At 43.3% G+C, this 144,179-nt stretch overlaps 1 protein-coding gene across 1 annotated transcript; it reads left to right on the forward strand.

Moving 5' to 3' along the window:
- Nucleotides 1–13,248: 13,248 nt before the first annotated feature.
- Nucleotides 13,249–112,768, forward strand: LOC146798913 (myb-related transcription factor, partner of profilin-like). The gene is made up of 2 exons (XM_085627797.1): nucleotides 13,249–13,786; nucleotides 111,158–112,768. The coding sequence occupies exons 1-2, from the start codon at nucleotides 13,249–13,251 to the stop codon at nucleotides 111,223–111,225; spliced, it is 606 nt and encodes a 201-aa protein (XP_085483923.1). The 3' UTR covers nucleotides 111,226–112,768.
- The last annotated feature ends 31,411 nt before the right edge of the window (nucleotides 112,769–144,179 follow it).

The raw sequence follows: 144,179 nt of genomic DNA on the forward strand, positions 1-144,179 counted from the left end.
CAGCTTCTAATCTTTGTTCATTTTCCACCAAGGCCATAGCCCTGGGCAGACATACACAGCAGGTGGCTGTGTGGTCAGTACCATGATGGCACCCCCAATCTTGTACTGACTCTTGTTTATAGATGTGTGATTGTTTTGGCATAGCCACCAACTGTTTGTGTTGTTACTCCAGAGAGGTGTTATACATATTTTCTAAATGAGGCACCACACAAGCAGCAAAGGTGGCATTGAACTCGGAGGGCAACCCATTCAGACCAGGAGTCTTGTTACGGGGGATATCTGCTATTGCACTACTGATCTCTGCCCGCTTCAGGGGGTCTGTGAGGTTTGCACTGTGTGACTTTGGTACCTGTGGCGTGTGTAGTCTATCCAGGAAGGTTGCAAGGGCAGTGGTAGAAGGAGCCAGGCAGGCTCCATAAAGGTTGGCATAATAGTCTCTAAAGGCGCTATTTATATCTAGTTGTGTCGCATGCTGGGTCTCAGTGGGTGCACATACGGACAGTGTAGGATTTGGGGACAGTTGTGGATGGATCATATGCACTAATAGTGCTCCTGCTCTGTCCCCTTTGGTGTGCAACCTCTTAGTGTGTGTGGTGTGGTCAATGATTCTCAAGCGTTTTAACAGTTCTGCATGACTGATACAACAGTCACTTAATTCTGACTTGTAGGTATTGTGTACGGCCTCATGCTCAAGCAGTCCAAACTGTGTGGAAAAGGACAGCTCCAGTATGACGACCTTGAACACCTCCCATTCAGTCAGGAGTGCTGAAGTAGTGTTAGTGTTCTCAGCAAAATTATTAGTGATGATTGCTTCCTGAAACACTAGGGGTGGGCGGACTTTGCGTAGTCGCGCTACGCAAAGCTCCACGAAACGGTAAAAAATCTCCACGAACATGCAGAAATTCCGGTAACACGCGGAATTGCATGTTCGCGATGCTTTTTTCCTGTTCGCGATTGCTGTTTGCATGCTTGGGGGAAAATATCTCACAAACCCACATTTTAAGAACGCGAACAAGCAAAAAATTCCGCGAACTCGCGGAACACAGAATTTTGGGTAATTTCGCGTTCTCCGCGGAACGCGAAATTACCCAAATTCAGCGAGCAGAACGGAATTTATTGCCCAGGTCTATTAAAGACCACATCCTCTAGACTAATGGGCTGTAACCACCAGTTAGGGAGAGGGGTAGAAATGCGGCCCCAGGACATTATTATCTCCAAAGGGTTGTGGTCAGATAAGGTATTGCCTAGATGTGTGGAATTGGTGACACTCGGGCAGAAAAGTCAGTCAAGGCAGGAGCGTAATTTGTGTGGAGGAGAATGAAGGGAATATTCATTCATGCCTGTGTTCAACACTCTCCATGTATCTGCTAGCGACCAGCCTGACGCCCAGTCTCAGAGTGCTCTTCTTGCTGAACTGAGGGGGCACTGGATAAGATGGGGTGGGAGCAGTCCAGCTGCGTATCCATGACTGCATTACAGTCACCCCCAATGACCTATGGCAGGTGGGACCAGTTGACCAAGACAGAGGAGAGCTGTGAGAGGAAGACATCTTGATCTGAGTTTCAGGCATAAATACTACCAAGTACCAGAGGTCAACCATCAAGGGTCCCGTGTACAAATACATAACAACCATTAATATCTATTCTGGTATCTGCTGCAGCTAACGACGTTCCACTCTATATGCAGACCACTGCACCCCTCGCAAAGGTTGAAAATGTAGTGATGAACAACTGCCCCCTCCACTTCATTCATGACTTATGGGACTCAGTGGGGGAGAGGTGATTCTCTTGTAGATAAACTATGTGGGCCTTACATCAGTTAATTTGGGAATGTATACAATGCCGCTTGTGAGCAGACCCCATTCCCCTATACGTTCCTGGTCAATATGGTGTTCATTATCTGTGACATTCAGAGACTGGTTGAAACATTGATACATTTAGGGAAAGCCCCCTATCTCCCCTTCAACCCCAGACATGATGCAATCCCACAGCTCATGACAATTGTAAAACACCCACAAACATCTCCCAACATTAGTCAATTGAGCAATGTTCATTCGAGCAGTAAAATCGACATTTGTCAGGGAACCATAAACTGGGGCTACTGCCTGGGGGGGGGAGTGGCCAGAGAAACCAACAGAGCGAGAGAGATCACAGCAACCATTAACTCAAGCAAGCTTAGTCTACACAGAGGTGTCATTGAAAGGAAATCAAAAACGAAAGAAGATTCACATCAGTGTATAAAACAAACATCAGATACAATACATGAGTCCGGTGGAAGACGGAAAAGGTCTGGTCCGGCATCTGTGTTCTCCCAAAAGCTCAGGTCACGAGTCTTGCACCTCAGTGGTGTCCACTGGAGTGCCATATTACATTGTCTAATGTATGTAGTGTCAGCGTGGGGAAGATAGCCATACTCGTGTTGGAGTCTGAATCTGAGATAGCGGTGCCAGATAAGCTAGTTGAGGAATGCGGAGACAGCTCCGATCCAGCTGAAGGAACAGTCTTGATCATTGCATGGTGCTCTTGCAATGTCTGTTGGGGAGAGGGAGCAGCCCTAGAGGGTGGCTGGCAAAGAGCAGCTATCTGGCAACATCAGTGGTTTTGCCCCAGGAGACCCTGTGACAAGTCTTGGGATGGAGGGTGATGTGCATTTGGGTATTGAGTTTCGAGCTAGTCCCAAACTGATTCCGGGATGTCGATGAGAAGGTGCGCTGATCATGGTCCACTCTCAGGCAGGCCGGAAACATAAGGTATAGGAGAGGCCCTCCACCCTGACTTGCTTCTTTGCAGCAAGAACTAAGGATTGCTTTATGTTGCACAGCTATTGTATAGTCAGGGAAGAGGGACACCACAAAATTGTCTACTTGTATGAGAGCAATTTATCTATCTTTTTGGAGCACTGCATTTCAATCCCAGAAATTCAGGATACAGACCAATATGAGCATGAAAGACGCCCCTGGGAGTGGCCGACGGGTGGGCATCATAATCACCCTCTCCACCGTAAAGACGTCTGACAGTCCCTGTGGGGCCACCACAGTTTTTAACCAGTTTTCAATAAACAGCGTTGGATTAGGTCCTTCCACACCCTCCAGGATTCAGATGAGGTGCACATTCTTGCACCTTGCTCTACCTTCTGCATCTTCAGCCCAGTCATGCAATAGGTGTATTTGGGAACGTAAGTCCTCTAGGTCAGTAGCATTAACCTTTTGTTGAGTTACCAGGTTCAGGAGGTCAGTCTCAGTGGACCGACCATGTCAGCCTGCGATGATCATCGCGGAGCAGGCCTAGCTCCGAAGACAGGGAGCCAATGAGATATTCTTCGGCTGTTCTAGAATCTTGAATTTCCTGCAGAATTAGTTCTAGTTTATCTGGTGCTGTGCAGGGCATGAAGAGTGGGATATAGTCAACTCTTGTGAAAGCAGGTGAGCCCTCAGTGTGGGCGGTCCCCAGCCTTGAATTGCTATGGCCAGGTATGGAGGTGGACTTTGCTCCTCTGGTCCATCCCATGGTGAGGTCAGGGGACCCACAGATGCGATCGGGGTGGGCCAAGCCATCCCCTAACACCCCACTTGTCAGACTGCTACCCGCAGGCCCCACCAGAACTGGCCAATTGGGGACCTCTACTCCAAGGGGCTGCAGGGAGCACAACAAGGCCCAGACAAACTCCTCCTCTTGTCTCTCCGGTGGGATAGCAGGAGTGGACAAGGATACCCTGTGGAGGAACAATCAGAAGGTCACCTGCCCACAGTACAGAGCCCAAGGGTACCTCACATCACTACAGACCCAAGGGACTGGTAGGAAGGATGGTGTCAGTGGTCAGAGCCAGGAGCAGGGCGCCAGGTGCTGGAGTTTTATGCTGTGCTCACATGGTCAGCCTCAGCACGTTCCTCAAGTATCATCTCACTCCGCTACAGCCACCTGGTTGTGCCCCCTTTCACCCCCCAGAGAAGCAGTACCTCCGGGGGAAGGAAAAGAGCAACTAGTTTCCTACAGGGGTATCTGAGGCTATCCTCTCACACTCCTCAACAGGCACCCCCAGAGGTATCAGTGGCTTTGTGGTGGCATATAGCACAAGTGCCTGGACTGGAGTGCAGGCATGGCCAGTACAGGTAGGAGCAGTGGGGTGGTGGGGAAGTCGACAGATGACAGGTTAGGAAAATAAAATAAATAAATAAAATAAAACCACAGACTTTGCCTTGCTGCATCGCCGTCTCGGCAATGCATGGAGCACAAGGTAAATGTTTTTCTTTATTTATTTATTTCATTTTCCCTATCCTGTTGTCTGTCGACTTGCCCCCTGCCCCACACAAGCCCCGACCTGCCTCAGCCTACCCCACCCCTGACCTGCCTTACCACCCCACCACTCTTACCTGTACCGGCTGCCCCTGCTGGAGTGACACCAAGCAGGAGCAGGCAGCAAAGAGACGGCTCCCGTGCTACCACGCAGATGCGGACGGCCCAGCCTGGACCAGTCAGGTGATTGTGTCTTATGGCAGTATGAAGCCCCCAGTGCCGAGGCTGTTGTCTCCAGCAGCACCCTCCTGGGCTGGGAGTCGTGTCACGCAGCAGGTTAGATAGAATGTCGTTCTTGGCATCATTCACCTCCCACAGCCGATGTCCAAGTGGGGGTTGCCATGCCCTCCACAGGCAAGCTCCCACTGCAGCTTGGGACCACAAATCTGTCTCTGGGCCAGTTCAGGCTCCAGGGGCCAGGAGGGGGCTGACCATCAAAGGGAGCCTCCTGATAGTCCAGAACCCAGCCCGTCCTTTGGGTAGCATCGCATCTAGGATGGGCACTGCACACTCGGGTGATTTCACAACCCCCTCAACAGTCAGGTGTGCCACTGCCAGGGAAAGTAGGGTAGGATCTGGGGGGAGGGCTCAACAGCCTACTGCAATAGTCCCAGGTTCAGGCAAAGAAGAAGAGGCCGTCATGACAGTCATCTGGTCCTGTCGTCAGTCGCATGGGGTTTAGACCCGCAACCATGCAGAAAATCTCGCGAACATGCCGGAAAAAAACTTCCGCATCTTCGCGATATTTCCGCTTGTTTGCGATAATTTTCAACATTTTTGCGATAATTTGCGAAAGTTAATTTCGCAAATTCCGCCCACCCCTAGTGCTTATCTATACCTCTTGGCAATAGGGGTAGAGTCTGTGGTAGCACTGAACAAAACTAGTCTTTATTACTGACCACATCTGTAGGGAGGTACTTGTGCGGGTTTTGCCACCTTTTGTAATAATTGTGGATGTTACATGCCCGCAAATTATTTTGCATAAGTGTGCAATGATGTGCCACAGACCAAACTGTCAGGTGTAGGTGAATTCCATATATTTACAATGTGAGCAATAGGGATTCATAATGCTTTGAGCAGGGCGTCTTATCTGCTATGCGGACGAGCGTCACCCCACTGCTTTCTCGCAGTGCAAGAGGAGCCAAAACATAAAATGGTAATAACTTTTAAGTTATTACTGTTTTATGTTTGCTTTGTGGGTGGGCAGGTCGGTGGGACTGCTCTGCTCTCCGAGCAGGGCAGGGGAGGAGTGGTTGCCCACTCCTAAGTGCGCAAAGACTGCTTGGTCGGCCCTCTTGGGCCGCCCAAACCAGTCATGCGCACTCTGCCCTTCTCCATGCAGGCTGCATTGCAGTATGCATGGAGAACATGCCCTCTCACTAGCCCCTGGCTGGGCGCCGTCCCGGATAATTACAATGCTGCATTACAGCATTGTGATTGGCTTAGGGGAGGGAGCCTGACAGGAGAGCAGGAGAGCGGGAGGAGAGAAGATGCGGGACCCGGCGGAAAGGTAGGTTTTAATTTTGTTTTTTTAAATTATGACCCCCTTCCCCACGCGAGCCCCCCTTTCCCCCCCCCCACCACCCGCAAGCCATGCCGGCTGCTACTCGCTTTTGAGTAACCTGTCAAATTCTACAGCTCTGGTTTAGAGTTTAGAGTTTGGCAGAGGGTACTCCATTGCAACAGTGGTGGAATACCTTGTCCGCCAAAATATAGGTCTGCGTACCTGATTTACAGATGGGCGGACATTCAATATGTCAGTGACAGAGTAAGGAACATCGGAGGTTTGGCCATTTGACTGCCCGTCCAATTTAGAGTGAAAATTCTGGTGGTAAGAGACTAAAACCATTTAAATCACCCCCACACTATGGAAGAAAACTCTGATGGAGTGGGGGTCATTAGCTTTTATTTTGTTTTGTTTTTTTTAATCCCATTTTGGGTTTTAATTTATGAAGAAACAAAAACTAGTTAAAAGTTTGATGGAAACCATTATATTTGATCTCTGGCAAACCTTTAAATCATTACCAGGAACCGCCATGATGGTGGTTCCTGTCAATGTCTAGAGTTGTCCACTGGACTGGTGGACAACTCTAAATTTGGAGGATGGGTACTGCATCAGGGCGGCAGAGTATTTTATCCTATCATCCTGATGGAATAAATACCATCCTCTGGACTCAGGCCCTAAGTCAAATCCCAGCTCATAATTCAATCAATGTGTTCACCACATGATATTTTGACGATTTGGACATGTCAGGGATCTAATAAGGTAAAGCCATACAGGTAACACTGCAAAACTTAATGCAAAACTTAATGGGTAAAACATTTGAAAGAACGTTAAGTCTGGACATATCATCACATTTATGGTATCATGTTAAAAGAACTAAAAGGTAGTGGGTGAAATGTTTGAAAGTCTCAGTCATTGTCAATTGTGCAGGCCAACATTCCAGGCAATGGTTTGTTTGCAGGCGGTGCCATTCCACAGGCAAATCAGTCAAATTTTTCACAAATCGCAAATATCCATCCAATCAATTAGGCCATGCCCCCACCAGATAGGAACTTGGCCTGGGCAGAGAACTCTGCTCCGTTTGGGGAGTTTGCGGAGTTTTCTGCAGTCTGTGCTCTGCGAGGCATGCAGAGTTCCAAAAATCTCCACTCTCTGAAGCGGAGCAGAGTTTTTTCCTCTCTTGCAAGCATTAAGTTGGAGAGCGTGAGCGAGGAACATCCAGTGATAGACCACCTCCCAGCAAGATTTCTCAACACGGGCTGTTGCGGATGGAAACGTTTTGTTCGTGTTGAGGAAGCTGCTGCTTGAGTAGAACATCTATTCGAGCAACAGAAAGAAGCAGCGTCCTCTGGCACTGCACATCGTGCCTTTTGCGCTGATTTTCCAGTGCAGTAGAAACACCTGATGCAAAAAATCCATGCGAATGGCGCAACCTAACGCACTCCGCCACTTGCGGAAATCCTCTTAGTGCGGCAGAGTTTTTTGGTCACTTCGCGGACTTCCAATGTAGCGGAGCTCAGTGATCTCCGCCCAGGCCTAATAGGAACACAAGCAATCCCACATCAATTTCTAACAGCAATGCAAAAAAGAAGGTGTAGGATGTGTGCTCCACAGGTAAGGCCAGAGCAGTTAAGATTCTCGCTGTCATATACCCTGTTGTAGGTACAATTTATTCCATGTGTACAAGGTCCACAACCAAATAAACATACTCCTGTTTCCATCAAGCATGTGTTGTTGGTGCAATGTGTGGAGGTAAGGAGTGCAATAAGGGGATTGCTCAATAGTTATTCATGTACCAAAGAACATGGCTGTTCATGTGATATAGAAGATGCCCATCTGGTACTGCACTCTACACATTAATTTCTCATAAGAAGCTATTCAAAAGGGTTCGGTGAGTCACACTCTATAGGATGGCACTGCTGACTAATTACAGAGGGGAAGTATACACACCTTTGCTATGGACATATAAGGATTTCCGCATTCTCAGTGAGAAGTAACCACAGGAATATCAGAGGTGTCATGGAATAGCGCTAATCTGGCCGAAAGTCTGAACCCATGATCATGAGTGTCACTTATGGTAAATTCCTATTCCACTTCTCTTTGACAATATTTTTCAGTGGACCATTGTTTTTCATGATATATTTTAGGCAGCTCCCATACAAACATAGTCCACTGTGCATGGCTTTGGAGTGCGTGCACTACACAAGTGCTTAGCAAGGCAGAGCTCCACTTTGACAGGAGTCTACAATACTTGGGGTCAATTTACGAGAATGTCATGCAGTGTAGCGAGTCGCATTGCTACGCTGCACTGCGTGATAGGGAAAGGGCAGGAATGCACCGTATTTAAAGCAATATTGCGCATTTGTGACTTTTCCCCTGTGCTGGCAGCCTGGAACCAATGTAGGCACTCTTGCATAACGGTGCAAGGCTGCCTGAATTGCATGCAGGATTTTTTTTGTGCAGGAAGGGATACTTTCCTGCATAAAAATATCCTGAGATGCATATTCCTCTGTCTATGTATGCTGCAGAATGCAGCACACATAGAAAGAGGAAGTAACAATGGGAAATAAAGATACTTATCCTCGTTACGCCTCACTTAAGAATGTGTATATATTTGGTGCATTCCCAGGTCTACCAGTTCTGGTAAACCCAGGGATGAATCAAAAACCAATTGAGTTGCTTGGGAATGCCCACAGAGTGCACATGGAATGCCAACACAGTGATTTGTGCTGTGTTGCCATATCCAGATTTATGGAGCCACTCAAGACCACTCAAAGTGGCCTTGCGTGGTTTCATAAATCAAATGTAAGGTTTGTGTCGTTGTTGCACCATGTTGCGTGATGCAAGAAACACATAAACCAGCTCATAAATAGACCACTTTATATATGTATCACTAAGCATGACCTTCAATGCACAATTTGACCAACTGTGTGAGTAGACAGAGGTTTTAAACTCTTTACTTCTCAGGCAGAACATACAGCCACATGGACTAGGATGTCCCACCTTACAAAATCGCTCATTCATTAAATCCATGTAGCTAGACTAATTACACTGGCTCCTTTCTGTGGTTTCTGGTCTGCACAGAAAGCAGACTCTAGGGGGCAGATTTACAGTTCCTGGCGTATCCCTGCAAATCAGCAGGGATGTGCCAGAAAACTTGCGACACGCATCACAATCCTTGCGCCACCACGGAGGTGCAAGGAAATGCAGATGCATGTCGCATCTGCCTCCGTAACGTTGGCGCAGTGCTGGAGTCGTGTCGCGGGCGCGACGCAACTCCAGCACTGTGCCAAACAGGCTTATCTTGCATCACACCTTACGCCTGCTTCAAGCAGGCGCAAGATTTCGACGCAGCGGGGTCGGAAAAGTGACTGAGTGAAATCTTGTAGATTTCACTCAGGCACTTTTCCGAGGCATTCCTCCACCGGAACGCCCCCCCCCCCGGCGCCAGAACGCCCACATGAAACCTGACGCAGGTTTCATGTGGCGCAGGGCTTTACAACGTGACGCATCTCCCTTGATGCGTCACGTTGTAAATCGCACACACATGCCCTTAGAGCATGTGTGTGTGCAACATATGTGCACAAATCAATTTCAGGGGTGCAATAGGGTGTCATTTTGACACCCTTGCACCCTTGAAATTGCATGGGCAATTTGCGAGTACCTACTGGTACTAGCAAATTGCTCATGCAATCTCCAATTCATTCCTATGGGCCTGGAGGCCCATAGGAATGAATGGGACGGCATTCCTTAATTGCGACTCTCAATTTGCGAGTCGCAATTAAGGAATTTTTATATTATATTTTTATAGCGATTCCTACATGCATAGGCTTTTGCAATTCCTTAATTGCGATTCCTTAAAAATCGCAATTAAGGAATCGCAAAAGTCTTTGTTGATGCATGTGCCAGTAAGTGGTTTACGCAAATTCCAAATCGAGTCCACTCAGCAGTACTTTCCCAGTCACAGGGTTGTTTAACTTTCCTTTATTTCACTTTCTAAATCAGCAAGGCGTGATCACTGCCTAAGTCCACCTCAGAAAGCATACTAAGTTGCATCTACTTGACATGCTAGGAAGATGGATACAAAATGGATCCGTATAATATTCTTAAACAAATGCCAGACAAATTAGCTAGCAAAAATACTCTCCACCCCTTCTACATGGACTGGTGATACACCAAAAGGTGCAGCTCGTTTTGAGATGGCTTCTGGCAAGGATTTGAATTAGGGCTCAAAGGTCAGTCTCTGTACGGTAGGTAAGAAGGCTGTAGGTAAATTAGTCAGGCATTTGTTTTATCCCGGAATTAATTTGTCTCATCCACAATCTCATGGCGACTGGAGCTCCTTTCTGTATAAGGGTCAACGCATTGCAATTAATTCTAAGGTTACACTTAGTCGCATTTTGGTGAGGACATTTTATCATGTGATAGGTGCTTGTTGGGCCCGGAGTCTTATTTGATGAGAAACTTTTGGAGATGGTAGCTAATATCAAAATGTGTTAAGAATATGGGTATTCACAATTCTAGTAATCAAGTTCACTGGATTGAATACATATGTGCTGCGTTTCAAAGAGTAAGAAATGTGCAGTGGAGATTTCAATTCACAAATTCTGATCATATACTTAACCTGACCAGAGAGGGAAGGTGGAATAGTACAGTTTAAAATTCGCCTACAGGTTCATAATTTAATAGAGAGATCTGCATAGCCACCGATTGGCCATAATCCAGGGTGCTGCGTACCCAAGAGTAAAAACTTTACTGGAGATTTTAATTCACCGCTCCTTATTTGGTACCTGATCAGGACAGATGGTGAATTACACTGCATACAATTGAAATGCTGGGTCGTGCTTTAATCATGGGATCTGTATACCCACCCAATAGCGACAATGGTGGCTTCTCTCATAATGGAATAGACTAAATGCACTACTATTCACAAGGGTGAACTAAATGTAAGCCAAGGCCCAGTTTTAGACAGGTCAGGACGAAGGGAATTGATGTCCTGCAGAATTATTTAATTTTTTTCATTGTACTTGGAATTGTGGTATTGCCCTAAACTATATCATAAGGAAGGCTGTTATAGAGCTTTACGCAGTAGTAACAAATCTTCAAGTTGAAAGTCACAGGACTATGGGCCATATGTATTAAAATCCTCATTTGCGATTCTCAAATAGCGATTTTTTGCGAATCGCTATTTGAGAATCGCAAAATGCTATGTATGTAGGATTTGCAATAAATTTTGCGAATCCTACATATTCCTTAATTGTAAATCTCAAATTGCGACTCGCAATTAAGGAATACCTCCCCATTCATTCCTATGGGCCTAGAGGCCCATAGGAATGAATGGGAAGACATTCTCAATTTGCGATTAGCAATTAGAGAATCGCAAATTGAGAATGCAATTTCAAGGGTGTAATGGTGTCAAAAGGACACCCTGTTGGATCTCTGAAATACGCATGGGTGCACAAGTATGTGCTTCACATTGCACTTTGAAAAATGCAAAAAAGTGCATTTTTCAAAGAAATCGCAAATTACCACCAACTTGAAGTTGGTGGTAATTTGCGATTCCTTAAGGCACTTTTTTGGTGCTTCTTACATTGCATTTAAGGAATTTCAAAATTTGCGATTCCTTAAATGCAATCGCAAAATAAAGAATAGCAAATTTTGCGATTCCTTATTTTGCACTCAGATTTGCCTCATACATACCACTAAGCAAAATTGCGATCGCAAACGCCGAAATTCTGCGAATTTTGGCATTTTCGATCGCACTTTTGCTTGATACATATGGCCCAAAGTCCATTACATAGGAGAAAAAAGCAATAGTGCACGGAAAGATACCGATGCAACAATGATAAATATAGCAGAGCCTATAATCACAGTGACCAAAACATCACTCATCATGTGAAGACGTACAGGGCACAAGAAAACAGCAAGTAGGTTGCAAGTGTTGATTTTGCCAACTCATACAATGAGTCTTAAGATATTGTTTGAAGAAAGTAAAAGGAGTGATCTGTGTGCGTCCGTTTACCATTTCATATTTTATGTTCCTTTCCTTTTTCTGAAGCAAAGTGTATTGTTGAGTAGACTTACTTCACAAATGTCTTATGCAAATGTTAATGTTTAAATCTTCAAATGCATTTTGTCTTATCAAGATCTTGTGGAATGGTGATTTATATTCTACCCTTCTGTAAAGGACTACTAACGTTTCATACTCCTAAGGTTTATTTAGCAGTTTAAACTAATGCAGAATATCAAAGCACTCCTTTAACTCCATGACTGAATTTGAAGTCTTGGTCCAGAAGGCTCGCGGTCATTCATTGGTTCTAATGCATGTAACGATTACCCAATAAGACCTAAATCCACGAGGAGACACATGAATGTGGGTTGCTAAATACTTCTCAAAGGAAAGATATTTATGTTACTGGGGATCTACTTCTATACAATCTCAACGACATGAGCTTCCTGCAAATTGGGTAGACAGCTGAAAAGCACTATACTAACGCCTGAATTAATAAAGAACCCTTTGGTTTATGCCTGACACAAACATGACACTATTTGAAGGACTGTGTTGTTTGATAAATTCATAGCCAGAAATTGTCAAGGAAGGGGTTAGCTGGCCAGCAGTGTCGTTCATGGAAAAATTAGGACATTACAAACTGATTACCAGACCCACGTATCTTGAATGGAAGGGCAAGATGGACTCACGCGGCTACATCTAGCAGAGGTCAAAGAAGTCGCAAGTAATCAAGAAGGACTCTAGACAGTGGACCATTTACACAAAGATGGGCAAGAGATAAATGCAGAATGCTGGGTGTGCAAATTAGGTGGGATGCATTGGTATGGAGGCTGGGAAACCAGAAATGCTGTTCAAGGAAAGTGGAACGCACAGCCTGGCCTGTGCTCCTGTATGGCATCTCAGGGGCCAAAACAGGAGCATAGCTATCAAAAGTGCAGTAGGTGTTTTGGCAGCTTAGCCTTGAGTTGCAATGGGGCGACTGCACCTGAATAATAGCTCTTTTTACTACCAACCCAGGGGATGAGGGATCCAATGTCCTTGCTTGCATTATGGTGCATGGAATGTTGTCATAAAGTTAATGAATCACACACCCACTTGCACATTGAGAACACATATGGTTGCCTGACAATTCTTAAACAGATTTCAACATAAAGTTACCTTCCTAAAATATAATAGTAGATGTGTAACATGGCTAAAACAGCCTCAAACAAAAACATTTAGGGGCATATGCATCAAACTTTCCTTTAGCGACTCGCATTTTGTGATTTTTACCGAATCGCAAATTGCAAGTCGCAAAATGCAATACATTAAAAAATGTGCATAAATTTAGCGATTTGTTAAAAATCGCAATTGCAATTTGCGATATAGAAATACCAAATCGCAAAATTTGCGAAATCGCTATTTGCGAGTCACAAATAGCGATTCCCAGAATACAAATCACCATGGTGCTGTCATACTCAGGAAGTGGCCACACCTATGCAGTTACCTGTGTGCTGAGAGTGAGGAGGAGACAGACTATTGGAGAACTGCAATTAAGAAGAGTTTGTGCTTTTTATACCATTGCAGACAGCAGCTTGGCTAAGGAAACACCCCTGAAGGAGAGAAGAAGGCAGAAGAAGTTCAGCGAAAAAGAATTGGAGTTACTAATCAAAGAGGTGGTGAGGAGCCATGACAAATTGTTTGGGAAACTGTCACTGCAAGTCCCTGAATCTGAAAAAAGAAAATTGTGGCTGGCAATGCAAAGCAAAATGAATGCAGTGGGAGTTGCTCACCGCAGCATTGGAGATTTGCGCAAAAGGTGGTACGACCTGCGTAGTCGTGCCAAAGAAAGGGTTGCGGAAGCAAAAAAAACTGAAGGTGGCCCATCAACCCAAGCCAGCCCCACGGCCATGGAGGACCTTGTGGAGTCTACCCTGCAGCCGGAGGCAGTAGTTGGAGTTACAACAATAGATTCCTCTGCACCACCCAATACCTCCCAAGGTAAGATGCATGCAACGTGGTACAAAAGTAGGTGTGGGCGACAGTTTCCGTTCCGCCCGCGGAAATTGCGACTATTCCACATTTTCGCGTTCTGCGCGGAACGCGAAAATGTCGAATTGTCGAAATTTCCGCGGGGGAACGGAAATTGTCGCCTTGTCGAGTTGAAGGCAGCAGGCAAGCTCAAATTCAGTAACGCATTAATCAGCCCAAAACATTCGGGAGCTAGGTCGAGGCTGGGCAGGTGTGCTTTTCTCCCCATATCTACCGTCAAAAATTAGCTGTGGTCCTGGCGACTCCTTACCTGATGGAGCTCTGTGCAGCCATGACTTTCTCGAGCGCAATCCCCGTGTAGTTCCTGACACCAGGAGGTTCTGTCTCCTCGTCTGCTGCTCTGATCGGTCTCTGGCCCGCGGCATGTGAACTGCATGGAAGCCCCGCCCCACACACCAGCGGTGGGCAACGTCTTCCCGCCCTTTCCCCCACTATGATGGACAGCTGACTCGAGGGGGCCCGTCGGCACCGTGGTGTGCTTTTCTCCCCATATCTATCGTCAAAAATTAGCTGTGGTCCTTGATGGAGCTCTGTGCAGCCATGACTTTCTCGAGCGCAATCCCCGTGTAGTTCCTGACACCAGGAGGTTCTGTCTCCTCGTCTGCTGCTCTGATCGGTCTCTGGCCCGTGGCATGTGAACTGCATGGAAGCCCCGCCCCACACACCAGCGGTGGGCAACGTCTTCCCACCCTTTCCCCCACTATGAAAGTGAAACCCCAACCGGAAGCACAATCTCCGCGATCACGCTAAATATCGCGTGATCGCGGAGATTTTGTGCCGTTTCGCGATATTTGGCGAAAGGCACTTCCGGTAATTCCGCCCACCCCTATACAAAAGGGGATGGTGATGGACGGAGCGTCAGAACCAATCAAACACTCACACCTAGTCAACAGATCTGGGTTTGATCCATCACCGTTCTTTAGCCCACTCTGCCACCCCAGTTCAGACATGGCCATATGCAAACCAGTCTGACCCTGTGCCTCATGGGAACAGTCCAACCCGGACTGCCAAGCCATGCCTTCCCTGGACCGGAAACAAGCTTCCTAGGACTGGTTTCTGGCATTTCAGCTGTCTTCAGCCAGGCTTGCTTGAATCCAGTGGCAAAGTGAGCAAGGGACTCACGTCTGAGCATACCCTGCCAACTTATGGCGAACAAAGCGGTACAAAAGGGGGTGGTGATGGACGGAGCGTCAGAACCAATCAAACACTCACACCCAGTCAACAGATCTGGGTTTGATCCATCACCGTTCTTTAGCCCACTCTGCCATCCCAGTTCAGACATGGCCATATGCAAATCAGTCTGACCCTGTGCCTCATGGGAACAGTCCAGCCCGAACTGCCAAGCCATGCCTTCCCTGGACCGGAAACAAGCTTCCTAGGACCAGTTTCTGGCATTTCAGCCATCTTCAGCCAGGCTTGCTCGAATCCAGTGGCAAAGTGAGCAAGGGACTCACGTCTGAGCATACCCTGCCAACTTATGGTGAACAAAGCAGTACAAAAGGGGGTGGTGATGGACGGAGCGTCAGAACCAATCAAACACTCACACCCAGTCAACAGATCTGGGTTTGATCCATCACCGTTCTTTAGCCCACTCTGCCACCCCAGTTCAGATATGGCCATTTACAAATCAGTCTGACCCTGTGCCTCATGGGAACAGTCCAGCCCGAGCTGCCAAGCCATGCCTTCCCTGGACCAGAAACAAGCTTCCTAGGACCGGCTTCTCGCATTTCAGCCGTCTTCAGCCAGGCTTGCTTGAATCCAGTGGCAAAATGAGCAAGGGACTCACATCTGAGCATACCCTGCCAACTTATGGCAAACAAAGCGGTACAAAAGGGGGTGATGATGGACGGAGCGTCACAACCAATCAAACACTCACACCCAGATCAGTTGACTGGGGGTGAGTGCTTGCAATGTTCAACACTCCGTCCATCATTTCCTTTGGCTTGTACAGGAAATAGTATTCCAGTCCATGTTTTACTTATGACACACTAATGTATTATGGGAATTGTAGTTAGCAAAACCACAAACAAAGTCTGGTGTCTAGCAAGCAAGATAAGTTCAAATCCGTTGTACCAAGGAAGCCTGTCTACACACACACTGTAATTCAAAATAACTTTATTGAACAAAACGTTTTACAAAAAAGGAAACAAGTCCTAAATGCCAACTATTCATGCACTGTTCCACATCACAGATGCATGTGACCAAGAGTCTGAGGACAGTGATGGAGATGCACCACCAGAGAGTGAGTCTCAGCCAGAAGAGGACATAGCAGTCTCACCAGCACCCACAACACCAGCTCCAAAACATCGCAAGAGTACTGTGGCCCAATTGCCAGCATTGAAAACAGAGGATGAGGGACAACCTGAGCCCACATTAGCACAAGCAGTGGATACACCCACATCCAGACCACGCCAACAGGCGCAACGTGGAAACATGCGATTTCGGAGAAGCAGGGCAGCTGCACTGGTGAGATCTGGCGCAGGCGAGGGTTCCACATTACAAGATGGTCTAGAGAGGGGCATGTTAAGGGTACAGCGCCTGAAGGTGAAACACATGTGGTTAGTGCAGGGAAACCTTTCCACTCTTGCATGTAAAATGGGGGACATGAGTGACAGCATCAAGCATCTAACTACTGCTGTGCAGGAAGGTCGCAGGGAAAGCAGATAACAATTTGGAGAGATAACTGTAGCACTCAGGGACCTATGCAAGGTTCTAAAGGAGGATCAGGTGTCCCATCGCAAAAGACACACCCAATTACTTGGATGCTTGGATGGGTACACCAGGGCCACCAACCATCTTAGTACTGCTACAGCACAACTATCCCGATGTGCAATAGCCATGCAGTTGGAAATGAGCCATTGCTGCTGAGATGTTGCCAGGGGACAGGTCCAAGTCACAAGTGCTGTGAAGCAGATGCAGACCAATGTTGTTGCTGGCAGTAGTGTAATGGGAGGGGGGGGTGCGGATGCCTCCAGCCACAGTAGCAGCTTGGCACCAGTGCCGGACTCCAGGAGGCGCAGCACACGGAATACAGCAGGATCAGAGAACTCCAAAAGGGATGTGTCTGAGCCACCAGAATGGGCAATGGGAGTGAGAGGATTCAGGAAATAGTGTGGCCATGTCCACAGCAATTGTTACTGGTGAAGCAACCAGTAACTACATTTGTCTGGACTGAAGTGAAGTACCATGACATACCATTGTGTGTACACATCATTATATTCAGGCTGTGCAAGTGTGCATTGACACAACAGTTTACGTTGTTTTAAATACATCTAGTTGGCAAAGTAACAGTGTTGTGTTGGATTATTACTCACATAAAAAATAATTCTGTGTGATTTCTGCACGTCGCGTTCTCCCTTCAGCTGCACCTGCTGCACTTTCTGCATGTTGTGGGTGTATGTTATCCTCTTCCTCATCAGGGTCACTATCCGATGTTTCAAGTGGTACGCCTCTGGCAGTTGCTATGTTATGCAACATGTGTTACAGCAAACACATGTTGCATTTTTCACCCCAAGTGAGACGGGTATGCCCAGACGTGGGTCCCATGCTCTCCATGCCAATGGAATCAAGCTATCCTGGCTGAAGAGGGGTGAAACCCAGAAACCGGTGAGCAAAAAAACAATGGATTTAGGTCCATATCTCTGTACTGGGGTGAATGTATGACATTGTTCTGCATTCTGTCCATCAACTGTTGTTTTTGCATATGTTATGCAACATGGCACATGTGGCAATTATCTTACAACAGATGTCTGGCCAGTATTGCAAGACACACCGCCAGTTTTATGTATGCAGCGAAAGCAACTTTTCAGCAGCCCAAAGGTCCTCTCTACCACATTCCGCGTTGTCCTGTGTACTGCATTGAACCCGTGTTCACTAGGTGTGCTTGGATGCAGGTACGGTGTCAAGATAAAAGGACGCACATCATATGCACTGTCACCTGTGGAGAAACAGCATATATATTAGTCACTGTGATCTTTCACCATAAAATGTAGATATGCATGAGACAGTGGAATGTGTTTACCAAGCAGGAATCCTTTTCCAAATTCCCCCCCAAGTAGATGTGCATGTATGCCGCTGTGCCTAAAGATATAGGAATCATGCATACTACCTGGGTATCTTGCCACTATGTCCGTGATGATGTACTTCGCATTGCTTGTATGTTCAGTAAATTATATGACTTTCTATTCCTGGAGATATACTCATTCACTAAGGGTGGACATATGGCTACATGTGTCACATTTATGCAACCTATTACATGGGGGATGTTGGCTATCTGATAAAAGTCCATTTTAGTTTTAAACAATTCCTGTGGGGTAGTTGGGAATCTGATCTGTTCGCGCATCCGTAGCAACATAGCGTCCAGGAACGCATTAAAGAAACCCAACAGTGAACTTTGTGACATTCCGCCAGCTGTAGCTATTACCCCCTGCAAGCTACTAAATGCTAGGAGGTGCATTGAACACTGGACCTGCACATGGATGTGAATGGCATGTGCCCTGCGAGATTGACACTGCAGTAGTGGGTCTAATTCTTTAATTAGATCATATATCACTGGTGCATTCATTCTATACTTCTCATAGATTTCCTCGTCTGTCTGCCCCAACAGAGTAACGCACACTCTGAAAATGCGCTCCTGTATCCTCCTTCTCCTGTGTGTTTCTGCTGCTCTTATCCTCATCCTCCTCGCCATGGCATAGAGCTTTGCCATTGTGAAACAGTCCGAGGCCTCCTGGGCCTGTTTACATTTTTTCGTGAAATTTCCCACCTGTTTTGAGTGTTTTCACCTGGTTACCACCTTGTTTGATTTGGTGGTATTTTTCAAATGCAAAATTGCGAATCCTTGTTTTTTCGCAATTTGTGAATTTTCATGCATTGCTTTGCGACTTCATAATTGCTATTCGCAAATAGGGAATCGGAGATTTTGGTAATCGCAAATTTGTTAATCGCTAAATTTAGCGAATACTTGGGATATTCTGAGATTTGGGTTGATGCATTGCTTGTTGCTAGTTTGTGATCGCAAACGCTCATTTTTTGTGATTCGCACTGTTTGCGATCGCAAAATAGCTTGATGCATCTGGCCCTTAGAGCCATATGCAAAAACATTGGCAATACTGATTTTGTAATTGCAATTCTTTTCAAATCACAATTAGGATATTGGAATTCCTAATGTACGAGACTTAATGAGTTTCATTTATGGATTCCTTGAGGGTCGCAAATCGGCCTAACTCATGAATATTAATGAGGTAGGCTCCAGTTTGTGACCCATTAGGTACCGCAGTCATCACAGGAATGGTGGCCTGCTGATGTCAGCAGATCACCATTTCTGTGATTGCTTTTTAACCCCTTCGCTGCTAGGCCTTTCCCCCCCCCCCTGTGCTAAGCCTTTTTTTGGCTATTTGGGGTAGTGCACGCTTAGACCCCTGTAACCTTTTGACCACATAAGGTATCCATGCCAAATTTGCGTGCTTTTCTTCCAGCATCATGGGGATTCTAAAGGTATCCAGGGTTTGTGGATTCCCCTCAAGGGGTCCCAGAAATGAGCCAAAATACAGCGAAATTTTGTTTTTTTGGGGAATAATGGGAAAAAAGGGATGCAAATGAAAGCGTCTGGATTTTTCCCTGCAAATGGTATCAGTAAAGGGTTTGTGGGGCTGAAATCACCATTTTCCCAGATTTTAGGGAATGACAGACTTTTGTCAGAAAACCAACATTTTTTACACAGTTTTGGCATTTTTCTGGGACATAGCCCTTTTCTGCTATTTTTTGTGCTTTCAACCTCCTTCCAGTTAATGGTAGAAATGGGTATGAAATCAATAATGGATCCTGGAAAGCTATACATTTTAGAAAAGTAGACAAAATTCTGAATTCAGCAAGGGGTCATTTGTGTAGATCCTTGAAGGTTTATTTATAGAAACTAACAGTTAAATATAGGAAAAATTGAAAATTAGTTAAAATAAACAGCCTTTTGTGTCAAAATTTTCACCTGTAACTTCTTCTAATTATGACAGCTCTTTGAAAGCAATATACCGTTATATCCGCTGGACATTTTTGGTTGTGGGGATATATAGGACTTGTAGGTTCACCAAGACCCCGACGAACCCATAGTCAAAAACTGAGCATCAATTTGCAATGGCTTTTTATTATGTACCGGGTATATAGCCATTATTGTGGGAAAATGTATACATGGAAAAATCGGTATGAAAGACACCTATTTATTTCTGAAATGGGAACAAATTATAGAGTTTAGAAACAGTAGATATTTTCACATTTTCAAAAGTTGGAATACTCATACTAGCTTGAGAATTATCGGTCATTTTTCAAAATGACTTCTTTTTTACACAATGTCTTTCATTTGGAAGGCAGAAATGAATCGAAACTCAATAGGTAATAACAGTTGCTTTACAAATATGAATTACCCTAAGTTTCCCAATAAAAATGGTACCTCACTTGTGTGGGTAGGCATAGTGTACACAACAGGAAATGGCTCAAAACCCAATGTGAGCACACCACATTTTCACAATGAAAAATCACCCTTTTTGGGCAAAGTGCCTAGCTATAGTTTTTGAACCATAGCTCTGCTGGCACCTAGGGAAGCCTAGCAAACCTATACAGTTTTTTAAAACTAGACACCCAGGGGAATCCAGGATGGGGTGAATGACTGCCTCCCACCGGGTTCTGTTACCCAGAATCCCTTGCAAACCTAAAAAATTGTCAAAATAAACACATTTTCCCCACATTTCTGTGGTGGAAAGTTCTGGAATCTGCGTGGATCCACAAATTTCCACCCACCCAGTGTTCCCCAAAGTATTCTGAGAAAAATGATACCTCACTTGTGTGGGTTGGCCTAGTGCCCGCGACAGGAAATGGCGCAAAACGCAACGTGGACACACCTCAGTTTCGCAGTGAAAATAACCCTTTTTGGGCAAAGTGCCTAGCTATAGTTTTTGAACCATAGCTCTGCCGGCACCTAGGGAAACCTAGCAAACCTATACATTTTTGAAAACTAGACACACAGGGGAATCCAGGATGGGGTGACTTGACTGCCTCTCACCAGGTTCTGTTACCCAGAATCCCTTGCAAACCTAAACAAATGTAAAAAAAACCACATTTTCCCCACATTTCTGAGGTGGAAAGTTCTGGAATCCGTGTGGATCCACAAATTTACACACACCCCGCGTTCCCCAAAGTCTTCCGAGAAAAATGGTGCCTCACTTGTGTGGGTCAGCCTAGTGCTCGCGACAGGAAACGGCGCAAAAAGGCAACGTGGACACACCTCAATTTCGCAGTGAAAAATGACCCTTTTTTGGTAAAGTGCCTAGCTCTAGTTTTTGAACCATAGCTCTGCCGGCACCTAGGGAAACCTAGCAAACCTATACATGTTTGAAAACTAGACACACAGGGGAATCCAGGATGGGGTGATTTGACTGCCTTCCGCCAGGTTCTGTTACCCAGAATCCCTTGCAAACCTAAAGAATTGTAAAAAAAAACACATTTTCACCACATTTCTGTGGTGGAAAGTTCTGGAACCATGTGGATCCACAAATTTCCACACACCCCGCTTTCCCCAAAGCCTTCAGAGAAAAATGGTACCTCACTTGTGTGGGTCGGCCTAGTGCCCGTGAAAGGAAACGGCGCAAAATGCAACGTGGACACACCTCAATTTCGCTGTGAAAAGTGACCCTTTTTTGGCAAAGTGCCTAGCTGTAGTTTTTGAACCATAGCTCTGCCGGCACCTAGGGAAACCCAGCAAACTTATACATTTTTGAAAACTACACACCAAGCGGAATCCAGGATGGGGTGACTTGACTGCCTCCCCCCAGGTTCTGTTACCCAGAATCCCTTGCAAACCTAAACAATTGTCAAAAAAACGACATTTTGCCGACATTTCTGTGGTGGAAAGTTCTGGAATCCGAGTGGATCCACAAATTTTCACCCAAACGCGTTCTCCAAAGCCTTCTGAGAAAAATGGTACCTCACTTGCATGGGTCAGCCTAGTGCCTGTGACAGGAAACGGCGCAAAACTCAACGTGGACACACCTCAATTTCGCAGTGAAAAAATGACCCTTTTTGGCAAAGTGCCTAGCTGTAGTTTTTGAACCATAGCTTTGCCGGCACCTAGGGAAACCTAGCATACCTATACATTTTTGAAAACTAGACACCTAGGGGAATCCAGGATGGGGTGACTTGACTGCCTCCCACCAGGTTCTGTTACCCAGAATCCCTTGCAAACCTAAAAGAGTTTGTCAAAAAAACACATTTTGCCCACATTTCTGTGGTGGAAAGTTCTGTAATCTGCGTGGATCCACAAATTTCCACACACCCCGCGTTCCCCAAAGTCTTCCGAGAAAAATGGTACCTCACTTGTGTGGGTCGGCCTAGTGCCCGCGACAGGAAAAGGTGCAAAACGCAAAGTGGACACACCTCAATTTTGCAGTGAAAAATAACCCTTTTTTGGCAAAGTGCCTAGCTATAGTTTTTTAACCCTAGCTCTGCCGGTACCTAGGGAAACCTACCAAACCCACACATTTCTGAAAACTAGACACCCAGGGGATTCCAGGGAGGTATGACTTGCGTGGATCCCCCAAAGTTTCCTTACCCAGAACCCCTGCAAAACTCTATTTTAACTGAAAAATCAATTTATTTAAAACATTTTTGTGTTGGAAAATTGTGTCATCACAGGGCTGACACAAATTTCCTACCACCCAGCGTTCCCCCAGGTCTCCCGATAAAAACAGTGCCTCACTCATGTGGGAGGCCCAAGTACCCACGACAGGCAAGGGCCCAAAACGTAGTGAGGCGACATCAAAATTGGCTATCACAAAACAACCTGGTTTTGCAAGGGGGGTCACCTGGGTTTTTGGCCCCGTGCTCGGCGGCCATCTAGGGAAATCTATCTATTGGTAGGTTTCCCTAGGTGCCGGCAGAGCTAGGGTTAAAAAACTACAGCTAGGCTATTTGCCAGCATAATCGTTGGTGTCTAGTGGGCTTTTTGCCCCCGGGGCGGCAGATTGGGGGCTACTGCCCCCATCTTCCCCCCAGGGTGGGCAGAAAGGCTGTAATTGTTGCAGGTGGGGTTGGGGGCATTCTCATGCCCGTCTTGGGCAGCCCCCACCCTAATTAAAATTCGCCCAAAAAAATCCCTCGTGTCTAGTGGGCTTTTAGCCCCCCCGAGGGGGCAGATTAGGGGCTAATGCCCCCATCTGCCCCTCAGGGGGGCTGAAAGTCTACTAGACGCCACGGAGTTGTTAACAGCTCAATTGAACATCGAGTGGAGTCCATAATATTGCAGTATGTCACTCTCTATCAACTGTTAGCTTTGCTTTGCCGAGCCTCTGCCATTCCCTGAGCACCCTCCCCTATACCAACCTCTGCCTACCGTATGCCTTCTCTGTTCATCCTAAGCCAGGAATTGCCCTCTCTGACCAAGCCATGCTTGGAGTAACCTCATTTAACTTCAGCATACACTCAACAGTGCTCACCTGTGCTTCAGGGAACAGAGGCTGAAAAATGACTGCATTGGGTGATCACATGGGTTAAAGTTTTATCTTCTACTTTTCTCATCCCAGTCTAGGGCTGTGGGAGATTCTAGAGCAGTGGTCTCAGACCTTTTCTGCTAAAAGAGCTACTTAGTTTGAATGAAAACCATATTTAGATACTTTTATTAGTGTGGTAATGGTTACCATGTCAGTCAAGATTACATTATTGGCCAACCCATGTAAGATTACCAGCAGTGATTACATCCGTGCATCATGCAAGATTGCACGCAGTTCTGTGAAATTGGCTTTACCAATTTGGAATGCATCTACAGAGTTAATACTTGACAGCCTTTGCTGCACTGCCTGGTACCAAAGTAATACTTTTACTGGTACGTCTCTCCAACCCTGATGTTTTATCACCCAAATATCAGACCTTACATTTTTTTGATAAATCCAGGCATTTTTCCTCAAACATCAGCTAAGCTTATGAGGTTTGGAAATACACACACTCTTGTCTCAAATATCCACTTTTCAATTTTGGTATATATATATATATATATATATATATATATATATATATATATATATATATATATATATATATATTACCTACTGGCGGTCGCCAGTAGGTAGTTATAGTTAGGACCCCTTTTCCATAGGAAATCCGCAACATTCTATTTTGAATAACTTTGGCGCCGGTCGATGAATCCTCGCGAATTTCTCAAAATAGGTGGGGCGCTACGCTCCGCTCCTACCCTGAAAGTCTCGGGGGGATACGTCAAGCGGGGGCTGAGATAAAAGGGGGGTCCCAAAACGCGTTTTTCCCATGCATTTTTCCATAGGACCTTTAGAACGAGCTACAGCCCGAACGGCTGAACAGAATTACTAGAAATTTGGCAGAGAGGTAGTCCCTATGTCAAGGAAGTGCCTTTTGTAGGTTTGGTGTAAATCTGTTCAGTAGATTCTGAGAAAATAGCCTTTAAATCAATATATATATCTGAGCCCGCTTACGGTACGCTTACCGTACGCTTACGGTAAGCTTACGGTACGCGTACGGTGGCGTGCGCGAGCGCGATTCTGATTGGCTGTTAGATCTTAGTAAACATTCGAATCGGCCGAAACCAGGAAGCGGCGGCCGCCATTTTGTGTGTTTCACTCAGAAAAAAAAGAGTGAAAACAAGAAAAGGGGGCAATGAGGAGAGTTACAGACCCCCTTACATGTGTGAGGGGGTCAAAGAAGGACTGTAAAGTACAAAGAAAACATTTATTGATTTTAAAAAAAAACACGGGGTACGCGTACGGTAAGCTTACGGTAAGCGTACGGTAGAAAAAAAAAATAAAAAAATAAATGAAATTCAGATTTAAGTGTTTAGATATTAGGGGGCTCTAAAAAGAGCCGTTGTGTTTATGAAATGATTTTTTAGTGGTACCTACAAGTAAGTACCGATGCAGAGTCTAAGGTTCAAGAGGAAGACTCTGTTCCCTTCATCATTGAAGTGCACACCATCTCCTCTATAAATGTCTTGCATGTCATAACGCAAGTTGTTGTGGTAAATGGCACCCATACCATAGTCACGGAGGAAAGCAGAAACAGATTTGTTGACGTGCTTTCTTGCTTTGTCAATCTGCGGACAGAAATGATTGGACCAGTTCCATTTTTGCCTTTGGCATATGTTGGAAAACACAAAGGCAGTTTTAGGGAAAAGTGAAAACAGTTGTGCAAAGGTGTCCTTCATAAGCATTTCCAGACCTACCCCAGTCAAAGTGCCTAGGTCATTGCCACCACAGTGCACTATTATGAGGTCAGGGTGTTGGATTTGCATGAAGGATTTCACCAATGGCATCAATTGGTGCCACTTTAACCCTCTCTGACCAATCCATTTAATGTCTACATTTGGCAAAGCAAGGTCTCTCACCATATCTGTTTTCTCTGCAAACTTTTCACTCCAGAAGACATAGCTGTGCCCTACAATCCACACTGTGAACATCTTCAAAGGAGAACTGGATGCACTCAGGAGGTGTCTTTCAGTAGAATGGCAATATGAAAAGAAAGACAGTTTGGAAATGGAGGCATACATATTTTTTTCAAAACAAAAAGAACTGATTGGCTGTTTCATACCATTCTAGAATAAAAACTAGGCTGTATGTGTAAATTAATAGAAGCATGTTTTGTATTGGTACAAAAAAATGTGTTACCAAAGAACAGTAGTATGGATTTGCTGTTAGGTTTGAAAAGTCAAGCACTCTTGCTCTGTGCAATTGAAACATTGTGTGGCGAACTTCTGACCTAACTCCACACAGCAGTGTTCCATGAGCTGTTGCTATGGTAGCAGGCAGAAGTCAAGTTGGGGGAAGGGTACTAGGCAGAAGTCAAGTTGGGGGCAGGGTACTTTTGGAAAAGGGTTGGTTTTCAACCAATAGAAATGTGTGATTACATTTGAAAAAAAGGGGGAAGCACTGAGATTTGAAACTTACATGTATATGTGTGGAAAAATAGAGGGAAAGTTTGCCATTATCTGGTTCTGCTGAGAGGAGAGAGGTGTAGAGAACAGAGATCCTGGCTCTGATAATCTGCTGTTTGAGTGCCACATTTCTTTCACAACTAACTAATTTTAAAGGTGAGGTTAGAGTTTGAGAGGAGATGTATATGGTAAATTAAGAAATGAATAATAGAAATGGAAATTCTTTTTGTTGAAGTTGCGTTTATCATTTTCTGTTTTGGGAGAAATTTAAATGTGAGGAACATGTAAAATAATATGGACTATGTTTTCACGATAAATTAAGGTGTACTGGAAAAAAAAAGAATAGTTTAAGGGTTTGAGGTTGGACTCAGTAATGCAAATACATTCAGCATCACTAAGGCTGGTTGCCCTTGCTGGAATGTAGGCAGCCACCCAGGTTACACATGGTGGTGGTCTGAAAAAGCAGTTTGGACATGTGCATTTAAAAAAATCAAAAAAGTGGTTTCATAATGTGTCAGTCTGTAAAAGTGATTTTCACTTGCCAAAAAAAAAGAGCAGTAAGTGTGCTTTCAAATTGGCAAAGAAATTTCGTTTTGGGACTAATGTGAAAACATGACTCTGTGTGGAAATAGGAATTACAGGCAGAGATTTATTGCGTTTTTTTCTGGTGATTTCACAGTTGCATTAGTAGGAAAAAGGGGGAGCGATTTTTTGGGGGAAGAAGCAGACTCTTAGCACACACCCATCTGCTTGCCATGTATAATCATGCACAGTATTTACAAGCGAGTGGGGTTTTCAGGTTTCAGTCTGTAATGCAAATACATTCAGCATCACTAAGGCTGGTTGCCCTTGCTGGAATGTAGGCAGCCACCCAGGTTACACATGGTGGTGGTCTGAAAAAGCAGTTTGGACATGGGCTTTTTAAAAAAAAATCAAAAAAGTGGTTTCATAATGTGTCAGTCTGTAAAAGTGATTTTCACTTGCCAAAAAAAAAGAGCAGTAAGTGTGCATTCAAATTGGCAAAGAAATTTCGTTTTGGGACTAATGTGAAAACATGACTCTGTGTGGAAATAGGAATTACAGGCAGAGATTTATTGCGTTTTTTTCTGGTGATTTCACAGTTGCATTAGTAGGAAAAAGGGGGAGCGATTTTTTGGGGGAAGAAGCAGACTCTTAGCACACACCCATCTGCTTGCCATGTATAATCATGCACAGTATTTACAAGCGAGTGGGGTTTTCAGGTTTCAGTCTGTAATGCAAATACATTCAGCATCACTAAGGCTGGTTGCCCTTGCTGGAATGTAGGCAGCCACCCAGGTTACACATGGTGGTGGTCTGAAAAAGCAGTTTGGACATGTGCATTTAAAAAAATCAAAAAAGTGGTTTCATAATGTGTCAGTCTGTAAAAGTGATTTTCACTTGCCAAAAAAAAAGAGCAGTAAGTGTGCTTTCAAATTGGCAAAGAAATTTCGTTTTGGGACGAATGTGAAAACATGACTCTGTGTGGAAATAGGAATTACAGGCAGAGATTTATTGCGTTTTTTTCTGGTGATTTCACAGTTGCATTAGTAGGAAAAAGGGGGAGCGATTTTTTGGGGGAAGAAGCAGACTCTTAGCACACACCCATCTGCTTGCCATGTATAATCATGCACAGTATTTACAAGCGAGTGGGGTTTTCAGGTTTCAGTCTGTAATGCAAATACATTCAGCATCACTAAGGCTGGTTGCCCTTGCTGGAATGTAGGCAGCCACCCAGGTTACACATGGTGGTGGTCTGAAAAAGCTGTTTGGACATGGGCTTTTTAAAAAAACTGAAAAGTGGTTTCATAATGTGTCAGTCTGTAAAAGTGATTTTCACTTGCCAAAAAAAAGAGCAGTAAGTGTGCATTCAAATTGTCAAAGAAATTTCGTTTTGGGACTAATGTGAAAACATGACTCTGTGTGGAAATAGGAATTACAGGCAGAGATTTATTGCGTTTTTTTCTGGTGATTTCACAGTTGCATTAGTAGGAAAAAGGGGGAGCGATTTTTTGGGGGAAGAAGCAGACTCTTAGCACACACACCCAGCTGCTTGCCATGTATAATCATGCACAGTATTTACAAGCGAGTGGGGTTTTCAGGTTTCAGTCTGTAATGCAAATACATTCAGCATCACTAAGGCTGGTTGCCCTTGCTGGAATGTAGGCAGCCACCCAGGTTACACATGGTGGTGGTCTGAAAAAGCAGTTTGGACAAGTGCATTTAAAAAAAACTGAAAAGTGGTTTCATAATGTGTCAGTCTGTAAAAGTGATTTTCACTTGCCAAAAAAAAAGAGCAGTAAGTGTGCATTCAAATTGGCAAAGAAATTTTGTTTTGGGACTAATGTGAAAACATGATTCTGTGTGGAAATAGGAATTACAGGCAGAGATTTATTGCGTTTTTTTCTGGTGATTTCACAGTTGCATTAGTAGGAAAAAGGGGGAGCGATTTTTTGGGGGAAGAAGCAGACTCTTAGCACACACACCCAGCTGCTTGCCATGTATAATCATGCACAGTATTTACAAGCGAGTGGGGTTTTCAGGTTTCAGTCTGTAATGCAAATACATTCAGCATCACTAAGGCTGGTTGCCCTTGCTGGAATGTAGGCAGCCACCCAGGTTACACATGGTGGTGGTCTGAAAAAGCAGTTTGGACAAGTGCATTTAAAAAAAACTGAAAAGTGGTTTCATAATGTGTCAGTCTGTAAAAGTGATTTTCACTTGCCAAAAAAAAAGAGCAGTAAGTGTGCATTCAAATTGGCAAAGAAATTTTGTTTTGGGACTAATGTGAAAACATGATTCTGTGTGGAAATAGGAATTACAGGCAGAGATTTATTGCGTTTTTTTCTGGTGATTTCACAGTTGCATTAGTAGGAAAAAGGGGGAGCGATTTTTTGGGGGAAGAAGCAGACTCTTAGCACACACCCATCTGCTTGCCATGTATAATCATGCACAGTATTTACAAGCGAGTGGGGTTTTCAGGTTTCAGTCTGTAATGCAAATACATTCAGCATCACTAAGGCTGGTTGCCCTTGCTGGAATGTAGGCAGCCACCCAGGTTACACATGGTGGTGGTCTGAAAAAGCAGTTTGGACATGTGCATTTAAAAAAATCAAAAAAGTGGTTTCATAATGTGTCAGTCTGTAAAAGTGATTTTCACTTGCCAAAAAAAAAGAGCAGTAAGTGTGCATTCAAATTGGCAAAGAAATTTCGTTTTGGGACTAATGTGAAAACATCACTCTGTGTGGAAATAGGAATTACAGGCAGAGATTTATTGCGTTTTGCTCTGGTGATTTCACAGTTGCATTAGTAGGAAAAAGGGGGATCGATTTTTTGGGGGAAGAAGCAGACTCTTAGCACACACCCAGCTCCTTTCCATGTATAATCATGCACAGTATTTAGAAGCGAGTGGGGTTTTAAAAAATGCAATATATTCTGAAAACAGCAAAAATAAGGCAAAAATATTTTTTGATAAATATGTAAATATGTGTACTGTATTATAAAATGTTTTAAAAATATTAATACTTTTTTCTTTTTTTTCAGATTGATATAGAAAAATTTCGAAAACTAGAACCATTTTTAAAGCTATTTTTTTAAAAAACAAATGAATAAATATTTTTTTGAGTGGGTATGGTAAGTCAATAATAATAATTGTAGTCTCTCAAGGACCTTGTAATGTGATAATTGATTTTAAGTGTTTTTAAAAAAAAAAAAAAAAAAAAAAGTACGCGCACCGTACGCGTACGGTAAAAAAAAAATAAAAAAAGTTTTTAAAAACATATGTAAAAAAAAGATGAAAGATAAGGTTGGCTCTTAAAAGAACCGTTGTGTTCATGCAGGGACAGAGGAAAGAAAGAATGGGAAAATTATTCAAAGCGACAAGTGTGCTGATCTATTTTGTTGTTCACTAGGGAAACACTGGTCTCCCTATGGCAAATTAGATCTTGACAAAAGGCGCATCGAATATCAACCCTCCGAAATCGAGGGTTCATTTCCAGAGGGCCAGCAAAAGGAGATGCTCCCCCCACAGATGAAGGGCTCACCTGACCTGCAGAAGAAGGAGTCAGCTCTGCAGATGATGGTCCAGGCTGAGCTGCTGTGGATGTACTTGCTTGTCTTTCTGAAGAGTTACCTCCAAAAAGATGACCATGTGTCCTTCTGTGTACATCCTTGAGGTGTCTCTTCATGGTATGATTCCCAAAGGAATACTTCCTGTCAGGATTACCTCTTGAAAGTACACGCTGACACAGCTTGCAAGTTACTAAGGGTGCATTCACCTTTTGCTGGCCTTCAGGAAAAGTAAAATAATCCCATACATAAGAGGGCTTTTGTTTCCTCGCTCTCTGCCTCAAAACAGTGCTGCTAGTGCTAGCCTCACTCTCAGAAGAGCTCTGCTGTTCTGCCATCGTATCACAAAGACAACCCAGCTCCTTCTCCTAAGGGATCACAAGCAGAAATGAGAGGAATGGGTGTGGTGTAGGAGAGTTCTAGAACTGAAAGTAGTTTCAACCAATCAAAAGTTGTGTTTCATGATCACATGACCTACCGTACGCTTACGGTACGCTTACGGTACGCTTACGTCAAAAGTGCGCATGCGCGTAAAAAAGACACGCGCTTGCGCGCATGCGCAGAACAGACACTACCCGACACTTTCGCGTAACGTGCGCGTGTAGCGTACGCGCGCACGCGTCCCACGCGGAGTACGCGCGGCTACGCAAATTGCGTAACTATACGCAAGCAGCGTAGAAAAATTACGGGCGTTGCGTAAACCGTACGCTTACCGTAAGCTTACGGTACGCGTACTAAAAAAATTATAAAAAAAAAAAAGTACTGCAAATAAATTTTACATGTTTATTTTAAAAAATATATTAAAAAAAAACATATTAAAGAATTTTAAAAATTTAACCATAGTCTTTATAAAAGGTAAGAAAATTAAAATAAAAATATGTTAAAAAAAATAGAAGAAAAAAAAACAATTAGCATTTAAAAAACCTTGCAAATTCACTGAAAAAACCATGGGTTTCACACACGTTATAGGTAGGAATTAGCATTTAAAAAACCTTAGAAATTCAGTGAAAAAACCATAGGTTTCACACACGTTATAGTTAGGAATTAGCATTTAAAAAACCTTAGAAATTCAGTGAAAAAACCATAGGTTTCACACATGTTATAGTTAGCTGGACATTTTACTCGTAAAAAACCAATGAAATTCCCCCGTTATAGTTAGTTCAGCTAACTATAACTCGCGCGCCCGCAATGCACTGCTGATGACGTCACATATTACATCACTCATGACATGGTCAGTGACATCACTCATGACATCACTGATGACATCTCAAATGACATCACTGATGACCTCACTGATGACATCATCCTTGTGATAGAGTGGCAGACCTCCTCTTCCCCTAATAAAACCTTTGATACACACATTCAAAAATAGAGACTAAAATTTACAAAACAATGGACATACCAATAACAGTTACAACAACCTCTTCAGTAATTCTAAGATCCACATACACATCCACTCATTCACCAACAGTCCAATACAGTCACTCATACATGTACTCACTTATCATATGTACTCATACACCTATACATCCTGTTACACAATGCCACTCATCCATAGAGCTACTCACACACATAGTCACTCATGCCAATAAAGAATCAAACATACATTTACTTGCATATACAGTTATACACACACCACCACACTTACTTCTACGGAAACTTACACATACTTAGTCTTTTAAACAATTACTTATAGAAATACATACTTATTCATACAGGAACTCTTTCAATCTCTCACTCTCACATATACTCACATATATAAACCAATAGTCACATATACTAGTTTTAAACATATGTAGTTACTCATAAAGACACTATTGAGACAGTCATTCACTCACTAACACACCCATACACACACTCATCCACCCATGCAGTCCTGCACACATGCTCTGTTCAACACATACAAACAGTGAGTCACTCATTCATGCACCTATGCACTACGTCATACCCCCCACCGAACCATGCAGACACTCATACTGATACTCAAAAAACCAACTAATAACCTATATAGACACCCATGTAGCTACTCTCCAACCCATGCAGCCACTTATACACAAAGTGAGAGACTGATACAGATATTTATATATTTAAACATTACTCACTAAGCCATGTATTCACTATGATACACTTAATCAGTCAGTTACACAATCAATTTTTCAAAAAGAAATCATCCATTTAGACAGTAATATACCCATTTATTCTTCCATCGACCTTGAGATATACATATATAAAACATATTTAATTTTCAGAAAAACACACATTCACTGGATGATGTCATCAGTGAGGTCATCAGTGATGTCATTTGAGATGTCATCAGTGATGTCATGAGTGATGTCACTGACCATGTCATGAGTGATGTAATATGTGACGTCATCAGCAGTGCATTGCGGGCGCGCGAGTTATAGTTAGCTGAACTAACTATAACGGGGGAATTTCATTGGTTTTTTACGAGTAAAATGTCCAGCTAACTATAACATGTGTGAAACCTATGGTTTTTTCACTGAATTTCTAAGGTTTTTTAAATGCTAATTCCTAACTATAACGTGTGTGAAACCTATGGTTTTTTCACTGAATTTCTAAGGTTTTTTAAATGCTAATTCCTAACTATAACGTGTGTGAAACCCATGGTTTTTTCAGTGAATATATATATATATATATATTCAGTGAAAAAACCATAGGTTTCACACACGTTATAGTTAGGAATTAGCATTTAAAAAACCTTAGAAATTCAGTGAAAAAACCATAGGTTTCACACATGTTATAGTTAGCTGGACATTTTACTCGTAAAAAACCAATGAAATTCCCCCGTTATAGTTAGTTCAGCTAACTATAACTCGCGCGCCCGCAATGCACTGCTGATGACGTCACATATTACATCACTCATGACATGGTCAGTGACATCACTCATGACATCACTGATGACATCTCAAATGACATCACTGATGACCTCACTGATGACATCATCCAGTGAATGTGTGTTTTTCTGAAAATTAAATATGTTTTATATATGTATATCTCAAGGTCGATGGAAGAATAAATGGGTATATTACTGTCTAAATGGATGATTTCTTTTTGAAAAATTGATTGTGTAACTGACTGATTAAGTGTATCATAGTGAATACATGGCTTAGTGAGTAATGTTTAAATATATAAATATCTGTATCAGTCTCTCACTTTGTGTATAAGTGGCTGCATGGGTTGGAGAGTAGCTACATGGGTGTCTATATAGGTTATTAGTTGGTTTTTTGAGTATCAGTATGAGTGTCTGCATGGTTCGGTGGGGGGTATGACGTAGTGCATAGGTGCATGAATGAGTGACTCACTGTTTGTATGTGTTGAACAGAGCATGTGTGCAGGACTGCATGGGTGGATGAGTGTGTGTATGGGTGTGTTAGTGAGTGAATGACTGTCTCAATAGTGTCTTTATGAGTAACTACATATGTTTAAAACTAGTATATGTGACTATTGGTTTATATATGTGAGTATATGTGAGAGTGAGAGATTGAAAGAGTTCCTGTATGAATAAGTATGTATTTCTATAAGTAATTGTTTAAAAGACTAAGTATGTGTAAGTTTCCGTAGAAGTAAGTGTGATGGTGTATGTATAACTGTATATGCAAGTAAATGTATGTTTGATTCTTTATTGGCATGAGTGACTATGTGTGTGAGTAGCTCTATGGATGAGTGGCATTGTGTAACAGGATGTATAGGTGTATGAGTACATCTGATAAGTGAGTACATGTATGAGTGACTGTATTGGACTGTTGGTGAATGAATGGATGTGTATGTGGATCTTAGAATTACTGAAGAGGTTGTTGTAACTGTTATTGGTATGTCCATTGTTTTGTAAATTTTAGTCTCTATTTTTGAATGTGTGTATCAAAGGTTTTATTAGGGGAAGAGGAGGTCTGCCACTCTATCACAAGGATGATGTCATCAGTGAGGTCATCAGTGATGTCATTTGAGATGTCATCAGTGATGTCATGAGTGATGTCACTGACCATGTCATGAGTGATGTAATATGTGACGTCATCAGCAGTGCATTGCGGGCGCGCGAGTTATAGTTAGCTGAACTAACTATAACGGGGGAATTTCATTGGTTTTTTACGAGTAAAATGTCCAGCTAACTATAACATGTGTGAAACCTATGGTTTTTTCACTGAATTTCTAAGGTTTTTTAAAAGCTAATTCCTAACTATAACGTGTGTGAAACCTATGGTTTTTTTACTGAATTTCTAAGGTTTTTTAAATGCTAATTCCTAACTATAACGTGTGTGAAACCCATGGTTTTTTCAGTGAATTTGCAAGGTTTTTTAAATGCTAATTGTTTTTTTTTTCTTCTATTTTTTTTAACATATTTTTCTTTTAATTTTCTTACCTTTTATAAAGACTATGGTTACATTTTTAAAATTCTTTAATATGCTTTTTTTTAATATATTTTTTAAAATAAACATGTAAAATTTATTTGCAGTACTTTTTTTTTTTTTTTTTTTTTTTTTTTAGTACGCGTACCGTAAGCTTACGGTAAGCGTACGGTTTACGCAACGCCCGTAATTTTTCTACGCAGCTTGCGTATAGTTACGCAATTTGCGTAGCCGCGCGTACTCCGCGTGGGACGCGTGCGCGCGTACGCTACACGCGCACGTTACGCGAAAGTGTCGGGTAGTGTCTGTTATGCGCATGCGCGCAAGCGCGTGTCTTTTTTACGCGCATGCGCACTTTTGACGTAAGCGTACCGTAAGCGTACCGTAAGCGTACGGTAGGTCATGTGATCATGAAACACAACTTTTGATTGGTTGAAACTACTTTCAGTTCTAGAACTCTCCTACACCACACCCATTCCTCTCATTTCTGCTTGTGATCCCTTAGGAGAAGGAGCTGGGTTGTCTTTGTGATACGATGGCAGAACAGCAGAGCTCTTCTGAGAGTGAGGCTAGCACTAGCAGCACTGTTTTGAGGCAGAGAGCGAGGAAACAAAAGCCCTCTTATGTATGGGATTATTTTACTTTTCCTGAAGGCCAGCAAAAGGTGAATGCACCCTTAGTAACTTGCAAGCTGTGTCAGCGTGTACTTTCAAGAGGTAATCCTGACAGGAAGTATTCCTTTGGGAATCATACCATGAAGAGACACCTCAAGGATGTACACAGAAGGACACATGGTCATCTTTTTGGAGGTAACTCTTCAGAAAGACAAGCAAGTACATCCACAGCAGCTCAGCCTGGACCATCATCTGCAGAGCTGACTCCTTCTTCTGCAGGTCAGGTGAGCCCTTCATCTGTGGGGGGAGCATCTCCTTTTGCTGGCCCTCTGGAAATGAACCCTCGATTTCGGAGGGTTGATATTCGATGCGCCTTTTGTCAAGATCTAATTTGCCATAGGGAGACCAGTGTTTCCCTAGTGAACAACAAAATAGATCAGCACACTTGTCGCTTTGAATAATTTTCCCATTCTTTCTTTCCTCTGTCCCTGCATGAACACAACGGTTCTTTTAAGAGCCAACCTTATCTTTCATCTTTTTTTTACATATGTTTTTAAAAACTTTTTTTATTTTTTTTTTTACCGTACGCGTACGGTGCGCGTACTTTTTTTTTTTTTTAAAAACACTAAAAATCAATTATCACATTACAAGGTCCTTGAGAGACTACAATTATTATTATTGACTTACCATACCCACTCAAAAAAATATTTATTCATTTGTTTTTTTAAAAAATAGCTTTAAAAATGGTTCTAGTTTTCGAAATTTTTCTATATCAATCTGAAAAAAAAGAAAAAAGTATTAATATTTTTAAAACATTTTATAATACAGTACACATATTTACATATTTATCAAAAAATATTTTTGCCTTATTTTTGCTGTTTTCAGAATATATTGCATTTTTTAAAACCCCACTCGCTTCTAAATACTGTGCATGATTATACATGGAAAGGAGCTGGGTGTGTGCTAAGAGTCTGCTTCTTCCCCCAAAAAATCGCTCCCCCTTTTTCCTACTAATGCAACTGTGAAATCACCAGAGCAAAACGCAATAAATCTCTGCCTGTAATTCCTATTTCCACACAGAGTCATGTTTTCACATTAGTCCCAAAACGAAATTTCTTTGCCAATTTGAATGCACACTTACTGCTCTTTTTTTTTGGCAAGTGAAAATCACTTTTACAGACTGACACATTATGAAACCACTTTTTTGATTTTTTTTAAATGCACATGTCCAAACTGCTTTTTCAGACCACCACCATGTGTAACCTGGGTGGCTGCCTACATTCCAGCAAGGGCAACCAGCCTTAGTGATGCTGAATGTATTTGCATTACAGACTGAAACCTGAAAACCTCACTCGCTTGTAAATACTGTGCATGATTATACATGGCAAGCAGATGGGTGTGTGCTAAGAGTCTGCTTCTTCCCCCAAAAAATCGCTCCCCCTTTTTCCTACTAATGCAACTGTGAAATCACCAGAAAAAAACGCTATAAATCTCTGCCTGTAATTCCTATTTCCACACAGAGTCATGTTTTCACATTAGTCCCAAAACGAAATTTCTTTGCCAATTTGAATGCACACTTACTGCTCTTTTTTTTTGGCAAGTGAAAATCACTTTTACAGACTGACACATTATGAAACCACTTTTTTGATTTTTTTAAAAAGCCCATGTCCAAACTGCTTTTTCAGACCACCACCATGTGTAACCTGGGTGGCTGCCTACATTCCAGCAAGGGCAACCAGCCTTAGTGATGCTGAATGTATTTGCATTACAGACTGAAACCTGAAAACCCCACTCGCTTGTAAATACTGTGCATGATTATACATGGCAAGCAGATGGGTGTGTGCTAAGAGTCTGCTTCTTCCCCCCAAAAATCGCTCCCCCTTTTTCCTACTAATGCAACTGTGAAATCACCAGAAAAAAATGCAATAAATCTCTGCCTGTAATTCCTATTTCCACACAGAGTCATGTTTTCACATTAGTCCCAAAACGAAATTTCTTTGCCAATTTGAATGCACACTTACTGCTCTTTTTTTTTGGCAAGTGAAAATCACTTTTACAGACTGACACATTATGAAACCACTTTTCAGTTTTTTTTAAATGCACTTGTCCAAACTGCTTTTTCAGACCACCACCATGTGTAACCTGGGTGGCTGCCTACATTCCAGCAAGGGCAACCAGCCTTAGTGATGCTGAATGTATTTGCATTACAGACTGAAACCTGAAAACCCCACTCGCTTGTAAATACTGTGCATGATTATGCATGGCAAGCAGCTGGGTGTGTGTGCTAAGAGTCTGCTTCTTCCCCCAAAAAATCGCTCCCCCTTTTTCCTACTAATGCAACTGTGAAATCACCAGAAAAAAACGCAATAAATCTCTGCCTGTAATTCCTATTTCCACACAGAGTCATGTTTTCACATTAGTCCCAAAACGAAATTTCTTTGCCAATTTGAATGCACACTTACTGCTCTTTTTTTTTGGCAAGTGAAAATCACTTTTACAGACTGACACATTATGAAACCACTTTTCAGTTTTTTTAAAAAGCCCATGTCCAAACAGCTTTTTCAGACCACCACCATGTGTAACCTGGGTGGCTGCCTACATTCCAGCAAGGGCAACCAGCCTTAGTGATGCTGAATGTATTTGCATTACAGACTGAAACCTGAAAACCCCACTCGCTTGTAAATACTGTGCATGATTATACATGGCAAGCAGATGGGTGTGTGCTAAGAGTCTGCTTCTTCCCCCAAAAAATCGCTCCCCCTTTTTCCTACTAATGCAACTGTGAAATCACCAGAAAAAAACGCAATAAATCTCTGCCTGTAATTCCTATTTCCACACAGAGTCATGTTTTCACATTAGTCCCAAAACGAAATTTCTTTGCCAATTTGAAAGCACACTTACTGCTCTTTTTTTTTGGCAAGTGAAAATCACTTTTACAGACTGACACATTATGAAACCACTTTTTTGATTTTTTTAAATGCACATGTCCAAACTGCTTTTTCAGACCACCACCATGTGTAACCTGGGTGGCTGCCTACATTCCAGCAAGGGCAACCAGCCTTAGTGATGCTGAATGTATTTGCATTACAGACTGAAACCTGAAAACCCCACTCGCTTGTAAATACTGTGCATGATTATACATGGCAAGCAGATGGGTGTGTGCTAAGAGTCTGCTTCTTCCCCCAAAAAATCGCTCCCCCTTTTTCCTACTAATGCAACTGTGAAATCACCAGAAAAAAACGCAATAAATCTCTGCCTGTAATTCCTATTTCCACACAGAGTCATGTTTTCACATTAGTCCCAAAACGAAATTTCTTTGCCAATTTGAATGCACACTTACTGCTCTTTTTTTTTGGCAAGTGAAAATCACTTTTACAGACTGACACATTATGAAACCACTTTTTTGATTTTTTTAAAAAGCCCATGTCCAAACTGCTTTTTCAGACCACCACCATGTGTAACCTGGGTGGCTGCCTACATTCCAGCAAGGGCAACCAGCCTTAGTGATGCTGAATGTATTTGCATTACAGACTGAAACCTGAAAACCCCACTCGCTTGTAAATACTGTGCATGATTATACATGGCAAGCAGATGGGTGTGTGCTAAGAGTCTGCTTCTTCCCCCAAAAAATCGCTCCCCCTTTTTCCTACTAATGCAACTGTGAAATCACCAGAAAAAAACGCAATAAATCTCTGCCTGTAATTCCTATTTCCACACAGAGTCATGTTTTCACATTAGTCCCAAAACGAAATTTCTTTGCCAATTTGAAAGCACACTTACTGCTCTTTTTTTTTGGCAAGTGAAAATCACTTTTACAGACTGACACATTATGAAACCACTTTTTTGATTTTTTTAAATGCACATGTCCAAACTGCTTTTTCAGACCACCACCATGTGTAACCTGGGTGGCTGCCTACATTCCAGCAAGGGCAACCAGCCTTAGTGATGCTGAATGTATTTGCATTACTGAGTCCAACCTCAAACCCTTAAACTATTCTTTTTTTTTCCAGTACACCTTAATTTATCGTGAAAACATAGTCCATATTATTTTACATGTTCCTCACATTTAAATTTCTCCCAAAACAGAAAATGATAAACGCAACTTCAACAAAAAGAATTTCCATTTCTATTATTCATTTCTTAATTTACCATATACATCTCCTCTCAAACTCTAACCTCACCTTTAAAATTAGTTAGTTGTGAAAGAAATGTGGCACTCAAACAGCAGATTATCAGAGCCAGGATCTCTGTTCTCTACACCTCTCTCCTCTCAGCAGAACCAGATAATGGCAAACTTTCCCTCTATTTTTCCACACATATACATGTAAGTTTCAAATCTCAGTGCTTCCCCCTTTTTTTCAAATGTAATCACACATTTCTATTGGTTGAAAACCAACCCTTTTCCAAAAGTACCCTGCCCCCAACTTGACTTCTGCCTAGTACCCTTCCCCCAACTTGACTTCTGCCTGCTACCATAGCAACAGCTCATGGAACACTGCTGTGTGGAGTTAGGTCAGAAGTTCGCCACACAATGTTTCAATTCCACAGAGCAAGAGTGCTTGACTTTTCAAAGCTAACAGCAAATCCATACTACTGTTCTTTGGTAACACATTTTTTTGTACCAATACAAAACATGCTTCTATTAATTTACACATACAGCCTAGTTTTTATTCTAGAATGGTATGAAACAGCCAATCAGTTATTTTTGTTTTGAAAAAAATATGTATGCCTCCATTTCCAAACTGTCTTTCTTTTCATATTGCCATTCTACTGAAAGACACCTCCTGAGTGCATCCAGTTCTCCTTTGAAGATGTTCACAGTGTGGATTGTAGGGCACAGCTATGTCTTCTGGAGTGAAAAGTTTGCAGAGAAAGCAGATATGGTGAGAGACCTTGCTTTGCCAAATGTAGACATTAAATGGATTGGTCAGAGAGGGTTAAAGTGGCACCAATTGATGCCATTGGTGAAATCCTTCATGCAAATCCAACACCCTGACCTCATAATAGTGCACTGTGGTGGCAATGACCTAGGCACTTTGACTGGGGTAGGTCTGGAAATGCTTATGAAGGACACCTTTGCACAACTGTTTTCACTTTTCCCTAAAACTGCCTTTGTGTTTTCCAACATATGCCAAAGGCAAAAATGGAACTGGTCCAATCATTTCTGTCCGCAGATTGACAAAGCAAGAAAGCACGTCAACAAATCTGTTTCTGCTTTCCTCCGTGACTATGGTATGGGTGCCATTTACCACAACAACTTGCGTTATGACATGCAAGACATTTATAGAGGAGATGGTGTGCACTTCAATGATGAAGGGAACAGAGTCTTCCTCTTGAACCTTAGACTCTGCATCGGTACTTACTTGTAGGTACCACTAAAAAATCATTTCATAAACACAACGGCTCTTTTTAGAGCCCCCTAATATCTAAACACTTAAATCTGAATTTCATTTTTTTTTTTATTTTTTTTTTATACCGTACGCTTACCGTAAGCTTACCGTACGCGTACCCCGTGTTTTTTTTAAAAATCAATAAATGTTTTCTTTGTACTTTACAGTCCTTCTTTGACCCCCTCACACATGTAAGGGGGTCTGTAACTCTCCTCATTGCCCCCTTTTCTTGTTTTCACTCTTTTTTTTCTGAGTGAAACACACAAAATGGCGGCCGCCGCTTCCTGGTTTCGGCCGATTCGAATGTTTACTAAGATCTAACAGCCAATCAGAATCGCGCTCGCGCACGCCACCGTACGCGTACCGTAAGCTTACCGTAAGCGTACGGTAAGCGTACCGTAAGCGGGCTCAGATATATATATTGATTTAAAGGCTATTTTCTCAGAATCTACTGAACAGATTTACACCAAACCTACAAAAGGCACTTCCTTGACATAGGGACTACCTCTCTGCCAAATTTCTAGTAATTCTGTTCAGCCGTTCGGGCTGTAGCTCGTTCTAAAGGTCCTATGGAAAAATGCATGGGAAAAACGCGTTTTGGGACCCCCCTTTTATCTCAGCCCCCGCTTGACGTATCCCCCCGAGACTTTCAGGGTAGGAGCGGAGCGTAGCGCCCCACCTATTTTGAGAAATTCGCGAGGATTCATCGACCGGCGCCAAAGTTATTCAAAATAGAATGTTGCGGATTTCCTATGGAAAAGGGGTCCTAACTATAACTACCTACTGGCGACCGCCAGTAGGTAATATTATATATATATATATATTCACAGAAAAAAACATAGTTTTATATATATATATATTCACAGAAAAAAACATAGGTTTCAGGCTTCAGGCCTGATATAGTTAGGAATTAGCATTTAAAAAACCTTAAAAATTCAATGAAAAAACAATCGGTTTCAGGGCTATTATAGTTAGCTGGACATTTCACTCTAACAAAACCATTGAAATTCCTCGGATATAGTTAGTTGTACTAACTACATCTCGCACGCCCGCAATCCACTGGTGATGATGTCACATATTACATCATTCATGACATGGTCAGTGACATCACTGATGGCATCTCAAATGACATCACTACCTTCACCACTGTGCAAACGCGCCCCATGGCGCGTTTTAAGTTGGGAGATTAAGTCCCCTTGAATCCTGAGGTCCCCTGGCGGCCAACTAGCCCACCAGGTACCTCCAGTAAGCGCCACGGAGCTGCGTTGCAGAGAGGTGTAAAAAGGGGCGTGGCCTCATTACACCTCTCTGCAATGCAGCCCCCTGGTGCATACTGGAGGTTCCTGGTGGGCTAGTTGGCCCCCAGAGACCCCCAGTATTCAAGAGAGAGTGAGGGATTGGAAGAGTTCCTGTATAAATAAGATTTTTTTTCATAAGTGTTGATTTAAGAGAGTAAGAATGTGTAAGTTTCTGTTCAAGTAAGTGTGGCGGTGTGTGTATAACTGTTTACGCAAGTAAATGGATGTTTGATACTTTGCATGTGTGACTATGTGTGTGAGTAACTTTATGGATGAGTGTTGGTGTGTAAGAGGATCTATAGGTGTATGAGTACATTTGATGACTGAGTTCATGTATGACTGACTGTATAGGACTGTTGGTGAATGAGTGGACGTGTGTGTAGATCTTAGAATTGCTGAATGTGTGTGTTGTAAGTAGTATTCGTATGTCTATTGTTTTGAAAATGTTAGTTTCTATTTTTGAGTGTGTGTATCAAAGGATATATTAGGGTGAGAGGAGGTCTGCCACTCTATTAAAAGGATGATGTCATCAGTGATGTCATTTGAGATGTCATCAGTGATGTCATGAGTGATGTCACTGACCATGTCATGAGTGATGTAATATGTGACGTCATCAGCAGTGCATTGTGGGCGCGCAAGTTATAGTTAGCTGAACTAACTATAACGGGGGAATTTCTATGGTTTTGTACGAGTGAAATGTCCAGCTAACTATAACGCCCCTGAAACCTATGTTTTTTTCAGTGAATTTCAAAGGTTTAATAAATGGTAATTCCTAACTATAACGTGTCTGAAACCTATGAATTCAATGAATTTCAAAGGTTTTTTAAATGATAATTTTTATATGTAATAATAGTTATATGTATTCTTTGATACTGATTTTCTACACTTTTTTAACTGTTTATTTTTTTTTAAAATTATTCAATAAAATTATATATTTTTAATAAAACATATAAAAAAATGTTTTTTAAAATATTCAAAGTGAAATATCTTAAAAAAAGATATTTTATTTTTTTATTTTAATATATTTATAAATTTTTTTATTTTATTTTTTGTTCCAATTTTTGGGGGGGGTCGCGCACCCAGCGCATTCACACTAGGGTGCCACGCTGAGCACCGCGCTGGCTCCTACCTCCAATTTCTATTCTCCCCGTGGACCCCATCCCCCGGGGCCTATACACAATGATGGGGGACCGTGGGTGGAGCCCCAATGCCCCCACGGTCCCGCCGGCTCTCCGCGTCCTTCGGGAGCCTGCATTGCTTTTCCACATGGGGAGCTGCTGACATGCATCTCCCCATGTGGAAAAGCAATGTGGTTTGAGTTTTGGAAGAGAGAGCAGGTTTCCTGCTCTCTCTTCCAAAATCCGTTTGGAAGTTTGGAAGTTTGCTATGACAGGGCGGGAGCTGTGAGGCTCCAGCTCTGTCATAGCAAACTGCAGTGCCCCGGGGGTGGGAACCCCGGGACACTGCAGGAGCCCCCTGTGGGGTGGGGGCCCCAGGTCCATCAAGGGCTCCAGGAGGGGGGCTGCGCGGCCCCCCTCCCAACATTAGCAAAGCCCTGGGAGGTGGTGGTCCCTGGGGCTTGGGGGTCCGTAACGGACCCCCCCTAGTTGTAATAATTAGAGCCCCGGGGAAGTGGCGGTTCCCCGGCGTGTGGGGGGCTCCAGCCCCCCAAACAGGATTTCTTTTTTTTTTAAAGCCCCGGGGGGGTGGCGGTCCCCGGGGCAGCAGGGGGGCCATGTGCCCCCGCAAATATATTAATAAAAGCCCCAGGAAGTGGCAGTCCCCGGGGCTAGGGAGGGGGCTGGAATGACCCCCAGCGTTAAAAAACAAAGTCACGGGGGGTGGTGGTCCCCGGGGAAGTGTGGGGGGGATTGAGGCCCCCCCTACACTTTTGCTTTTCAGCCTCAGGGACCTAGCCCACCGGGGGCTTTATTTAAACGAAGCACAGGAGCCCGCGCTGTGTTTTTTTTCATTTTCGCGGCTGGATCTGCGCATCTCTGTGTTTTAAAAAAATATATACTTCTTTTAGCCCTGGTGGACCCCCTAAGCAGGACTAGGGGGTCAGAGTGTTTCAACCCTGCCTCCTCTTCTTGTTTTCTGCCTTCATTTTACTGCCATCTTGTGCCTCGCTTCTACCGAGGCACAAGATGGCTGCCAACAGTTCCTGGTTTGGAGTGTTCACAGCCAATTGGAATGCAACTTGTGATCGGCAGGGTGCGCGGATCCTAATCTGTAGGGTGCGCGGATCCTCCGTGGCCATAGATATCGAAACATTTTTAATTTTGATTTTCTCAGCAACTACTGAACGGATTTACACCATTTAACAAAAAGGTCACTTCCTGAACCAAGGGCTACTTTTTTTGCCAAATTTGGTGTAATTCCATTCAGCAGTTCGGGCTGTAGCCGTGTGTAAAATTTCCTATGGAAAATTGCATGGGGAAAACATGTTTTGTGACCCCCCTTTTTTCTCAGCCCCCGCTTGCTGAATCACCCCGAAACTTTCAAGATAGAAGTGGACTGGAGCACCCCATGGGTTTTTGAATATTTTGCGAAGATTTCTCAATCGGCGGCAAAGTTATTGGGAATAGAATGTTGCAATTTTCCTATGGTAACTAGGTCCTAACTATAACTAACTACTGGCTACCGCCAGTAGGTTATATATATGTGTATAAATATATATATATATATATATATATTTACACACACCACCTTTTCTCCACAATCCCTTGCCCCTGGAATCAGATCGTGCTCTGCCACCATAACGCGTGCGTTTCAGCCCCTAGAGGCCTTGATCACATAACATGCTACCATTTACCATGACATTTAAAGTGCCCCGTGCTAACAGATACAGAAAACAGACTGCCCATCTGTTTACTTTACAGCAGTTACCGTTACTCACTCTACTTGGTGTACAAACTGATGGTTACATGTGCAAAATACGCAGTTATATCTGTATAAATACAGTGAGATGTGTCACTTGAACATCACATGTGCAAAATACGCAAGTACTATCTGTATAAATACTATGCAGGTAATATACTTGGTGAACTGCATTTAAAACGGTTGAATATTGACGTTTTATCAATTTCATTCACTTGTAGCATATGGACTTCTTTGTATCTGTGGATGCAACCAATGGCATATATACGATCACCATATACATGTAGACTGATACCTGGTTTTACATCATAATACGTGTCAACCAGCCAATATTATAATATTCTTTATAAAACCATGTGCAAAATACGCACATTACGTGTATAAATACACCCCAGTAAAACTTCCACATAGTTAAAAAATCAGTCTAAAATAATTTCTGGCAGAATGCCATTTGATATCTTACATGTGTAAATTGACATGTTAATGCTATGGCAATGTAACCTGCTGTATATATCCTGTTATGTAATTGTACAAAAAGTGCAAAATGATGTAAATGTGACTACAGTTATGCAGTATATGTCTCACAAATACCGCCAATATATATAAACAGACACACACACAGAATGGCTTTCAGGGAACGGCAACTTTATTGGCAGCATAACACGTTTCGGAATTAATTCCTTCATCAGATGCTCACAAACAACCAGTGTTGCCAGTGTCCAATTTTTAAATGGCGCTGACTTAGCTATGATAGGCCAAGACCCAAAAGGTGGGCGTGGCAGAGGTCCGGGCGCCTCAGGTAAGTACCTCCTTTCACAAGTGGGTGGCGCTCACTGTTCAGCCTGCAACACCGATGGCCAGACACCACGCTGCCAGCCCCTCAAGCCCAACATCCTGCCGCTTTACTGCCATCTAGGAAAACCCGGACTGGAATCACGGACTGAAGTCAGTCCCAACAAGTGTTGCTTTGCTTTCAAATTGCGGGCTGCAGCAATGCGGCAGTGCTCCAAGAACATTGAAGGTACACAGTTGTGCCACTTTACCTGCCGCACTGCTTTAGGATGGGGTGCCCAAGGTGCTTTGTGGTCACGCACCGAAATATCACAGTCCAAGACCTCCCACACAAGAAGATCCGGGCACACACAATGGCTTTCAGGGACCGGCATCTTTATTGGCAGCATAACGCGTTTCGGAATGAATTCCTTCATCAGATGCTCACAAACAACCAGTGTTGCCAGTGTCCAATCTCTAAACGGCGCTGACTTCGCTACGATTTGCGAAGACCCAAAAGGTGGGCGTGGCAGAGGTCCGGGTGCCTCATGTAAGTACCTCCTTTCTAAAGTCGGTGGAGCTCACTGTTCTGCCTGCAACACCAATGGCCAGACACCACGCTGCTGGCCGCTCAAGCCTCATCATCCTATATACATAAATGCATATACATAGGGGCTATAACCAAGAAACCCTTGATAAAGCCAAATCAAAGGTAGCCACCAAAACCCGCCAGGAACTCCTTACTACTAAGACCACGACTGCTGTAGGTAGTAAAGAAACTTCCACCACCAACACCCCGAGACTGGTCACGGGATTCAATGCCTATCATGCCCAAGTCCGTAAAATCATCTATAGGCATTGGAATGCAGTAAGGAATGATCCAGTTCTAGGCACATCCATTAGCAACAAACCCCAAATCACATTCAGAAAAGCCAAATCTTTGAGACAAGAAATAGTGAATAATGCCCCAAGCAGAACCAAAGCTGAAGGCTCATGGCTTAGATTGCCTACAGGTTTCTTTAAATGTGCCAAATGTAAGGCATGCAAACATGGTAAAAATACCAAAGAGATTGTCTTACCATTTAGACAATCACCTTATGTAATCAGAAGGCATTTCACATGCAAAACAGACTTTGCTGTTTATGTATTGACCTGCACATGTGACAAAAAATATGTGGGAAGCACTATACACCCCGTACACGTGCGCATTCTACAGCACCTGAGAGCCATTACGCACAATGACGTCACATACCCAGTTGCCAGACACATAAACACTTACCACAACGGCAAAGCGGAAGATCTCACTTTCTATGTGGTAGACAGCATCCCCAAAAACCCTAGGGGAGGTAACCTACTTCTAGCTCTTAGGAGATTGGAATCCTGTTACATTATTTTGTATAATTCAAAAATTCCTAATGGTATGAACGCAGATGAAGCGCTAAATGTTCACCTTTAGTTTAGCGGGTCTCTGGCTGCTATGCCTGATCTCTCTCTAATATTTTGCTACAGTCTGTTCACATTGTTTAATGCCTTATTATGTGTGTTTGACATCTTAGCAACCCACTTTTTACATGTATACTAAAAGTTATTTTTTCCTTGCTTCTCTATCTGTCCCATTTAATCTGATTTCATATGTGCCCCAGGGAACGCTTCCGCACACTCCCTTGTATTTAATTACACTTCTTTACACCTTTTTTCTCAGACTTGGCCCACTTGGGCGGTACCCTCCTTCTGATTCCCCTACCCACTAGTCGCTGTATTAGGACCACCAAAGACCCTTTCTGCTTTTAATAGGCCGACACTTTGTCTAGGTATCCTATTCCCTCCCAGGCTGCTCCTGTCTCTGTGAATGTTCACCTGAACTCTCCACTTACTGACGGACACCCGGGAGAGACACGTTATACTGAAAGCTTCTTCCTTTAGGACTTAAAAATGTATCAAGTAATTTCATTTGGGTATTTTTCCTGACAGCTGCATCATACATTCACTGTGTGTATTTAGAATATTTTAAGTTGGTATTTTACCCTGCGGGCTTCTTTTCATGTCTTCTATGTCCATATATGTTCACAGGACAGAGAGACACACGAGGCACTTTTGTTTCTATTTTAGTTAAGCTTGATTAATTGTCGTTTTTCATATACATATGCTTAATAATATATGTATGTGTTATAATTTCTACATGTATTTAATTTAAACACGTTTATCAGTTTGCTCGTGTTTTTGTCAAGTCATGCCGATTAGCTCGGTCATGATTCTTTATGTCTATGATGACAGAGTGGTGGTTGCCATGACAACTGCACATTAACATATGTAAGTGTCACTGGTATGTGTAACAGACAAGTGAACAAGGCGGTTCGCCGTCGAAACGCGTCTTGCTGTTGTTGGATTAAACTTCTTTTTGCCAGTATTTCACGGAGTCTGTGCCTGTCTGCGCTTCGTCTGCCAGGATTGGAATTCCATATATATATATATATATATATATATATATATATATATATATATATATATATATATATATATATATATATATATATATATATTATCTACTGGTGGTCGCCAGTAGATAGTTATAGTTAGGATTGTGTTTCCATAGGAAATCTGAAAATTCTATTTTGAATAACTTTGGCGCCGGTTGACGAATCCTCGCAAAATTTTCAAAACTAATGGGGTGCTCCGCTCAGCTCCTACCCTAAAAGTCTCGGGGTGATTTGGCAAGCGGGGGCTGAGAAAAAAGGGGGGTCCGAAACACGTTTTCCCCATGCATTTTCCCATAGGACCTTTAGTCAAAGGTACAGCCCGAACGGCTGAACAGAATTACTTGAAATTTGGCAAAGGGGTAGTCCTCAGGTCAGGGAAGTGCCTTTTGCATACGTGCGTGAGCGTAATTCTGATTGGTGGATTCATGACAGTCAACATTCGAATCTGTCGAAATCAGGAAGTGATGGCCGCCATTTTGTGTGTTGTGTTTGTGACAGGGAAAAAGAAAGGTGGAGAACGTGAAAAGGGGGCAGGGTAGAGAGTTCCTGACCCCCTAGCCTTTGTCAAAAAATCGCGGGGTGCGCGCACGGTGCGCGCACCCCAGCCGCCATTTTGAGTTTTAGAGGTAGAAGAGAGCTAAAAACACAAGTGGAGAATGTGAAAAGGGGGCAGGGTAGAGAGTCCCTGACCCCCTAGGCCTTCTCAGGGGGACCATGAAAGATCTCTTAGGTCTCAAAAAAAAATATCGCGGGGTGCGCGCACCGTGCGCGTACGGTGCGCGCACGGTGGCAAAAAAACATAAAAAAAATAGATTAAAAAATCAAGTTTAAGTGTTTAGATGTTGGTTGGCTCTAAAAAGAGCCGTTGTGTTCATTGAGTGTTTTTTTGTACCTACAAGTAAGTACCGATGCAGAGTCTAAAGTTCAAGAGGAAGACTCTGTTGTCTTCATCTGTGAAATGAACACCGTCTCCTCTATAAATGCCTTGCATGTTGTAACGCAAGTTGTGGTATATAGAACCCATACCATAGTCTCTGAGGAAAGCAGAAACAGACTTATTGACGTGCTTTCTTGCTTTGTCAATCTGCTCACAATATTGGTTGGACCAGTTCCACTTTTGCCTTTGGCATATATTAGAATATACAAAGGTAGTTTGAGGAAAAAGTGACATCAATTGGACAAAGGTGTCCTTAACAAGCATTTCCAGACCTACCCCAGTTAAAGTGCCTATGTCATTTCCACCACAGTGCACAATTATAAGGTTAGGCTGTGGGAGATGTAGAAAAGATTTCACCAAAGGCATTAATTGGTGCCACTTTAACCCTCTCTGACCAATCCATTTAATGTCCACATTTGGCAAAGCAAGGTCTTTGAAAATACCTCTTTCTGCATACTTTTCACTCCAGAAGACATAGCTATGACCTACAATCCACACTGTGAACATCTTTTAAGGAGATATGGATACAATCAGAAGGTGTCTTTCAGTAGAATGGCAATATGAAAAGAAAGATAGTTGTAAAATGGAGGCTTACATACGTTTTTAAAATAAAAAGAGCTAATTGGCTGTTTCAGACCATTCTACACTAAAAACTAGGCTGTATGTTTAAATTTTTAAAAGCATGTTTTGTATTGGTTCAGAAAAATGTGTTCCCACAGAAGATTACTTTGGATATGCTGTTAGGTTTGAAAAGTCAAGCACTCTTGCTCTTTGGATTAGAAACATTGTGTGCTGAACTTCTGACCTCTCTGCTCACACCAGTGTTCCATGACCTGTTGCTATGGTAGGAGGCAGAAGTCATGTTGGGGGTAGGGATCATTTGGAAAGGGTTGAAATTTGCAACCAATAGAAATGTGTGTTTCCATTTGAAAAAATGTGGGAAGCACTGTGATTTGAAGTTAACATGTATATGTGTGAAAAACGAGAGGGAAACATTGCCATTTACTGGTTCTGCTGAGAGGTGTACAGTTCAGAGATTCTGGCTCTGATAATCTGCTGTGTGAGTGCCACATTTCTTTCTCAACTTACTACTTTTAAAGGTGAGTTATGAATTTGAGAGGGGATGTATGTGGTGCATTTTGATATAAAAAATGTAAATGAGATTCTTGTTTTAAAGTTGGGTTTTACATTTTATGTTTTGGAAGATATTTAACTGCCTTGAACTTGTCAGATATTATGGAGTATGTCTTCACCATAAGTAAAGGTGTACTGGTATCACCCAGGAATATTGTTTTCTGTCTAGAATCACACCATGAGTCTGTGTGCACAAAGGAATTGTTGTCAGAGATTTAATTTGTGGTGGTCTGGTTCTGCAAGACTTTCATTCGTAGGAAAGGGGCAGCTTGTTTTGTTGAAGTGTGATGGCTAGCATTCAGCACAAATCAATATTTCACGAATGAGAGGGAAATGCTAACACATTTGCAAACAACAGGGTAGATTTTCCTTCCACTCCTGCAATGGTTGAGGTAGTTCCTATGTGTATCAAACTGCAATTAAAACTTATCACACATGTACTCTTACATACATCTCTGCAGTCTTCATGCAGTTGTGCAAGCGTCCATGCAGATCTCTCTTGCACCTGACAATACACAGTCTCCAAAAGCACGCTCTTATCACACAGGCAGTAGCTTCTCCTGCACTCCCATGCTAAGTATTCAGCACTGTGTGGTATTTTAGATAGTAGTGTGTAACGCTACCACATTCAACATCACCAAGGCTCATTTCCTTTGCTCTAGTCTAATCACTCACCCAGGTTCCACATGCTCATGCTCTCAAGTAGCTGTTAGGGCATGTGCTCTTTTCTGCCTCTCTAAACTATAAGGAAAATGTGTCAGGCTGTTACAGTAATTATCACTTGCAAAACCACAGCGGTAAATGTGCTTTGAAATTGCCAATCAAAAACCGTTTTCTGTCTAGAATCACACCATGAGTCTGTGTGCACACAAGAATTGTTGTCAGAGATTTAATTCGTGTTGGTCTGGTTCTGTAAGACTTGCATTCGCAGGAAAGGGGCAGCTTTTTTTCTTGAACTGTGATGGCTAGCAGTCAGCACAAATCAATATTTCACAAATGAGAGGCAAATGCTAACACATTTGAAAACAACAGGGTAGATTTTCCTTACACTCCTGCAATGGGTGAGGTAGATCCTACATCTTCAAAACTCCAATTAACCCTTACCCCACATGTACTCTTACATACATCTGTGCAGTCTTCATGTAGTTGTGCAAGCGTCCATGCAGATCTCTCTTGCACCTGACAATACACAGTCTCCAGAAGCATGCTCTTAGCACACAGGCAGCTGCTTCTCCTGCACTCCCATGCTAAGTATTCAGCACTGTGTGGTATTTTAGATAGTAGCGTGTAACACTACCACATTCAACATCACCAAGGCTCATTTCCTTTGCTCTAGTCTAATCACTCACCCAGGTTCCACATGCTCATGCTCTCAAGTAGCTGTTAGGACATGTGCTGTTTTCTGCCTCTCTAAACTATAAGGAAAATGTGTCAGGCTCTTACAGTAATTATCACTTGCAAAACCACAGTAGTAAATGTGCTTTGAAATTGCCAATCAAAAATCATTTTCTGCCTAGAATCACACCATGAGTCTGTGTGCACACAGGAATTGTTGTCAGAGATTTAATTCATGTTGGTCTGGTTCTGTAAGACTTGCATTCGCAGGAAAGGGGCAGCTGGTTTTCTTGAACTGTGATGGCTAGCATTCAGCACAAATCAATATCTCACAAAAGAGAGGCAAATGCTAACACATTTGAAATCAACATGGTAGATTTTCCTTCCACTCCTGCCATGGGTGAGGTAGATCCTACATGTTCAAAACTGCAATTAACCCTTACCCCACATGTACTCTTACATACATCTGTGCAGTCTTCATGCAGTTCTGCAAGTCTCCATGCAGATCTCTCTTGCACCTGACAATACACAGTCTCCAGAAACACATTCTTAGCACACAGGCAGTAGCTTCTCCTGCAGTCCCATGCTTACTATTCAGCACTGTATGGTATTATAGATAGTAGTGTGTAACGCTACCACATTCAACGTCACCAAGGCTCATTTCCTTTGCTCTAGTCTAATCACTCGCCCAGGTTCCACATGCTCATGCTCTCAAGTAGCTGTTAGGACATGTGCTCTTTTCTGCCTCTCTAAACTATAAGGAAAATGTGTTAGGCTGTTACAATAATTATCACTTGCAAAACCACAGTAGTAAATGTGCTTTGAAATTGCCAATCAAAAATCGTTTTCTGCCTAGAATCACACCATGAGTCTGTGTGCACACAGGAATTTGTTGTCAGAGATTTAATTTTTGTTGGTCTGGTTCTGTAAGACTTATATTCGCAGGAAAGGGGCAGCTTGTTTTCTTGAACTGTGATGGCTAGCATTCAGCACAAATCAATATCTCACAAATGAGAGGCAAATGCTAACACATTTGAAAACAACAGGGCAGGGGATAATGACTACAGTATTTCAAGCGGCATTCGCCGGGGCTCCCCCGGCCTCATGGTCCCAAACAGTGATAGTGGTTTTTAAAAAGAAGGGAAAGGATCCTTATGAGCTTTCTTCATATCGACCGATCTCCCTAATTAATGCTGACAATAAAATATACTCGAAATGTTTGGCAAGGAGACTGGGGGAGGTCATTAGCCCCCTAGTCTCATTACAACAACACGGTTTTATCGCTGGGAGGGGAACTACTGATCATGTCAGACGACTTATTTCCGTGTTTGATTGGGCCCAGGCGAGGGGTGTTCCTGTTGGGGTTGCCCTGTTGGATGCCGAGAAGGCATTCAACAGGGTTTCCTGGGAATTTTTATGGGCAGTAATGAGGTGGAAATCATTCCCTAATGGGTATATAAGGGCAATACAGTCGATGTATCTCTCCCCGAGGGCGAAAGTTCGGCTGGGGGGTGAGGAATCCCAAAGTTTTTTGGTTAAAAGGGGCACTCGGCAGGGGTGCCTTTGTTCCCCACTCCTGTTTGCTCTTTTTATAGACCCCCTTATCGAAAGCTTAGAGTCCGACATGGAAATTGTACCGGTAACTACGCAGACATACTCAGTCAAAGTTCTAGCATATGCCGATGATCTGGCGGTCTTGTCATCCGACATGAATAGAGCTATGCGGAGGATCGAAGCCATAACGGAGAATTTTGGCGCAGTGTCTGGCTATAAATTAAATTTGGGGAAGACTCAAGTGCTGCATACAGAGGTTGGACTGCCATTGGAGATTCAGGGTGAAGTGGCAACAGAGGCAATGTATCTGGGTATAATTATCTCACCCCAAATTCATAATATTCCGAGGATTAATGTGGAGCCGATACTCGCCTCCTCAAATAAAACCTTGGAGCGAATAGATCGGCTGCATCTCTCCTTATATGGAAGGGCTAATGTCCTGAAAATGTCCATCTTTCCAAAGTTTCTGTATTTGTTTCGGGTGATACCAATCCTTTTCCCAAAGCTCTTATTTTGTAGAATAGAACGAATGTGCTCACGATTCCTCTGGGGTTACCGTCGGTCTAGAAGGGCTATCAAATGGCGTTACCTGCCGGTTGAACGAGGTGGTTTTGCTCTCCCAAATTTCTATTTATATCACTTATCCTCGCTACTCCAATTAATGGGTATCCTGGTTTGGGGCAAGACGGCAGCCCTCGATCCTGCTTTTTTCCGTCTATATACGAGTGGTGCCTGGGAGAATCGGCACAAGGGCTACTTCTGAAAGTGTTGGAGCCAAGCTACTACAAAAAAACTAGGTTTAAGATTATTCAGGCGGCTTATCTAGTTGGAAGAGGCTGCGCAAACAACCATGTATCCCAAGTATTATTAAATATACACCCTTGGATGCGTCCGTATTACCGCCCGTTGTATTTCAGGATGCGACAATGCGTAGGAGGGCACAGTATGACATCAGATTAGTAGCGGATTTGTTGGAGCACGGTGAGATGTTATCTTTCTCAACACTGCAAGAAATATTTGGTGTTGGGAGGGCCGATTTCTTCAAGTACCTCCAAGTTAGGAGTTTTCTACAGGCCGCATTGGCGGGGGGAAACTCCAGCACAGACAGATCCATATCTTGGAATTAATAAAAGTGAAGTGCAAAATAGGGCAAATATATACCGAATTTATGTTAATACAACCTGATGATATGGATAGACAGGAAGCGTTATGGAAGGAGAAAATGGGGCTAAATAATCTGGATTTACATTTGGTAATGCGAACTGCTAGTTCCATTCTGCTCTCTGGTAGTCTTAGAAGTCAATCATATATGGCCACATTTAACCTGTATTATACACCGGGGAAGATAGCAAAATGGAAGGCGGGGAGGGGGACTAACTGTGCCAGATGTGGATATCACGCAGCAGATTCGCTCCATATGTTTTTTCTGTGTCCTGCCCTCCATCTTCTCTTTACGGATATAGAACGGTTTTGGCTGCAAATTTTGGGAACACCTATATCTGTTACAGCATCTCTGGTTATGTTCGGAATAGAATTCGGTGCAGTGTCAAATAGACAAGCAACTCCTTATAGAGGCTTTAAGTTTATGTGTATGTCAGTGCTGAGGCTATGTTTAACAGCTCAGTGGTTGGACCCTGAGCCCCCGACCTTTATAAGCTGGAGGGCTAAACTCATTTCCATATACAATACGGATTTTGCATTATATAAACTGAAAGGCATCGCAAAAAAAAAAATGTGGGCTTTAATATGGGATCCGCTAAGAATCTGGGCACAGCTATGACACTTATCTCTTTTCTTCTTTTTTATTTTTCTCTTTTACTGCTGCTTTTCTGTTTTTCGTGATTTCATTGTTGCTGAGAAACTATTGATTTGCAGAATCTTAAACCTCTATGTATTTCATGTTTTTTTTATATGTTTTTGTTAGACACAAATAGTCTGTTAATTATTCTTGTGTCCTCTCTGAATCATTTAAAAATTAAAAAAATAAATAAAATAAAAAATGAAAACAGGGTAGATTTTACTTACACTCCTGCAATGGGTGAGGTAGATCCTACGTGTTCAAAACTCCAATTAGCCCTTACCCCACATGTACTCTTACATACATCTCTGCTGTCTTCATGCAGTTGTGCAAGCGTCCATGCAGATCTCTCTTGCACCTGACAATGCACAGTCTCCAGAAGCACGCTCTTAGCACACAGGCAGTTGCTTCTCCTGCACTCCCCTGCTAAGTATTCAGCACTGTGTGGTATTTCAGAAAGTAGTGTGTAACGCTACCACATTCAACATCACCAAGGCTCATTTCCTTTGCTCTAGTCTAATCACTCACCCAGGTTCCACATGCTCATGCTCTCAAGTAGCTGTTAGGACATGTGCTCTTTTCTGCCTCTCTAAACTATAAGGACAATATGTCAGGCTGTTACAGTAATTATCACTTGCAAAACCACAGCGGTAAATGTGCTTTGAAATTGCCAATCAAAAATCGTTTTCTGACTAGAATCACACCATGAGTCTGTGTGCACACAGGAATTGTTGTCAGAGATTTAATTTGTGTTGGTCTGGTTCTGTAAGACTTACATTTGCAGGAAAGGGGCATCTTGTTTTCTTGAACTGTGATGGCTAGCATTCAGCACAAATCAATATCTCACAAAAGAGAGGCAAATGCTAACACATTAGAAATCAACATGGTAGATTTTCCTTCCACTCCTGCCATGGGTGAGGTAGATCCTACATGTTCAAAACTGCAATTAACCCTTACCCCACATGTACTCTTACATACATCTGTGCAGTCTTCATGCAGTTCTGCAAGCGTCCATGCAGATCTCTCTTGCACCTGACAATACACAGTCTCCAGAAACACATTCTTAGCACACAGGCAGTAGCTTCTCCTGCAGTCCCATGCTTACTATTCAGCACTGTATGGTATTTTAGATAGTAGTGTGTAACGCTACCACATTCAATGTCATCAAGGCTCATTTCCTTTGCCTTAGTCTAATCACTCACCCAGGTTCCACATGCTCATGCTCTCAAGTAGCTGTTAGGACATGTGCTCTTTTCTGCCTCTCTAATCTTTAAGGAATATGTGTCAGGCTGTTGCAGTATTTAACACTTGCAAAACCACAGCGGTAAATGTGGTTTGAAATTGCCAATCAAAAATCGTTTTCTGCCTAGAATCACACCATGAGTCTGTGTGCACACAGGAATTGTTGTCAGAGATTTAATTCATGTTGGTCTGGTTCTGTAAGACTTCCATTCGCAGGAAAGGGGCAGCTGGTTTTCTTGAACTGTGATGGCTAGCATTCAGCACAAATCAATATCTCACAAAAGAGAGGCAAATGCTAACACATTTGAAATCAACATGGTAGATTTTCCTTCCACTCCTGCCATGGGTGAGGTAGATCCTACATGTTCAAAACTGCAATTAACCCTTACCCCACATGTACTCTTACATACATCTGTGCAGTCTTCATGCAGTTCTGCAAGTGTCCATGCAGATCTCTCTTGCACCTGACAATACACAGTCTCCAGAAACACATTCTTAGCACACAGGCAGTAGCTTCTCCTGCAGTCCCATGCTTACTATTCAGCACTGTATGGTATTATAGATAGTAGTGTGTAACGCTACCACATTCAACGTCACCAAGGCTCATTTCCTTTGCTCTAGTCTAATCACTCACCCAGGTTCCACATGCTCATGCTCTCAAGTAGCTGTTAGGACATGTGCTCTTTTCTGCCTCTCTAAACTATAAGGAAAATGTGTTAGGCTGTTACAATAATTATCACTTGCAAAACCACAGTAGTAAATGTGCTTTGAAATTGCCAATCAAAAATCGTTTTCTGCCTAGAATCACACCATGAGTCTGTGTGCACACAGGAATTTGTTGTCAGAGATTTAATTTGTGTTGGTCTGGTTCTGTAAGACTTATATTCGCAGGAAAGGGGCAGCTTGTTTTCTTGAACTGTGATGGCTAGCATTCAGCACAAATCAATATCTCACAAATGAGAGGCAAATGCTAACACATTTGAAAACAACAGGGCAGGGGATAATGACTACAGTATTTCAAGCGGCATTCGCCGGGGCTCCCCCGGCCTCATGGTCCCAAACAGTGATAGTGGTTTTTAAAAAGAAGGGAAAGGATCCTTATGAGCTTTCTTCATATCGACCGATCTCCCTAATTAATGCTGACAATAAAATATACTCGAAATGTTTGGCAAGGAGACTGGGGGAGGTCATTAGCCCCCTAGTTTCATTACAACAACACGGTTTTATCGCTGGGAGGGGAACTACTGATCATGTCAGACGACTTATTTCCGTGTTTGATTGGGCCCAGGCGAGGGGTGTTCCTGTTGGGGTTGCCCTGTTGGATGCCGAGAAGGCATTCAACAGGGTTTCCTGGGAATTTTTATGGGCAGTAATGAGGTGGAAATCATTCCCTAATGGGTATATAAGTGCAATACAGTCGATGTATCTCTCCCCGAGGGCGAAAGTTTGGCTGGGGGGTGAGGAATCCCAAAGTTTTTTGGTTAAAAGGGGCACTCGGCAGGGGTGCCCTTGTTCCCCACTCCTGTTTGCTCTTTTTATAGACCCCCTTATCGAAAGCTTAGAGTCCGACATGGAAATTGTACCGGTAACTACGCAGACATACTCAGTCAAAGTTCTAGCATATGCCGATGATCTGGCGGTCTTGTCATCCGACATGAATAGAGCTATGCGGAGGATCGAAGCCATAACGGAGAATTTTGGCGCAGTGTCCGGCTATAAATTAAATTTGGGGAAGACTCAAGTGCTGCATTCAGAGTTTGGACTGCCATTGGAGATTCAGGTGGAAGTGGCAACAGAGGCAATGTATCTGGGTATAATTATCTCACCCCAAATTCATAATATTCCGAGGATTAATGTGGAGCCGATACTCGCCTCCTCAAATAAAACCTTGGAGCGAATAGATCGGCTGCATCTCTCCTTATATGGAAGGGCTAATGTCCTGAAAATGTCCATCTTTCCAAAGTTTCTGTATTTGTTTCGGGTGATATCACTCCTTTTCCCAAAGCTCTTATTTTGTAGAATAGAACGAATGTGCTCACGATTCCTCTGGGGTTACCGTCGGTCTAGAAGGGCTATCAAATGGCTTTACCTGCCGGTTGAACGAGGTGGTTTTGCTCTCCCAAATTTCTATTTATATCACTTATCCTTGCTACTCCAATTAATGGGTATCCTGGTTTGGGGCAAGACGGCAGCCCTCGATCCTGCTTTTTTTCCGTCTATATACGAGTGGTGCCTGGGAGAATCGGCACAAGGGCTACTTCTGAAAGTGTTGGAGCCAAGCTACTACAAAAAAACTAGGTTTAAGATTATTCAGGCGGCTTATCTAGTTGGAAGAGGCTGCGCAAACAACTATGTATCCCAAGTATTATTAAATATACACCCTTGGATGCGTCCGTATTACCGCCCGTTGTATTTCAGGATGCGACAATGCGTAGGTGGGCACAGTATGACATCAGATTAGTAGCGGATTTGTTGGAGCACGGTGAGATGTTATCTTTCTCAACACTGCAAGAAAGATTTGGTGTTGGGAGGGCCGATTTCTTCAAGTACCTCCAAGTTAGGAGTTTTCTACAGGCCGCATTGGCGGGGGGGAAACTCCAGCACAGACAGATCCATATCTTGGAATTAATAAAAGTGAAGTGCAAAATAGGGCAAATATATACAGAATTTATGTTAATGCAACCTGATGATATGGATAGACAGGAAGCGTTATGGAAGGAGAAAATGGGGCTAAATAATCTGGATTTACATCTGGTAATGCGAACTGCTAGTTCCATTCTGCTCTCTGGTAGTCTAAGAAGTCAATCATATATGGCCACATTTAACCTGTATTATACACTGGGGAAGATAGCAAAATGGAAGGCGGGGATGGGGACTAACTGTGCCAGATGTGGATATCACGCAGCAGATTCGCTCCATATGTTTTTTCTGTGTCCTGCCCTCCATCTTCTCTTTACGGATATAGAACGGTTTTGGCTGCAAATTTTGGGAACACCTATATCTGTTACAGCATCTCTGGTTATGTTCGGAATAGAATTCGGTGCAGTGTCAAGTAGACAAGCAACTCCTTATAGAGGCTTTAAGTTTATGTGTCTGTCAGTGCTGAGGCCATGTATAACATCTCAGTGGTTGGACCCTGAGCCCCCGACCTTTATAAGCTGAAGGGCTAAACTGATTTCCATATACAATACGGAATTTGCTTTATATAAACTGAAAGGCATCGCAAAAAAAAAAATGGGGGCTTTAATATGGGATGCGCTAAGAATCTGGGCACAGCTATGACACTTATCTCTTTTCTTCTTTTTTATTTTTCTCTTTTACTGCTGCTTTTCTGTTTTTCGTGATCTCATTGTTGCTGAGAAACTATTGATTTGCAGAATCTGAAACCTCTATGTATTTCATGTTTTTTTTATATGTTTTTGTTAGACACAAATGGTCTGTTAATTATTCTTGTGTCCTCTCTGAATCATTTAAAAATTAAAAAAAAAAATAAAAAAAAAAATGAAAACAACAGGGTAGATTTTCCTTACACTCCTGCAATGGGTGAGGTAGATCCTACGTGTTCAAAACTCCAATTAGCCCTTACCCCACATGTACTCTTACATACATCTCTGCAGTCTTCATGCAGTTGTGCAAGCGTCCATGCAGATCTCTCTTGCACCTGACAATGCACAGTCTCCAGAAGCACGCTCTTAGCACACAGGCAGTTGCTTCTCCTGCACTCCCCTGCTAAGTATTCAGCACTGTGTGGTATTTCAGAAAGTAGTGTGTAACGCTACCACATTCAACATCACCAAGGCTCATTTCCTTTGCTCTAGTCTAATCACTCACCCAGGTTCCACATGCTCATGCTCTCAAGTAGCTGTTAGGACATGTGCTCTTTTCTGCCACTCTAAACTATAAGGACAATATGTCAGGCTGTTACAGTAATTATCACTTGCAAAACCACAGCGGTAAATGTGCTTTGAAATTGCCAATCAAAAATCGTTTTCTGACTAGAATCACACCATGAGTCTGTGTGCACACAGGAATTGTTGTCAGAAATTTAATTCGTGTTGGTCTGGTTCTGTAAGACTTATATTTGCAGGAAAGGGGCAGCTTGTTTTCTTGAACTGTGATGGCTAGCATTCAGCACAAATCAATATCTCACAAAAGAGAGGCAAATGCTAACACATTTGAAATCAACATGGTAGATTTTCCTTCCACTCCTGCCATGGGTGAGGTAGATCCTACGTGTTCAAAACTCCAATTAACCCTTACCCCACATGTACTCTTACATACATCTGTGCAGTCTTCATGCAGTTCTGCAAGCGTCCATGCAGATCTCTCTTGCACCTGACAATACACAGTCTCCAGAAACACATTCTTAGCACACAGGCAGTAGCTTCTCCTGCAGTCCCATGGTTACTATTCAGCACTGTATGGTATTTTAGATAGTAGTGTGTAACACTACCACATTCAATGTCATCAAGGCTCATTTCCTTTGCCTTAGTCTAATCACTCACCCAGGTTCCACATGCTCATGCTCTCAAGTAGCTGTTAGGACATGTGCTCTTTTCTGCCTCTCTAATCTATAAGGAAAATGTGTCAGGCTGTTGCAGTATTTAACACTTGCAAAACCACAGAGGTAAATGTGGTTTGAAATTGCCAATCAAAAATCGTTTTCTGCCTAGAATCACACCATGAGTCTGTGTGCACACAGGAATTGTTGTCAGAGATTTAATTTGTGTTGGTCCGGTTCTGTAACACTTGCATTCGCAGGAAAGGGGCATGTTGTTTTCTTGAACTGTGATGGCTAGCATTCAGCACAAATCAATATCTCACAAAAGAGAGGCAAATGCTAACACATTTGAAAACAACAGGGTAGATTTTCCTTCCACTCCTGCCATGGGTGAGGTACATCCTATATGTTCAAAACTCCAATTAAACCTTACCACACATGTACTCTTACATACATCTGTGCAGTTTTCATGCAGTTGTGCAAGCCTCCATGCAGATCTCTCTTGCACCTGACAATACACAGTCTCCAGAAGCACGCTCTTATCACACAGGCAGCAGCTTCTCCTGCACTCCCATGCTAAGTATTCAGCACCGTGTGGTATTTTAGATAGTAGTGTGTAACGCTACCACATTCAACATCACCAAGGCTCATTTTCTTTGCTCTAGTCTAATCACTCACCCAGGTTCCACATGCTCATGCTCTCAAGTAGCTGTTAGGACATGTGCTCTTTTCTGCCTCTCTAAACTATAAGGAAAATGTGTCAGGCTGTTACAGTAATTATCACTTGCAAAACCACAGTAGTAAATGTGCTTTGAAATTGCCAATTTATAAATCGTTTTCTGCCTAGAATCACACCATGAGTCTGTGTGCACACAGGAATTGTTGTCACAGATTTAATTTGTGTTGGTCAGGTTCTGTAAGACTTGCATTCGTAGGAAAGGGGCAGCTTGTTTTCTTGAACTGTGATGGCTAGCATTCAGCACAAATCAATATCTCACAAAAGAGAGGCAAATGCTAACACATTTGAAAACAACAGGGTAGATTTTCCTTACACTCCTGCAATGGGTGAGGTAGATCCTACATGTTCAAAACTCCAATTAACCCTTACCCCAGATGTACTCTTACAAACATCTCTGCAGTCTTCATGCAGTTCTGCAAGCGTCCATGCAGATCTCTCTTGCAACTGACAATACACAGTCTCCAGAAGCACGCTCTTAGCACACAGGCAGCTGCTTCTCCTGCACTCCCATGCTAAGTATTCAGCACTGTGTGGTATTTTAGATAGTAGTGTGTAACGCTACCACATTAAACATCACCAAGGCTCATTTCCTTTGCTCTAGTCTAATCACTCACCCAGGTTCTACATGCTCATGCTCTCAAGTAGCTGTTAGGACATGTGCTCTTTTCTGCCTCTCTAAACTATAAGGACAATATGTCAGGCTGTTACAGTAATTATCACTTGCAAAACCACAGCGGTAAATGTGCTTTGAAATTGCCAATCAAAAATCGTTTTCTGCCTAGAATCACACCATGAGTCTGTGTGCACACAGGAATTGTTGTCAGAGATTTAATTCATGTTGGTCTGGTTCTGTAAGACTTCCATTCGCAGGAAAGGGGCAGCTGGTTTTCTTGAACTGTGATGGCTAGCATTCAGCACAAATCAATATCTCACAAAAGAGAGGCAAATGCTAACACATTTGAAATCAACATGGTAGATTTTCCTTCCACTCCTGCCATGGGTGAGGTAGATCCTACATGTTCAAAACTGCAATTAACCCTTACCCCACATGTACTCTTACATACATCTGTGCAGTCTTCATGCAGTTCTGCAAGTGTCCATGCAGATCTCTCTTGCGCCTGACAATACACAGTCTCCAGAAACACATTCTTAGCACACAGGCAGTAGCTTCTCCTGCAGTCCCATGCTTACTATTCAGCACTGTATGGTATTATAGATAGTAGTGTGTAACGCTACCACATTCAACGTCACCAAGGCTCATTTCCTTTGCTCTAGTCTAATCACTCACCCAGGTTCCACATGCTCATGCTCTCAAGTAGCTGTTAGGACATGTGCTCTTTTCTGCCTCTCTAAACTATAAGGAAAATGTGTTAGGCTGTTACAATAATTATCACTTGCAAAACCACAGTAGTAAATGTGCTTTGAAATTGCCAATCAAAAATCGTTTTCTGCCTAGAATCACACCATGAGTCTGTGTGCACACAGGAATTTGTTGTCAGAGATTTATTTTGTGTTGGTCTGGTTCTGTAAGACTTATATTCGCAGGAAAGGGGCAGCTTGTTTTCTTGAACTGTGATGGCTAGCATTCAGCACAAATCAATATCTCACAAATGAGAGGCAAATGCTAACACATTTGAAAACAACAGGGCAGGGGATAATGACTACAGTATTTCAAGCGGCATTCGCCGGGGCTCCCCCGGCCTCATGGTCCCAAACAGTGATAGTGGTTTTTAAAAAGAAGGGAAAGGATCCTTATGAGCTTTCTTCATATCGACCGATCTCCCTAATTAATGCTGACAATAAAATATACTCGAAATGTTTGGCAAGGAGACTGGGGGAGGTCATTAGCCCCCTAGTCTCATTACAACAACACGGTTTTATCGCTGGGAGGGGAACTACTGATCATGTCAGATGACTTATTTCCGTGTTTGATTGGGCCCAGGCGAGGGGTGTTCCTGTTGGGGTTGCCCTGTTGGATGCCGAGAAGGCATTCAACAGGGTTTCCTGGGAATTTTTATGGGCAGTAATGAGGTGGAAATCATTCCCTAATGGGTATATAAGGGCAATACAGACGATGTATCTCTCCCCGAGGGCGAAAGTTCGGCTGGGGGGTGAGGAATCCCAAAGTTTTTTGGTTAAAAGGGGCACTCGGCAGGGGTGCCCTTGTTCCCCACTCCTATTTGCTCTTTTTATAGACCCCCTTATCGAAAGCTTAGAGTCCGACATGGAAATTGTACCGGTAACTACGCAGACATACTCAGTCAAAGTTCTAGCATATGCCGATGATCTGGCGGTCTTGTCATCCGACATGAATAGAGCTATGCGGAGGATCGAAGCCATAACTGAGAATTTTGGCGCAGTGTCCGGCTATAAATTAAATTTGGGGAAGACTCAAGTGCTGCATACAGAGGTTGGACTGCCATTGGAGATTCAGGGTGAAGTGGCAACAGAGGCAATGTATCTGGGTATAATTATCTCACCCCAAATTCATAATATTCCGAGGATTAATGTGGAGCCGATACTCGCCTCCTCAAATAAAACCTTGGAGCGAATAGATCGGCTGCATCTCTCCTTATATGGAAGGGCTAATGTCCTGAAAATGTCCATCTTTTTAAAGTTTCTGTATTTGTTTCGGGTGATACCAATCCTTTTCCCAAAGCTCCTATTTTGTAGAATAGAACGAATGTGCTCACGATTCCTCTGGGGTTACCGTCGGTCTAGAAGGGCTATCAAATGGCGTTACCTGCCGGTTGAACGAGGTGGTTTTGCTCTCCCAAATTTCTATTTATATCACTTATCCTCGCTACTCCAATTAATGGGTATCCTGGTTTGGGGCAAGACGGCAGCCCTCGATCCTGCTTTTTTTCCGTCTATATACGAGTGGTGCCTGGGAGTATCGGCACAAGGGCTACTTCTGAAAGTGTTGGAGCCAAGCTACTACAAAAAAACTAGGTTTAAGATTATTCAGGCGGCTTATCTAGTTGGAAGAGGCTGCGCAAACAACTATGTATCCCAAGTATTATTAAATATACACCCTTGGATGCGTCCGTATTACCGCCCGTTGTATTTCAGGATGCGACAATGCGTAGGTGGGCACAGTATGACATCAGATTAGTAGCGGATTTGTTGGAGCACGGTGAGATGTTATCTTTCTCAACACTGCAAGAAAGATTTGGTGTTGGGAGGGCCGATTTTTTCAAGTACCTCCAAGTTAGGAGTTTTCTACAGGCCGCATTGGCGGGGGAAACTCCAGCACAGACAGATCCATATCTTGGAATTAATAAAAGTGAAGTGCAAAATAGGGCAAATATATACAGAATTTATGTTAATACAACCTGATGATATGGATAGACAGGAAGCGTTATGGAAGGAGAAAATGGGGCTAAATAATCTGGATTTACATCTGGTAATGCGAACTGCTATTTCCATTCTGCTCTCTGGTAGTCTTAGAAGTCAATCATATATGGCCACATTTAACCTGTATTATACACCGGGGAAGATAGCAAAATGGAAGGCGGGGAGGGGGACTAACTGTGCCAGATGTGGATATCACGCAGCAGATTCGCTCCATATGTTTTTTCTGTGTCCTGCCCTCCATCTTCTCTTTACGGATATAGAACGGTTTTGGCTGCAAATTTTGGGAACACCTATATCTGTTACAGCATCTCTGGTTATGTTCGGAATAGAATTCGGTGCAGTGTCAAATAGACAAGCAACTCCTTATAGAGGCTTTAAGTTTATGTGTATGCCAGTGCTGAGGCTATGTTTAACATCTCAGTGGTTGGACCCTGAGCCCCCGACCTTTATAAGCTGGAGGGCTAAACTCATTTCCATATACAATACGGAATTTGCATTATATAAACTGAAAGGCATTGCAAAAAAAAAAATGGGGGCTTTAATATGGGATCCGCTAAGAATCTGGGCACAGCTATGACACTTATCTCTTTTCTTCTTTTTTATTTTTCTCTTTTACTGCTGCTTTTCTGTTTTTCGTGATCTCATTGTTGCTGAGAAACTATTGATTTGCAGAATCTTAAACCTCTATGTATTTCATGTTTTTTTTATATGTTTTTGTTAGACACAAATGGTCTGTTAATTATTCTTGTGTCCTCTCTGAATCATTTAAAAATAAAAAAAATACAAATAAAAAAAATGAAAACAACACGGTAGATTTTCCTTACACTCCTGCAATGGGTGAGGTAGATCCTACGTGTTCAAAACTCCAATTAGCCCTTACCCCACATGTACTCTTACATACATCTCTGCAGTCTTCATGCAGTTGTGCAAGCGTCCATGCAGATCTCTCTTGCACCTGACAATACACAGTCTCCAGAAGCACGCTCTTAGCACACAGGCAGTTGCTTCTCCTGCACTCCCCTGCTAAGTATTCAGCACTGTGTGGTATTTCAGAAAGTAGTGTGTAACGCTACCACATTCAACATCACCAAGGCTCATTTCCCTTGCTCTAGTCTAATCACTCACCCAGGTTCCACATGCTCATGCTCTCAAGTAGCTGTTAGGACATGTGCTCTTTTCTGCCTCTCTAAACTATAAGGACAATATGTCAGGCTGTTACAGTAATTATCACTTGCAAAACCACAGCGGTAAATGTGCTTTGAAATTGCCAATCAAAAATCGTTTTCTGACTAGAATCACACCATGAGTCTGTGTGCACACAGGAATTGTTGTCAGAGATTTAATTCGTGTTGGTCTGGTTCTGTAAGACTTACATTTGCAGGAAAGGGGCAGCTTGTTTTCTTGAACTGTGATGGCTAGCATTCAGCACAAATCAATATCTCACAAAAGAGAGGCAAATGCTAACACATTTGAAATCAACATGGTAGATTTTCCTTCCACTCCTGCCATGGGTGAGGTAGATCCTACATGTTCAAAACTGCAATTAACCCTTACCCCACATGTACTCTTACATACATCTGTGCAGTCTTCATGCAGTTCTGCAAGCGTCCATGCAGATCTCTTGCACCTGACAATACACAGTCTCCAGAAACACATTCTTAGCACACAGGCAGTAGCTTCTCCTGCAGTCCCATGCTTACTATTCAGCACTGTATGGTATTTTAGATAGTAGTGTGTAACGCTACCACATTCAATGTCACCAAGGCTCATTTCCTTTGCCTTAGTCTAATCACTCACCCAGGTTCCACATGCTCATGCTCTCAAGTAGCTGTTAGGACATGTGCTCTTTTCTGCCTCTCTAATCTATAAGGAAAATGTGTCAGGCTGTTGCAGTATTTAACACTTGCAAAACCACAGCGGTAAATGTGGTTTGAAATTGCCAATCAAAAATCGTTTTCTGCCTAGAATCACACCATGAGTCTGTGTGCACACAGGAATTGTTGTCAGAGATTTAATTTGTGTTGGTCTGGTTCTGTAACACTTGCATTCGCAGGAAAGGGGCAGGTTGTTTTCTTGAACTGTGATAGCTAGCATTCAGCACAAATCAATATCTCACAAAAGAGAGGCAAATGCTAACACATTTGAAAACAACAGGGTAGATTTTCCTTCTACTCCTGCCATGGGTGAGGTACATCCTATATGTTCAAAACTCCAATTAACCCTTACCACACATGTACTCTTACATACATCTGTGCAGTTTTCATGCAGTTGTGCAAGCGTCCATGCAGATCTCTCTTGCACCTGACAATACACAGTCTCCAGAAGCACGCTCTTATCACACAGGTAGCAGCTTCTCCTGCACTCCCATGCTAAGTATTCAGCACTGTGTGGTATTTTAGATAGTAGTGTGTAACGCTACCACATTCAACATCACCAAGGCTCATTTCCTTTGCTCTAGTCTAATCACTCACCCAGGTTCCACATGCTCATGCTCTCAAGTAGCTGTTAGGACATGTGCTCTTTTCTGCCTCTCTAAACTATAAGGACAATATGTCAGGCTGTTACAGTAATTATCACTTGCAAAACCACAGCGGTAAATGTGCTTTGAAATTGCCAATCAAAAATCGTTTTCTGCCTAGAATCACACCATGAGTCTGTGTGCACACAGGAATTGTTGTCACAGATTTAATTTGTGTTGGTCAGGTTCTGTAAGACTTGCATTCGTAGGAAAGGGGCAGATTGTTTTCTTGAACTGTGATGGCTAGCATTCAGCACAAATCAATATCTCACAAAAGAGAGGCAAATGCTAACACATTTGAAAACAACAGGGTAGATTTTCCTTACACTCCTGCAATGGGTGAGGTAGATCCTACATGTTCAAAACTCGAATTAACCCTTACCCCCAGATGTACTCTTACAAACATCTCTGCAGTCTTCATGCAGTTCTGCAAGCGTCCATGCAGATCTCTCTTGCACCTGACAATACACAGTCTCCAGAAGCACGCTCTTAGCACACAGGCAGCTGCTTCTCCTGCACTCCCATGCTAAGTATTCAGCACTGTGTGTTATTTTAGATAGTAGTGTGTAACGCTACCACATTCAACATCACCAAGGCTCATTTCCTTTGCTCTAGTCTAATCACTCACCCAGGTTCTACATGGTCATGCTCTCAAGTAGCTGTTAGGACATGTGCTCTTTTCTGCCTCTCTAAACTATAAGGAAAATGTGTCAGGCTGTTACAATAATTATCACTTGCAAAACCACAGTAGTAAATGTGCTTTGAAATTGCCAATCAAATATTGTTTTTTGCCTAGAATCACACCATGAGTCTGTGTGCACACAGGAATTGTTGTCAGAGATTTAATTTGTGTAGCTTTTATTGTGTAAGACTTGCAGTCGTAGGAAATGGATAGCTCAGATGACATGTTTTGAAACGCTCATAAAAAATATAGTAATATATATAAATTACATAAAGGCATTTTTTTTTTAGTTTCTTTCAGGTATTGCTGAACAAGACTGAAATAAATTAAAGATGCCTATAAAATCAAGAAAGAGAAAAGAACAGCAACAACATCTATATTTGAAGACAACTGGACAACAAAAATTAGTTGAAGAACCTCATGTTGGAAAAAAGAAAAAGCCTTCTGGTAAGCAGACTAAGGATTTTTTTAAAAATATCCTCAAGCAAAGAAAAAATGTAAAAAATATATCCACTGGAAATAGTGTTTCAAGTAGAAAACAACAAGACAATCGACAGAATATACTAAATGCTAATGTACAAACAGAAGTAAGAAAGAATGACTTAAAAAGAAAAATAGATTTTAAAAACATTCGTAGAAAAATGTTTCAGAGAAGAGTGATGTTCAATTTGCTAAAGGATGTGAAAAAATATAGGAAGAAAGCCAAATTTTATAAGGAAAAGAAACATATTGAATCAATTGTTGCAAAGGCTTTGGAATTAAAAAGGAAACTATTCATTTTAATTTTGAACAGGATCCGTACATTAGATAAATTAGTGAATGTAATGAAGTCAAAAAGCAAAAGAAAAAGAGAAGTGAAAAAAAAAACTTTTGTAAAGTGTTCTTAGGAGAATGGAAGCATAGTTCAAGTACTGAACCATTTTTTAATGAAGAGAGTTATCTTCAAAGTAATAGTTTGCTGCATGCAGTTGACACCAGTGGTCGAGCATATGAAGTTAAGGATGGTTGTGTAATGGAAAAGGAGAAAATGGTTCCAAGAAATGAGGTATATATACATATATATATATATATATCCTCCAGATCGGTTCAACTTTGTCGGACTGTGGCAGCGCTCCTAATAGGTGCGATACCCCGCGCCAGAACCACGCGGCTCCAAATTCCCTCACAAACCTTTCCAGCTCAAAAAGGACAAATGGGTTGCACTCCTGTAGAAATGTTGCAATATTTCTGTTTATTTCCTCCATTTCATCAAGAGGGGAAACACAGGCAACAAAATCAATGCGTTTCGGTATTCCACAATGACGTGATTAAGGTATTGTGAAATACCAAAACGCCTGTGACAGGTTTGTCCTTTTCAATCTGGAAAGGATTGTGAGGGAATATATATATAAGCTTCAATTCACCCTTCCCCATCCTCTTAGCAAAAGTAGGCATCACAGCGAGCTACTCAACATCAGCGTTGCTTTTGTGCATGTATTTATATCTAGTCCTGACATCATCAGGACGATTCAGTTCGTACAGGAAACTGAAGGGGTTGGTACCTTAACCCTTTATCAAGACGGTGAACACAGTAGACGTCCTATTCTGCTAATGACCAGCCCCATCTCAAGAAAAGGCAAGGCAATACTGCCCCCCTGCCCAGTCCACCAACATCACAAGGCATCTCCCACCCTCCCTGAAATGTAAGAGGCACATGAAGAAAGTTCCTTCTTCCTGTGTCTTCCCTTATGCTAGCCACGATCACCACTTCTGTTGAGGGTTTTCCTTAGCACTGAGGATGCCACAGACCCCCGAGTGTTTAACTTTGTTGTTCTCCATACCACACCAAGTTCCCTAAGGACGTCGGATTCCATGGTGGAATTGAGACTAATTAAATAAAAAACATGTGACAGCACTGCCATGTGATATGTTTTTTATTTCATTATTGTTTGGGGCACTTTTATACAGCAGCAACATCACTTGAAGGTAGAGGAGCGCTTTATATTTCCACCAGTTACTTCATACAAGCACACAGGTAACTTATCGCCTCCGCGTTTAAACCTGCTTTTCACAGTTTTACTTTAGGGTCATGTCTCTCTTTTCTTTCTCCTATTATGTGAATTTCAGAGTGTGACTACAAGACCACGGTCCCACAATGGTCCCGGGTTTGGAAAATTGCTAATAAACCCTTGTAAGTTTCTTGACACATGTGTGAGTGAGTGTCTATAAACTAGCATGGGTCAATAGTGGGGGACTGATTGGAACTCCGGATTTTGGTACACTTGAGTGAATAATGTTTTTAAGAGAGTCCTTATGTTGTCTCACTGCCCTATGGTGAGGTTTTAGTGTGAGTTTTTGGTGGTGGCGACACAGGTACAAAATGGTGGCTGGTCCCCCTCTTTGTTTGGAGACATGATATGTCAACTGGTGCAGTATTTTAGAGGATGTGATATCATGGTACTTTGGTACTTTGTGTGGAGTTTGAATTAAGGGAGTAGAACAGTAAACACATGTTCTACTTTCTTTACAGAAATTTGTTCTCTCTCGGAAATTTCCCAGAGTACACAGAGGCCGTCTTGATGATACAAGGTAAAAACTCCAAATAGGGGTAAAGACCAGTCAACACGGGAACAACACCCTGATGAATGCCAGAACGACCCAGGTGGGCGTGAAGAATTGGCTGAAACATGGTGGTATACGCAGCAGGGATATAGGGGTCTTTACCTCCCCTAATTATCCCAACCTTTGAGTTTTAATCCTACCAAGGGGTTACATGAATAAAGAATGATGGCAGTTCCCTCTTAGGTAGTTTTAATTTTGTGTGTTTGCACTCTTTGGTCCCTTCTCTAGGAAATACTTTTTCCTTTATTCTTCCCACCTCCTTTAAGGTCTCTTGGTGGTTTGTTGGTTATGCCACTTTTTCTGTACCCTCACCACTAAACTTCATACATTTTGTTAAAAAACTGCGCTCCATCCAGTGTGTTGGTCTGCACCTGGACGTCAGATGCGGCCCTATGATGAAGCATGACACTGCAAAGTGTGTGAGGGCAGTGTTAAGACAAGAATTGTCTTTTCCCTTGTACCCTATCCTCTTCTAACTATTCTGTATTTTTCATAGTAAAGGATAATCTTATCTCGTCACTCTTGTTTGTTTTGGACAAGGAGTTCTAATGGTTGTAGTACTTCTCTGTTGAGTGAGTTTTCATTGATGATAGGGGATTCAGAGAAGGCTTTTTTTCCCTTGTCTCTCCCTTTTGTGATATTGTCAGTTTATATAGTGCCAACATCCCCCAAATGTACATGAGCACTTTAAACACCACCAGTTACTGCACAATACATTGCCTTTCTCGATAAACTAGTCATAACTCTTTTATGGAGTTCCTTTAAATTATATTGCACAACTGCTCACCAAGCTAAAACTTAAAAAATATATATCTTATTAATCACAGGTGAAACCTGATGCATTTACCAATGCTTTTTCAGTTATGGTTTTGCTTTGCTCCTTTTGTCTTGTTATACTGGACATAATTCACTCACTACTCATTGCGACTCTCAACGGTATTATGAAAGACTCTCATGTGAACTGTAGATTTTCTTCTAGTGACACAAAATTCAGTTACGAGATGTACATTGTCACATTTAAACTCCACTGTATTATACTTAACGTAGGATGACTATGTAAAAAATGGGAACAGCACTCCTGAAGAGGAAAAAAGTGATCGAAGACAGAATCTCCACACATGTGCACAATAACAAAGAACTCTTCTGCATTATTAAGGAGTTTTGCCCAACCCACCAGCGAGTCTACTGACATTCCTCCCTCACATGGACCTCTGCAGCAAACTCAGCACCTTCTTCCACCACAAAATCAAGAACCTTTATGACAACTTCAACGAAGACAACCAACACACTGAACCCTCACAAGCCACCCCCGACACACTGAAGCCAACTATTGACAACTGGAAAGCCATCACCACTGAAGACACACTGAAGACACACTGAAGACAATGAAGTCAATCCACTCCGGGCCCCCCATGGACCCCTGCCCCACCACATCTTCAACAGAGCCGCCGACACCATCGCAACCATGCTCCGCCACACTATCAACCGCTCCCTGGTGAACGCCTCCTTCCCCGACGACTGGAAAAATGCCGGGATCAACTTCCTTCTGAAGAAGCCCACAGCGGACCCCACCGACCTCAAAAACTACAGACCCATCTCCCTGCTCCCATTCCCAGCGAAAGTAATTGAGAAAGCCATCAACAGGCAACTTGCCACCTTCATTGAAGAGCACATCATCCTCGCTAGGCCTGGGCGAAAATTTCGTTCCGTTTGCGGAAATTGCGATAATTTGACATTTTCGCGTTCCGCGGAGAGCGCGAAAATGTCAAAAATTCCGGTTTCCGCAGCTTGGCGATAATTTGTTTCTTGCTCGCGCTGTAAAATAATACATACTCGCGCGCGATCGCCTTACCTGAATCCCTGCGTTCGCCGACAAGTTTTCTTGATCCGGTCGCGTTCTCCATGAGATGTTGTATTGTTTTTAGCCATTTGCGCTGTCTCGCGACAGTTCGCGCCCGCAGTGACGTCATGCGTCGCGCGATCACGTCTTTCTTCTCGCGATCATGCACCGCGAGACAACTCAAAACAAGATGGCCGCGCCCGCAAGCAACCACATGGGTAAGTTGGCGACCCGCAACCATGCAGAAAATCTCACGAACATGCTGGAAAAAAACTTCCGCATCTTCGCGATATTTCCGCTTGTTTGCGATAATTTTAAACATTTTTGCGATAATTTGCGAAAGTCACTTTCGCAAGTTCCGCCCACCCCTAATCCTCGCCTCCTCCCAATTCGGCTTCCGAAAAAACCACAGCACAGAAACTGCCCTCATCGCCACATCAGACAACATCCGCTCCCTCCTAGACAGAGGAGAGACAGCATCCCTCATCCTCCTTGACCTCTCAGTTGCCTTCGACACAGTCTCCCACCACACCCTAACACGCAGCCTCCACAACGCAGGGATCCGGGAAAAGGCCCTCGACTGGATCCACTTCTTCCTCTCCGGCAGACCGCTCAGGGTCAGACTCCCTCCTTTCCTCTTGGACGCTACACCAATGACCTGCGGAGTGCCCCAGGGGTCCTCCCTCAGCCCCACGCTCTTCAACGTCTACATGGCTCCGCTCACCCCCATTGTCAGAACCCACAGACTCAACATTGTGTCATACGCAGACGACACCCTACTCATCATCTCCCTATCCAACAAACCCAACACAGCCAAACACAACTTTCAAGAAGGCATGGAAGCTGTTGGCAAATGGATGAAAAGCAGCTGCCTACAAATCAACACCGACAAAACAGAGGTACTCATCATGGGCCCAAACCCCGACAACTGGAACGACACCTGGTGGCCCCCCACCCTCGGAAGTCCACCCACCCCCACGGACCACGCACGCAACCTTGGAATCATCCTGGACTTCAAGCTCAAAATGGACTGTCAGATCAACTCTGTTGCATCCTCCTGCTTCCACACCCTCCGCCTCTTACGTAAGACCTTCAGATGGATCCCCCCGAGCACAGAAAGACCGTCACTCACCCCCTCGTCACCAGCAGAGTCGACTACGGCAACACACTTTATGCCGGAATAAACAAAAACCTCACCCGTAAGTTACAAAACATCCAGAATGCCCCCGCAAGACTGGTCCTCAACCTTCCAAGACACTGACATATCTTCCAGCACCTGCGCACACGCCACTGGCTTCCCATCGAGGCTAGAATCACCTTCAAGATTCTCACCCATGCACACAAAGCCCTCCACAACACCGGACCAGCATACCTCAACAGCCGACTCAAATTCCACGCACCCCAAAGCACCCTACGATCAGCCCAGCTCTCCTTCTCCATGTTCCCCCGCACCAGAAAGACCAGATCGGGAGGCCTCTCCTGTTCCTTCCTCGCGGCCAGAGCCTGGAACGCCCTAACGCTCCACCTCAGACAGATAACATAGCTCCCCAACTTCACGAGAAACCTGAAAACTTGGCTCTTCGACAGACCCCCCTTCTTGATGGACTGGAACCTGCCCCATCTCCCCCCAGCACCTTGAGACCCTTACGGGTGAGTAGTCGCACTTAACAAACAGGTGATTGAGTGATTGATTGAGTAAAACTTACAAAAATTGGTAAAAGGCTTTGAAATGTATTTTAAAATGTGATATAACCATGTAAATTTACTCTACCTTGTTTTCGCATTCAAATGTGCAATTAAACAGAAAGTTACAAATAATTTTAGGATATGCAGGTTAATGGCCTCCACTTTAACCTACAGATCGGTTGTTCCAGTTCTGGTTAGTAACCAACGATCAATTTGGGACAGTGATTCCTCAATATACAAATTATCCGGGTCAAGTTATATTTTAAATTAGCATAAAGCAGCATTTTCACTCGAATACATTTCCCTTCCTATAATGGAATTTTAATGACATTATATAGGTTTAATGGTGAGATGTTTGCACTCTTCAGACTGATGCAATCCATTATCACTGCACGTTACCACTTGATAAGGTGCATCTCAAACGTTTCTGTCTGCAAAATGCTTTACGTGATTGGCGTTGATAGGTTTGTGTTGTTATAAGATGTTTAAATGTTACTCAAAGTTCAGAATTCATGGGCAGAAGTACTCTCAAGAGATGCCTTTGAGTTCTGAAACACATGCTTAGCTTACAGTTTGACGCAGGCACTGAAAAACTCTTCCAAGGAACAATTCGATGCTCAGAAAGGAGTGGGTTGTTTTAATATTATTAAGTGAAGTGTTGCTTATGGATCAGACAAGCCAAGAGCTCTGTAGCTGAATATTATATTTAGGCTGCCGCATTAGCAGGCTCAGTAAAGAAACCGTTTCAAAGGAGGCATTTAAGTATTTACCTTTAAAGTCGATTCAATTACCATGCGGTAGAAGAACTCTCGGCGAACTGGCGCGTGGGAGTTCCTAATGCATATTTAAGCGGGAGTAGCACGCCATTAGTAGAATGCATTTGTCGTGAAATGCACAAGTCATACCCACACAAACCATCATCTATTTAATTTATGTCTGCATCGTATACAGAAATGTGAACAAATTCAGTGCCAACGCTACGGGCGCAACTGTCTCCTTGTTACCTGGTACGTAACCCTGGAGACCGCGTCCGATAATCCCTGCTGGATTCTGGACATTGTGTGAATAATCAAGAGCCAGGAGGTGTGCCCAAACCCTGTTTGCTGATAGCGGCACAACTGGAAATTTCAGAGGCGGTAAGGATGTAAGGATGCCTTAATCCCCGAGAGAGAGAGAGTTGCCAAAAAGATAGAAGCTTTGAGAAGAGGTCGCTAAAGAGAGAACAAGATAAAACGATAGCTCGAGGAATGAAGAGAGGCACAGGGAGAGGGAAGCAGAAAAAACAGAATGAGAGAGACAGGAACTTGAAGAGGGACTTCCGAAAATGAACCTGTCTTGATAAACTAGTAGAGTTTCTTAGTGGTTCCTGGCGAATACAGGGCTCCGTTATGGTATTCTGTAAGTCAGATACATATGGGCTTGAGAAAATAAATGATTAACGCACCAGATAAGAGTTCCTCCATCAACCCACAATGACCTAGAGCCTTATTTGAAGTTTGGCAGTGTGGTAAAGCTGTAGGACTTCCACCTCGCCAAGCTGAAAGGTTTGCCGGTCTCTTTTAGATATTGGCAACAAACTGGGATTTTAGGGGCCTCGTCTAGCCCTCTTATCAAAAATCTAAATCTGGCAGCTCATCCATCATAGGGCAGTTGGTCAATACATGTCAGGCAGCCCACACTATTTACTGCGGTCCTTCCCACATTCATTTTTTCTGTTTTAAGCCACCAGAAAAAGCCTGGTGGTTCTGAACAGCAAACAATCCCCGTGATCTGGGAGAGCATCCGTAGTGAGGGCAAAAACGTGGTTCAATCACCTACAGAAGAGAATTGGGAGAACTGAAAACATGGATTTTATCAATCTCTGTTGCGCTTTGCCAAGGCAATGGAGCTATTATCTCTCACATAAAGTGTGTTAGAACATATGTGATCTCCATATACCCGGATGACCTCCTGGCATGTGGATGTCTGCGCTGGATCCGGAAGAAATGGTGGCAGGAATGCTAACAGTAGTGAAGGGTTTTAAAAATAACAGTAGCTCATAATGATTAGAAGCTGTCCCCTGCTGTGCTCACTGGACTTCACTGGGGTAAACTTCCAAGTTTCTAACTTAGAGATACAAATAAGTCTTTCAAATACCAGAGGATAAAAATGAGTAGGAACTGCATGATCATAACTTTGGGGTGATGGAACAATCATTCCAAAAGTGTGTGTTACTATGGGGGAGTTTCTACTGTCATTGATTAGCGAATCGGCGCAGTCAAAGATGCTCTTGTTATCAAGTTTGTTATATATAAGATTTAAGCCCCAAATAATGACATATGTCAAACTGTAACAGCTTTGAGAAGAGGGAGAAGGGTCAACTGTAGATTTATTATTTTATTAATAATTAGTTTTTTATGTATCAGCAAACACCTGCTCTTCTCTTGTTCCAAAGAGTTGTATATAACATATGTGTATTATTATCCAGTATTAACTCAATTTGCCCACCTTGGAACCATGGAAGGCCGAGTCGGTATTGTCAAGATTTGAATTGATGACCTTCAGAAGACCACATTTTGTCAGCCGTGATCAGTTAACTCACTGAGCCATCAGCCATCCTCTTGTCCCTATTACTTTTAACAGTTAAAACACCTAAGAAAGTGGATTAGAGATGAACCCAAGACCAGACCAATAAGTGGACCATGGAAGTAATGAGGCAAGCACCCTGATGCACTTACTGCAGTGCAATGGGAATGTGATGATATGTCTAGGAACACAGGAATGATAATCAAAGGGTAGAAGAAGTCCACATCTTTTGATGTAATTCACTTTTCTGAGATTCATTATGGGGAAGTACAGTGTTTTAATAGACTCTAGAGTGCCCTAAAATGATTCGACACGAGCGTAAGTGTGTTTTGTAAGCTGGCAGAAGATAAAGAGCAAATGAAACATAGAAAACCAAGCATTTCTGGTATATGAAATAGGGGTTAGGAGACCTGGAACTGCATACACAAATTTAAAAATCAGCATAAGAACAATGTCAAGACAAAATTGAAATGGCAAGGAGATGTGGGGGTGGGATTGAGTAGAACAAGGACTCATGTTGATGTGTTCTCATCGAGCTCCGGGCAGATTTCTCAGCGTAGATGGACGTCTGAAAGAGAGATACCTACTTCGGTAGGGGTTCACTGCTTAGGGGAGATGGTGTACTGTCCTCTGGGCGCCTAACAGATATGCTAGTGGTGGTGTGAGGTGGCTGAACCAGAGCCTTTCTTCAGTGAGTTCTGCGGAATCAATGTGGCGCAACCATGATTAAGGTAGAAGCGAGATCAAAGCGACCACCAGTGCAGCTCGACAGCAAGCACAATAACGAGTAAAAGCCAGACGGCCCTTTCTGGTGAGTCAATGCCTTGAAAGGGCCTCTGTGAGAGACTGAATCAGCGGGGTAGTCTTGAGTGGGTGAGCGTGGTGTGTGCTGGTGGATGAGCTGACCATGGCTGTGGCGGTTGCCCTTAAGATTCTCAGGGACCATCCTCCAGAAGGGACAGAGGTAATGAAACAGCTGGCGCACCACCACTCCTTACATGGCCCCATGAGATGCACATACTCTATCAGATCTGCAGAAATAATGGTCTGATTAAAAATAAAACAAAATAAGATAAAACGAGTTATAAAGAGGTAAGAATGAAAGCTAAAGACTGGCTAATCATATTGAATCGGCATGCGTCCCTGATCACAAAGGTGGAACAGGAGTTGGATTTGACTGCAATAGGCTCATAACATTGGCGAGGTTCCTGTTACCTATCTGGGATTCGACGGCTGGGTGGATGACACAGCGTGAGCCTGAAAAAGTGAGATCACGGCATGATGCCAGCATGAGGTAAACCACGCAGGGGCAGATTTTTAAATTGGGCATGGGGGCGTTGCCCCCCTGTTTATTTTAAAACAGGTAGACCCCATAAATGCTTTGATTCAATAATATTTTTCCCTAACGCCCAGCAGTGCACTTCTTGTTTTATTGCAGCACGGGTGAGTTTGCCTTTCAGTTTCAGCATGAGTGAAAGAGGACGTGGGTGGGACTTAACAGACACAGGTTCAGATTGACAACTGGGCCTTGAAGTGAAGTGCACCTGTCGGGTTGGCCAGTTGCCTTGCTGTGCCCAGCCTGACATGCACACTTGAACTCTCTCCCATTTGCGGGACGTGGGGGATTACTGCCAAAGTCCCCAAGTCTCCTAAGGAGCTCTGGGCTCACTTGACCGATCCAATCCTCTCGCTGCTGTCATGCTGTTTACTAACAAAACAGCAAGGGAGCAGCGTCTAGATTGGCTCAGAGTCAGGAGACACAGGGGCGGGACTGGAGGGCCAAGCTATTCAACAAAGCAGGGTCACAAGGCTCCATTAGGCACGCCTGGAGGCAGCTCCTCGTGAATTCTCAGCAAGAAATGTTCAGGTAAGAACCGTGCCGTCTGCCAAGGAAACAGGGTAGTTTAAATTGATTTGTATTTGCATTAAATCAGCATGAAGTTACTGGGGGAAGTGTTACCAGAATATCGAAGCTCAGTCTCCCCATTTGCCTTGTTTTATGTACCACCAATCTCCTACATGTTGGCATTTTTTTTACTTTAAATTAGTTCCAAAAGTTCTCAACTTTGTGCTTAAAGATATATCTAGCAGAGCACCCCTAAATGCGCTTTATCTGTGGAGTGCGCTTGTCCTGATGGTGTAGGCTGTGGGTGGAACTCTCACCCAGCTTGGCTAAGAGCGGCTTGTCAATATCTCCTCAGCAGGCACCCAGGGCCTGGTAATTGGATAATGACTCTGTAGGACGACAATGAATCAAGAATACAACTCCCAGAATGCAGTAGCCTGTAGGAGGAACCCCTTGACTGTCCCATGGTCTTCCTAATGACATGGATTCGTCCGTTTGTGCCCAATTGAGACAGTGGTCAAACTGTGATGTGTGTGGTGGTGCAGGATTCCCCAACCATCATTACACCTTCAGAAGTGAGGCCAGACGCGCTCACCCCACACACATGGGCTCAGAATATCCGCGATGTTTCCAGTAGTTCAGAAACCGGCGGCTTGAATTTCAGTGCTGTCTACCCTGCTGGCATCTTGCTTGTGCAACAACTGTGTGGCATACAGGAAGCTAGTAGAACAATAGGTCTCGCCTTTGGGACCCTATAAGTGTTTAGTCATGCAACAGTTGCATAACTAAATACTTATAAGGTCCCAAAAGCGAGACCTATTGGCTATGCAAAGCGGCCGCGCAAGTGAAAGTGATCGCGATTAGGTAATCGCAATCACTATCAAACATCAAAGCGGAGCCCTCTCAATAAGTCTCGCCAGACCAGCGCATGCGCTGGGTCAGGCGAGACCTAAAAATACACACCCAGCATGCACAAAATCGGCAGTCCGGCGGCAGAATTAACTAACCTGTAGATGTGAGTCTTCAGAGGCTAGAGCGACAGCCAAATAAAGCAGGAGAGACAGTGAGGCCCCAGAAGAGAGGGAAGTGAAGAGCCAGGGGGACAGTGAAGCTAAAAGATTGCAGCGGATACGAGAGACAGATAAATAGCAAATTTGAGGGGGCAGATTTATGAGCCCCTTGCGCCACTTTTGCGTCACTTTTCCCATGTTAAAAGTGACGCAAAAGTGGGGCAAGGGGCTCATAAATCTGCCCCGAGGTCTTTAGCAAGACCTCGGAGCTTGTGGCAGAAATGTGCTAAAGAGACCCCAGAAAAACGCCAAGCCTGTCTCATCCAAGAGCGTGAGGCAAAATAGCTAAAGCGGGGACTAGAAAAAGTGCACATGATTCAGTGGGCACAATTTGGGCAGGATCCCTCTGCTATGGCAGCATTGCATGCTGAGAGGAACTTCTACATTTTTGTCAGTGGTACTCACCTGGACAATCATTTGCTGTGATAAATGGCCTTTGAAGAGCAGTCAAGTAATGCACTGCATTGGTAAGTGCTAGCTGCCAGGGTACTTCAGTTTTCATGAGTCTCAAGTGTAGGTCACCAAGAGGAACGTTTGTAACTTAAATGGGATGTAAATGAAGCGAAAGACATTCTCTGCGAGGTCTGGGCGCATTCATATCTTAGATCTAGCAAAAGGCAGTAAAAAGGAGGGGTTTGAGGTCCTAACTGATGCTCCTGTTGAGAATCTTCATGGGTTAAAAGGATACCTGGTGTTGAAATCGCTGGTTTATTTCTAAAGTCCATTTAATTATTTGCACTTCCATACAACATGATTAGGATTGATTTTACCGCAGTTAGTTAAAAAACAAATGGTCCTTATTACACATGGTATTAGCTTTCTCCTGTGAGTGTTAGCTTGATGTCTGTGCATGGATGTAGTGGCATGCTCCGGCTTGAAACTATCCCCTCAGTGTATGAGACGTGCCATGTTAAAGCCACTGCAGGCACCTAGGGGCGTATTTACGAGCCCTTTGCGCCACCCATACGTCACTTTTCCCATGTTAAAATGACACAAAAGTGGCGCAAGGGGCTTGTAAATAAGCCCCCTAGTTTCCACATGATCTACCCCTATAACATATATAATGTCCAGATTGTTGGTTGTGCCTTGGTCGAGGTCTTTGTTGAGAGATTACATGAGGAGTGTAAACCATGCGAAGTGTAGCTGGAGGTACCAGTCCAAACATGGGCTGATGAATAGGCATGCCATTATGGGATCACCCTTATAAGGGTGGACTAATATATGAGGCATGCACTTTCAGAGCGGGCAGCTTTTCTTCGGGTCTCACTTGTGCCTGTTCAATTGCTCTAAATCTGTGTGCGACAATTGTGATTTGGATGTGTAGCATGTCCTGGGTTGAGAGTCAGATTTTGGAGGTGTGGCTTGAATGTTTACAAGTGTTATGTTAAAGATTCTAATAATTTAACTACTAAAGAGTGTTTTTACTCAAAGGGCTTTATGTGATAAATGTAAAAACAAAATAGAATTGCCCTACTAAAATTGCAAATTCTTTCTTCCATCTCTTCAGAATGATGAATGGCATAACTGACCAGGCATTCAAACTTGTGACCTCGAAGTCTGGACAGATTTGGCAGCTGGTGTATTAACCACCTTTGGATCCTATGGATATGGATTTAGATTCTACTGCAACATTATCAGCTGATGACAGGCTGACAGTTTGGGCTGCGTATTAGAATTGTAAACTGGACAATGTAGTTATGGGCTGTCACCTATCCTGACTTTAGTTCCACTGTAGAGTATGAGAATACCCTGATGTTATTTAGAGTGGTGGTTTAGTTTTTGAGGCTGTGCTGTACATTAAATATGGTAAGGGGTGACTATTGCCTGTATTAAGAATGTACACTTGTTCCATATGTGTACGGTTGTGAGTTGCAGTCTAACCCTGGGCGTAGACCGTACACCAGTAAGAGTTGATATGTGCTAGAGATGGCTAAGTCACTGGCAATTGTAGGACATCTAAAAATAGAATGTTATTGATTGCGTTGAGTTTCATCATGTCTTAAATACTAGTTTCTGCAATATCTAAAGCCTTGGACTTTAAATATTGCAGTAACACATGGCACAATAACTGCTGTTTATTCCTGTGCAGTGCTAGTTACAACAATTGGCATTTTATTTTTAGATCCACTAGTCCTGAACACAAACAGCTACCCATGTCACTATCATATGAAATCTCTTTATTGATACCATAACTACACTTTCACAATTGCTTTAATGTTCTTTCTTTCTCAAATTTGCAAGAAAATGCAAACTTTGGTCACTATTTTTGCAAAGTTTTTCCAGGGGTAGAAGCCCCTTAATCCCCTGACAGTTGTGCTCGCTCGCTACGTTCAGTCACCACAGACCACTCACACAGAACTTTTACGCTCACCAATTTGAAATGTCACCATCCGCCACCGTAAACCAGTTAAAGGTTTGAATATCAAAGAGATGCTGACCAGCTCGAAACCAACGCCCAAAACAGTGGGGCACTGACATTAGAGTCCAAACTAACAAATAGTGAAGATTTGAACACCCCACTCCACCAACAATGGAATTTGTCTATAGAGACTACAATTCAAGAAGGGGATGGGGTCATCGAGCCAAGGTTTCACAATATATATATGAAATAAAATAAAAAATATAGGTAGGTAATATATATATATATATTCACTGAAAAAACCATAGGTTTCACACATGTTATAGTTAGCTGGACATTTTACTGATAAAAAACCAATGAAATTCCCCCGTTATAGTTACTGCAGGCAACTATAACTCACGCGACCGCAATCCTCTGCTGATGCTAATACTGTATTTAGACACTTATTTGCCCATGTCTTCTTCCATTAAATTTTAGATTTACATATATTACAAATATTTTTTTTTCATAAAGACACATATGTCATCAGCAGAAGATTGCGGTCGCGTGAGTTATAGTTGCCTGCAGTAACTATAACGGGGGAATTTCATTGGTTTTTTATCAGTAAAATGTCCAGCTATCTATAACATGTGTGAAACCTATGGTTTTTTCAGTGAATTTGCAAGGTTTTTTAAATGCTAAGTTACTTTACGCCATTCGTGGCGTGCGCGCCCACTTTACGCAGTTAGTGCCGTGCACGCACAGTGGGCACCGCGTGCCCACGTTAAGCGGGATGGGCCATGTACGCACGATGCGCTTCGCGCACCGTGCGCACATGGGGGACATATTTTGCGCATCTTTGTGAAATGTATTCTTTGTTAACTTCTTAGCTCTATTAGGCCATGCACAAATGGTCCACTTCGGGCACCATTTGCACACGGGGTGGGGAGAATGTGGATAGTTTTTTTTTTTTTATAATTTTTTACCGTGCGCGTACGGTAAGCGTAATCGGCGATTTTCCGAAAAAAAATTTATTTTTTTTTGGGCTTGGGGGTGGTTTGGGGACCCCTGTATCAATGCTGGGTGGTTAGGATCTCATGAAACTGCCTCTTTACACATTTTTGGGGTTCGTTTTTGCTGCCCAACTCAGGAAGCGAGAGAGAAAATGGCGGCCGCCGCTTCCTGGTTTCGACCGATTCGAATGTTTACTAAGATCTAAGAGCCAATCAGAATCGCGCTCGCGCACGCCACCGTACGCGTACGGTAAGCTTACGGTAAGCGCACGGTAAGCGCACCGTAAGCTGCCACAGATATATATATTGATTTAAAGGCTATTTTCTCAGAATCTACTGAACAGATTTACACCAAACCTACAAAAGGCACTTCCTTGACCTGGGGACTACCTCTCTGCCAAATTTCATTAAATTCTGTTCAGCCGTTCGGGCTGTAGCCCTGTCTAAAGGTCCTATGGAAAAATGCATGGGAAAAACGCGTTTTGGGACCCCCTTTTATCTCAGCCCCCGCTTGACGAATCCCCCCGAGACTTTCAGGGTAGGAGCGGAGTAGGTAATATATATATATATATATATATATATATATATATATATATATATATATATTACCTACTGGCGGTCGCCAGTAGGTAGTTATAGTTAGGACCACGTTTCCATAGGAAAACCTCAACATTCTATTTTGAATAACTTTGGCGCCGGTCGACGAATCCTCGCGAATTTCTCAAAATAGGTGGGGCGCTACGCTCCGCTCCTACCCTGAAAGTCTCGGGGGGATCCGTCAAGCGGGGGCTGAGATAAAAGGGGGGTCCCAAAACGCGTTTTTCCCATGCATTTTTCCATAGGACCTTTAGAACGAGCTACAGCCCGAACGGCTGAACAGAATTACTCAAAATTTGGCAGAGAGGTAGTCCCTAGGTCAAGGAAGTGCCTTTTGTAGGTTTGGTGTAAATCTGTTCAGTAGATTCTGAGAAAATAGCCTTTAAATCAATATATATATCTGAGCCCGCTTACGGTACGCTTACCGTACGCTTACGGTAAGCGTACGGTGGCGTGCGCGAGCGCGATTCTGATTGGCTCTTAGATCTTAGTAAACATTCGAATCGGCCGAAACCAGGAAGCGGCGGCCGCCATTTTGTGTATTTCACTCTGAAAAAAAAGAGTGAAAACAAGGAAAGGGGGCAATGAGGAGAGTTACAGACCCCCTAACATTTGTAAGGGGGTCAAAGAAGGACAGAAAAGTACAAAAAAAACATTTATTGATTTTAAAAAAAATCACGGGGTACGCGTACGGTAAGCTTACGGTAAGCGTACGGTAGAAAAAAAAAAAAAAAAAAAAATGAAAATCAGATTTAAGTGTTTAGATATTAGGGGGCTCTAAAAAGAGCCGTTGTGTTTATGAAATGATTTTTTAGTGGTACCTACAAGTAAGTACCGATGCAGAGTCTAAGGTTCAAGAGGAAGACTCTGTGCCCACCGTGCGTGCACGGCACTAACTGCGTAAAGTGGGCGCGCGGTGCGCGAAGCGCACCGCGTGCTCACTGTGCGCGCACGGTGCGCGAAGCGCACCGTGCGCGCACGGAACGAACTGCGTTAAGTGGGCGCGCACGCCACGAATGGCGTAAAGTAACTTAGCATTTAAAAAACCGTACAAATTCACTGAAAAAACCATAGGTTTCACACACGTTATAGTTAGGAATTAGCATTTAAAAAACCTTGCAAATTCACTGAAAAAACCATAGGTTTCACACATGTTATAGTTAGCGGAAATTTTACTGATAAAAAACCAATGAAATTCCCCCGTTATAGTTAGTGCAGGCAACTATAACTCACGCGACCGCAATCTTCTGCTGATGACATATGTGTCTTTATGAAAAAAAAATATTTGTAATATATGTATAGCTAAAAATGTATGGAAGAAGACATGGGCAAATAAGTGTCGAAATACAGTATTAGCATCAGCAGAAGATTGCGGTCGCGTGAGTTATAGTTGCCTGCACTAACTATAACGGGGGAATTTCATTGGTTTTTTATCAGTAAAATTTCCGCTAACTATAACATGTGTGAAACCTATGGTTTTTTCAGTGAATATATATATATATATATATATATATATATATATATATATATATCACCTACTGGTGGTCGCCAGTAGGTAGCTATAGCTAGGACCTAGTTTCCATAGGAAACTCGTTTATTGTTTTCCGAATAACTTCGGCTCCGGTTGAGGAATCTTCGTGAAATTTTCAAAACTTATGGCCTGCTCCGGTCCGCTCCTACCTTGAAAGTTTTGGTGTGATTTGCCAAGTGGGGGTTGAGAAAAAATGGGGCCCCAAAACGTGTTTTCTCCATGTTATTTCCCATAGGAAACTTTAGACACCACTACAGCCCGAACTGCTGAACGGAATTACACCAAATTTGGCAAAAACGTAGTGTTGGTTCAGAAAGTGCCCTTTTTTAAAATGGTGTAAATCCATTCAGTAGTTGCTGAGAAAATCAAAAAATAGAGGTAAAAAATTGAATTTCCCATAGGAAACTTTAGACACGGCTACAGCTCGAACTGCTGAACGGAATTACACCTAATTTGGCAGAAAGGTAGTGCTTGGTTCAGAAAGCGCCCTTTTTTCAAATGGTGTAAATCCGTTCAGTAGTTGCTGAGAAAATCCCCAAATAAAAGTTTCGATATTAAGAGGCGCGGAGGATTCGCGGACCCTCCCGACCACAAGCTTTATTCTAATTGGCTGTCAACACTCCAAACCAGGAAGTGTTGGCAGCCAACTTGTGCCTCGGCAAAACTACACACATTTTGAAAAAAATCAATATTCAAATAAAGAGGAACTCCATCTTTGTATTATTCATATATACATACTTGTTTGTATACAAATTACACATACATTGTATAGATCAATATATTCAAATTAAATTAAAGAGGAACTCCATCATTATACATTTTAACAGTACCCCGTAACTCAATACAGAAAGGAGTTGGAAAAAGGAGTGAAAAGAGAAAGAAAGAGAAAAGTGATAATTGGGTAATTCAGTAATTCGGGGGGTTCATGGAGGACAGGCCTAAGCTCGAAATTTTGTAAATGTGAGTATTTAATAGCTATGTGATCTAATAATCGGTTTAATGTACGAAAAAATTGTACCTTTTTATTCCTTATGTAATCTCTGTTAGAGTGGCTCTAATGTTGTTCCAAATTATATCAGGCTTCCTATTTTAAAACCAGTTCCTAAGGGATAAATCTATTATTTAATATAATGTTCAATGACTTGTCTGATTAGACCCACGTTTATTTATACCAAACTAAAATAAAATATTCTCACCTTATTTATGTTCAAATTCCACTAATCAATATTAGTCAATTAGAATCCGGTCAAATTGAAGATTTATATATTTAGCGCTCCATGATAAGATCTAAAAAACAATAATTTAGAGCACACTTTTAGATCACCCTGGACTTGCAGATATAATTCCAAATAAAACAATACCTAGCATCTAAAATTGGGATTCGAACTCCTAACGCTGTAAACACATGAGTATACATCTTCTGACCAGGTGAGCTATCATGTTATTAGTAAGCAAGATGTGTAATTAGAAGGATAGGTTATTTGAATTTATTACCCTGGACTTGCAGATATAATTCCTGTTTTACAATAGTAATACCAAGCTGTCTACTGGGTTCCACTCTACTATCAATGTTCACTACGGACCATCTATGCACAATTAATACGGCGTTATGAGTGCAGTGTTCATCTAGATAGAACAACACTGCAAATAGTGAAGATAGTACTGAAAGTAGATCACCACAGGTCAAATACCTTTCTATTTACTATCAGATAAGTTCTGAGAGTAGCAAGCAAAAGTACAGCTTCATCTAAGCAAGCAATATTTAAATCCCCACAGTTAGACTCAAATGCGGGTACGCATGGATTCCTTCTTACCGCTCAATCGATTAGCATCCAGAACTCGATCCGTCTGTTCAGCAAGTGAACCAAACGGTGTTATCCTACTTCTATTTATACTCCTCCTCTAATTGGTAGATAGGAAAAACGGCGGGAAAATATTTAAAGTGCCACCTCACTTCAATACATTATCAGGATTGCCGGTAAATACGTAAAATAATTTTAATTGTAAAACATTAATCAGTCGAACCCATATATGCCTTGTTTTTATCAATACAAAATAAATGGTAACATAATATTTTTGAGAAAAATAAAATAAAATAAAACAATACCTAGCATCTAAAATTGGGATTCGAACTCCTAACGCTGTAAACACATGAGTATACATCTTCTGACCAGGTGAGCTATCATGTTATTTGTAAGCAAGATGTGTAATTAGAAGGATAGGTTATTTGAATTTATTACCAATATTTGTTACTCGATGATTAGAGTAAGAAATGCACATGGTGGCTACCCAATCTATATATTTTAAATGTAAAGAATAAGGATATCTATTCCCAATTTGTACCATTATATCAACACTCGATCCATCTATATGTTTATTTGTAAATAAAAATTATATCAAAAGTCTATGTTTTTTGACTCTTCGAGGTGGACTCGAACCCCCGTATTGCTAGATGCGATAGTATGGGGTTTTAGTTAAGTGAGCTATCTCATAGGTTGACTTCATATTAAATTGATAACATATTAAACGTTAGATCATACAACACAATTCTTGGAAAGAAGTAAAAAAGTAAAAGAAGTAAAAGAAGTAAAAGACCGGGTTATAATTCCAATATAATAAAGTTTTGAGATCACCATCAAAGAGGAATACCTCAATATTGTTCGTTCATCTAACACATTAATTATTGATGCACAAGAGGTACGGGATCAATAAACAGTTTATAAATCAAAATCAAAAAAGTTATATGTGAAAAAGATTTAATCACGGGACATTTAAAGTCCATATTATATCAGAAGGGTATAAATCTCTCTATCAATGTTAAGACCAAACTTAACCGCTTGTAGTATATTAATCCAAAACGTTTCCCTGGATCTCAGTTTCGCTTCTAAATCACCTCCTCTCCGATCAATAGTGACTTGCTCAATTCCCATTAACTCAATATTGTTCAGTTCATTTCGTCTATGCTTTTCTTTAAAATGAACTGCCATCGGATATTTTGGGTCACAATTTTTAATTGCTCTCAAATGTTCCATCCATCTTGTTTTAAGCTTTCTCGTTGACGAACCTACATATATCTTTTTACATACACAAGTCATAACATATACGCAATAGCTTGTATTGCAATTAATAAAGGATTTGATTTTATACGTTTTTTTGTTAGTAAAGTCATTGAAGGTTGTCTTTTTATTTATGACATGTTTACAACAGATACACTGACTGCATCTGTATGAACCTGGTGTTGGTTGACTAATTCGTGACCATTGATCATGATCAGTGTTTTGTACAGGATATGATCTCGTATCACTTGGACTAAGAATGTTCCTTAGTGTGGGGGCTTTTTTATACACCATATTAGGTTTGACCCCAAAAAATCAGAGATATCTTTATCGATCGTTAGTACTTCCCAATGTTTACAGAGTGATCTAAATACTCTATTGTTGCCATCACTATAAGTCGTGATATACCTGATCACTTCTTTCTTGTCCATTTCTAGTCTAGGTCTGTCATATAGTAATGTGTCTCTTTTTACTTTACCTGCTTTGTTTCTAGCTCGATCTACAATCTTTTTCTCATATCCTCTTTTGAGGAATCTTTCAGTAATAACTTTACTGATGTTCAGATATTCTCTCTCATTGCTACAGTTTATTTTGGCTCTTAAAAATTCCCCATACGGAATATTATCAATCTGCCTTTTGAGATGTCCTGACCTGGCATGTAAAATAGAGTTTGTAGATGTGGGTTTCTGATAGAGTCTCGACTCTAAATGTCCCTTACTGACATACATTTCAACGTCTAAAAAGACTATTTTTTCCGTACTATACTCAAGAGTGACAGTTATATTGTGATTGTTGGTATTCAAATGACTATGAAAAAGTTTCAATTTATCTTCACTCCCGTTCCAAATCATAAAAATATCGTCTATGAATCTGCCCCAATAGACAATGTTGTCATCAAAAGTATTACTGGATTTCCAAGCATGCTCCCTTTCATAGTGACCCATAAAAAGGTTCGCATATGATGGTGCAAACTTAGCACCCATAGCGGTCCCGGTTGTCTGATGGTATAAGTCATCTCTATAGTAGAAGAAGCTATTTGATAGAACTAGATTCAAAAAATCTAAGATCATGTTAGAATGTTGTAAATAACTGGCAGATTTTGTGTATAGAAAATATTTAACCGCTTCAATTCCTTTTTCATGTTTAATGCTTGTGTATAGACTATTAACGTCCATAGTCACAAGAATGTATCCCTTCTCCCAGTCAATATTCTCAACTTGACGCAAAAAATCTTTGGTGTCTTTGATATAAGACACCAAAGTTTTTACAAATGGCATCAAAAACATATCGATGTATTCCGATATGTGCTCAGTCATGCTACCAATACCCGATATTATGGGTCGTCCTGGTGGCGTTTTTCCTCCTTTATGTATTTTAGGCAGAAAGTAGATAATCGGTGTCTTAGCTTTATCCACTAACAAATAGTTAAATTCATCTCTGTCTATAAGTTGTTTATCTAGATAGGTACTAAGTGTATTTTTAATAGTCTCTCTTGCTTTAGTAATTTGTACTGGATCTGCTTTCCCATAGCTTTTACAATCTCTAAGTTGTTTTAAAGCTTCCTTGTGATAGTCATTATGGTCCAGAATCACCACATTCCCACCTTTATCAGCCTGCCTTACAATAATACTTTTATCATTACACAGGTTTTGCAATGCTTTAAATTCATCTTTATTCAAATTACATTTGCTATTGCTGTACATTTCCTTATCAAAGTCCTTCATGACAAGATTGGTAAAGATATCAATGACATTCTCTCCTTTTGTAGGAGGTACAAACTTAGATTTTGATTTCAGATTACTGGGTATACTACAGTCTGTTGTTATATTCAAATCTGATGCAATATCCTCAATATCATAATTCGTCTCATCATCCAAATTAACTAGACAACCAATGTCATTAAGTTCTCTAATTGACATCTTGCTAATAGTGTTCTCAATACAAATGGTTCGCTTAGGATCAGGTTTGTCATGAAAATATTTCTTCAGTTTCAAAGTTCTAGCAAATCTATTCACATCTACTTTTGCTTGTAAATCATCCCATTTGTGCGTTGGTGCAAAGCTCAAACCTTTGTTAAGAACACTAATTTCATTTTCGGTGAGAATTTTGTGTGATAAATTAACAATAAGATTTTCTACTTTCTCATTACAGTTTCTCTCTGTAATTGAGACCTGGTTCTTACTCCATCTTTGTTTCTCTCTTCTACGGAAGGTTCCATTACCCCCTCCTTTCTTACCTCTCCTTCTCTTAATTCCTGTTCTCGATCCCTGCCCCCTGTTTGAAATTGTACTCTCCGAATTCTCTTGAGTTCCTTTAAAAAAGACGAAGATCTGGACCCTGCTCCTACGTCCTCTCTAGTCGATTTTTCTAAGTCTGATTCACTACTGCTAAGACCAGTACTGGAAGTATCCCCTAATGTTGTAATTCGGGTTCTGTCTTTAGACAGGCTTTTATTCCTTCGTTCATCGCTCCGAATAGACCCATCGAATTTCCTAGCATATGTATATACTCTCCCATACTTGTAATCCCTTTCATCTCTAGCAAATTTAATTCTCTTTTTTTCTTGTAATCCCACTTGATAGGAGTCCATTATTTTATCTAGAATGTCATAATTTTTAAGAGTATTCTCTGGACAATTTAAACTCTCTATTTCTTTCTTAATGTTCTCTATTTCAACAAATAGTTTCTTTCTCTCATCTTCTGCAAATTCAATGAGCATAATCATAAGATCCTTCGATGTTGCTTTTAGTCTTTCCTCCCATTTCTCAGCCTTTTGTTCATCGTCTTCTATAGCTGGAAAAATATTAATTCTAAGACCTCTAGGTGTTCTCTCAGCATCCAAATATTTTCTAAGGGTCATAGCATCCCACCACTTGGCAGATTCTTTTCTATGAAGTCTTTCCAATTTGATAAACAGATCTTTCAAATTCTTTTTGTTTGTCTCTCTACCACCCCCACTCCCTGTTCCTAGCACTCCTGAAAATAAATCTTTAGCTAAACACTCACGTTTATCAAAATGTTTGGCCATGATAGACAAATTATTGCAAATAGAAACACTTTCAAGAAAGCACCTTGCACCCGTAAATATTGATTGAAAATAAAAAGATTGTGGGTTACAGGTCAATTGCCCGGCGCTTAAAACAGTCTCAGACACTGGTCCCCACCAGTGTAGTACAGTATATTGAACACAGATTCTTCTGAGATCAATGTAAGTCTAACATTCAAAAACAGAAACAGATGATAGGTCTTCTTATTCATTAGTTTTTATTCTTGTTCCGTCAGAAGTCAAAGTTCACAAAAATAACACACAAAGTGCCACCACGTGTTTCGCGCCAACTGCGCTTCTTCAGGGCTGTCACATAAACAGAAAATAGTATACTTTAGAACTCATAAGGACATACTTTTTCATTTACAAACTACACACATTTTGAAAAAAATCAATATTCAAATAAAGAGGAACTCCATCTTTGTATTATTCATATATACATACTTGTTTGTATACAAATTACACATACATTGTATAGATCAATATATTCAAATTAAATTAAAGAGGAACTCCATCATTATACATTTTAACAGTACCCCGTAACTCAATACAGAAAGGAGTTGGAAAAAGGAGTGAAAAGAGAAAGAAAGAGAAAAGTGATAATTGGGTAATTCAGTAATTCGGGGGATTCATGGAGGACTGGCCTAAGCTCGAAATTTTGTAAATGTGAGTATTTAATAGCTATGTGATCTAATAATCGGTTTAATGTACGAAAAAATTGTACCTTTTTATTCCTTATGTAATCTCTGTTAGAGTGGCTCCAATGTTGTTCCAAATTATATCAGGCTTCCTATTTTAAAACCAGTTCCTAAGGGATAAATCTATTATTTAATATAATGTTCAATGACTTGTCTGATTAGACCCACGTTTATTTATACCAAACTAAAATAAAATAATCTCACCTTATTTATGTTCAAATTCCACTAATCAATATTAGTCAATTAGAAACCGGTCAAATTGAAGATTTATATATTTAGCGCTCCTTGATAAGATCTAAAAAACAATAATTTAGAGCAAACTTTTAGATCACCCTGGACTTGCAGATATAATTCCAAATAAAACAATACCTAGCATCTAAAATTGGGATTCGAACTCCTAACGCTGTAAACACATGAGTATACATCTTCTGACCAGGTGAGCTATCATGTTATCTGTAAGCAAGATGTGTAATTAGAAGGATAGGTTATTTGAATTTATTACCCTGGACTTGCAGATATAATTCCTGTGTTACAATAGTAATACCAAGCTGTCTACTGGGTTCCACTCTACTATCAATGTTCACTACGGACCATCTATGCACAATTAATACGGCGTTATGAGTGCAGTGTTCATCTAGATAGAACAACACTGCAAATAATGAAGATAGTACTGAAAGTAGATCACCACAGGTCAAATACCTTTCTATTTACTATCAGATAAGTTCTGAGAGTAGCAAGCAAAAGTACAGCTTCATCTAAGCAAGCAATATTTAAATCCCCACAGTTAGACTCAAATGCGGGCACGCATGGATTCCTTCTTACCGCTCAATCGATTAGCATCCAGAACTCGATCCGTCTGTTCAGCAAGTGAACCAAACGGTGTTACCCTACTTCTATTTATACTCCTCCTCTAATTGGTAGATAGGAAAAACGGCGGGAAAATGTTTAAAGTGCCACCTCACTTCAATACATTATCAGGATGTTAGACTTACATTGATCTCAGAAGAATCTGTGTTCAATATATATATATATATTCACTAAAAAAAATAGGTTTTACAGACGATATAGTTAGGAATTAGCATTTAAAAAACGTTAGAAATTCACTGAAAAAACCATAGGTCATCACCAGTGCATTGCGGGCGCGCGAGTTATAGTTAGCTCAACTAACTATAACAAGCAAATTTCTCTGGTTTTATATGAGTCCAATGTCCAACTAACTATAACGTCCCTGAAACCTATGGTTTTTTCAGTGAATTTCTAAGGTTTTTTAAATGCTAATTCCTAACTATAAAGTCGGTAAAACCTATATTTTTTTCAGTGAATTTCAAAGGATTTTTAAATGTTAATTTCATATTTTAATATTTATAAAACCTATAATTTTTCTATTTTTTTTGTAGTATTTTGGAACTCTTATCCTTTTTTGTTTTTAATTTGAAAAATATGTAATGTTTTATATCTTCCAAAAAAAGTATGTATATCGTTTTTTTATTCTTTTGAGAAAACTGAAGTCCCATACCGGTAGTGTACCAAGCTCCATCAGCACGCGAATCCTATCCGCCATATTGCTAAACTCGTAAAGGATGCGCATTTTGTATCCGACGGTTTCGTGGCACCGCGTCCCGTGTAACATCATTTACGTATGTGGTCGCGCCAGCTGCTACTTTGGTATGCGACGGGTACGCAGTACCAAGCCGCGCCTTACTTCGTGTATGTATGGGGTCACGCCCGCTGCCCGTTGCATATGCGTCAGTGCATGCTGCCAGGCCCTGTGTTACATCATAGACATATGGTGTCGCGCCAGGAATGCAATTCCCTAAAAAAAAAGAATTGGCTCAAATCTATATCTAAATAAGTTTAAAGTGTATATGAGAACAAGCAATAATCTCAAATATTATAAACATGTATATATTTCTAACTGTAATAAACTCATATTATGGTAATATTTTCTCAAAATCGCGTAGGGTGCGGCCTCCTTGCGCGCTCGCTGCGCGATTGCCATGTGACCTTAAAGAAAAGCATTTGATTGGTTCATAACATTTCCCATTGTAACAGTTGGAGGACCCCACCCATTTTCGCCATTCTCTCTACAGCATTTGATGAGAGACTCCTCCTCTGCTTACAGAACTTATTGCTATGTACACATATCTGACAGTACACACAACATGCAACCATCATCTTCATCAATATTCATGCTCTGTAAAGCAGCCTTCCGCCTGTGATAGCCATGCATCTAAAAGCTACATAACAGAACTTTTCCCCACTGCCAGAGGTAACATGGTTGCATACGCTGTACACAGCACAATGTAATGTGGTACGACCCAGGGGCAGTATCATGCATACATAATGAAGACACGGACACAGATAGATAGTGGAAGTGGATACGGGCACGTGCGCTCGACTCCTTTTTATTACCAGGGTCACATATCCAGTGACGTCTGCACTGGATGCGTGTGGGGTGAGTGTAAACCAGCCCTCAGGGAATGGATGTTGCTAGCATCAACTTCAAAAGTAATCATTGGATCACACACAGAGATTCAATAATAAAAGGGTCAATAGTTTGTGCTGCAGTAAGGTAGGGACACAAGTTGTGAAATAATAAAGAAAAGATTCTATCGTAAAACAACCATAGCTTGTGGTATACTAAGATACAGGCAGTAGATCTGAAATAATACACAAAAAGATTGTATCATAAAGGGTCCATCAGATCTAGTGCACTTAGATAGCCACATCAAAAGCATTCAGCATGTGCACAGCCAGCGATGATGTGTGCTGTGGGCGGGCCGTACTAGGAGCAATGTCTGTTGCCTACAACACTACATCATCTGTAATAGCGACTCGATCTGAATTGTAAACACTGCTGTCTGCAGTGTAGGCCAGAGAGCGGTCAGCAAGGGCCCACAGCCACGTGGCGTTGACTTGAGCTGCCCAGTTTGCCATACGCAAAGCAACAAAAACCGTGTGCGGACCCTGTGATGATGCGTATGCATGGTGCGGACAGAGCGCACTGGAGCAATGTCTTTTGCCTACAGGACTGCGTCATCTACAATAGCGACTCAATCTGAATTGTGAGCACTGCTGTCTGCAGTGTAAATTGAAGGCAGTAGTGAGAACAGTCTTCCATGAATACTTTTTCTCACGTCCTCTTCACAAAATACAACAATATAAATTACACAAAACTCTGCAATAAAGAAATCAAAACAATTCAAATTGTGATCTCTGCTGTCCACTGTGTACACTGTTATTCAGTGTTCTTTACCACTACCAAGAAGAATTTGGTAATTGTACTAGACCTATAAGTCATCTTAAAAAACTTCTTCAAGCAAGTATACTAAAAGGCTATTGTGTATATTTCAATAGACGTTGAAGTTAGTTGCCTACTGGATTCTGTAATTAAACAATCACCACTCGATCTGAATTGTGAGCCCTGCTGACCGCACTGTAGGCCAGAGGCAGTGGTCCTTAACGCCTCACAGCCACGTGCTGTTGGATTCGGAAGCACGCAGTTGGTTGCACCTGATCGGAGTGGGTACACAGAAATCATCACAATCTTTAACTTCTGACATCCTCAATCACAGAATCAAGACCCCATTTCACTGTTCCGACCTGCTGTACCACGGTGTACTCAACCGACTGCAGTCAACCAAGCCCAATAATCATGTGCAGCAATTAGCTACGGAAGCACAGAGTCTGATGCACCTCAACAGAGGGAGTTCTCTGAAAACCAAGCAGCAGGTAATATCGCACATCGTCCATTCTGGGATCAAGACACCGTTCCACTGTTGGGACCTAGAGTTGCTTGCACCTGGTCGAAGGGAGTACCTTCATCTCGACTCTCAGATGTAGTTCTAACATCGTCCATTGTGGGATCAAGACACCGTTCCACTGTTGGGACCTCTTCGACTACTGTGTTAGTAGTATACAGAGCACTTCAAGGTGCTGGGCCTCAGGCTGGGCACTGTCTGCCTGTGTCGCGGTAGCCAGCGTAGATCTCAGGAGCCTTCCCAGCTCGCAGACCTCGGCCCAAAAGCTACCGCCGGCACGTGGTGGGCCCTCTTTCACATACAACAGTGCCGAAAGGTGAACTGTGGGGCATATGTGCGTCGCAGCGACCATGACGGTTTCTGGGTAGCAGCAGGCTGAGAGCATTATTCCCGCAGCCACATTCGCTCACAGCGTCAGCCTCATGGCGGTGCAAGCTGCGCAGACATGACAGACATGTTCGCCATTCCGGAAGAGTACCACACCCAGAGAAAAGTGCCTTTTATTCATACCCCTATGCTAGCCTTCCGTACGCCGAGCCAGCCCACTAAACTAAAGATTTGGGGGGGAGGGGGCACGTACGCGCTATGTTTATGTAATTTTCCCTACTAACTGTACTATCATGTTTGCGTCCACTGTCGACTTCACTCAATAGACCATCAGTGTATGTTGACCTGTAAATGTCTGTGCTCTGCATACTCAAGTCTATCCAGCACATCCTCTCAACACTTTGCATTGTATACTTTTATAATTGAGAATCACTTGCCACCTTTGCACATACTTTGCTCCCATCTCTCCCCTCATTCTGCATTGTGTGGCAGAGGTGCAATGCCAAGTTTGGTTTGTGTACATGGCTACCTAAAGGTTCCCACAGTACATAGTGTCGTTGTGTCTGCTAGGTGTACATGTTGTTTGTCATGTTGTATGTGATTATATAACGTAGCACGTTTATTCATGAGCAGTGGTTTCTCCCATTTACATATCACTGTCTTAAATAACCCTGGGCGTAGATCGCGAAGTAGCACTTCGCGAAGCTACGCAAAGTGCACTTCGCACTACGCGAGCTACGCGTAGCACTTCGCGAACTGCGTAGTACCTTGTTCGCACTGTGCCAGATGTCGTTTTCAATGATTGCACAGTGCGGACAAGCAACCGGCACTGTGCAATCATTGAAAATGGCATCTTGCACAGTGCGAGCTGTAGTTTTCTGCTGCTCGAGTAGATTTTTACTCGAGCGGCAGCTTTCTCAACGCGAACTGGTAGTTTTCGCAATGAGAAACCTGACCTCCTCGCGTTGGGAATCTCGCCGGGAGGTTTATTTTCCATGCTCGCGATCGCCAACTTGATGTTGCTGATAGCGAACAAGGAAAAAGTCTTGCCGGGATGTCATTTTGCTTGCTTGCGGTCGCCAACTTGACGTTGAGGACCGCGAGCAAGCAAAAAATTACCGCAGCACTACGCAACACTGCGCTACACGTGTTCGCACTGTGCTACGTGCAATTCGCGAAGTAGCGCGAACTTCGCAAACTACGCGAGCGTAGCGTAGTGCTTTGCCCAGGCTTAGTCTTAAAGAGGATACCGATGTTTTTCACATAGGTGAAAAGTGGGACCACAATGGCAATCATTCATTACTATGCAAGAATGTCCAACTGCACAACGCTTCTAAGCTTATAGCCCCCAATCGTGCGTGCTTTCTTAAAAGCACGCCAACTCCCACAATCAGACCAACATTCACACAGCTTTCTAACGGCAGTTATCTGCTTCTGAATAACATGGACTGCTACGCAATGTGAGCTGGCATACCGTATGTCCTTACTCTTTCAAACCGGATAACTTCCTCTGGCAATCTCTATTCCCACCCACACAAAGTAACTCCCAAAGTTCGACTTGGCCTTCAATACCTACTTTGAAAACAGATTTTATGAAACGGAGCAAACTGAAAGCGCTTTTGTTTCAAACAGAAGTGTCCCTCACTTCTCCAAATGTAATTTATTGACTGCAGATAGCACAAACTTCAAGTAAAATACACTCCCTTTTAAATACGAACCTCCCATTACACTTTGTGAATTGTTACACAAATTTCAACACATCTGACATTTAAGGTCTGGCACACTCCGGCGTTCTCACAGGCTTTCAAACTGTTTTTAGACTAACACCACACTTCATTCATTCCATCATCTCTGGAATAACAGCAACAGTGCCCATAATTCTTGCTCTGTTTGCGGCCATCCTACTACTATTTTAGCTTGTTAAAAATGGCTACGCTCCCTGTGGTAACAAGCATGTTCAACAGAATACGCCTCTACGCGAAGCTACATCAACACCGTGAAAAAATGGAACAACTTTTTAGCTGCGTGCCTCTATCTATTATCGGAGCCAGCTACAACATGACATGACATTTATTTACACATATACAATCTGCGTGCAACCATCTTTTTATTGCAAAACTTGCCCAATCGACTGACGAATGGATCTATGCCTTGCCAACATCCCAGCAAACGCTCCCGATATCCAGCAGGTACTGGAGTATCTTGAAAACCATGAACTTGATTGTTCGGCAGTGGAGCAATGGCGGATGCAACGCAAAAAGGTATCCTGACGGAATGGGATTTCTGCACAGCTGCGAAAGATCTCCTGCAACGTGCGACCTTTGACAACATTGCAGATTGCCTGCCAATTCAAATTGGCGCTCAAGCATTCGAGGAACATTACTGTCCCTTAGAGGATATGAATTGAATCGCTTCGCTTTTCTCTCAAGATGGCAACAATCGCCTCTTGGAACATTACACATCTCAAGCCGCTGAAGAACTTCCGGACTGCAATCTCCAAGACTTTCACTTTATTCTTGGATTGATTATTTCCAAATTTTTTGACTTTTTCCTATTACATTTTTTAATACACTTCAATTTAACTATTTTCATATAATAACTTTCTAAGTATGCTTAGGCATTTGAACTCTGTTTTCATTATTGGCCCTTACCTCTCCACACTAACCAGGGATGGATGATGTATGGCCTATGCAAATACGCTATTTACTTGCTAAATAAGCCCAAACCTGACATCTATTTTGAAACCATATCTATTCTTTGTACACACGTCTCTCTGCCTTCCTCTTATCCACGAAGCCCTTCCACACGAAGCCCTTCCACACAAATTAGCTCATCCTCAGCCTCTGCTCACAAACTGGCGATCAAGAAAAAACACAGCATTCTTTAGGAACTGGTTGGCACACTGTGTTAATCGTATCCTACCTTTATTTCCATTCTACTATTTACAGTCATTCATGTCTAATAGGTATTGTTTATGTCACATGGAACTGTAACATGTAATGTGGAATTGACTGATGCAGAAGCTTAGCTTTGAATACAGCAGAAGCGGTTGGAGTTTGCCTCAGCTGGATGCCTTAGCTCTTGCACCAGTGGTTCCATTCATGGCACTTACATAAAGACACTTTTTATATAACTTGCAGACTCCATCGCTTTATCCCACACAGCCACTTTCTTAAACACACCTGATTTCTTCATTTGTCTTATGTTGCATTGCAACATTCTGCATTATATTCTTCACGATTATTTCTTTATTCCTGCTTGCTAAAACACTCCATTCGAGTCTTCAGACCGGTAGGGGTGAGTAGTTTGCTTCCCACTCCTGCTATTGTCTAAACCCATACTAACACCACTTGTACAGCTATGCTACAGTGGCCAGTATGCTACAGCGCCAGGAGCACATCAGTTTACAGCAATCAGCTCACGGTTTCATTCCCGAGTGTACTGGCACCACACCACAGCACCATCTCAGTCTGGTCAAAACAGCACTTTCACACCGCTAGGGGTGAATACTTCACTTCACACTCCCTGTATAGCACACCCTAACCACCCCACGGAGCTCACACCGCTATCCTCTAAACCCATGCTAACACCACTTGCACAGCTATGCTACAGCGGCCAGTATCCTACAGCGCCCAAAGCACATCAGTTTACAGCAATCAGCTCACGGTTTCATCCCCGAGTGTACGGGCACCTCACCTCAGCACCATCTCACTCTGGGCATAACAGCACTTTCACACCGGTAGAGGTGAATACATCGCTTCACACTCCCTGTGTAGCACACCCTAACCACCCCACAGACCTCACAGCGCTCCTACCCTCCTCTTTCCTACTCTTTTTGCCCTTTTTTCCCCTTACTCGCTTCAACGGAATCACAAAATGGCTGCCAACACTTCCTAGTTGCAACCGCTCGCACCGCTCGCAGCCAATGAGCAGCAATCTTGTGCTCGTAACGCATCAGCCAATCAGAAGGCAGAATTCCCAAATATCGATATCTGGCGGTCGCCAGTAGGTTGTTATAGATAGGATCTAGTTTCCATAGGAAAAGCATTTTTTGTTTTCCCAATAACTTTTGCGCCGGTTAACGAATCTTCACGAAATTTTCCAAACTGATGATCAGCTCCGGTCAGCTCCTGTCTTGAAAGTTTTGGGGTGATTCGTCAAGTGGGGGCTGAGAAAAAAGCGGGGTCCCAAAACAAATTTTCCCCATGTTATTTTCCATAGGTAACTTTAGACAAAGCTACAGCCCCGAACTGCTGAACGGAATTACACCAAATTTGGCAAAAAGGTAGCCCTTGGTTCAGAAAGAGTCCTTATTGTTAAATGGTGTAAATCCATTCAGTAGTTCCTGAGAAATTAGAAAAAGAAAAAATATCGATGTCTAGGGCAGCGGTGGGTTCGCAAACCCTCCCGAGCACAAGTTTCACTGTGATTGGCTGCCAACACTCCAAACCAGGAAGTGTTGGCAGCCATCTTGTGACTCGGATACTGAGTCACAAGAAAATAGAGAAATAAGGATGAAAAACAAGAAAAGGGGGCAGGGTACAGACACTCTGACCCCCTAGGCCTGCTGAGGGGGTCCCCTAGGGTCAAAGAAAGCATTTTCTTTTTTTTTAAATTGACCGAATTCACGCTGGGTGTGCGAATCTGGACAAACAATTTTTAAAAAATGAAATACGTGCTCCAGCGCTTCGTTATTTTTAAGCCCCCGGGTGGACCAGGTCCAGGGGACATGCAGAAAATGTATAGCGGGGGCCCATGGGGGCCCACACCTCCCCAGGGACCGCCACCTCCCCGGGGCTTCATTTATATTTTGCAAGGGGGCACGCAGCCCCCCGCAGCCCTGGGGACTGCCACCTCCCTGGGGCTTTAATTAAAAAAAAAAACCTGTGTTAGAAATGAGGGGGCTCTGGTTGGCGCAGGTGTGTACCCACAACAAGAAGGGACCTTTTACTTCTTGTCAGGGCGAAGGATAACTCCCCAGAATAACCCCTGCTCACCCTCTAGGTGCGTGGCGCGAGCAGTCTAGGCTAAGTCTCAGGCGTACACGGTTAAGCAAGTGCAATTATACATACAGTAGAACCCTTGCATGCACCACAAACGGACACCAATCAGGAAGTGTATAAAAATAAGCTTTTATGTAGATTCAGCAGGTTAAATACAAGGCCCAGTAACGTTAAACTGATGGAGCCACTACTCTTAGGAATACGGTAAAGTTCTCTTTGTTACGGAAAGTTCTTAGGCGGGCACAAGGTAACTGTGGGCCTCAGCGCACTTCGTGCTGAGGCGGCGACCGGGGAGCACACGGCAGAGGACAGGGAAATCAGAACGTTGCGGACCCTGGATCCGATGCGAGCTCGCGGTCGAGTTCGTAAGTACAGTACCTTGTTTCTTGATACAAAGGCGGGTGCGGGATTTCAGCGGCTCTTCGACAGAAGGGCGAGGCGGCGTCCGGGCTCCCACACTTCACGATGGGGGTCCGATCTTCAGGCTCACGACAAGAGCGGGTGTTGCAGGTGGCGGGTGAACAAAGCGGGGCAGCCGGGCACGCAGGTTACGTCCGGGCCGTCCGAGACTTGGAGATGCTTACAACGCCGATTCCGGCGGGAGGGTGAAGGTGCGCAGCGAGCCTCCGGCGAGCGAGGTGACAGGGGCAGCCCAGCACAGCGTAGGGGGAGCGGCTCAGGGAGCGAGACTCTTCCCAAGGCGGGGGTGGCTAAGCAGTCCGGGTCACGGCTCAAGGAGGGACTGGGGCACGAGGGTCACAGCTCCGGCGAGGGAAAGGACACCACAGTCCAGCAGCAGGCGGGTGAAGATCAGGTAGAGCCCAATGGTCCTGGGGCTCAGTTCAGGGGGCAAGCTTGTTTCAGGCCCCTGGAGATCGTTTGGAAAAGCACAAGTCTTGAAAGTAAAAATAAAGCAAAGTCTTCAGCAAAGGTTTCTCTTCTCTCCTTTGGCAGCAAGGTCACCACTGCAGGCCAGTCCCCCAGGATAGGGACAGTCTTCCTCCTTACAGCTTTCCCGGTGCCTCCTCCTCAGGCAGAGATTCTTCTTGGTCAAAAGCGGATCTAGTTTCTTAGGAGCAGGGCTCCTACATTTATACAGCAAATCTTTTGCTCTCCCAGGCCAGGGGGGCCCTTGCCTAGTCCAGTCCGGTTTCTGAGCACTTTGTTTACGCGAAGCAGGCTTCTTCTTTCAGAGTGCAGGGCAGAGTCATCAGACGCTCCACAGGGGGCGGAGCCGGCATTGTGGGGGCAGAGCACTGTCCTATTCAGAGCCTAGGAGCACTCCTCCCACCCATCTACCTGTCGATCGTCCTATTCACCACCAGGCTACCTAGCCCTGCCCATCTGGGTTCCCCCAGCCCTGTCACTCATACCAGTCAGACATCAGATACACAACATGCAGAGGCGGGCTGAAATGTTTAGGCAAGCAAAGGCCAGCTTTCTAAAAGCGGCATTTGCAAACGCGGAATACTAAAATAAACCTTGCGAAAAGATGTACCTTATTATTCCGAGTTCAGGCATACTAAACTTGATCTTCTACCATGTTCCCTGGGTCGGTTTAGGATCATAGGGTGTAACAATCCCAACCGCCCATGCTGGCCTATGAGAACAGGGTAGCCTTACAGTAGTGAACAACAAGATGGCGGTAATTCACTACTAGGACATGCCACGCATCCAGGCTTGTCCTACCTTATGCTTACAACGCACCCTGCCCGTGGGCCTACCAGAGGTGTGGCTAACATGAAGTTAAGGGAAGGTTTAGGGACCGGCAAGTGTGAGCACTTGCCAGTCAGCATGTCAGTACCAGACTGCACGCAGGTTCTGCAATGGCCGACCTTAGACATATTTTACCGGCCGCTTTTGTGTGTGGCACAACCAGTGCTGCAAGCCCACTAGCGGTGTTTGCATTTACATGCCCTGGCGCTCCTGGCGCACTTTACTGGGGTCTGACAGTAAACCAAACAATCCAATAATGGAATCCAACCAACATATATAATTTACATAGGGAGCACTCGCACCGCGACACTGGTTGGCAGTGGCACAGCGCGTGAGCGGCCAACAGCATAAAAGCACATGAGGCACAGCGACAAAAAGAGGAAGAGAGACTCACACCAAGGTGCCAGGTCTAACAACCTGTGTGGGGGGACTCAAGCCCCCCCACACTCCCCGGGGACCACCACTTTCCCAGGGCACTAAGTATGCAAATATGGGAGTCTGTTACGAACCCCCGAGCCCCGGGGACCACCACCTCCCCGGGGCTTTGCACACATTGGGAGGGGGGCCGAGTGGCCCTCTCCTGGAGCCCTTGATGGCCCTGGGGACCGCCACCTCCCAGGGCCGGCTCCTGCAGTGTCCCGAGGTGCCCACCCCCGGGACACTGATGTTTGCTATGACAGGGCGGGAGCCGTGCGGCTTCCGCCCTGTCATAGCAAACACTGGTTTGGATTTTGGAAGCGAGAGCAGGCTTCCAAAATCCAAAGCAGATTGCTTTTCCACAAGGGGAGCTGCATGTTAGCAGCTCCCCTGGTGGAAAAGCAAGACCGGTTACTACAGGAGGCGGGAGCCGGCAGGACTGTGGGGGCATTGGAGCTTCCCCCACAATCCCCAACAGTGAGGCCAGGCCCCAGGGGATGGGGTCCCCGGAGCCTCAAATGGCCTGGGAGGGGGGCCACGCGGCCCCCTCCCCTGTAATTATAATTAAATAAAAAAAATGTTTAAACGGACAGGCCGGCCCTGGGGGATGGGGTCCCTGGGGCCATAATTGAACTTATGAGGGGGGCCACACGAGCTCCCACCTAGTTAAAAAAAAAAGTGTGTGAAAAAAGCGGACAGGCCGGCCCTGGGGCCATAATTGGCCTAAGGAGGGGGGCCAAGCGGCCCCCCTCCCAACAGAAAAAAATAAATAAATAAAGAAGGTGGCCAGGCTCTGGGGGATCGGGTCTCCAGGGCCATAATTGGCCTCTGGAGGGGGGCCACGCGGCCCCCCTCCCATTTTCTTTATATTAAAAAAGGGTCAGGTCCTGGGGGATGGGGTCCCCAGGGCCCAAAAAATAGTGAAAGAAGGGGATCCACACAGCCCCCTTCTAAAAAAAGCAAATAAAAAAATAAAAGCTGACATCGTGCTGGAGGCCCCGCCCCCACCCTGCACCACTCTGCAAACGCGCCCGTGGCGTGTTTTAAGTTGGGTAATTGATTCCCCTTGAATACTGAGGGTCCCTGAGGGCCAACTAGCCCACCAGGTCCCTCCAGTAAGTGCCAAAGGGCTGTGTTGCAGAGAGGGGGTCCACAGCCACCCCCCTTTTTACACCTCTCTGCAATGCATCTCTGTGGCACTTACTGGAGGTACCTGGTGGGCTAGTTGGCCCCCAGGGACCCTAAGAATTCAAGAGGCCTTAATCCCCCAACTTAAAATGCGCCACAGGGCGCGTTTGCACAGTGGTGAAGGGAGACATGTGACATGTGTGCAAACATGCCCTGTGGTGCGTTTTAAGTTGGGGGATTAAGTCCCCTTGAATCCTGGGGGTCCCTGGGGGCCAACTAGCCTGCCAGGTACCTCCAGTAAGCGCCACAGAGTTGTGTTGCAGAGAGGTGTAAAAAGGGGCGTGGCCTCAGACCACCTCTGGGTAAAGCAGCTGTTTGGTGCTTACTGGAGGTACCTGGTGGGCTAGTTGGCCCCCAGGGACCCTCAGGATTCAAGGGAACTTAATCCCCCAATTTACCACATGCTAGGGGGTGCATTTTCACAGTGGTGCAGGGAGGGGGCGTGCCCTGATATATTAAGTTAGCAATTCTGCTGCATGGGACTTACTGGTGGTGATAAAAGGGGTAGTTGGCCCCCAAGGTTGACGTTGGGGGCTAACTGCTCCTCCTGTTACTTCCAGTAAATTACACACAGTGGGATTGATAACAGGAGTTTCGGAGTCCGCGCTCACTTTTCTCCACCACTCTGGAAACGCGACTGGTATGTTATAGTTAGAATTTAGCATTTAAAAAACCTTTGAAATTCACTGAAAAACCATAGGTTTCAGGGACGTTATAGTTAGTAGGACATTTCACTTGTACAAAACCCGAGAAATTCTGCCATTATAGTTAGTTCAGCTAATTATAAATCTCGCCCCCGCAATGCACTGCTGATGACATCAAATATTACATCATTCATGACATGGTCAATAACATCACTGATGACATGTCAAGTGACATCACTGATGACATCCCTGATTACATCATCCACGTGAAAATCTGATGCACCTCCTCACACCCTAATCTAACCTTTGATACACCCACTCTAAAATACAGACTACCATTTTTGAATCCATAGACACACCAATACCAGTTACTACATACGCACTCACTGAATCCTAGGTCTACACACACATCCACTCATTCACCCATACAGTCACTCATACATGCAGTCACTCATCAATACAACACTATCATATGCACTAATACACCTATACAGACACTCACACACTGCTACTCATCCAGAGTTACTCACACACCTAGTCAGTCATGCAAAGAATCAATCACACTTCCATTTACTCACCTATACAGTTATACACACACCACCTTACTTGTTCATACAGATGCTAATGCATACTTACTCTCTTATACAATCACTGATACAAGTACACACTCATCCATACAGCCACTCTCACAAACACTCACTCTTACATATAGGTATTTATATACACCATCCCTCACATATACTGCCTTTCACATATGTAGTTACTCGCACATGTACCACTGAGACATCCATTCACTCACCAACACACCCATACACACTCTCACCCACCCATACAGCTGTTTCCACATGTACTCTTGAACCCATACACCCAGTGAATCAACCACTCACACATCTATGCACAGAGTCACACACCTCCCACTCACACACACACTCAAGCACCCATACAAATACTCAGGCAACCAATCAATAAGCCATATAGACTCTCATGTAGCTACTCACCAACCCATGCAGCCGCTTACACACCAACTGACAGACTGATACAGACATTCTCACAGTTTAGTCACTAACCCATGCATTCAGTAAGACACATTTAATTACTCACTTATACAGTCAGTCACGCACCTACTAAATCCTCCATCCAGACACTTATACACCTACTCATTCTTCAATACAATGTGGCATATATAAAACATATTTAAACTTTATAGAAACACACAGTCACTGGATGATGTCATCAGTGATGTCATTTGAGATGTCATCAGTGATGTCACTGACCATGTCATGAATGATGTAATATGTGACGTCATCAGCAGTGCATTGCGGGGGCGTGAGTTATTGTTAGCTGAACTAACTATAACGGCTGAATTTCTCTGGTTTTTACGAGTGAAATGTCCAACTAACTATAACGTCCCTGAAACCTATGTTTTTTTCAGTGAATTTTAACCTTAGGACAGGCCGCTTTGTACTGATCTCTTTAACCAGTTAGTTGTTAAAATATTGAAGAGTGTGTAAATTCTGAACTTAGTGACTCTCACTTCTCCTTATCCATCACGAATACACCCCTCCTCCACCCCCTTTGTCTTGAGCAACCCTTCAATTACCTTGATGATAAATAATTCACATTTTCAATCAATTTTGAGTAAACTCGTATATAAACTGAATATATTGAACTAAAGTGTTGGCGCATCCTTTGCTTCACACATATTATGTTTTGAGTTATTCCGTTTTCCCCTTTCGGGATATGTAGTTACATTCTAAATCATATTGATTACTAGTGGTTGACTGGTATGGCAACGACACACATATGACACATTTTTATTTGATTTTCTAAAAGTCAGTCACGGACCAATTTTTTCTTATGGGTATTTAAGGCCTACTTAGGGATTATTTCTGAATATTTAAAATGAGGAAATTGGCCGGTCAAAATGTTTTTTTGACAGGTCGTCTTTGCAGTTTAAAACTATACAGCTAGGTTACTGGAGCCTGACCTACAGTCATTTTTTGCATTGTCACTTTAGTGGTGACTCACTATATACTGAAATCCACTAGTAACATTTAATTAGCCAGTCCTGGGTACAACATTGTACCATATACTAGGAACTTATAGGTAAGTTAAATATGCCAGTTGGGAATATGGGGAATTCCAACATGTTTTAGGGGTCAGCACATTCACTGGGAATTGGACAGCAATGTAGGGTCAGGCATGCCGTCAAACATGTGCACTGCAGTTCTTACTGCTAAATTCTATGATCAGCCAGCACAGCAGAAGATGAGTGCAGCCACCAGCAGGAGAAGGAAGGAACTGGAACCGAGAAGGAAGCCGGCGCCGCCATAGCCACCTACCAAGTACAGGAGGAGGCCCAGGACAGGTAAGGTCATGCCTCACTATGCAGGAGGGGGTGCAAGTGGGTTGGGAGGTGTAGGATGGGGTCAGGGGGTGCAGATGCAACTCCCCAAGGCCACAGAGCTCCATGGAATTTCACAAAGTGTTCCATAAACTTTGTGAAATCCAGTGGAGTACAACTCTGCATACTCAGCCCAGGGTTAATGATAACCAGTAGATACATTAATCTCTATATGTAAAACTCTGCAAAAAGCTTTCCAAAACATTGTGATAAATTGAGGGTCTCGATCAGATACAATTATTGACTGTGAACCATGTAGGCCTAAAATAAGGCAACCTTGATAATGGAGTAAAATGAGCCATCTAGGAAAACATATCTACTGTAACCATGATTGTTGTGTGACCCTGTTCTGTTTTAGGTAAATCAGTTATAACAGCCATCGTAACAGGATGCCATGGTCATGGAGGAGTAGTTAGTGGATGTAATAAACCTGCAAGTGCTTGATGTATATCTTTCCTTTGTGCACACACAGTACACCTTTGTACAAACTGTTTTGTGTCAGGTTACTAATGTAGGCCACCAAAAATGTTATTGAACTAACTCTAAAGTCTTCTTTTCCCCTTGATGACTAGCTAATATTTGTGCATGACACCACTGCAGTGCTTGTTGCTGTAAAGCGATTGTTGGAACACATATTCTTTTTTGTATGTACTATACTTCATTTATATGCTTTCTATCATGACCCTAAATGGCCTCTTCTGCTTCTTTGGCTTTCTGTGCTAAAGCTACCTCAGTTAAAAAGGTATCCTCAGAAACCATTGCTCCTACAATATGTTCTGGGGTATTATAGAAGGGTTTTCTGTTTCATGTTCTCTAAATCATGTCCCAGAATAGATCATGTGTCAGCCTTTCCATTCTTTCTGCCTGATTGAAATTTGATTCAAATCATAATCAGTAAATAATTGGGTCCATCGCAATTGTCTCATGGATAGGGCCTCAGCAGATTTTAGGAATTGTAGGTTTCTATGATCTGTAATCACTGTAACAGTATGTAAAGCACCCATGAAATAATGTCACCATTCCTCAAATGCATTCTTAATGACTTACAATTCCTTGTCACCTATACAACAGCTTTGTACAGCTGGAGTGAATCTTTGTGAAAAATAAGGTACAGGGTGGAGCTGTCCCATTTCCTTACTTCTTTGTAATAGAACCCTACCTACCGCTACCTGAGATGCATCTGCCTCTACTATAAATGGTTGCAAGGTGTCAGGATGTTGCAGAATTGGGGCACTAACAAAATCCTTTTTCAATTGCTAAAAAGCCTGTTCACCTGCCAAAGACCAGTGAAAAACAACCGCTTTCTTCAATAATTGTATTATTGGAGCTTCCACACTGGAAAAGTGATCTATAAATCGCCAACAGAAATTGGTGAATCACAAAAAACTTTGGACTTCTTTCACTGATTTTAAGGATTTCCATTGCAGGATGACCATAACTTTCTATGGATCCATACTAACCTTCTTTGGCAACAATATGTATCCCAGGAAGGAGGCCCTAGAAACATGGAATTCCCATTTTTCCAACTTCACATACAGCTTAGTTGTTGCAAAACGGCTCTCACATGCTTCTTATGTTCTATCTTTGAGGGGGGATATATTAAAATATTATCAAGGTAAACAACCAAACATACATCCCAAAACTCCCCCAGAACTTCATTTATAAAATATTGAAATGGTGCAGGAGCATTACATAAACCAAGAGGCATCACAGAGTTCTCGTACAGCCCAAATATGGTATGGAAGGCTGTCTTCCACTCATCTCCCTTTTTGTCTCACACCAGGTGGTAAGCGCCTCGCAAATTCAATTTTGTAAATACTTGAGCATTCTTTACCTGATCTAATAATCTGGAAATAAGAGGTAAATGATAATGGTTCTTAACAGTTACATCATTGAGGGCTCTATAGTCAATACAAGGGAACAACTCCCCCCTTTTTTAGTGATAAAGAACCGAGGAGATGAGGTAGGTGAACAGGATGGTCTGATAAACCCCAGGCGAAGCATGTCATCAAGATATTCCCTCAGATGGATGTCTTCTTTCTCAGTTAATGCATACATTCTACAATGAGGAATGAACTCCCCAGGGACTATATGCATTTTACAATCCTGTTGGTGTGGTAGAATGGTAGTTGTCTTTTGTTCAGCAAAGATTTTTGCTAGATCTTGATAGCACAGAGGAATATGTGGATTGTTTTTATCTGCTAACACTGCTGCAGTTATTTCATGATGCAAATTAATGGACATATATAAACAATGTGCCCTGCAGAATATGGAACAAAAAGATAATGTACAATCCTTCCAGTTATCATCTGGATTATGAGTTTCTAACCATGGTATTCCCAGAATAGCTTGAAACTTTGGGGTTTGAATCAAATCAAACTTTATTCTTTCCCTGTGATTTCTCTGTATATCTAACCACAAGTTGGCAGTGGAATGGTTAATAGGGCCTGACTTCAATGCACTACCATCAATGGTTTTTACCTCATCAATCTGATTTTTGCTTTTAAATGGAATACCATATTATGCTTCTAAGTATTTATCCAAATTTCCAGTAGCTCCTAAATCTATTAACATTTGGAAACAAACCAAGCCCCCAACCCATGACAGTTGGGCTGTCACAAGAAAGTGTTAATATTGTTGTATGCAAGATGTTTGAGCTAAGTTTTCTGAGGCTATATCATGTTGCAAACCTGAAATTATTGCCTCCCTAGGTCTCTGGTCATTTATTTCACTGGACAATCACATAAAAAATGTCCTTTGTTACCACAGTATAAGCAAAGCTTTGACACACTATGCCGTTGTCATTCTTCTTCGCTCAAGGGGCCCCTAATGCTCCCTATCTGCATGGGCTCAGGATCTTCAGTTTTTTCAGTCAGTTCTCTTTTCCTTGTATACTACGAGATTACAAAATAAAGAACTCCTTTTGCTTTCAGGCCATCCTGATTCTGCCACTACTCTGTAAAACATGGATATATAAGTCAATAAATCCTTATTACATTGTAGTAGATTATGTAACTCAGTATCCACAGATTGTATAAAAGTATGTAAATCAAATATTCTTTTAAATTCCCAGCAATGCATCATCTCTCTCAACTAGAGGTATTGACCAAGACGTAGCTGTGCTCCCTAAAGATAACAATATAAAAGGCCACTTTTGATTGTTCCTTAGGGAAGCAAGCAGGCTTACACATAAAATGTAATCAACACTATTATAAATGCTGCACATTTACAGAATCTCCAGAATAAAAGCTCATGAGGGGCCACAGGGATAGTAGGTGGAGTGGTGAGTTGAATTGCAGGGTCTCCTGTACCCTGACTAGATCCTGCAGCTGAAAGTTATCTTGATTTGTGTTAGTTACACCCTGTAAGACATTAACTTTCTGTGCTTGAAGCTGGGTTTCATTTTGTAAATTGCCAATCAAATGAGCCAGATCGGCAAAGGTAATATCCCATAGCTCCATTCCCTCAGGTGAAAATTTCAACGTGTGCTTGTCATTCTGCCAGGCTCTTACCAGATTTTATTTGCAGGAGTGAAATGGATACGGTGAGAATTCTCATCTTCCGTATAGGTTAAGCAGGTCAAGTGTTACAGATCTGACCTGACCCAAGGGGACGAAGGGATGGAAACTGATGAGTTTCAGGCTGTCATTTCAGAACTTCAGAGTTGTCTTGATTTATGTAGCTTCTATAAAATAAACAGAAAATGCTTAAAAATTAACATAATCACAAGTGGAAACTGACTTTTTAAAGAAAGCCTGTTCTAAATTTACCTAATGCCCCTTCCTCCTTTGTCAGGTGAACGAATGTTTCCAAGCGTGCTTTTACTGCATCTACAAAGGAAGGAATTATAATGTAACTCCTGTGGATCCAATAATACACCATCATCTATGATTTTATTATATTGCTCTAATCTCTCTACACATACCAATATATTCTCTGATGAGAGATGCCTTCTTGCTGTTTGCTTGTATTAAATAACAGAAACTTTTCTTCTTCCAGAACACCTAAAGAACCTTTTAACACAACAACAAGGCTCAAACCAAATAACCCTTTTGTGGCACCTCTAAAAATAAAGTTCAAACAATTTCGAGTATATTTTTGAAGTACACAGTTTTCTATGTGTCAGTTTTTTCTGCACATTCGTTTAACATCATTGACATTAAATACTGATCGTTTGCTGTTTTTTCTACATCTTAACACAGTAAGGATATATTAAACAACTTCCATCCAACAATTCCACCAATAATTCTATAGGATAAGTATCTCTTAATAATACAACTCAAGCACAAGAAGCGTGTTTCCCAAATTGAAGAGTTTCCAGCGTTTCAAAATTGTTTTCTCTTTCTTTGTCTTTTTAGGTACCAGCAGTCTTCCAATGAGATTTGTGAAGAGAAACAAAGCAAGACGGACCCAATGCCATGGTTGAACCCAGTGCTAGAGCCGCTAGGAGCAGGGTGCTGAAATGCAGAAGCAGCAGGATACAGTAGTAGGAGGAGGCCAAACAGCAGAGAGGGCAAGCAAGCTTCCAGAACGACGAGCTGTCGTTCGCGGTGCAGTGTGCAGTCTTAAAGGCTGCGCACACCCACCATTAAAGGGACCGTTCAGCATGCCCACCAAATATTGAATATGAAACCAACACACTATGACAAGGCTGATAGACGTTTTGAAATGCAGGAAAAAAAAAACACGACTCAGGGCGCAATGATTGAGAGATAACCTCAACTTCAGACGAGGATGTCATAAGGACTTTCCTGCAGATTTACTCCCATTTGCACCATGCATCTCACTACAAGATGAATATTTAGCAAGTGTCCATTTTCCCATGATCTCTCATGATGTAATAGATGGACTAGGGAGCCCAATCTCAGAAGTTATTGAAATGTTGCATAACAACAAAGTAGTAGGATCAATTGGATTCACAACATTGTTCTGGAAGGCATTTGATTAAATATTGCTTCCTCTATTGATGAAAGTCTTCAATTACTTTTATGCAATGGGAGCTGTCACATCAATCATGGAATACAGTCTGACACTTTTACTAAGTGCTAAAAAATGTCTTTCGTTTTGTGGTGTTATAACTTAATTTCTATTTTAAAACTCAAAAGCTTTACAAAGATTCTCACAAACACAATTAGAAATATCTGGTTGATTCTATTATAGTCTTTCCATTCCAAGCAGGTTTGATAAAGGACCCACAGAATAAAGTTAGAACAAGATAACACTAGGTCAGGTTTTTAACATTCTAGCTGCGGCCATTTGTGATAGAACTTAGATGCTTTATTTGTTCACTTGAGGCGGGGAAAGCATTTGATATAGTGAGTTGGACTAATCCCAGCAAAAAACTTAACAAGTAAGCCTTTCTCCAGAATGCTTTCCTTCATTAAAGCTAATTTTAACAAGGGAGGAACAAGACAGGGCTGCCCAATATCATCGTCGGTTTTCACTACTTTCGATTAAGCCACTGATACATAAGGTCACCACAATGTGACATATCACAAGATTGGTCATGAATTTTAGCCAGGTGGAATGAGCACTTTCAGTGATAATACTTTGTGTTTTCTAACTAATTCCACTACATCACACGCTGCATTTCTAGATGAAATACAAAGATTCAACGTATTATGAGGGTTCAAGACTAACTTTCAAAATATGGGAGCAGCAGTAAAACACTAAGACAGAAAGAAGACACTACTGAGATATGTTATCAGGTTTGTCCTAAACAGCACTGAATGCCCGGAAGTAGTTCTCCCTTGCACTATAAATGAAATCTATATTATCAATATTCCGCCCTTGCTAGACACACAACATAAAGACTTACATACATGTGGCAAATTGAAAATCTGTTATGGATGCCTCATAAAACTCCTAAACATCAAATATCTCCCTTACCTTCCACTAAGGGATCATGTTTAGATAGTGGAAAAAGACAGTAAGAACTTGTCAAGTCACAAATTACCCATCTGCATTGACTCCAGTAGTGTATAATCTGGGTTTCTTTTAAGGGTGGGCGTAGTTCGCGAAGTAGCACTTCGCGAAGCTACGCAAAGTGAAGTTCGCACTACGCGAGCTACGCGTAGCACTTCGCGATCTGCGTAGTAACATGTTCGCACTGTGCAAGATGTTGTTTTCAATGATTGCACAGTGCGGACAAGCAACCGGCACTGTGCAATCATTGAAAATGGCATCTTGCACAGTGCGAGCTGTAGTTTTCTACTGCTCGAGTAGATTTTTACTCGAGAGGCAGCTTTCTCAACGCGAACTGGTAGTTTCTCATCGCGAGCGGTCGCGAGCATACGCGACCCCTCGCAATGAGAAACCTGACCTCCTCGCGTTGGGAATCTCGCCGGGAGGTTTATTTTCCATGCTCGCGATCGCGAACAAGGAAAAAGTCTCGCCGGGATGTCATTTTGCTTGCTCGCGGTCGCCAACTTGACGTTGAGGACCGCGAGCAAGCAGAAAATGACCGTAGCACTACGCAACACTACGCTACGCGTGTTCGCACTGTGCTACGTGCAGTTCGCGTAGTGCGAAGTAGCGCGAACTTCGCAAACTACGCGAGCGTAGCGTAGTGCTTCGCCCAGGCCTAGTTTCTTTCAGACATGACAAATTAATGGTATCCGATGAATGCTGATGGATCTCCTCTCACTATGCACACTATTTAACATTGACGATTTAAAAAAAAAGAGAATTATGCTCAATTGATTTTCAACTATAACCAGAGGATTTCTAGCTAGGACAATTAATGTTTATAGGCTATTTTAACTCTCCACTGGGCAAAGAAGGATAAAGTGAAAAGGGGAACAACCAGAGACACTATGAGAATGAACATTTTTCTGATGGCGCTATGTCACAAGCAGTTATTGTCTAAATAGTATACTTGAAGTTATTCATCCATTTCAGTCTCACATATGTTAAATGATGGGCTACTAACCTCCAGATGGATATTCCCAAATGTTCCAGGATATTCATCTGGCAAAGTCTATTACATAAGACTGAGCGAAATTCAAATTACGCTGGCATAATGTGCTTCATTTGGGGAATTTCATGATACACTTGTACTCAGCATTCTGCCATTACACCACTTTGAGTAATTACTTGCCATACTCTGTAAAAACGTCAGCATATTGTGACATTACATTAAAAAGTTACCACAAATGCTTGTAACAATAGAATGAGAGCAACGTTTATTCGTGATGTTTTTATTTAAATAAAACTTCATGCCATGAAAATGATGCAATGAATCATTTTATGCTAAAATAGAGCACAAAATGATGAATTTGCATTCCACGTAATTACATGTAATCTTGCAGTAGTTTTGTGTAATTATGCAAAAGCTACTTACATAAATGTCACACACCCCTACTATTATGCTATCTATTTGTCCACTCAACACAAAGAAAGTCCATATAAGGTAATATTTTGGTGACACCTGACACCAGTAAGAATAAAATAAATCCATGGATGTCTATACGCCTGTTGGAGGGGGTGTCATGATACTGGTTCCTATTTCCTTATGTGGTAGATGTGCAAAAACAATCGAGGCTTTTTGAAGGAGCTACTTTTTTGCATGAAAGATATTGCTAATATACAGTAAAGCGATTCTCTGTTTATACTGATCAGCAATGTTCGATTAATAGGATTGACTCCCATTGTCAGCAGCCCTAGGAAAAATAATCTCACAGCTATTACTTATGCTAGACTGACAACAGGACAAAGCTCCTGACCTTTGATACCATGGAAACATTGACAGTGGCACTCGAACGTTAAGATTCAAGAATATATGGCCTCTTTCCGAACTTGCTGAAAGGAAAACCTTTGTAATTTGTTCACCTCCTCCTTACAGCAAAAATAATTCCTTTTCCTTAGTGATTTTCACCATTGACAAATTGGGTTTGTGCATGCTTGGTCCACTTTGAGGTTCTATATATCTGCCAACATGGAAGGAACTTGATATTGAAACCATCCAACTTGCATATGCTAGTGTTTCACTAAACAAAGCCAGACTGCTACAGATCATTTAGGAGGGATGTTAAGTTATAATATTTATAGAGTGCATGGCTGTCCCAGCGATGGGACGTCCCTACGCAATAATACAGCATGGTTAGGTGGTACCTAAGAGGAACTAATGATCAGAGAAAACCCAGGTCTTCACAGCCCTTCTGAAAGTCCAGTGGTTGGAATGCTGCGAGTGGAGAGAGGCAGGGAGTTCCAGAGAGCATACGCAATCGCCTGGAATGAGTGCCCTCCGGCTCTGGCTCTGCGTGCCCGAAGCATGCAGGCCAGATGAAGGTTCGTTGAGTGTAAGACGCGGAGAGGTGCATATGGATGGCACAGATTGCTCAGAATCGCAGGACAAAACCCTGAGAGAATCTTGTGGGTGATGCAGAGAGCATTGAAATCGATTCATTTTTCCATGGGCAACCAGTGTAACCGGTGAAGTAGATTAAAAATCGAAATGACAAAGGGATGCTTTACAAGGGTATTCACAGAGTATGGTTTGGCCATTTCAAGCTCTAGTGTATTATGTGTTCATTTCAAAAATAAAAGTGAGAAAATCAAAATGTCGAATATAAAAGTTAGGAAAACCAAAAGCTGGAAAACTAAAAGTTAGAAAAAAGCAGAGTCTGGAAAAATTAAAGATGTACAAAACATTTAAAATGTGGCAATAGTAGTATTAATAACTTTGTTCGATTAAACATTGTACACATTTTAAAAAGGAACCAATTACAAAACATACATCGACCCCATTCAACATCTGTAAAAACCATAGTCTGCATTCTTTAAAGCTACATCATTTCAACAAGGGTAATATATATTGTTTTGAATAGAAAAGATACAATTTACACAAAGTATAATAATGTCTGTTCTGAGGAGTCATCACAGGGGAAATGCCGATATATCATGGCCATTATATTGACCCAAAAACCCACGCCAACTCGAAAACTAGACATGCTCCCTAGGTCCTGACACCCTCAATAACTATGTTTCAATACCTAGGGAAGTCTTAAAACAAACTATAATGCCAAACAGATAGGTTCACCGATTCAACTTCCTCCTTAACAGTATGCCAGTAATCTTAAAACAATTGCTTCACTTTCATTTTATCCTTCTTTACAATATTAACAGGCTCATCAAAATGGTGTCTAGCAAACAACAGGGTTATACCCAATTGACCCTATATATACCTGGGTATGAAACATAATCACATATAATCAAAAAGTGGTATAAAGGAATAAATATACAAATTATTTTTAGATAGAGCACAATAAGTTACTCTGTCTCTAGTTTATTAATCTAGATAGATTTTATCAGAACATTTTTACATTCTACATAGAATATGGCATATAATCAGGAAGGAAACAACAATACAAATATACACATCAATTGTACATACACTATAACCTAACATATAAAAGAAAGGAAACCAATTTGTACATACAAACTAACCCCTAATAATCACAAATCATTTCTACTAGTGTCCTCCTAATAGTTCTGGACGGACCACTGGGAGATAGTCCAAATTGTACACTGAAACTCTTTCTATTAGTATAGACCATCTCAGTGTACTGTCATATAATATCCAATCATTACTTTATTTCTGTGACTTCTCCATCAGAAAAAGTCAACGCAATCACGTTTCGGCCTTACTCTTTCCTTTGTCTCCTCAGGACTGGGTTAATACAATGACTGTACAAACAGTCTAGAACGGTGGTCCTCCAGCCGCGTACTTCATTAAATTGGCTGAATCCACAATGCCCCAGAGATAAGGGGAAATACCTTCCTTGCCTGAACAAGTAATCCCTCCTTATAGGGATACGTACGGGATTCTCCTTTTCTTCCCACTCTGCCTGTACACAACTTTAGATTGTATCCAAATAGTTGCTATGGTCCTCCACCAATGCTCGATACTCTCAAGAACGCCAGCCGACTTGTGGCCTCAATTACAAAACATACATCGACCCCATTCAACATCTGTAAAAACCATAGTCTGCATTCTTTAAAGCTACATCATTTCAACAAGGGTAATATATATTGTTTTGAAAAGGAAAGATACAATTTACACAAAGTATAATAATGTCTGTTCTGAGGAGTCATCACAGTGGAAATGCCTATATATCGTGGCCATTATATTGACCCAAAAACCCACACCAACTCGAAAACTAGACATGCTCCCTAGGTCCTGACACCCTCAATAACTATGTTCAATACCTAGGGAAGTCTTAAAACAAACTATAATGCCAAACAGATAGGTTCACCGATTCAACTTCCTCCTTAATAGTATGCCAGTAATCTTAAAACAATTGCTTCACTTGCATTTTATCCTTCTTTACAATATTAACAGGCTCATCAAAATGGTGTGACATCCCTAACACCGCCAAGTTGGTTTTAACATATGAAGTCCATGGTATACTAAACCCCTGGATATGTCTTAGACAATCATTAATGCAGAGACAATTAAAACATGCATGAGGGTTATTCCATACTGAAACCCAAAGCAATATGGTAGCCATCTTAATGAGGTCATCTATATGACAAATAAAACCGAAACAAGAAGAAGAAACAGATAAAAGATGGTGGAGAAAATTATTCTCTTCTGTCTGCACACAGTGTGTGTTGGATAACCCCCAAACTCTGGCCCCATACACTAGTACAGAAACACACTGCATATTATTTATTTCTAATAAATGAGCCACCAGCTAACTTCCAATAGGCTTTGGGAGATTTAATAGAGCAACCCCAGGTTGTCTAAGCTTCTGACTTCTAGCAGACAAGTTAGGACTCTAATGGTTAGATGGTTCAAAGATGATCCACACATCTAGAAATTGTGAGACCTTCTACGACTTTCTTCCATCTATGCAGAATGTTCTCAACCCAGAAAAACATGGGCCAAATGCCATCAATTTCGATGAAGTGAAATTTATTTTCAGATTGAATTCAGACATAAAGTTGGTAAAAGCTCTGACCGCCTTCTCCAAATTTATCTGGGTACGAGCTAATAGAAGTGTATCATCTGTATAAAGTAGCACCAGTGACGATTTAATTTGTGGCTCATACAGTTCACATTTGTTTAATCGGTTAGTCAGATAATTAATTTATAAAAAAACAAAATGGGCACCAATACGCACCCCTGCTGTACCCTTCCACCACTTGATCCAAAACCTACTCTAGCCTAAAGATCAGAGGATAAATCAGAGAGGAAGAACACCAAAAGGACATTCAGTCCCAGATCCAGAAGGATTATCCAGAGTTTCCCTCCTTTGACTGGTTCCTAGGCTCTTACGGAACCCAAATTGGCATGTGTTGATAATATCCTTTTTTCAGTCCACTCACTAATTCTATTAAATAGGACCCTACCCAGAATTGTAATTGTTGATCCAATAAGGAAGATCGACCTATAACAACAAAGTTGCTGCATGTCCCCTTTTTTAAAAACAGGTACTATGGTAGACTGAGACCAGACATTTAACACCCATGCTAGCAGTGGCTCTATAGATATTTGAAAAACCATTAACCCATTGTGCTGATAAAATATGAGCACTTAAACTAGAAAGGTTAACATCTTCCGTTATAATAGCTCTTACTGCACTACAGATTTTGTATTCAAGTATTCAGAGACTGGGGTTAATCGCTCTCATTTATGTTTTTGGAACTCTAGTTTCCTAAACTTCAAGGATTTCTTATAAGCTGTGCAAGATACTATCCCTGGGTACAGATCAGGGGCGTCTGGTGTATAGGGGCGAGATGGGCATCGCCCTGCCACCCTGCGGGGGTAAAAACAATGCGCGGTGGAACACCGAGCAACTAGCAATATATTGTGCTGGCTGCTCGGTGAACAACCATGTGTAAATCTAGGTTTTTCCTTTAGTGGGTGGGGAGAATGTACATTAGCTCTGCGCATGCCTCCAGGCTGGGCGAAGAGTTATTCGACCCAGTACAAGAAAGCAGGGCAGTGACGACAAACTGATGGGTGCGGCCTGTGTATCAGTGCAGGAATCGTGTTTGAGTTTGGGCGTTAATCGCATGCCCCAGGGAGGAGTCAGAAGCCCTCCATTAATTTCAATGGCTGGGTGCAGGGCAGTCCGGCTGAGACCTAGGGTGCAACAGTTTATTTGTAAAATGATTGGTGGGCTGGGGTTTGGGGGAGGAGTCTAAATCCAGCAGTTTCCAGTTCCAGTCTTAGGCAGGTTCCACGCGTCACTGTCTGCAGTCCAAATCATAAGGAGCCCGGCGCGAGCCGATAACGTTCTGTTGGTGAGTTAAAACTACGTTATTAAAAACCATTTGCATTTCTGTGTTGCTTCCCTAGCTGTACCCACTGTTTCGGTTCAGTCCACACTTGACTTGTTGATGCTTTGGAAATAATAATCTAGACTCTAGAGACATTGACACGCCAGAATCAAAAGGGCCCCAAATTAACCAGTGAGGATTCTTCCACAGAGTCGGGCTAGCAGGATGTGCATGGTGTGCGTGGTGGAGAGCTAAGCACGGGAGGCAAGGAGGGCAGTGTGTCAGACCAGATTTACAACACTCCCCACTCCCCGCTGGAAACAACAGCCTGCACGCACAAGACTGCAGTGTGCTGAGCACGAGCGCTCTGGGTGTGCACGCCATGGTGACACGGGTGAAGGGCACTTCAGCGGTGAGGGGTAGAAATAGAGCTCTGGGCAGTCATCTGAATAGTGAAGGAGGGCAGGGCCATCCTGGGTAAAAGCAAAGCTCTCCCAGATTAGGTTCAAAGCTCCCTGGGGAAAAGGCAGTGCCCATGGAAGTAGGATAAAACTGTCCGGAGGTGGGGGGCAGGAAGAGGTCTCTGGGGATTAGCGTAGAGCGTAAAGGTGACTGGTGTAGAGCCCTCTATAGGGCTTGGTGATCTCATGGGTAGGAGCAGAGCAAAACACCTCTGGGGCCGAGACAGAGCCTGGTGAGTCAGCACAAAACTCTCTGGGGGGCTGTGCACGTCTCATTGTTCACGGTATTATTCTATGAGGGCAGGTACACATCTCAGGAAGCAGAGCAGTACTCTTGAGTGTTAGGAGCATTTCTCTTTAGAGTTCCGGCAAAGCTGCCGTGGATTCATGACTAGTGGCTAAAGAGCATGGCAGGCTCTAGGGCGGACAGATTCTAAAGTGTGAGAGGATTGGAAAGGGCCTCAGATGTGATTTCTGGGAGCGGGCAACAATGCCTGAGAAGGGAAATGGGGCGCGATACTAGATTAGATGAGGGAGGCTCGAGGGATCAAAGGGCGAGAGAAAGGGCAGAAAGAAAGGAATGTGAACAGGGGAAAGAATTCTCCACATTTCCTAACCAGTGCACTGTGAATTAGGCACTTGTTGCTGAGTCCGTGTGGAACTTCAAGTTAACAGGCTCGCCCCCACCACCTTAAAGCCAGCTCCTAAAGCAGGCTGGCTCAGCCTTTCATCTTTCCTAAAATAAAATGAGTATTCCGAGTTTACTAATTTGAATGCATTTTATTGATAGCAATGTGAAAGTGCAATGGCAAGCCCTATAAAAGAGCTATGTTATTAGGTCAATGTTTCCAATGCCCAAACTTTCTAAATGGCTCACTTCTCTAACACCCTGAACCTCTACACTTTCCACATTAACATCGTCCACATCTCGACTGCCACCAGACACTCCCTGGCTCCTCCGTTCACAATGTTCTCTCAGGCAGATAACCAGCACAACACAGGCGGAAGGATCACACAGAACAGGCAGATACAGGCACTGAACAGAAAGGTGGTCCGCTGAGCAGACAGGTAACAGGCACTGAGCAACCCTGCAGGTGCCAGATACAACAAGCACATCATAGCATATCACTGGCAAGACCACAAGCAGCTACAGAGCAGGCAGTTAACAGACACACTGCTGAGAGATGGAAGGTGCCTCAAGATGGTCAATTAAGGAACAGCACAAAAATGTCACAGATAGAGAATAGACATGCACGGAACCAACTGCAGCCAGGGCACCGGGTGCTGATTTCGGGGGGCACCGTCTGTGCAAGTGTATTATAGGTATAAAAACACCTGCTGCTTTCATGTGGCTTCTGCCTGTCTGCCTTCCTCCACCCAGGATCTGGCTTTATGGTCAGAGCTGCTGTCTAGGGAGCTAGTTTTGGGTTTCAGCGTCGGCTCAAAATACTGTGATTCTGGGCAAATCACTTAATCACCCCATACCTACAAACAATGTGTGTGAGTGTGATCTTATGTGATGTAAACGGTGCACATGTAAAGTGCTCTGCCTTCAGGTCGGCTTCATGCTATGTACAAAAACTGCAGAAACATGCACTTAAAGATAAGAACAAAGCCATAACATTAGGAAAGACAAAGAGATGCCCATTTACTGGCTGATTTATGCAAAGTGAAACAAGAAAACTTGAATAAATTACTGCTTCCCAGTGTAAATTGTGTTATCTTATGCAAATATTTTATGTCACTTAAACTATGTTTCCTCACACTTGTACTTTAAAATGCTATATTTGGATCCCTTTTCCCCAAAAATATGTGGTGTAAAAGCCACCTTTTCAATCGATTATGTTTCAATACTTTCTTGCTGGGGGAGAACCCCCCCGCACCCTCCTTTTGTACTTCGGGCTCGCTCGCTACGCTCGATCTTTCTACTCGGGTACAAAACTTTTCACCCTACCACTTTGAAAATCCTCCAGCCGCCACTGGTACAGATTTCAAGGCTGCCGATAACTTCTTTCTTGCATTTAAACAACATGAGTCAAATCACCTGCTTTGGAAAGGGCTGACTTACGAACTGGTTTTACTAAATTAGAGTTCACTTTAAAGCATACGTCTACATAGGTTGCTACTATAAGATCATTAGTAGCTTATTCAGATAGGTGAAATCTACAAACTAGGGAATATGGAAATCCAGCAGGGTCACTAAGTTTCCAAACCAGCCTGAGACCATCAAAAGAGGAAACAAAATGTTGTTTGTCCCAAGAGTGACAATAAAAATGACTCACTGGTTGAACACAGTTAGGAGAAGATTATGGACAATATATACATTTTCTAAAATCGCACATGAGGAGAGAAAGTTTTAAAAACTGGGAGAAAAAGGGTGTAATCAATCATCAAGGAGTGCCAATGACCAGAATATGAGGGGATTATTCTGCTGCTACTACAATCATGAAAAATCGACAGGTCTTGATCACCTACATAATTAGAGAGTTTAAGACCTTTGGAATCACCAGCATATAGCAATAAACCATCAATATTGTGAGGGCCCAGCTAGTAACTAAGCATTCAAATCCGTACTAAGTACAAGATGCGGCTTTTTAGTATGTGAGAAATCTCATTTAAATTCTATATCTGATGCAGATGCCCTTTTCTTAATAATGAATAAGGATTGGGACACCGTCTACAGGTTCAAAAACTGGTCAATCTAGAATATTTCAATTTGACAGGGCGCAAATCTATTTTGTGGGTTAGTAGTTGAACTGTCACAATGTATTGTCTCTTCGAGTATGAAACTCTTGCCAATATATTGCCCAATATATGGTGGCCTCTACAATTATCCCAGTGATAAAGCCATAATTCAACAGTGATACTTATTTAGATGTCTAAGCCAGTAAATATCACACAAAAGATGGCCTCCATTAATTAATCGTTACAACAAACAAATGATGGATGGAATGCTGACAATGCATACATTCTCCCCCAGTCAAGAGATCTGGGTTAAATCCATCGTTCTTTTGCCGACTACACCACCCCAGTTCAGACATGGCCATATGCAAATCAGTCTTGACCCTGTGCCTCATGGGAACAGTCCAGCCCGAACTGCCAAGCCATGTCTTCCCTGGACCGGAATCAAGCATCCTAGGACCTGTTTCTGGCTATCAGTCGTCATCAGCCAGGATAGCTTGACTCCTGTGGCGTAGTGAGCACGGGTCCCACGTCTGGGAATACCCATCCCACTTAGGGCGAAAAGCGTTACAACAAACAAATGATGGACGGAATGCTGACAATGCATACATTCTCCCCCAGTCAAGAGATCTGGGTTAAATCCATCGTTCTTTTGCCCACTACACCACCCCAGTTCAGACATGGCCATATGCAAATCAGTCTTGACCCTGTGCCTCATGGGAACAGTCCAGCCCGAACTGCCAAGCCATGTCTTCCCTGGACCGGAATCAAGCATCCTAGGACCGGTTTCTGGCTATCAGCCGTCATCAGCCAGGATAGCTTGACTCCAGTGGCGTAGTGAGCACGGGTCCCACGTCTGGGAATACCCATCCCACTTAGGGCAAAAAGCGTTACAACAAACAAATGATGGACGGAATGCTGACAATGCATACATTCTCCCCCAGTCAAGAGATCTGGGTTAAATCCATCGTTCTTTTGCCCACTACACCACCCCAGTTCAGACATGGCCATATGCAAATCAGTCTTGACCCTGTGCCTCATGGGAACAGTCCAGCCCGAACTGCCAAGCCATGTCTTCCCTGGACCGGAATCAAGCATCCTAGGACCGGTTTCTGACCATCAGCCGTCATCAGCCAGGATAGCTTGACTCCAGTGGCGTAGTGAGCACGCGTCCCACGTCTGGGAATACCCATCCCACTTAGGGCGAAAAGCGTTACAACAAACAAATGATGGACGGAATGCTGACAATGCATACATTCTCCCCCAGTCAAGAGATCTGGGTTAAATCCATCGTTCTTTTGCCCACTACACCACCCCAGTTCAGACATGGCCATATGCAAATCAGTCTTGACCCTGTGCCTCATGGGAACAGTCCAGCCCGAACTGCCAAGCCATGTCTTCCCTGGACCGGAATCAAGCATCCTAGGACCGGTTTCTGGCTATCAGCCGTCATCAGCCAGGATAGCTTGACTCCAGTGGCGTAGTGAGCACGGGTCCCACGTCTGGAAATACCCATCCCACTTAGGGCGAAAAGCGTTACAACAAACAAATGATGGACGGAATGCTGACAATGCATACATTCTCCCCCAGTCAAGAGATCTGGGTTAAATCCATCGTTCTTTTGCCCACTACAACCTTCCAGTTCGGGCTGGACTGTTCCCATGGGGCACAGGGTCAAGACTGATTTGCATATGGCTGGGTTCAAACTGGAATGGCATGGTGAGCAAAAAAACGATGGATTTAGGCCCAGATCTCTGTACTGGGGTGAATGTATTACATTGTTCTGCATTCTGTCCATCAATTGTTGTTTTTGCATTTGTCACCCCGAGTGGGAAGGGTATGCTCAGACGTGAGTCCCTTGCTCTCCATGCCACTGGAATCAAGCTATCCTGGCTGACGAGGGCTGAAAGCCCGAAACCGGTCCTAGGATGCTTGTTTCCAGTCCTGGGAGGACCTGGCTTGGCAGTACGGGCTGGACTGTTCCCATGGGGCACAGGGTCAAGACTGATTTGCATATGGCTGGGTTCAAACTGGAATGGCATAGTGAGCAAAAAAACGATGGATTTAGGCCCAGATCTCTGTACTGGGGTGAATGTATGACATTGTTCTGCATTCTGTCCATCAATTGTTGTCTTTGCATTTGTCACCCCGAGTGGGAAGGGTATGCTCAGACGTGAGTCCCTTGCTCTCCATGCCACTGGAATCAAGCTATCCTGGCTGACGAGGGCTGAAAGCCCGAAACCGGTCCTAGGATGCTTGTTTCCAGTCCAGGGAGGACCTGGCTTGGCAGTTCGGGCTGGACTGTTCCCATGGGGCACAGGGTCAGACTGATTTGCATATGGCTGGGTTCAAACTGGAATGGCATAGTGAGCAAAAAAACGATGGATTTAGGCCCAGATCTCTGTACTGGGGTGAATGTATGACATTGTTCTGCATTCTGTCCATCAATTGTTGTTTTTGCATTTGTCACCCCGAGTGGGAAGGGTATGCTCAGACGTGAGTCCCTTGCTCTCCATGCCACTGGAATCAAGCTATCCTGGCTGATGAGGGCTGAAAGCCCGAAACCGGTCCTAGGATGCTTGTTTCCAGTCCAGGGAGGACCTGGCTTGGCAGTTCGGGCTGGACTGTTCCCATGGGGCACAGGGTCAAGACTGATTTGCATATGGCTGGGTTCAAACTGGAATGGCATGGTGAGCAAAAAAACGATGGATTTAGGCCCAGATCTCTGTACTGGGGTGAATGTATGACATTGTTCTGCATTCTGTCCATCAATTGTTGTTTTTGCATTTGTCACCCCGAGTGGGAAGGGTATGCTCAGACGTGAGTCCCTTGCTCTCCATGCCACTGGAATCAAGCTATCCTGGCTGACAAGGGCTGAAAGCCCGAAACCGGTCCTAGGATGCTTGTTTCCAGTCCAGGGAGGACCTGGCTTGGCAGTTCGGGCTGGACTGTTCCCATGGGGCACAGGGTCAAGACTGATTTGCATATGGCTGGGTTCAAACTGGAATTGCATGGTGAGCAAAAAAACGATGGATTTAGGCCCAGATCTCTGTACTGGGGTGAATGTATGACATTGTTCTGCATTCTGTCCATCAATTGTTGTTTTTGCATTTGTCACCCCGAGTGGGAAGGGTATGCTCAGACGTGAGTCCCTTGCTCTCCATGCCACTGGAATCAAGCTATCCTGGCTGACGAGGGCTGAAAGCCCGAAACCGGTCCTAGGATGCTTGTTTCCAGTCCAGGGCGGACCTGGCTTGGCAGTTCGGGCTGGACTGTTCCCATGGGGCACAGGGTCAAGACTGATTTGCATATGGCTGGGTTAAAACTGGAATGGCATGGTGAGCAAAAAAACGATGGATTTAGGCCCAGATCTCTGTACTGGGGTGAATGTATGACATTGTTCTGCATTCTGTCCATCAATTGTTGTTTTTGCATTTGTCACCCCGAGTGGGAAGGGTATGCTCAGACGTGAGTCCCTTGCTCTCCATGCCACTGGAATCAAGCTATCCTGGCTGACGAGGGCTGAAAGCCCGAAACCGGTCCTAGGATGCTTGTTTCCAGTCCAGGGAGGACCTGGCTTGGCAGTTCGGGCTGGACTGTTCCCATGGGGCACAGGGTCAAGACTGATTTGCATATGGCTGGGTTCAAACTGGAATGGCATGGTGAGCAAAAAAACAATGGATTTAGGCCCAGATCTCTGTACTGGGGTGAATGTATGACATTGTTCAGCATTCTGTCCATCAATTGTTGTTTTTGCATTTGTCACCCCGAGTGGGAAGGGTATGCTCAGACGTGAGTCCCTTGCTCTCCATGCCACTGGAATCAAGCTATCCTGGCTGACAAGGGCTGAAAGCCCGAAACCGGTCCTAGGATGCTTGTTTCCAGTCCAGGGCGGACCTGGCTTGGCAGTTCGGGCTGGACTGTTCCCATGGGGCACAGGGTCAAGACTGATTTGCATATGGCTGGGTTAAAACTGGAATGGCATGGTGAGCAAAAAAACGATGGATTTAGGCCCAGATCTCTACTGGGGTGAATGTATGACATTGTTCTGCATTCTGTCCATCAATTGTTGTTTTTGCATTTGTCACCCCGAGTGGGAAGGGTATGCTCAGACGTGAGTCCCTTGCTCTCCATGCCACTGGAATCAAGCTATCCTGGCTGACGAGGGCTGAAAGCCCGAAACCGGTCCTAGGATGCTTGTTTCCAGTCCTGGGAGGACCTGGCTTGGCAGTACGGGCTGGACTGTTCCCATGGGGCACAGGGTCAAGACTGATTTGCATATGGCTGGGTTCAAACTGGAATGGCATAGTGAGCAAAAAAACGATGGATTTAGGCCCAGATCTCTGTACTGGGGTGAATGTATGACATTGTTCTGCATTCTGTCCATCAATTGTTGTCTTTGCATTTGTCACCCCGAGTGGGAAGGGTATGCTCAGACGTGAGTCCCTTGCTCTCCATGCCACTGGAATCAAGCTATCCTGGCTGACGAGGGCTGAAAGCCCGAAACCGGTCCTAGGATGCTTGTTTTCAGTCCAGGGAGGACCTGGCTTGGCAGTTCGGGCTGGACTGTTCCCATGGGGCACAGGGTCAGACTGATTTGCATATGGCTGGGTTCAAACTGGAATGGCATAGTGAGCAAAAAAACGATGGATTTAGGCCCAGATCTCTGTACTGGGGTGAATGTATGACATTGTTCTGCATTCTGTCCATCAATTGTTGTTTTTGCATTTGTCACCCCGAGTGGGAAGGGTATGCTCAGACGTGAGTCCCTTGCTCTCCATGCCACTGGAATCAAGCTATCCTGGCTGATGAGGGCTGAAAGCCCGAAACCGGTCCTAGGATGCTTGTTTCCAGTCCAGGGAGGACCTGGCTTGGCAGTTCGGGCTGGACTGTTCCCATGGGGCACAGGGTCAAGACTGATTTGCATATGGCTGGGTTCAAACTGGAATGGCATGGTGAGCAAAAAAACGATGGATTTAGGCCCAGATCTCTGTACTGGGGTGAATGTATGACATTGTTCTGCATTCTGTCCATCAATTGTTGTTTTTGCATTTGTCACCCCGAGTGGGAAGGGTATGCTCAGACGTGAGTCCCTTGCTCTCCATGCCACTGGAATCAAGCTATCCTGGCTGACAAGGGCTGAAAGCCCGAAACCGGTCCTAGGATGCTTGTTTCCAGTCCAGGGAGGACCTGGCTTGGCAGTTCGGGCTGGACTGTTCCCATGGGGCACAGGGTCAAGACTGATTTGCATATGGCTGGGTTCAAACTGGAATTGCATGGTGAGCAAAAAAACGATGGATTTAGGCCCAGATCTCTGTACTGGGGTGAATGTATGACATTGTTCTGCATTCTGTCCATCAATTGTTGTTTTTGCATTTGTCACCCCGAGTGGGAAGGGTATGCTCAGACGTGAGTCCCTTGCTCTCCATGCCACTGGAATCAAGCTATCCTGGCTGACGAGGGCTGAAAGCCCGAAACCGGTCCTAGGATGCTTGTTTCCAGTCCAGGGCGGACCTGGCTTGGCAGTTCGGGCTGGACTGTTCCCATGGGGCACAGGGTCAAGACTGATTTGCATATGGCTGGGTTAAAACTGGAATGGCATGGTGAGCAAAAAAACGATGGATTTAGGCCCAGATCTCTGTACTGGGGTGAATGTATGACATTGTTCTGCATTCTGTCCATCAATTGTTGTTTTTGCATTTGTCACCCCGAGTGGGAAGGGTATGCTCAGACGTGAGTCCCTTGCTCTCCATGCCACTGGAATCAAGCTATCCTGGCTGACGAGGGCTGAAAGCCCGAAACCGGTCCTAGGATGCTTGTTTCCAGTCCAGGGAGGACCTGGCTTGGCAGTTCGGGCTGGACTGTTCCCATGGGGCACAGGGTCAAGACTGATTTGCATATGGCTGGGTTCAAACTGGAATGGCATGGTGAGCAAAAAAACAATGGATTTAGGCCCAGATCTCTGTACTGGGGTGAATGTATGACATTGTTCAGCATTCTGTCCATCAATTGTTGTTTTTGCATTTGTCACCCCGAGTGGGAAGGGTATGCTCAGACGTGAGTCCCTTGCTCTCCATGCCACTGGAATCAAGCTATCCTGGCTGACAAGGGCTGAAAGCCCGAAACCGGTCCTAGGATGCTTGTTTCCAGTCCAGGGCGGACCTGGCTTGGCAGTTCGGGCTGGACTGTTCCCATGGGGCACAGGGTCAAGACTGATTTGCATATGGCTGGGTTAAAACTGGAATGGCATGGTGAGCAAAAAAACGATGGATTTAGGCCCAGATCTCTACTGGGGTGAATGTATGACATTGTTCTGCATTCTGTCCATCAATTGTTGTTTTTGCATTTGTCACCCCGAGTGGGAAGGGTATGCTCAGACGTGAGTCCCTTGCTCTCCATGCCACTGGAATCAAGCTATCCTGGCTGACGAGGGCTGAAAGCCCGAAACCGGTCCTAGGATGCTTGTTTCCAGTCCAGGGCGGACCTGGCTTGGCAGTTCGGGCTGGACTGTTCCCATGGGGCACAGGGTCAAGACTGATTTGCATATGGCTGGGTTAAAACTGGAATGGCATGGTGAGCAAAAAAACGATGGATTTAGGCCCAGATCTCTACTGGGGTGAATGTATGACATTGTTCTGCATTCTGTCCATCAATTGTTGTTTTTGCATTTGTCACCCCGAGTGGGAAGGGTATGCTCAGATGTGAGTCCCTTGCTCTCCATGCCACTGGAATCAAGCTATCCTGGCTGACTAGGGCTGAAAGCCCGAAACCGGTCCTCGGATGCTTGTTTCCAGTCCAGGGAGGACCTGGCTTGGCAGTTCGGGCTGGACTGTTCCCATGGGGCACAGGGTCAAGACTGATTTGCATATGGCTGGGTTCAAACTGGAATGGCATGGTGAGCAAAAAAACGATGGATTTAGGCCCAGATCTCTGTACTGGGGTGAATGTATGACATTGTTCTGCATTCTGTCCATCAATTGTTGTTTTTGCATTTGTCACCCCGAGTGGGAAGGGTATGCTCAGACGTGAGTCCCTTGCTCTCCATGCCACTGGAATCAAGCTATCCTGGCTGGCGAGGGCTGAAAGCCCGAAACCGGTCCTAGGATGCTTGTTTCCAGTCCAGGGAGGACCTGGCTTGGCAGTTCGGGCTGGACTGTTCCCATGGGGCACAGGGTCGAGACTGATTTGCATATGGCTGGGTTCAAACTGGAATGGCATGGTGAGCAAAAAAACGATGGATTTAGACCCAGATCTCTGTACTGGGGTGAATGTATGACATTGTTCTGCATTCTGTCCATCAATTGTTGTTTTTGCATTTGTCACCCCGAGTGGGAAGAGTATGCTCAGACGTGAGTCCCTTGCTCTCCATGCCACTGGAATAAAGCTATCCTGGCTGACGAGGGCTGAAAGCCCGAAACCGGTCCTAGGATGCTTGTTTCCAGTCCAGGGAGGACCTGGCTTGGCAGTTCGGGCTGGACTGTTCCCATGGGGCACAGGGTCAAGACTGATTTGCATATGGCTGGGTTCAAACTGGAATGGCATGGTGAGCAAAAAAACGATGGATTTAGGCCCAGATCTCTGTACTGGGGTGAATGTATGACATTGTTCTGCATTCTGTCCATCAATTGTTGTTTTTGCATTTGTCACCCCGAGTGGGAAGGGTATGCTCAGACGTGAGTCTCTTGCTCTCCATGCCACTGGAATCAAGCTATCCTGGCTGACGAGGGCTGAAAGCCCGAAACCGGTCCTAGGATGCCTGTTTCGAGTCCAGGGAGGACCTGGCTTGGCAGTTCGGGCTGGACTGTTCCCATGGGGCACAGGGTCAAGACTGATTTGCATATGGCTGGGTTCAAACTGGAATGGCATGGTGAGCAAAAAAACGATGGATTTAGGCCCAGATCTCTGTACTGGGGTGAATGTATGACATTGTTCTGCATTCTGTCCATCAATTGTTGTTTTTGCATTTGTCACCCCGAGTGGGAAGGGTATGCTCAGACGTGAGTCCCTTGCTCTCCATGCCACTGGAATCAAGCTATCCTGGCTGACGAGGGCTGAAAGCCCGAAACCGGTCCTAGGATGCTTGTTTCCAGTCCAGGGAGGACCTGGCTTGGCAGTTCGGGCTGGACTGTTCCCATGGGGCACAGGGTCAAGACTGATTTGCATATGGCTGGATTCAAACTGGAATGGCATGGTGAGCAAAAAAACGATGGATTTAGGCCCAGATCTCTGTACTGGGGTGAATGTATGAGATTGTTCTGCATTCTGTCCATCAATTGTTGTTTTTGCATTTGTCACCCCGAGTGGGAAGGGTATGCTCAGACGTGAGTCCCTTGCTCTCCATGCCACTGGAATCAAGCTATCCTGGCTGACGAGGGCTGAAATCCCGAAACCGGTCCTAGGATGCTTGTTTCCAGTCCAGGGAGGACCTGGCTTGGCAGTTCGGGCTGGACTGTTCCCATGGGGCACAGGGTCAAGACTGATTTGCATATGGCTGGGTTCAAACTGGAATGGCATGGTGAGCAAAAAAACGATGGATTTAGGCCCAGATCTCTGTACTGGGGTGAATGTATGACATTGTTCTGCATACTGTCCATCAATTGTTGTTTTTGCATTTGTCACCCCGAGTGGGAAGGGTATGCTCAGACGTGAGTCCCTTGCTCTCCATGCCACTGGAATCAAGCTATCCTGGCTGACGAGGGCTGAAAGCCCGAAACCAGTCCTAGGATGCTTGTTTCCAGTCCAGGGAGGACCTGGCTTGGCAGTTCGGGCTGGACTGTTCCCATGGGGCACAGGGTCAAGACTGATTTGCATATGGCTGGGTTCAAACTGGAATGGCATGGTGAGCAAAAAAACGATGGATTTAGGCCCAGATCTCTGTACTGGGGTGAATGTATGACATTGTTCTGCATTCTGTCCATCAATTGTTGTTTTTGCATTTGTCACCCCGAGTGGGAAGGGTATGCTCAGACGTGAGTCCCTTGCTCTCCATGCCACTGGAATCAAGCTATCCTGGCTGACGAGGGCTGAAAGCCCGAAACCGGTCCTAGGATGCTTGTTTCCAGTCCAGGGAGGACCTGGCTTGGCAGTTCGGGCTGGACTGTTCCCATGGGGCACAGGGTCAAGACTGATTTGCATATGGCTGGGTTCAAACTGGAATGGCATGGTGAGCAAAAAAACGATGGATTTAGGCCCAGATCTCTGTACTGGGGTGAATGTATGACATTGTTCTGCATTCTGTCCATCAATTGTTGTTTTTGCATTTGTCACCCCGAGTGGGAAGGGTATGCTCAGACGTGAGTCCCTTGCTCTCCATGCCACTGGAATCAAGCTATCCTGGCTGACGAGGGCTGAAAGCCCGAAACCGGTCCTAGGATGCTTGTTTCCAGTCCAGGGAGGACCTGGCTTGGCAGTTCGGGCTGGACTGTTCCCATGGGGCACAGGGTCAAGACTGATTTGCATATGGCTGGGTTCAAACTGGAATGGCATGGTGAGCAAAAAAACGATGGATTTAGGCCCAGATCTCTGTACTGGGGTGAATGTATGACATTGTTCTGCATTCTGTCCATCAATTGTTGTTTTTGCATTTGTCACCCCGAGTGGGAAGGGTATGCTCAGACGTGAGTCCCTTGCTCTCCATGCCACTGGAATCAAGCTATCCTGGCTGACGAGGGCTGAAAGCCCGAAACCGGTCCTAGGATGCTTGTTTCCAGTCCAGGGAGGACCTGGCTTGGCAGTTCGGGCTGGACTGTTCCCATGGGGCACAGGGTCAAGACTGATTTGCATATGGCTGGGTTCAAACTGGAATGGCATGGTGAGCAAAAAAACGATGGATTTAGGCCCAGATCTCTGTACTGGGGTGAATGTATGACATTGTTCTGCATTCTGTCCATCAATTGTTGTTTTTGCATTTGTCACCCCGAGTGGGAAGGGTATGCTCAGACGTGAGTCCCTTGCTCTCCATGCCACTGGAATCAAGCTATCCTGGCTGACGAGGGCTGAAAGCCCGAATCCGGTCCTAGGATGCTTGTTTCCAGTCCAGGGAGGACCTGGCTTGGCAGTTCGGGCTGGACTGTTCCCATGGGGCACAGGGTCAAGACTGATTTGCATATGGCTGGGTTCAAACTGGAATGGCATGGTGAGCAAAAAAACGATGGATTTAGGCCCAGATCTCTGTACTGGGGTGAATGTATGACATTGTTCTGCATTCTGTCCATCAATTGTTGTTTTTGCATTTGTCACCCCGAGTGGGAAGGGTATGCTCAGACGTGAGTCCCTTGCTCTCCATGCCACTGGAATCAAGCTATCCTGTCTGACGAGGGCTGAAAGCCCGAAACCGGTCCTAGGATGCTTGTTTCCAGTCCAGGGAGGACCTGGCTTGGCAGTTCGGGCTGGACTGTTCCCATGGGGCACAGGGTCAAGACTGATTTGCATATGGCTGGGTTCAAACTGGAATGGCATGGTGAGCAAAAAAACGATGGATTTAGGCCCAGATCTCTGTACTGGGGTGAATGTATGACATTGTTCTGCATTCTGTCCATCAATTGTTGTTTTTGCATTTGTCACCCCGAGTGGGAAGGGTATGCTCAGATGTGAGTCCCTTGCTCTCCATGCCACTGGAATCAAGCTATCCTGGCTGACGAGGGCTGAAAGCCCGAAACCGGTCCTAGGATGCTTGTTTCCAGTCCAGGGAGGACCTGGCTTGGCAGTTCGGGCTGGACTGTTCCCATGGGGCACAGGGTCAAGACTGATTTGCATATGGCTGGGTTCAAACTGGAATGGCATGCTGAGCAAAAAAACGATGGATTTAGGCCCAGATCTCTGTACTGGGGTGAATGTATGACATTGTTCTGCATTCTGTCCATCAATTGTTGTTTTTGCATTTGTCACCCCGAGTGGGAAGGGTATGCTCAGACGTGAGTCCCTTGCTCTCCATGCCACTGGAATCAAGCTATCCTGGCTGACGAGGGCTGAAAGCCCGAAACCGGTCCTAGGATGCTTGTTTCCAGTCTAGGGAGGACCTGGCTTGGCAGTTCGGGCTGGACTGTTCCCATGGGGCACAGGGTCAAGACTGATTTGCATATGGCTGGGTTCAAACTGGAATGGCATGGTGAGCAAAAAAACGATGGATTTAGGCCCAGATCTCTGTACTGGGGTGAATGTATGACATTGTTCTGCATTCTGTCCATCAATTGTTGTTTTTGCATTTGTCACCCCGAGTGGGAAGGGTATGCTCAGACGTGAGTCCCTTGCTCTCCATGCCACTGGAATCAAGCTATCCTGTCTGACGAGGGCTGAAAGCCCGAAACCGGTCCTAGGATGCTTGTTTCCAGTCCAGGGAGGACCTGGCTTGGCAGTTCGGGCTGGACTGTTCCCATGGGGCACAGGGTCAAGACTGATTTGCATATGGCTGGGTTCAAACTGGAATGGCATGGTGAGCAAAAAAACGATGGATTTAGGCCCAGATCTCTGTACTGGGGTGAATGTATGACATTGTTCTGCATTCTGTCCATCAATTGTTGTTTTTGCATTTGTCACCCCGAGTGGGAAGGGTATGCTCAGATGTGAGTCCCTTGCTCTCCATGCCACTGGAATCAAGCTATCCTGGCTGACGAGGGCTGAAAGCCCGAAACCGGTCCTAGGATGCTTGTTTCCAGTCCAGGGAGGACCTGGCTTGGCAGTTCGGGCTGGACTGTTCCCATGGGGCACAGGGTCAAGACTGATTTGCATATGGCTGGGTTCAAACTGGAATGGCATGCTGAGCAAAAAAACGATGGATTTAGGCCCAGATCTCTGTACTGGGGTGAATGTATGACATTGTTCTGCATTCTGTCCATCAATTGTTGTTTTTGCATTTGTCACCCCGAGTGGGAAGGGTATGCTCAGACGTGAGTCCCTTGCTCTCCATGCCACTGGAATCAAGCTATCCTGGCTGACGAGGGCTGAAAGCCCGAAACCGGTCCTAGGATGCTTGTTTCCAGTCCAGGGAGGACCTGGCTTGGCAGTTCGGGCTGGACTGTTCCCATGGGGCACAGGGTCAAGACTGATTTGCATATGGCTGGGTTCAAACTGGAATGGCATGGTGAGCAAAAAAACGATGGATTTAGGCCCAGATCTCTGTACTGGGGTGAATGTATGACATTGTTCTGCATTCTGTCCATCAATTGTTGTTTTTGCATTTGTCACCCCGAGTGGGAAGGGTATGCTCAGACGTGAGTCCCTTGCTCTCCATGCCACTGGAATCAAGCTATCCTGTCTGACGAGGGCTGAAAGCCCGAAACCGGTCCTAGGATGCTTGTTTCCAGTCCAGGGAGGACCTGGCTTGGCAGTTCGGGCTGGACTGTTCCCATGGGGCACAGGGTCAAGACTGATTTGCATATGGCTGGGTTCAAACTGGAATGGCATGGTGAGCAAAAAAACGATGGATTTAGGCCCAGATCTCTGTACTGGGGTGAATGTATGACATTGTTCTGCATTCTGTCCATCAATTGTTGTTTTTGCATTTGTCACCCCGAGTGGGAAGGGTATGCTCAGATGTGAGTCCCTTGCTCTCCATGCCACTGGAATCAAGCTATCCTGGCTGACGAGGGCTGAAAGCCCGAAACTGGTCCTAGGATGCTTGTTTCCAGTCCAGGGAGGACCTGGCTTGGCAGTTCGGGCTGGACTGTTCCCATGGGGCACAGGGTCAAGACTGATTTGCATATGGCTGGGTTAAAACTGGAATGGCATGCTGAGCAAAAAAACGATGGATTTAGGCCCAGATCTCTGTACTGGGGTGAATGTATGACATTGTTCTGCATTCTGTCCATCAATTGTTGTTTTTGCATTTGTCACCCCGAGTGGGAAGGGTATGCTCAGACGTGAGTCCCTTGCTCTCCATGCCACTGGAATCAAGCTATCCTGGCTGACGAGGGCTGAAAGCCCGAAACCGGTCCTAGGATGCTTGTTTCCAGTCTAGGGAGGACCTGGCTTGGCAGTTCGGGCTTGACTGTTCCCATGGGGCACAGGGTCAAGACTGATTTGCATATGGCTGGGTTCAAACTGGAATGGCATGGTGAGCAAAAAAACGATGGATTTAGGCCCAGATCTCTGTACTGGGGTGAATGTATGACATTGTTCTGCATTCTGTCCATCAATTGTTGTTTTTGCATTTGTCACCCCGAGTGGGAAGGGTATGCTCAGACGTGAGTCCCTTGCTCTCCATGCCACTGGAATCAAGCTATCCTGGCTGACCAGGGCTGAAAGCCCGAAACCGGTCCTAGGATGCTTGTTTCCAGTCCAGGGAGGACCTGGCTTGGCAGTTCGGGCTGGACTGTTCCCATGGGGCACAGGGTCAAGACTGATTTGCATATGGCTGGGTTCAAACTGGAATGGCATGGTGAGCAAAAAAACGATGGATTTAGGCCCAGATCTCTGTACTGGGGTGAATGTATGACATTGTTCTGCATTCTGTCCATCAATTGTTGTTTTTGCATTTGTCACCCCGAGTGGGAAGGGTATGCTCAGACGTGAGTCCCTTGCTCTCCATGCCACTGGAATCAAGCTATCCTGGCTGACGAGGGCTGAAAGCCCGAAACCGGTCCTAGGATGCTTGTTTCCAGTCCAGGGAGGACCTGGCTTGGCAGTTCGGGCTGGACTGTTCCCATGGGGCACAGGGTGAAGACTGATTTGCATATGGCTGGGTTCAAACTGGAATGGCATGGTGAGCAAAAAAACGATGGATTTAGGCCCAGATCTCTGTACTGGGGTGAATGTATGACATTGTTCTGCATTCTGTCCATCAATTGTTGTTTTTCCATTAATTAATCACCACAAAATCACCGTCGATTAATTTATGCAGGATCCCACCCAGGAAACACTTCTAAAAAACAAAATATATTATCAGCATCATCAACATTTAAACTCAAATTTTTGGACAACCAGTGTACGACTTTGTTCTTCAGTTGGTCTACATTTTCCTCTACTTTGGATGACAAAGGAGGAACATTAAACAAAATAAGAACATGACGTTTCTCCAACATGATGCTCAAAATTAATCTCTTCCTGAAAAATGTTATCTAAAACTCCAGCATAAAGAGGTGTAAGCACATTAGCATTTATATTTAATGGACCCGAGATATTAGAGTAAGGGAATAAACCTCCAGAATCGACCATAGACACAGACTGAACAATACTTTTAAATGGAGCAGGAATTTTGTACCTCAGATCCTTTGATAAAGTGCTTACCCCTAAATTTAAATTCAGTCCTTTCCAATCTTTCAGTGGTGAGGAGCAAAAGCTCTTTTAAGACTGAGCCAATCCTATCACAAACCATATTCGCCATGTGCTTCTCAGATATGGCGGGGTCAATCGGGTCATTACGTGTACTTAATCCTCTATCCATGTATTTAAGTATGTGGACTGTTTTATTCCTGTGTTAAACTACAGGTTCAATAGGTGGTGACCTAGAGATTGCAGGCTGTTTTTTACCTGAAAACGCTATGATACTATCAGCGTGCAAAGAAAGCAAGGGTATATTTTGACTGTCTATAGACAGACTCCTTTCTCCTAGATCAATCTCCGTGGAAATTACTCCAACCTCACATGCATGAAAATTGGCCATAGTAGAACACTTTACAAGAGTGCATGTCTTACCTGTAGATTTCCCCTTGCCCATGATCCAATAACAGGATGGGTTGCTAAAAACAAAAGAGGGATGGCCCAACCTTGTTCAGATGTGGACGAGGGCAGATGGGCACATTCTTGTCCCAGGGAAATAAAGCATGCTATAAGGGTAGATAGCCCATCGTCACGAGGCTCCTCCTCGTAGGTGAAAGAGTTTCTGGACTTAGAAGTCATGTTCAGACTTTCCACGATTGTCCTCATGTCACCTGCAGATGAAAATGGAGCACACTATAAGCACAGAAATCCCCCCCTCCACCAAGCTCCTCCTTGCTGGAGACAGGGTCTCTGGGATTTGAAGTCTAGCCCAGACCCTTCAGCATTGTCCTTACATCCCAAGTAGCACGGAAATAAACTGTGCTATAAGTGCAGAGAACGTGCCTCCACCAGGCTCCTGCTTGCAGGTAAAAGGGTCTCTGGGCTTTGAAGTCCTGCCCAGACCCTCCAAGATTTCCCTTTCATTCCCCATTCCACTTCCTTAAAATGGGTAAAGAAGAGAGTGAGCTTTAGAGTAAGTGTAAGGTTCTAAGTGTATATCAGTGTTATGAATTGGGTTTTGTAAAATTATTATAATTTGCTTTGCCATAATTATGTGAAATTTCTGAACAATGATGGGAAATAATGTGTAATACCTCATCTTGGGGCATATGTATCAACATCACCATTTGCGATTCTCAAATAGCAATTTTTAAGGAATCGCTATTTGAGAATTGCAAAACGGGATGTATTTACAAAATTGCAAACTTTTTGCGATTTCTTAAAATTCCTTAATTGCGATTAGCAAATTGCGAAATCGCAATTAAAGAATACCTGCCCATTCATTCCTATGGGCCAGGAGACCCATAGGAATGTATGGGAAGTAATTCTCAAATTGCGAATCGCAATTTGCTAATCGCAATTTGAGAATAATTTCAAAGGTGCAAGGGTGTCAAGATGACACCCTGATACACCCCTGAAATTAGCATGTGTGGTCATATGGCGCACATACATGCCCTAAGGGCATGTATGTGCGTCACGTGGCACTTTGTAAAATTACAAAACGTGCATTTTTAAAAGAAATCGCTAATTAACACCAACTAGTAGTTGGTGGTAATTTGCGATTTCTTAAGGATTAATCGTAATCCTTTGGTGAGTGTTACATTTCATTTAAGAAATCGCAATTTGCGATTTCTTAAATGCTTACGCAAACTTAAGAAATCGCTAAATTAGCGATTCCTTAAATTTGCGTTGGGAATTTGTCTAATACATCCCGTTTTGCGAATTTTTAATCGCAAACGCTGTATTTTGCGAATCGCAGCGTTTGCGACTAAAAATTTGCTTGATACATATGCCCCCTTGTGCTATATTTTAGTGCAAAATGCATCATTGTATTAATTATTGACACAAGGATGCATTTTCAGCTAACATATTTTGCAAACCCACAATAGTAGCTAAAAGCAGCCACTTGCATTCTGGTTGTTTGCTTTGTTCTTACACTCCCGCACTATAATTTTGTCACAAATCGCAACATACTTTTTGTTTAGAGCTTCTTGTTTTTGAACCTCTGCTGTCAGTGAATCCCATAACAGAGTACCACTCATTGTAAACGTCTTCTCAAAATGGATTTAAACGGTATCCTCTGTTGCTCATCTTTTAAAATAAGGTTCACTGCTGTGCAGCTGGTTTAGGAAGCTCTGGGCAGAAGACTGTTAATTTATCAAGGTTGACACTGGTGTATACAAAGCACTGTGGAGTAGAGACCTAGATTAAATCAGTTAAGATCTGCTTGGGACTTTTATTTCAATTAGCAATACAGAAAGAAATATATCCTTTCTTTTTGTGCAAAATTTGCATTGCTTAAGCTTTTTACACTCTGTGTAAAATATGCCTGAGCAACAACATTTGATAAGCATGAGGTAAGAAAGAAAGTAAGTGATGTCTCTTTCCCTATGAATTTCTGTGTCCCAAAAGCATAGACAGTTAGTTTTACTCTACAAGTGGTTGTTATATCCCTGAGCCAGATGTAGTGTAATTCATGTATTGAGCTAAACATATGGGTCAAGTTAGTTACTTTGCTGATAAGTGGGAAGTTCAGAGATTCCCCTGATCTTTATGGGAGATTAGTCTTCTAAAGAAATGGGAATTTGGTTAGATGACATCTTTGGGCTCTTATCACCACAGGTGGAACTTTTTGATGGTTGGAGGGAAGAAACTAGAACTAAGAACCTGTTTGGCAAAACTTGACTCATACAGAGGGATGTGTTCTGATATCCCATCCAGCAGCCATTCTGATTCTACCCAGAATGCTGTGCAGGGAAGGACTGGACAACTCATAGGATGCTCCCTCCAACTGCTGTACAACAAAAGTAAGCGACTTGAGGGTCTTTGAGGCCAATTGGGTCCAGTTAGGTTTGTGTGGCATCTCCTGGTTGTGGGTCATCAAAAGATTTTTGAGAAGTCATCTCACCCTCAACTTATTGAGGCATGCTTCATCAACTGACGACCTCTCACACTGGGTTAGGAGCAGTGCCAACCCAGCAGACTTGACCGAGGGAAGTTAAACTAGCCCTGGGAGTCCATATAAATCTATGTTCAATTCAGTCAGTCCTGCTTCTTTTTTATGTGTAGGGTGCATATAGAATATACCTAGAGGAATACTCAAAATATTATTTTATTCAGTGATTACCTCTGGTATGTTTAAAATTACTTATAAAAGTGACAAACTGTGGCCATCTAGGTAAATTCAATGAATCGATTGACCTAAGGAATATCTATTACCAACATGTTTCGACCTATATCCTTAAAGTATCAAACAAAGTATCCTTAAATATTAATTATGTATTCAAAATCACCAAGATTAAATTGATATAGTACAGATATGTCAGATATGTCAGAAGGGCACACCTAATTCATGTACTCAAAAACCCCAGATACAGTATAGGCAATACTAAAATATTGCTCTTTGTATTTGCGTGACCACAGCCAGTAACAATCTGGGTTTCTGTACTGTTGCAATTGAGGAAAACCACAGTTTGGTAAGTACGGGCTGACCTCAAAGTGTGACTACCTGAAATACCGCTGCAAAGAAAGGGAAGAGAACAAGAAAATGTATATCACATTTAATGGTGATGGAATGGAATTACACACAAACACCTCAATTCTTGTGGCATTTTCTGAAAAGTAGATTTGCCTGTCTCACCTGTGTAATGGAACCGATGAGATAACCCAAAAGACCAGAGTAGTCAATTTTGCATCTGAACATCGGATGGTGAGCCACTGAGATGATGTCTGATGGTAAATAAAAGTGTTTCATTATGGTGTAAAAATACTAAAAACAAGGAGGAGAACAGAAATTAAAGTGTAGGAGATGATGCATCAGGGTGACGCAGGAAGGCTTCATCGTATTTTTGTTTGTACTATTTGAGGAAGTACTAGAAATCTTTATAAAACACGAAAAGACGACTGAATGTCCCCGAGGATATGGTTCTAGGAATTGGTAGCCCTTGCTTTTTCTGGCAGATGATAAAGGGCCCAGGATAACTGTTCATATTAAATCCATAGGCTGATTATTTATTTAATTAAAGCTATGTTCTTCGGTATGCTTCACATTTTAGGGTGGTGGGGTGTAGTTGGATTTTAGGGGACTGAACACCGTGCATGCATGTTACAGAAATGCCAGGAACCTGGTATCAGATTTTACTGGAGACATGATGCAAAGATATGCCTCAATCAGTTGTGCATACATGAGCTTTTAAGGCAAACCAACCCATTTTACGTCAGGCATTTTAGATCATTAATTTTAGCAAGAAACCTAGGGTGAGTCAGTTATTAAAGGATACATTTAATAATTTCCAAATACCGAAGGTTAGCAACACATGCTATGGGATTTCAATTGTGAATTTCAACAAAATAATGGTGCGTCTCTTTTCCATTTTACTCTAATGGACTTTCAGTATTTGGAAAAAGTAATATAGGTCTATGGAATAAATAGGCAAATTCTTGTTTCTCTTTCTTTTGTTCCTACCTTAATTATGCTTTAACACAGCTTCCATTTACATTCGATCCAAACAATCTAATTCCATCTAATTCTTATCTTTGGCTCCTCTTGGATAAGTCCCACATGCACACTAAAATCAGCAGCTTAATGCACTCCATCTCTGGAGTTTGCAGATTAACAGTTAGTAAAACGTTTACTTCCATTGAAATTATGTTTTTATGACTTTCTTTCAATTGAATGGTGGACTTGAAAGTAGTTCTCAAGTCTTTGTGGTGTTCTTTTCCAACAGCCTCCCTCGATACTGATCCAAGCTTCTATATCATGTTCTTTCACTTAAAGATATCATCATTTGACTTGGAGGATTGGTTGTCTGACTTGAAGGTGTGGTCCTCTGACTTTGAGGAACAGTCCAATGACTTGTTGACATGATCCTCTTACTATAGAAATGGTCCTCTCGCTTGGGAGCATGTTCCTCTGACTTGGAAATAAGGTCCTCCGACTAGGAGGTATTGTTTTCTGACTTTGAGGCATGTTTCCATTGAGACTCAAAACAGAAAAATATCATGTGCATGCTTTGGAATACTGTGCATGCTCCGGAAGATCCTACCTCTCCTCCCTGAACATACTCAGAGAATTGTAGTTCAGGCCTTGGTGGTGTCACGGCTGGAATACGGTAACTCCCTTTTTCTTGGCCCACCCAAATATGTCATAAAACGTATGCAAGTGGTCCAGAATGCCGCAGACAGGATACTGCTGCGCATCCCCAGAAAACAGTCAGCAAAAGCAGCCCTGAATACACTGCACTGGCTTCCGATCCAAGCCAGGATCAAATTTAAGTCTCTCTGTATTGCCCATAGAGCCATGAATGACAAAGGCCCGGCCTTATTAAAAAGCTTGTTGCACCCTATGTCCCAGGTAGATCTCTAAGATCCTCTGCAGATATTCTCATGAAAAGGACAAAAATAAAGAGATCCAGGTAGGGAGGTAGCTCCGTCTCACATCTGGCTCCTAGTCTTTGGAACTCCCTGCTTAAGGAAATGCGTTTGCTGACTGATGAACTGGCATTTAGGAAAAAAACTTAAAACTTGGCGCTTCCCATAACAACTTCTGCACCCTGGCTGCATCTTTTCCTCAGTGCTGGGAAGCCTCCGGGCAGCCATGCGCTCTATAAATCCATAAACATAAACATGAACATGCTTCTATGACTTTGAGATACAGTACTCTGACTCTGAGGTAGGGGCCCCTGACTTGGAAGTACGATCTTCTGAATTCTGTGTATGATCCTCTGACTTGGAGGTATGCTTCTGACTTGGAAGTGTGATTCTCTTACTTGGAGACAAGGTTGTATGTCTTGAAGGTACCATCCTTCCTGCCTTAATTGGGCTGCATTAGTCAGATCTATTCCTACCATACACATCTTCTAACTGGGACTACCATTATCATTGATTAAAAAGCTCGAAATAGCTCCCAAAATTGCTGCATGTTCACCGAAGCACACTGACAGTTCAAAGAATGTTTATCTTCACCATACTCTGCACTCTCCGCCCCTTGGATATGTGGACGATGTTGAAAGAGGGTTTCAAAGGGATGCAAAGCTCCTTTTCACTTGAGAAACTAGCATTGACGTTGCGATGCACGTCAAACTCACTGAATTGGAGCATATTTTTCAGTGACACTTTTTCATGATTGGGCCTCCGAGAAACATTTGAGCCAACTTCAAACCACCCGTTCAGTACTGCTCAATAGCCCTGATGGGCCTAATTACTGACTAATAACTCTATTGGAGTTAATTACTGCACAATAGCTCTGATGGGGCTGATTACTGCACAATAACTCTGATGGAACTAATTGCTGCACATTAGCCGCGATAAGGCCGACTACTGTATAATAACACAGAATGAGCTAATTATTCTACAAAAATCAAGATGGGTTAATTAATACGCAGTAATTATTACAGCTATTGTAGCACAGGTTAAAAAGCCTCTTTCTTTCCTACTTGCTGGTAGTATTTAAGTAATAAATTATCTACTCTAATTTTCGTTTCTTTTTCGTTTTATATTTAAACAATTAACTGGTGTTGCCAGCTGATTGACTGATCGTTTTGCCAATTATTTTACAAATTCGCATTTATGTTTTTGTTGTGTGCAAGGTTTTTTTTTTAGCATGGTATATTTCTACCGCATATGCGATTGTGCTTGTTTCTTTGTGTTTTGTCGCATTTGATATTATCTGAACTTGCGTGAAGCGGTCTTCTCTGAATTCCTTAATTTCTCCTTCTTAGCCGCGCAGACGGATGGATCATATTTCAGTCACAGGATGCTCGAATTTGTGCCCCTGAAAGTACCACTTTTACTATAAAAGGGAGCGAAACAATTCACTTTAGAATTCTCACAGGGACACCCTTGGTCCTATCTTGAACAGCAGCGCTCAATCAGGGTAGAGTCAAGCTCGTGTTTTTTTGGTCTAGCACAGAGGCATTACCAGCAGTGCTGAAAACTAATATTTAAAAAAATCATAATTAAAAAAACATACAAATGCAGTAGAAAAAAATAGCCTCTTACTACGTGATGACGAACAGATTTTGCTGCTGGGCTATGCGCATTAGGAACACTTCTAACCAGGCCCCAGCGCATGTTCTCCGACCCCCTAAACATGTTGAAATTGGCTACACTACGCATTGGCATTATTGAACTTACCTATGAGTTCTTAGTATATGGGACAAAAGCGTCCCCAGGGCCTGTAAGTTAAATGTCACTAGTGGACTGCAGCACCTAATGTGCCACTCCTACTGCTAAAGTGAAAATGTAAAGCTTGTGTGCAGAGGAGACCCTGTAGCCCCGGTATGCAGCTTTAAAACTGGCATTTTCGACCTGTTAAAACCACCCTTTTAATTGGCTTGAACATTCCTTTTAAATAGTAGTAAGTCTCCCCTAAAGTTGACCGTACCAGCCCTAAGGCAGGGTGCACACTACTTAAAAGTAAGACATATGCCCTTTTTACATGTCCTTACAGTGATAAACCCTACACACACTGTATCAAGGCAGGCTGGACCATAGAAAAGAGTGGGAGCCAGATTTATCATTGGATTGCATTGCCCTTGAGTCACGCATTGCAAGGGCCACGCGATCCTTAAGCCAGATTTACCTATCAACGCAGAGCCACCTTGCAGCAAACTTAGAAAGTGGAATGTACCTCTAAGATTTGTTTTTGTGCATTAAGGTATTCCTCCCTGCACAAAAACAATCCTGCCTGTAACACCAGTGCAAGGAGAGAACAGGAATGCACCATTTCTTGATAGATATTGCATATTGCTGCCCTCTCCATTTGACGCACTGCAGCACAGCAAGTTTTCTTATTGTGTTGCGCTGTGTCACA

The sequence above is a fragment of the Triturus cristatus genome, chromosome 9, assembly GCF_964204655.1.
Source record: "Triturus cristatus chromosome 9, aTriCri1.1, whole genome shotgun sequence".
Classification (NCBI taxonomy): domain Eukaryota; kingdom Metazoa; phylum Chordata; class Amphibia; order Caudata; family Salamandridae; genus Triturus; species Triturus cristatus.

Excerpts from the sequence above, each read along its gene's own strand:
- LOC146798913 (XM_085627797.1), top strand. The coding sequence starts at position 13,249 with ATGGTGCTGTCATACTCAGGAAGTGGCCACACCTATGCAGTTACCTGT. Across the intron at positions 13,787-111,157 it reads ACCACCCAATACCTCCCAAG|GTACCAGCAGTCTTCCAATG; the intron begins GTAAGATGCATG and ends TTGTCTTTTTAG.